This window comes from Cryptomeria japonica, chromosome 9 (assembly GCF_030272615.1).
Source record: "Cryptomeria japonica chromosome 9, Sugi_1.0, whole genome shotgun sequence".
Classification (NCBI taxonomy): Eukaryota; Viridiplantae; Streptophyta; class Pinopsida; order Cupressales; family Cupressaceae; genus Cryptomeria; species Cryptomeria japonica.
Window position 1 is genome coordinate 273,314,826 of NC_081413.1, and position 121,896 is coordinate 273,436,721.

At 35.2% G+C, this 121,896-nt stretch overlaps 1 protein-coding gene across 2 annotated transcripts; it reads left to right on the plus strand.

Annotated features, from left to right (window-relative positions):
• Positions 1 to 66,347: 66,347 nt before the first annotated feature.
• LOC131033016 (5-formyltetrahydrofolate cyclo-ligase, mitochondrial) lies at positions 66,348 to 107,934 on the plus strand. Of its 2 annotated transcripts, XM_057964120.2 has the most exons (7): positions 66,352 to 66,685; positions 66,910 to 67,050; positions 74,885 to 75,034; positions 106,950 to 106,991; positions 107,182 to 107,227; positions 107,396 to 107,466; positions 107,563 to 107,934. In XM_057964120.2, the coding sequence occupies exons 1-7, from the start codon at positions 66,433 to 66,435 to the stop codon at positions 107,691 to 107,693; spliced, it is 834 nt and encodes a 277-aa protein (XP_057820103.2). In that variant the 5' UTR covers positions 66,352 to 66,432; the 3' UTR covers positions 107,694 to 107,934. The 2 variants fall into 2 exon arrangements, with proteins under 2 accessions (XP_057820104.2, XP_057820103.2); XM_057964121.2 differs by lacking the exon at positions 74,885 to 75,034 and having other exon boundaries at positions 66,348 to 66,685.
• The last annotated feature ends 13,962 nt before the right edge of the window (positions 107,935 to 121,896 follow it).

The window sequence follows — 121,896 nt, forward strand, 5'->3', positions numbered from 1 at the left end:
GCTTCTATTTCTTCTTTGGTTTTAGCACTTTTAGGTTTCCTCCCTCTAGGCTTTGGAACTTTCTTATTAGTGTTGCACAATGATGGCATCTGCAGGATGGACAAAGTTTGGGAAAAGTCAAACTTTTCACATTCTTCCACTTCTGATCTAGAAATCAATTGGGAGGATATGTGCAGGCTATCCTTAGGTGTCTAAGGAGTTGATTCTATAAAGAGTGTGTATTTATTTGCTTGTGTTAGTTCCTCTAGACTCACTGATTGTGGTGGGCTGACATGGGGAAATTCAGATACAATCATGTGCCCATCTATCTGTAGTTCTTCTTCTACTAATTGATGGTAAAATGAGTTAGGATCTGTGTTGCCCACGACTAATTCTACCTCTTCTATTTTGTCAAACATCTTTGATGAAACTAAAAAAAGTATTTCATTGACCATAACTTCTAACCCTTCTTCAGACATTTGTGTCTCCTAATAAAAAGTCAAGGAGAGGGGAGACACGGGGTCTTTCAAACTAGTGCAAATCTGAATATTGCTAACCAAACATTTGTAATGTATCATTTTTTTATCAAGGAAATCCATCATTTGTTCCCTCTGAAGCTGTACCAAGATTGTTTTGTGTGGGACAAAGAACTAACTGGCCCCGAAGGGCAGGTGGAGCAAGAGGAGATCCCCTTAGTTCTTTCCAGGGATCAACTTGGTTGAAGCAAGGAGCAATGTTGAATGATATGGCAGAGGAGGTTGATTCCTTAGAAGTGTAAGTTAATCGAGCGGGAATGATGGGAATCTTAAAGATGGACTACATAATGAACCAAATTCTTAAAGAGGAGAAGACTTGGAATAACATCTCTTGCATCCCTTTGTTGTGCGAAACACTGAAATCTACCTCTTGAGGAAGAGGTTCCTCTAATTCTTAGATTGACTTAGTTTGTTGAATGGAGCTTAGAGGTTGAGAAGTAGCACACAAGAGCAAGTTAGAGACATGATCACTGCAACTGCTAACAATGGCTTGATTAGGGCCTTGGCATTGGGTATTGTAGTGACCCAATAGGTCAGCATACTTTTCCACTGTGGAAGCATCTTGGATGACTATTTTTTGATTTCATGAACCCCATTTTGAAAGTATAGATAGAGTATTTGGAAAGAGATTACTAAGATTAAGGATTAAACACACTCTCAGTTTTAGGTGAGTGTACTCAAAGGGAATAAGGTCGTGTTTAACAAAGATACCTAGTTTGTTTGCAAAAATCTCAATGAGATCCGGATCTCGGTATTCCAATGGCAACGAGGGGAAAGATATCCAGAAGGGCATAAATTTGCACAATGTTGTATCGGCCCTAAAGTTTGGGATCCATGGGATGGAGAACAGTCCCGAGCCCTTACAAAAACAACCTTTAAACTTATGAGAAAATTCTCTATGGACTTTAGAATCAAATAGGACAATAAAGAATTTAAAGTCTAAATCAATGTAGACAATGTCCTCAATACCATTCCAATACTTTTTAGCCCAAGTAATAATCTCAGAGATTTGAAGAGAGGGGTCCCATAACTTACCAATGAGAGTTGTCTTGTGTAAAATTGATATTTACGACATCAGGAGGTGCTCAGGTAACAAAATCTTATGTGTTTGATCCCCCTCTTGGTCTCTTTGTAAGTCTTTACCCTCATCCCACTTGCTGCTCTATATGTCATCCTCATGAATGGATGATTTATCATGTGACTTATCCTTCTTTCCTTCACTTTGCAGATTTTCAAGGGCCTCATTATTGTTGAGACCAAAGTTTTGGGTATTAGAGACCTCTGGTTGCGGCTCCAATAGCCTTTTTTTCCAAAATTTCATGGACTTGTATGGCTTAGAGAGGCTGAATAATTTTCCTGTCTTGGCACAATAGTATGATTTTGTCTCAAGTCCCTATTATGGAGAGGGATATCGTTAGGGTAACTTAAGAATCTAGGGTTTTGTAGCAAGACATTATTCGGCCAAGAGACATAGGAAGGGAGGCACTAAGGTCCATTGATCTCTGGGATCCTTCTTTGAATTCTACCATCATCACAGCTATAAGAAAAGTAGGGAGAATGGGTGAGAGGCTCTTCGTAGATGTCAAAAATAGGTTGAGGGCATTTGTCTAACCTTCTTGGGCGGGTAGGTAGAAAACGTTTGTTTGACCGGTTATGTCTGCCTTCTTTTTGCCAAATATGCTCCCGTGATGTTCATGGAACCTTGTTTTGGTCAAAACTACCCTCAAATCGATCACATCACTAGTTTAATGATAGATGCTTTATATCTTCGAAGCCCCATTCTGGTTTCTTTTCCTGGAGATAGTTTTCCCATTCAAAAACCCTCACTACCCAATCCTTCCCATCTTTGTTTAAACTCAAAGTTGTGGCGTCTTGTACTCTGCCATGTTGTCTGAAAGTAGTGTTTGGGTGACCGTATCTACCTTGCCAACCTCTGTCAGACTTGTAACTAGAACTGTGGGTGTGGCCTTGTTGCAAGAATTTGGAATTTTTTCCTGCTTGAAGCACCCTCCCACCATTGTATTTTGCGGAGATAATTATTTCTTTGGAAACATTGTATTACTTGTTAAGAACATATTTTCTAGGGGATAAATTAAGGGGTATTATTTTTCCTAATAGCAATGTGATGTTGAACATCCAATTTTTAGATGATACTACTCTTTTTCCTATTAAGGAGGAGGTGAATCTAAAAAAAATGGATGAGGGGTAGAGAATCTTTTGTGATGCTTTAGGGGCCAAAGATTTTGAAAATAAATTTTTTTAGTTGGTTGGAGGAGCATCTAGAATGGTTTAAGAGATTGTCTTGTCAATGGGGAGGTCCTAGAAAATAAGTGTGATACTTGGGTATTCCTTTTGCTTTTAGACCCTCTCTTAAAAATATGTGGGACTAGATGCTCACCAAAATTGAGAATAAAATGAGGAATTATTAATAGTAATTTCTTTCTTTGGTGATAAGAGTTTAGGTGTACCAAAAATTTATTTCTTTGTACTCCATTTATTATGCCTTGGTTTGTTTTTTTTGCAAACTATCAAGTTAACAATGTGCAAAAAATGATAAGAAACTTCTTGTGGTTAGATAGTAAAGGGAAAAAGAAAAAACATGTTGTTAAATGAAGTTAATGCTATTTAGATAAGAGCATAGGAGGTTTGGGTCTTAAATATTTGAATTTTCAAGGTGTATCCTTAGCCTTCAAACAGATTATTAGATCACTAGAAGGCAATGAGCCTTGTAAGATTTTGATAAGGAACAATTTGTAGGAAGCTATCCCCGAGAAAGCTAGGTTTTGAAAAAAATAACACCCTTATGATGTCTTCTTTGGGAATTTATCTATTAAACCTTTAGAGTTTACTATTTTTAATAGTATTTGGAGGGCTTTGGAGTATGTTAAGAGCCTCATTATTAGAAAATAAGTTGTAAATAATATTTAAAAAAGCTTGTTTAACTTTAAATCCATTTGTTGCAATTTATGTCATGATATTATGTTTCTTGCCTTACTTCAAGGTTGTTATTCAAAAAAAGAAATAACAAAGGCATTTTTAACTTCAATATATAGTTAATAATGAGTAGTTAAAATATTGTACTCAATTAAGAAAATATTTTTCCTGGTTAGTTTCACAAACTAGAACTTATACCACCATGAAAAAAATATTGTAGGCTATTCAATTTCTTGTCAAGATGAAATTCAATATTAAATTCCTAGATAATATTAAATGGAACTTTATGGTACAAGTTGTAGGGAAATAAAAAATAATTTACATGTGCTACTATTTGATTTTCAAGAGGTGTTAAACCATGTTAAATATATTTGAAACATTAACCTCAATTTGAAAAACTAATCTAAAATACTTAAATCTTGTTGGTCTAAAATAATTTAACCTAAGGGGTGTTTTATATGGCTCATGTTGCTTAAAAATATTGCTAGCGATAAACATTTATCTATTTTTTGTTCCACTTGCAACTTTTGAGAGGATTATGATCATATATTTTTAGTTTTTTACATGTTGAATCAGTTTGGTTTTTTGTTTATGTAAAGTAATATTCTTAGGTTGGATATGAAAGATAATGTGTGTTGCCAATAAATTTTGTGTGGCTATGTCTAAGGTTTGAATGATAAATTGATTTTTTTTAATTTCTCTTTTTGTTAATATATCATGGTTTCTTTGGAAAATGTGAAATGAGTAATTATTCTACGGAAAATAAGGTTCCTTATGTATTCTTTCAATGGACTCACCATTGTTAAAAATAAATAAACAAGTTATAATGACTTTCGAGATCCCCATTGAGGGGTTTATGAAAATCCTAGATGAAGGATTAGCTCCCATTTTCAAGTCTAATATGAATTTTCTAAAATTTTGGCCACATGATCTAAGGAAGAAAGATGAAAAGTTTTACAAAAAGTATATTGATTTTCAAAATCAATATTATAAGCGACACCAATATGAGATAATTAGAGATTTTGCTCTTAGGGACTTAGAGGTTGCTTTCTAAAAATTTGAGGACAATGAGTTGAAGGAATGTTTCCCCAATTATTGGTGCATTCAAAGGGATTGAATCCTTTTGTGCTGTTAAAAATAGTGTCAATAATATACAAACAAGCACATAGATGAGACAAAAAATGAAATTAAGAAGCATATGGAAAACTAAATAAAAGCAAACCAATGGCCTCATTTAAGATGTCCCATCCTCCTCTAGTTTTTAGGACCTTGAAGGTGGTAGATAGTTGGCTCTCAGCAAGCAATGACCTCCAAAGTGGCAACTCAAAACTTGAGTAGCTATATGATCATGATGATGTAAATGCATGAGACTAGGATGACTTGATGAATGATTATAACTAATATGATTGGTTATAACTAATATGATTGATTAAGCTATATGATTGATATTGAAACAAGATTAACATGATTAAAACTAGGCTAAACATGCTAGGATTTGATCTAATTATCAATTATGTTAAATGATAGATGGATGCAATTGCCTATATTAACTATGTAAAAAGCTATAATGCAAGGGATTTTAGGAGGATTGATTGATGAAAATGAGGCCAAAGTTGAGGTGGCAGGAATTGACGGTCAGGAATCGATCTAGAGATATCAAAGGCTAGGATTGAGGAATTTGGAGAAGAGGTTGGAGGGAGGGACATATGTCATCTCTATGGCGACAAGTGTTAATGAATTTCTAACAAATTTCCCACAAGAAGGCAAGTGTCAAAGGGGATAAGACATGTGAAAAAGGTGCCATGTGTCTCCAAGAGGGAATATCCAACCCACGTGAGGTTAAGATAAGAAAGTTAGGATGTGCAAGATAGGATAGGGTTTGTTAGATCCAGGATTGGACATAATGGGTTAGGTTAGGGGGTGGTTAGGCTATGTAGTTAGAAGTTAGGAGCCATGTGCTCATTTGAATTTAGAAATTCAAATAAATTGAAAAATATTAATTGAACTCAACAAATTAAGAATTTGTTAACTTTAATTAAAGGGAATAGAAGAATTGAATTTTATAGGGAGAATTAATTAATTTGGATTAATTAATCAAGGGGGACTATTGAATGAACTACATGAATAAATCCTTAGATTTAGTCACAAGTAAAGGAATTAAATTAAATCACTGTGAATTTAATTAATTGCGAAGGGTTATTAATTAAATAAGTGAGTATTTAATCAATTATCTCCGGACCATTTTTAGGTGTATACATTTTGTCCCTCTTTGAAGTGATGTGTGATGATGCATTGATTCAAAGAAAATTTTCTCAATTTGATGTGGATATGATTTTGATACGATGCAGATTCGATTTGGATATGATGCCCCAAACATTGATTGATAGATGACGATACAAGGATGCCCCCTCGGGAGATCAATTGAGAGAATTGACGATTGGATTGTTTGGATTTTTGCAAAATTGATTTCCCAATAATATTTATTTGATTCTTGCAACTTTGGTTGATGAAAGTGTCAGTTCTCTGATTACTTTGATGTTTTGCTTGATTTGATGATTGATAAAGTTTGATTGATGTCATGATCAATGAGGGTCAATGATATAAACTTGAAGATTTGATGATCTGATAGGATGCATTTGATTGACTTCATGATTGATGAGCATCAATAATGTAAACTCGAGATTGAATAGACTAGATGCGTGACCTCATGATGTATGAGCATCACTGATGGGTACTCAAAGAGATTGATGGAAATCTCCAGTGAGCAGATAGGATAGAAGATAAATTGATCAAAGCGATTGATTGGATAAAGAACTAAAAAAAATTTTTGATATCTCGTTGCAGGAAGATTTAGATATGTTGATGTTGGTGCATTCAGGGGAGTAGCATGAGATTTGATTAGGTTCACAACATCTAGAGAAAATTATGCTCATCGTCCTAGTTGACATTGATATGAGAGATTGATCATTGATATGATTTTGTATACACTTGTGATGAGATATTGATGATTCCTGTGATGCATTTTGTGGTGTATCTCAGATATTTTTGTGATATCATTGTACCTTGGACATTGATTGTTTTTGATGATATGAGATGCAGTTGATTCTATTTGATCTATATGACTTATGATGTTATGCATTTTGCTTGTTATATGATAATGCCTTGTATATATATGATGGATGCATGCATTTATTTACATGATGTATTATTTATGTTCTATATGATGATTAGTGTATGAGCTTATTTATGATGATATGCAATGCCATGATGGATTTTATTACGATGATGCATGACTATGGATGATTCTATGATTTAATATACGATGATGTATGATAAATGGATGCTTTATGTACTATTCGATGCATGTGCAATACAATGCTTTCTATTTTTATGATGTTTCATGGTTTTACCTATGCATATTAATCTAAGATGGATGAAATGCAATGATGATGCACTGTGGTACATGATTTGATGGTATATGAATGTTTTATGCAATGAATGATCTAACTAAATGAATGAATGATTGTATGATATATATGAATTATTTCTTATTATGTAATGCTTATAGGTGATCAAATGAACTAACTTGTCATGCAGGATGGATGAATTGATTAATTTTGTTGGTGTCCAATGTATTCAATCACTTAATAAGAGAGATAAGACCATTTTTTAATCTTTTGGCCTTGGAAAAGATGAGCTCTTATGATCCCATGCAAAATCAAATGCAATCTACTTTAAATATGCAAATGCAATGTTGTGATCGGACTAGTCATTTTGTTCATTTACTTTTTATCATCATTGAGGCTTTAAAATGTGAAAAACGAGTGCAAACATCAATGGTATAATTGAACCATAATGACTTGAGAACTAATTTCCTAGATTTTGATATTGCAAGTTAGCACAAGCATCAAGGTATAATTGAACCAAGATAACCTGAGTGTTGCCTGCATAAAATAGACAGTATTAACCATTCCTATGTGCAAATCCAAAATGTCCTCGATGATACTCATATGTTCATGTCCTGAGACAAAGTTGCAAATTATTAATGATTAGTTTACATATAGTAGACAAATAAAATATTATGTTCCTTCCTTGTTCCTCTAGTTAGAGACATCCTTGAGTCGCTTAGGAATCATGATAGTGAAAATCAAGATATAACAGTTGAACCATTATTGTCAAAGTTTTAAAATCATTAATCAAAAGATATCATCCATTGATATGTGTTTTGTAATGTCGCATTTGACAGTTGATGGTTGTTGTCTTAAAGGTTTCAATCTTGTGTTCAATATTGGATGTGTCTCAGTTTTCGCTTGACAAGTGTTGCCTAACTATTGTTTTGTCTATTTGATTAAGCTCAAAGTGAAATTTTGCCCCTAGTTAGGTTCAATATTTTGTCCCTAGTCTAGAAACAAAGTTATTATCGATATACACAATGATCCAAGCCATGGCAGGACAGCACTGCCAGATTATGTACCAAAGGCTTTTTATGATGGATATGTACAAATTGTTGGCATTGTGTTGTCATTGATGTCAACCGGTAATGGTGTAAATTGATGTCAACAGGTATAGCATGTTACTGGTATAGCTTGTCATCGGCAAATATGGGATGTCAACTAGTATGGATTGTTGGGATGTTGACCGGTGAGTAGACATTGGAGACAATTGGCATTATGGCAATGCCAACCGGTGAGTGATATGTTGGCAATGTATGGTTGCCAACTAGTAGGCATGGGATTGGTATGCAAGTCATATTGGTGCAATACCGAAAGCAAACTGAGCACAATATGATGATAACCATTCCCATTAGTCATTGGCCAACTTGTGACAAGGATCCCCTCCCACCGGTAAGTGATAATGCTTAGCTTATCTCCCAACATTCATGGAACACATCAAACCCTCTGAGATAAGACAGTTAGAGAAGTTGAAGGCAGGTGATTGAAGGCCTATATAGGATGACCATAGTGGAACATGAAGATGCCTCAGGTGCATGAAACCAGAGATGTGCATCGAATCGACAAGAGTAGGCATGATGAGCCACTGAAACAAAAGAGGAAGAGTAAGTTGTGATGAGGTTATTACCTTGGCAAACTAATTGAGAGGAGAACCGATCAAATGAAGATGAAGGCAAGGTCTAACATTTTGCAGATATGGATTCACTCCAGGATGTTGGTGTCAATCGGAATGCATGTGTAGATTGGTGCATGACAGTTGGAGTTTGATAGCATGGTATCATCAAGGTGGTTACCGGTATGTAGACAAGATTGTAGTCTATCAGTAAGAATGTCAACCGGTAAGCAAGCAAAGAGGCAAAGGTGAAAGGCTCTCAATCAGATGAAGATGGTCATGTAGTAGATTGACAAGTTTGGTGACCAGGCTAATGTATCCCTCCAGTAGAATAGGAGAGTGTATGGTTCAAAGGTTGATTGATTAGTACATGACCGATAGGGCAAGAGGAGTGGTTGTATAAAGTATACACCGGTTGTGTGTTATGGTCGGCGACTGAGCCCGAAATAACACAATGGACTGAGCTAAGGTGGATGTCAACAAAGAAGACACATGGACTCCAGGTGTCAAACGTGAAGTTGCAAATGGACCATGTATTGTCAGTGAGGTAGTTGGTGGTTGGTTCGACATTAAATGTCGACTACGATAATCGCGGGTCGAGAGTAGAAGGATGCGGCTCAAGGCAGATCAAAAGGTTGACGTTTGTGTTGCAACGATCAATGCAGGATGTCCTGGTGCAGATCAGATTTGGAGTGGCAACCGAGAGATATTTAATGTGACTGATAGAAGTAGGTCGATGATCAGTTTGTCATGTTTGTTAAATATAGTAAATGTGTATTGGAAGCAATGAGATTGGCAGTGATGGGTGATCTGTTGCAGGTTGTCAATCTCAAGGAGGGATCTGATCAAATTTTATACGGATTGAGTTGGCGAACAAAATCCTAGGGCGTGAAGTTTGAGTTTATGTTTTGGCAGGAAAGCCCAAGTATAAATATGTAGGTTTAAGATCTAAGTCGTTGTTGTTGTGAAGGCCAATGAAGGAGGTCGGATGCAAGTGAATAGTGCAGACAAAACAATCTAAGTGTTTAAGTGCTAAACCTTGAAACGGCTGAGAGTGTTGAAGGGAGAAACTGGTAAGAGGGTTTAACAGAAGGTTAAACCAGTGTGGCCAAAGTAACCGGTAAGCTGCTAAATATTGTAGTAGTCAAGTGAACCGGTAGTGACAAGTTGCAGTGGGCTAGTTTGAGCAGAAAACTGGTAGAGATCATAGAAAAGTGAACCGGCAGAGAAGAGGCAAAGTTGACAGTCAAGTGAACCGACAGTGGTTGAACCGGTAAGAAGGCAAAAATAGTGAGCAAATGTGAACAGAGTACTAGCGGTGAAAAGTAGCAGTGGGTCAAAGTGATTAGAGAACCGACAGAGAACATAGCAGAGGAAGACCAGTTGAGAAAAGTTGAACCAGTAGAGTTATTTGATTGTGCGAGGTTACAAAACTCATTTGTAACCGGGCTATTACTATTGTGTTGCTATATTTTATTGTAATCACTGAGTTGGAGCTCGGTGCAGGGGTTGGTGCTCCTTGGGTTGGTGCCCTAAACTTTGTAACAATGTTTATTGTGAGGTTGGATTGGATTGGAGTAGTAGACTCCAGCAACATTTGTCACCGAGGTTTTTCCCATGTTGGGTATTCCTCGTATATCTGGTGTTATGTGATGCATCCTTGTGTGTGTTTGTTTTATGTTCATCTCCTTTATCTCACTGGTATACTTCCTTAGTCTTGTAATTGCTAATCGATACACATAGTCAAGATTAAAAGGGTTAAGTTTGGAAACCACTTATTCACACCCCCCCCCCCCCCACCTCTTAGTGGCATCTTGTGTTCTACAATGTGACGAGTGGATGTAGAAAGAAAGCATGAACTCATAGATAGAGCATGTTGCTAGGTTTTCACCATCTGTTTTTATTGCATTTTTCTCCATATTTCATTTTTATTTTTTTTTACCGTTTTCGTTGTTTTTTGGATTTTCTGCTTTTCCACTGTTTTTGGATTTTCTGCTTTTTCAGTATTTTTTGATTTTCTGCTTTTTCATTGTTTTTGGATTTTTTGTTTTTTCAATGTTTTTGGATTTTTTGCTTTTCCACTATTTTTAGATTTTCTACTTTTTTCACTGTTTTTGGATTTTCTATTTTTCATTGTTTTTGGATTTTCTGTTTTTCCACTGTTTCTAGATTTTCTGCTTTTCACTGTTTTTGGATTTTTTGCTTTTCCATTGTTTTTTAATTTTCTTCTTTTCACACATAAAACTTTTGCAGATGCATTGTGTTGATAGGTTCTTCAAACCACTTTGCCTTCTGGTCTTGACAATTTGTAGGCTTCGAATCCATAGGTAGCAACCACGACAAAAGGACCTAACTAGTTTGGTTCAAATTTTCCTTTTCTCTCTCGATCTTGCAAATTGCATGGATTTTCTCTTAAAACAAGATATCCCAATTGAAATACTCTAGGCTTGACCCGATGATTGTAGCTTCTCGCCATCCTTTGTTGATATGCTTTTATGTGATCAGAAGCATTTTGGCGACGCTCTTGTAGCAATTCTAGTTATTGTAACCTGGATACTCTCTGCTCCTCATTTGGAATGAGTCCCTTTAGTGACACTTGTAGAGAAGCTATCTATACTTCAATTGGCAAGATTGCTTCTGACCCATACACAAGGCAATACGGAGTTGCCCTAGTGGGTATACGGATGCTAGTGTGACAAGCCCATAGAGCAGGATTCAACTAAACATGCCAGTCCTTACTAGCTTCATTGACTGTCTTCTTCAAAAATTTCAGGATCGTTTTGTTGGATGCCTTAGCTTGACCATTCCCTTGAGGACAGTAGGGTGTTGAGAATCTATGTTGGATTTGGAATTGCTCACATAGTTCTTGCACATCTTGATTCTTAAAAGGTCTTCCATTATCAGTGATAATGGAGATGGGATTGTCGTAGTGAGAGATGATATAGTTGAGGATAAAATAAGCTATTTGTTTCCATGTCACTGTTGTTAAAGGGACTGCTTCAATCCATTTAGTAAAGTATTATGTAGTAGTCAAAATGAACTTGTGTCCATTTGAAGATGAAGGGTGAATTTGTCCTACCATGTCCAGACCCCATTGAGAAAATGACCATGATCTTGCCAAAGGATGTAGATCTTGCACTGGTGCATGTGTCAGATTGCCATGAATTTGACATTGTTTACATTTCTTGGCATATGTGAAGGAACCTATTTTCATAGTGGGCCAATAATAACCCAAGCATATAAGTTTCTTGGTCATCGCAAGACCACTTGAATGTGTGCCACAAATACCTTCAAATAAGTTTATTGATCCTATACATATGGAATCAACCTTATATGTCATAAATTTGACCTTCTGTGTGGACTTGACCTATAATTTATGGGAATAAACTTGCACACTATGAAATTTTATAAATTGTGTTGTCTAAAATGTTGCTCTACATTAAATGTCAAGGACTCTTGTTATTGAGAAATACCTTAGAGAGGTTTTTAAATTACCAAGGTCAAGTTATCCTAGGTCAAACCCTTGGAAAGGATAGCTTACACTTATGGAAATTTTCCAAGGAAACCAATCTTCAAACATGTAAATACCCTATAATGATTATGTAGATTTTATTTTATTTTAGTATTCTGATTGCAATATTCTTAGAATGATTCTTCTTTCCAATGCATACGAACTTATAAAAATTTGGTAGATGGCCCAAGGGGTTGAGATTAATTATTTAAAGCATTAGGTTCTCATTGTAAACACCTAAAGTCAAATCCATATAGGGACATCTAACATGGAATTCTAAGTTGTGACTTCTATATAGAATACACCAAGAGAAATTTTCATAAGAAGCAGAGATGGTAGGATGTTTTTCTTTAAAAAAACACATTTTAACTTTTTAAAAATAGAAAGTTGCATGAAAAATCGTGTTTGAGTTACAAGGCAACAAAAATAGAAATTTGCATTCATTAAAATCAAATAAATCCAATATGAAATATTTAAATATTTTAAATGGAAACATGTTCATGTTGTCTACTTTGTTAACTATTGACTTTTTGTATTTCTTTCACGGATGTGCTAAGCTCCTATAGTGTTGTCATTGTAGGTTATGCCTGTTAGCGTAGTATAATAAATTTTTAAGTAGTAACTCAGTGATCTTTCGTTGGTGATTTATAGTGTGTGTGCTCATAAGGAGCATGTATTAGTCTCTAATAAGTGCTAGCAAGACATTGTATTGGTCTTTGTAATAGATTCTTGTATGAGTAGAATATTTGTAAACAATATTCAAGAGGAAAAACATGATTACTAGATGATAAATAAATACCATTTAATGCCTTTAAATATCACTACGTAACAATGATCATGCATAGTGTGTACTAACTTAGCTCATTTTGGGAGTCAACAAAATTTAAATTTTAAATTTTAGGTGTTAGATCCACATGTATGATTGATCTCATGCCTCCAACATTGACCTAAGACAAAGGGTGGACAAATCAAAGTGGGGAACAAGTATCTGTGTATGGAGGATGTAATAAATTCCAAGTGAATGGGAATGCATGCAAAAACATATGAAATAACACAGTGTAAAGATAGATGGGTGAAGGATTAGTGAACAAGACCAACTTTGCAGAAGATTGTGTCATTTATATTAAGTCATTCTCTAAAAAATGACCTAATAATAAATGGGAATCAACAAGGGCATACAAATTTTACTATTACAAATGTTAAATTATAAGGTGATGACATTAAATTAAACTAGCTCATTTCCACAAAATCAAGGAATCTAATATTAACTGAAGTATACAAGTGAATCACTCATAGCCCTGTTCATGGGCTTCCTAGGGATAATCTTAGTGATGGAGGGGGTACAGACAGTGTTTGGGTCAAGTCGGAGCAAGGGTGGGTTAAAGTAAATTTTGATGGGGCTTCGAGAGGCAATCCGAGAATCTCAAGAGCAAGATGTGTGGCCTGTGATGCGAAAGGCAAGGTGCTAATTAAAGGAGTTTAAAGGTTGTAGGATGGGACTAATAATGAAGCTGAGGTGCAAGCAACATTATTGGCGGCCGAGTTGGCTAGCAATCTTAAAATTCCTGAGATACACTTAGAAGGAGATTCCAAAATTGTAGTTGACGCAATCTCGAAGGGCTCTTCTCCAAGTTGGCATATTAGTAAATTTATTTCAATCATTTGCTCCAAGTTGCTCTCTTTTCAATATTTTCGAATTTCACATATTAGAAGGGCAAGGAATGGGGTGGCTGACTTTTTGTCCAGTGTGGCATGTGAGTTGGACCCCTTTGTAACCCGATGGTGGGATAGTGGAGAAAAGGAAGTACTTTAGTCAGCCTAGTTGGTTGCTAACATCATTGTCCTTAATGGTTTGAGGCAAAGATGAGGGTAATTGGCACTAAATTAAGTGTAGTACGCTTGGAGAATGAACTCTCACGAAGGGTGTAATAAAGCCTGAAGATTTCATATGGACACAGTTGGATGAGAATGCTTAAATCCTCTATGGCAGGTACGAATCATAAAAGAGCTTACTTTTATTCATCCTTGGAAAGCATGTGAACTCTGCCAACTTGGCTAGGAAGGGCAGCGGGGAATGATGCTACGCTACATTTATGGAGATTTATTGAGTGCTTTAATTGTGGTAGTTTGGTTTTTGTGGCTCCTAGTGCAGTGTTATCAATTTCTCAAGAGGCATTGTGTGAAGTTAATTACTAGTAAAGGTTGGTGGAGGTGGCATCACTGTTGAAACAGGAGGATGGAGGTGAATTTAACATCGAAAACAAAGAAACATCTATGTCTGTTTATTGGCCCTGTTTTGGAAAGGCGGCTGAACAAGATGTTTCTCTTCAAAGATGAAAGATTAGTGAAATGTGTGCAGAGGATTCTGGAGTGGAACATCAGTACAAGACCAACATGGATGTGGACCCTCTCATCTTGGTGTGTTTTTGGAGTTGGAAAATTTTGTGGAGCCAGTTACGAAGGTGATGAATGCCATTGTCCCAAAAGATTACCGTTTGGGAATGGAGTCAATTATCGAGTGGGTGGTTCCTGGTGCTGGTTTTGACATTTGTGAAGGTATTGAGAATTTTCACCAAGTGGCCGAGGAAAATTTCATCTTGTTTGTGAGGTGGCGTGATGATGAAAGGAAGGCACATTTCAACTCGTTTCAGAGAGGAGGCACGCATTGGATGTGTGCCCTGAAGGTATTCATGGACTTGATGGAGGTTGAAGTTGCACTATAACAAGCCATAGAGGAGGTGAGAGTGATGGAATGTTGAGGAGGACGGACGAGGAAGAGAAAGCGGGTGGCGAATGAACCCTAGCTAGTTCTCCAGGTAGTTTCTAGTGGTCTACTCTTTGCTACATCATGTTTTTCTTGTTTCCAGACTGTGGGGTTAATCCTTGTAGGTTTTTATAGATTTTTTGTTGCGGGCCATATAAAAATCTATAAACTTTGATTAGCTGGGATGTTGTATCGAACATATTTGAATGCTCACAGTCAATGTATATTTTTTGGGGGGATTGTGGTTGCATGGGTGGTTGGGTTTGGTGGTTTCTTGGATAATGCAAGGTGGTTTAGATGTGTGGTATTTTAGATGTCTTTTGGTGGGTGGTTTTGATGATTTCGGTTAGTTAGAAATGTAAACTTTCTTTTTCCAATTTTAAATAAAAACTACTATTACAAATAAATAAATAAAAGTTGAATCACTCACAAAACCCACCAAAGATTATAAAACTAAACTAAAAGAAGTCAATAATTTGTATCCTAACATTTATACTCCCAATAAAAACTTGTACCATAAAAGACTATTCCACGCTATCATTTTTACAAAAATTGATGTTTATAAGATCTTTATTCTATTATACTTTCATTGTCTTAGCATCTCTTATCTCATCATCTAAGACCAAAATATAATAACCAAATTATTATATTTAAACATATTTTCCATAAAATACAATAAAAATTTCAAAAAAACCTAATCTAAAAAGAAGACAATTTAAAATGACTATTATAATATTAAATTTAATATAGATATAATTTTTTCAATAATGAAATTGACATAGTATCCCAGCTAAAAAATTCATAAGTTTGAATTCCAATCTCTAATCAAAGTCCATTGATTTAGAGAAGTTGTAAGGAAGGTAAGTGAAAATATTTCTCTCGTTTATGGTGGGTAAAGGACTCTAAAGAGTCATGTCGAAGGTTCATTGTTCATTTTTTTAACGCGTGTACAAGTTTTCTAAGGTCAAGTTAATCTTTTCAACACGGGATGCTCAACTATTTACTGACCAACTTGGTCCAATGGACGGACTTCTTTTTTTTTCCGTAGAAAATCAAACGGCAACAATAATAACTATTTTCACATTGTTTCACTATTTTTAGATAGAACTCATTAATCATTAATAATATAATGTTATTTTATTTTATAAATATAATGATAACTCATAACCTCCATAAGGATCTAATAGTGAAAAATATTCATTAGTATCGAGTTTTTAAAACATCATAAAAAAATAAAAAGTCATATGGCTTATTAAAAAATATAAAATCATTTCTTCTTATATGAGGTAAATTTTGAATTATAGGTATTGGTAGGGGAGTACTTTTAAGAATATCATGAATTTTGTAATCATTATAGAGTAAACAAAATTGCTATTCTTCACAAAGGCTGAAGCTATTCTGGCTCCAAAATAGACCTTTCGTACAACATGATAGCGACGTGTTAGTCAATCGCAGTTGTTTATTACAAAATCGATGGTGTAAAACACGCGACTAACATGCGTGTTAGTCAATCCGTACTGTCGTTTTGGAGCCAGAATAGACGCGTCCCTTCACAAAGGGGTGGTTTTTATTGATACGAAATATAAATTTTGAAATAAATAGTCTTAAATCTTATCAATTCAATTAATTTTCTAGGTCTTTCTAGTGGATGATGGGGTTTGATGACGTCTATGTAAAAGGAACAAGTAGGGTAGATTGCATTAGTAGAGGCTTGTGTGAGTTTTGCAGTGATAAACTTGAGGAGAACTTAGGTGTCAAGATATCGGGGACTCAATAGTGAGAAATTGGAGAAGCCATTAATTGTATCCACTTTATGTAGTTGTTCTTTTGTTGATTAATAAAATTTTTGTAAATGATGAAATTTTCATTACTAGTTGTTTAACACCATTCTTAGGATTTTCTAGAATAAATCCTAAGACTAATGTAGTGGATTCTGCCTATTTTTATACTTCGTTTGTACTTCAAAAATATTATATCCTTCAAGATTACCTAATTTCTAGAATGGGTAGGATAATAGTTGAAATTCATATTCTTGTAATTTCTACAAGTAAATTTCTAGTTAATATAGATCACTAATGCTTCTTGCATTCATTGAACGTCAATATGCATCCAAATTAAACCATTTATGTACCTTATCCTCACTTTGCTATCTATCCTAGATGAACTCACTATATTTTTCCACGCAATTCATGATGATTGTTACTTTTTCCTACATGGTATAAGATGATGGCTTGCTCTATTTATTTCACCTTCTTATATTAATGCTTCTAGTGATGAACATATAGATTATTTTCCAAATGGCATGAAGAAGTTAATTTCAATACTTCAAGATATTTTCATGCCTTATGCTAATGGCAACCTTCATGCAACTCATGGTAGCCTTCCTCTACAATTATTGATACTTTTTTGCATTCAACCTTAATGACTCAATGACTATTAATATATCACTTTCATTATAATGAGCATTATCAATAACCCATTTGGTGCATTTTATGGATATATAGATGCTTTCATAGATACTGCATATTTCATTTTTCATACTATGAGCATGTAAATGATAATAACTTCTAAATAAATGCATTTAGGGAAGTTTATTATAGTAAATATTTGTAAATGCTTCATTTATTTTATGCTTCCCTTACTTCATGCCATTATCTAACAAACACATTCATACTTTTTTTTTGCTATTATCATTAGCGTGTATCATCACAATGATATAACTTTTCTAATTTTTATTGAATACAACCTAGATAACACAAAAGAACCTCTTATATTTTGTCACAATGCATCTCCTTTGAATTCATAGTGATTATTCTTGTACTTAATATGAACCCAACATGGCCCAAAACATTTTACAAGGAGCACTCAATCTTTATTTGGAAAAATATTTTGGGCTCCAAATGATATTTAATACATTTGGTTATCATTTCATTTGCACTACACCTATTTATCCATCTCAATGACACTGGCACATTTGACCATTATGCTCATTATCACTAGGTTAAAAATTAAAATATGAAAACAACTACAAAATAATAAGTCTAAAGAAGGATATCAAAATATCATATTTTGATTCACAATTATCTTTCATATGTTTCAATGAATCCTCATGACTAGATTGTATAAAAAAATGATATAAAGCATGTGGGAAAATAAATCACTCTACAGTAAGAGCTAGATTATAAACCTAGTTAAGATTTAAACCTATGCTTTATAGATCTAAGGATAAAATAAAGCTAGGATTTGAGTGAATGGGATAAAGAAAGTGAAATAAGTGAATATTTTTACAACATAATGATAGTTTTGACCTCTCTAATTGATAGTGACACTATCAAAGAAAAACAAAACTAGAATACGATACTATAAAAGTGATCAAGACACTAAAAAGAAGATATCTTAAGAATCCTAATGCTTGGGATAGACAATCACTTGTAGTCTAGTCCTAAACCTATGATGTATATGTAACCTAATCTGATTACATGGTTTTTTCCTACATACTTATTGACTTGTGAAATTTTCTCACATATGTCAATTATTTTATTTAAAAAATCGATGGTGTTAAAATATGCCTTTGGGGTGTTATAAATATAGGGAAGACCATTGAATTCCTTGATATAATTTAACATAATGAAAAATAAGCAACAATAAATACAAATGATGATGCAACTAAGATTGAGTAGAATGAGACATGTCCAAGATTAAAGTTAAGACTAATGAAACTAAATTTATATTCTTTTAATATGATTTTTTATTGAAATGGCTAAGGTTGATGTCCACAAAAATAATTTTGAGATACACAACCTGAGACCTTTCGTGAGCAAGTCAATAGGTGATGGTTATATCATAGGAAAGTTGATGAGAAGAGAAATTTATGATTTAAACTAGGAGGACTAGACTTTAGACACAATCTTACCTAAGGTACGAGATAGTGGATGTGTCCTAGAATACAAAGGTGGAATTCTACAAAAATATATCAATCATGTTCTTGGATGATGGATGAGAAAATTTTGAGGATAAGTTAAGAATTAGGGTTGACTAGTGCACCAAAGTCTAATTAAATGCTAAGAGATGCATTTATGACATCCATACAAAGTAGTTCAAATAATGTATAGGAAATAAATACACCCTCTATAAATATATAAAACCTATATAAATTAAATACACTAGATAAATATGAAGTTAAGTTTGATAAATTCATTAAGATAAAAAATAGACATGCTAAAATAAAAATGAGATAGATGAGGGAAGTGCACCTTGATATCAACAAAAGGTAAATTTGATTAATTTCACACAATAATTAAAGACCTATAATTGAAATATACAACAAGATTATAGATCATAGATCTAAGATGACTAAATTTTAAAAAGATGAGTTTCTAAGATGTAATCATTCAAGTGATATTGTCCAAGATGTGTGATTCCATCCTGACAAAATTTGGACCTTTGGTACCTACAAAACATATTTATTGAATGTATACCTAAAGGAAAACTAGGTGGTGCTAATGAGCATCAAGGAATATGTAGTGCAATAACTGAATTTTAAGATATCCTTATGCCTTAATCAATCTCCAAGATTGAGTTAATAGTTTAGTAAAAGAGATGAAGAGAAACAGTATAAATACGATAGTGTTGAGGTAAGTGTGGATATATTATGGTTTAAGTTCATTTAAAATTAATGAGCAACCATGTTCAAATATTTTTTTGGATTTTACCTTAATAATGGATATCATTTATTGATGGTTGATCAATCTTGATGTTAACAAATAAGGACTAGTGATAGAACTTGCAAAAAGAAGTATTCTTTAGAAATTAGAAATCTTGCTATCACCAATTTTTCATTGAATCTTCTCCTATGTGAAAGCGCTTCCTTGGGATGATTTAATTTTAGACCCAACCCTACACACATTATTCAAAATTTTAGTGCCCATTTTTATGAGTGAGGATTAGATCTTGGGGTTGTCGACCATCACAATGTGACACTTCAAATTTTAGAGAAGAAGATGCAATCACACCTATAATATGTTTTAGGGGATACATTAAAAGTAAGATATAGTTTCAGTTGTACTTGAGTTGATGAAAATTGGGTCATGATTATTTTGAATATAGATATATTGCATGATAGAGTGCAAGATTGGGTATTGGGTTAATGACTATGCTAAAATAGATAAATTATGTGTTAAAATGTTCCATCAAAAATATCAACCCAAAGTGACATAAAATAAGTAAGATAATTTTAAGAATATATACATTTTTCTCTATATGTACACATAAATAATTAATAAAATAATTCCCCTATAATTTCTTAGAAGAAAACCTCTAACACCATATTTCTATCTTCTACTCGTGACATTAAATCTAGCTTCTGCAGTATCCAAACACCCCACTTCCATCCATAAGGTTTTCACTAAAGGAGCTCAAAATTTTGGATGTGTAATGTGAAAATCGATTATAGGGAGTTGGGGTGTATTCCAAAAAGTTTGGTATGCATGAAAATCCTCACATTAAATATCTAGAACAAGAAATTTGAACCTTCTCACCCAATTATCATTCTCAAACCTTACTGGAGAGGAGTAAAAGAATACCCTCTTTTAATTTTATGTTAATTTAAAATTAATAATGAATCTAACATAGACTAATATGCAAAGATGTTTAATAATTTGATCAATGTAAGTTAAAATAGACTAAAGTTAAACATGTATTAAAATAAAAATAAGAAGGATTAAGGTTGCATACACTACAATGTGAACCTTACCTAGTGATATGTGATAAAATATTTATCTTAGATTTGATATTGGATTATAGATCAAAATTCTATGATTATTAGAAGTTTTGAGGAATTAAATGTTTGGGATAGAATCACAATAATGATCATGTCTTCCTAGTGGTATGATCTTGTCCAAATTGTATGACCTTGCCCTTTATAGATATGGATCTTTGATGCTTGCAAGATGTGTTTAAATATTAATATTTGAGGTGGGAAAATTAGTATTGGTGCTAAAGAGTGCTATGAGATTTCATATGAAAGGGTTGAAGTTTAGGGCTTCTTTTCATTGTATTTGAGCACCAAGACTAAATTAATAGTACAATTAAAGAGGTAATGGGGTAGTGAATAGTGTTGGTGTGTGGATGGTATTAAAAATGTATTGATAGTGAATTGTAGTTATTTCTTATTAAATATTTGAGTGTTATTGTTGATACTTAACATATTATTTAATTAATGTTGCTACAAAAAGAGATGATATTGTGTGCTCTTACAAAAATATGATTTTGATTATTTCATGATTTGATGATGTGCAAATGACTTGGGATGCTATCTTTAAATACACAACTATAAACATATGAATTTGAAATTCTAGCATACATGTGAATGAATAATCATTAGATCCTTGAAATTCCAACACTAGAATGTAGGAATTGAAAATTTAAAAAACTAAAGATAAGATTATGCAAATTATCATATCCAAATTCCAAGGTAAGCAAACTATTAGAAGCTAGGAGAGGGGGATATTAAACATTAAACATAAAATACACAACTATAAACATATGGATTTGAAATTCTAGCATACATGTGAATGAATAATCATTAGATCCTTGAAATTCCAATACTAGAATGTAGGAATTGAAAATTTAAAAGCTAAAGACAAGATTATACAAAATATCGTATCCAAATTCCAAAATAAGAAAACTATTAGAAACTGGGTGCGAGGGGTATTGAACATTAAACATAACATATATGGAAGATAAATATTAAATAGATAAATATACCAAAATAACAAAATTATAATGTATCTAAAACATCAACCCAAAATAACATAAAAGTGAAATACTCAAAATAAGTCATAGTAAATCTATTTGACACGGTCTATTTGATGAAGATTGATGCATTGTGGGTCCTAATTGTAATGTACTCAAAATGTCCCCTCATTCATTGTTTCAACATCTGCTTAGGTCTCAAATAAATTCAAATATATTTCATGAGATTATAATGTAAAATCTTCTATTATATCTACTCTTATTTTCCTATATATCAATAGGGACAATTTCTGGGATGTTCTTTGCCTTTATGATATTCTATGTTTTTGTCAAGATATAATATCATTGATTTATGATGTGATAGTGGTTGTGTTATGTAGTAGTTTATTCACTATATTTAAATTTCAAATCATCTATTTAAAAATTTGTCATTATTAATGTTTGTTTATGTGTTAATTTTTTTTAATAATGTGATTATAGATATGTATTTAAGATTATTTTACTTAGAAATTATTAGTTTAGGTTGAAATTTGAAAAATTATTTTGATTTAAAAATATTCAAAAATTATATTTTACATTTAATTATTGTTGTGATATTGTAATGACTCGTTCAAAAGACCAAGACAAAACTTTCAAAAGAACAACTTTTTTTTGAAACACAACAATAACACCACCGAAGATGTGACGCAACATCTTGCACTTGCACAATAATATTCACACAAGTGTCATGTGGAACACAAAAACATTAAGGAAAAAAAAGAAAGACTCACTTCTCCACTACATAAGCAAGGAGGCACCAGTAAAAGACTAAACAATCATGAGATAGATCCACCATGATAAACCTACAATAAAGGGGACGATCAAGTACTAACCCACAACCATGTTCTCTTACAACACCACACAAGGATAGGATGAGTAAAAAATTATCCTCTAATCCACATCGAAAATAAACTTTATAATGCTAACAACATGCTAAGAACTAACACCAATAACAAAATTCCCAAGAGAAAACATTGCTTGAATAGACAATGACACTATCAATTTATGAGGCAAGGAGTAGGATAAGAGTACATCCACCTCAAATCCACTAGAAAACCATCATAGAAAATTCCAAACACAAGGGCCAACCTACACAAGATATTTCCTAACCAAAAGTTACAAAACCTCCACTAAACAAAAGGATGATAGGTCACTTTCAAGCAATGACATGCTTTCCAAGGCAATGAAGTTCTATAATTCCTAATGCAAGGAACTTGCAAATGAAAAAAAAAACATGGAAATAACCTTGAGATAAAGGGGAACAATTTTATGTTCAGGGTTTCCTTGAGAAACAACCGAAAAACACCTTCAAATAATGAAACAAAAAATTGGGCATTCTGAGGACACTAACAACCAAATGGGACACTAGTGCGTAGGCATTGTAGTCCTAGTCTAGCACTAGAGTCCTATTTTGGTGCTAGAGTCCCTTGCTAGCACTATAATCCTAATAGGGCATTTTAGTCCTAATATGGTGTTGGTGTCCAGACAATTGAGAAAATACAACCAAGGGTACGGTCCATAAGACATGCCAAACACCTCAAAACAACCCAAGATGATTCTTGACAAAAAATGAACCCTGAAATGACAAAATCAAAATAAGGCCAGATATGGAATTTTATCTCTTGAGTACACAAGGACAACGAAATGCGAAGGATAAGGTAGGTAGGTGCATTAGGATCTTCTCAATTCTCCTACACATTGTCCTAAGTGAAAAGACTCAAGGGAAAGAAGATATGTCACTTTACAAATTTTACAAGCCTTTACAAGAGGGTCTACAATGGCCCAAAAGGACCCAACACTCTAGGCACAAACATCTACAGGTGAGATGAACAAATGACAAGTTCACAACATCATCCAACACACAACCAAGATGCATTATGTTCATTTTCAACCCATAGGATATGTTCCTACATTCATTTTACCTTAACAACATGAAGGCATGAAAGTATAACATAATGTAATTGTGCTCGACTCCCACACCAAGTCACATAATTAAGTCTAGATCAATATCACTACAATTTCCAATTATAATCCATCTCAAAGACAGGTCCAATAATTCATATAACAAATTACATCATAATGGAACTCAAATGTCCCTAAATTACACAAGTTGCATTAAATTAAAAACTAATTGCATAAAGATAATGCAAGAAGAGGAGAATTTTTTAAGCAACTTAATCCAAAATCATTGATCATTTGATCTCTAATGGTGGTTATCATGCCACCCAAACACATGAAACCAAGATGTTCCATTCCCCCATGTTAGGAGATATCACAAGGCCCAATCACACAAACACAAGAAACATGGGAAGTGGGCTTCAATCACGCTAATCACAGAGTAAACATTCATAATACAAATCATAAAATAATCACTTCCACAATTACAAGATTAACGTAGGGTATCACTAATGTCATTCAAATGGGCTAACTTTGAAAGGATACAATAGAGTTATCATAATGGCCTCATGTGTTGGCTAAACAAATCCATAAACACCTTTCACAAGAGACAAGGTTATTCATCCAATAAAACAATTTGATCCAACCCAATGACCACATAAGAATTGGAACACCAAAAACCTCAGGAGTAGCTCAAGAATGAAAACCAACCATAAACTAACTCATATCAAATTCCTACTTGGAATGCACAAACAAATTTTTTTGCAAAATACACAACATGTTTGCAATGGATATCATCTAACATTCCATGAAGCACACATTCAATCTCAAAATTCCAAACATCATTTTTCACATGTGAAGCATTCAAATTTTCCAATTATTTCTAATAAACCAAAACCAATAAATTACTAAGTTCACCATTAAAATAACTTCAATTTTACTAATTTTAGATTTTCTAAAAATCAAAACACGAAGAATACCCTTTGGTGCTAAAAGTGTACAACGCCCATTCTATACTATTAAAGTCAATTTTTGTGCATTTCTAAAAACTATGGGCACTATAACAAAATCTGGGGAATTTTTTTTTCCAAAAGTCCTACAAAACAATTCATACATCGCCTAAATTCATGAAACAAAATACATTGGGAGTTTATAATATTTCCTTAATTCTATTTCGATTATTCAAAGAAAAAAATAGATCAAACAAGGAGAAAATAGAAACTTCCCTCATTTTTAGCCAAAATTTGAAATGAAGAGTACTTTGAATACACCTTACAAATGCATGAATCCACACACAAGCATGTTCTCCTACCAATTTATAATCCATTGCTTCAAACCCCATCAAATTTCATTGGCAATTGCTTTCCAAATCATCAAAATGAGATTTTCCCTAGAAGAGGATTTTTGTAGCCACAAATTTCTTTCCAAAAACCAATTTATCAAAAGACAACCCCTTTCACCTATTTAGCCCTTTTTTGAATTTCCAAATAAAATAATATAATAATTCCTATTTCAAATGATTCCATTTAAACCTAGTTTTCCCAAACCCAAATAAAACATTTAAATATATTCACAATTGATATTCAAAATTTTAAATTCACGATTTAAATCTATACAAGAACAATATGAAGTTACTAAATACATATGATTAAATTAATTATACAAATCATTCCTAAGCCAAGCTCTTTTCAGAAATCAAATAACTTAACTTTAATTACCCTCATTTCACCTAGGCTCAATAATTCATTTAAATTCATATAAGTATATTTTCATATTTAATTTACAAAAACCCAAAATTTAAATAACATATCAAATCATGCATTCACTAGGCATTCACATACGGCACATTTTTTGAAATCTTATGGCATTCAAGTCAACATGGGAAAAATACTAGGGACTGGCACATGAATTGAGTATGATAGGTCAGGCAAAATAATTAACGATTAATGTGACACCTCTAATATAACCACCATTGAGGTATACTCAAACTTATGGAGCCAGGTGGGAAACACCCTATACCTATAACCACTTAACAAACACATCAAGCATATATGCTCATCTTGTGTTGAGAATGTGTTCGTGATGCAAATTTGAATGCTATGTCTACTCTATAATTGGTGTCAGTGTATACCTTCTCCCCGCATGTTTTGTGTATGTGTGTTTGGGCAAGTACAACACCTCATAGAATGGTTGGAGTGGATCTTTTGATTCCATGTGGTAGGGTGGCATGGAGCCATCATTGGGGACCAGACATTTGAAGATCATGAATCAAGTTGGCCCTTGGATTCTTCTTTTTCCTTCTTGCATTTACTTTATGTACTTAGTTTCATTCTATTGTTAAATGTGTAATTGAGGATATTTTAGTCCTATTATTATGTAATTATAATTTTATTTCTTGACCTCTCTCATAGAGGAGATTATAATTGAGGTAAAAGAGAATGGACTGGTTTAGTTTTGTGTATCAGTGTTGGTATTGAGTAGGAAGTTCTTGAACTTTTATTTTTCATTTTGAACGTTGTAACTAGATAAAATGGACTTAGGAATATTTTATTTTTGGCTTAAAATGAATCTAATTTTTGTTTCCATGTTTGGGTGGCCTTTTCATATGTCTAAGTCGTGTGTTACCCAAAATTCACCCAGAATTGCCCAAAATCACCTAGAATTGCCCAAAATTTTGTCTAAGACTATTTGGAAGCCCAATAAGAAAAGGGGTAACTTTGTACCCTATTTGGGTGACCCTGTAGCATGTTGGTACAACCCTATCATAACTAGAAATTTTTTAAGATTGGACAAGTCTATTTGTGTGGCCATGTAAGCAAAAGGGTAGCCATGTGCCTTGTTTGGGCGGCCATGTTCTCCATACTAGAACTAGTGAGAAAATACTTCATACCTTCAACTAATAGGGGGTATTTCTAGTCCTTTATTGTGGCTGGATAATTTTTACACCTTATATTTTTCATTTAAAGCCTATTTTTGTCATTTAGTCGAGCAGTGTTACCTCATACATAGGTTTCATTGTCATCAATTTCTTGAGTGTTTTGTAAGTTTTGTAAGGTGTGTTTTTTAGGTGTGTATTGGAGGTTGATGATTACCTTATCCCATCCTTATGTGGCCATTTGAGAGAACATATTTGTTGGTTTGTACATAATTGTCCTTTAGATGTTTCTCCCCCTCTCTCACTAGTTCATCATGGATGAATTGTGTCATGATTGTTAATCTTTCACTAGTGTCACCTTGTGTATGTAATGGTGATGTTGTTCCTCGATTTTTCCTTTGTGTTATAGTATTCCTTGTAACACTTGTGTGCACAATGACCCTGCATATGTATGTATGTAAGGAATCGACCCTATATGTATGCATCATGATTCCATGCAAACTGACCCTATATGTATATACAAAAGAAATTTGATTAGGAAAAACCTTTGGGTAAAAGACCTAAGTCCCCAAAATTGCATTTTTAACCTTTTATTCATGTGTGAACTTGGGTAGAGTATCAAATTGAATTAAGTAAAACTTGAAGATATATAATTGCTTACAAATGTCTAGTCATCTAGCAGGACCCACAAGTTTGGTGGCATCCTACTTGGTGATGACTATATGACACATATGTTGCACATGTGGAAGTAGGCATCCCAATTTGAGGATCTTGTATCTAGTATATGTAGGTGACAAGTGTCATGTTATGATAGATTTATGACAAAATCTATGATGGTTATTATGACATGCTTACATATGATAGCCTATGACATATTCTATGAAAAAATGTACAAGTGGCAAGATATACCTTTACATGGAGAAGGTAGATGTCCAAGTTGGGATATGAAAATCTATAAGAGAAAAATTTCTATTTATGGTCAGTTATGGCAGGTTCTCTTGTAGATGTAAGTGTTGTAAGTTATGACAATATTCATGGTAGATTCTTATGACAATTGTAAAATGTGTAAGAGAATTTATCATACCTCAAGATAGTGATTTTGGGAACCCAACGTAGGAGGTTTGAATGGGGAGTCATTTGGAGATGTACATGTGTCATTTGCATTCTTTTAGGTGGCTAGAATATTGTGCCAATTGTTTTGCACAAACCCATCTTCTTGCTTCATCTAGAAGCTTCCTTCTTTGTTGTATTTTTTTATATAAGCTATCGTTGGAGAGTATTAATCATGTTATGCCTTGCAAGTTAAAATGTTATGCTACCAAAATTGATCCAGAGTGTTGTTGGATTGATTATTGAAGACTCTTGGTGAAGAAGCAATGTATTGCTATTGTATTGTAATTGTTGTTTCAATAATACAAGTACTATGATTTTTTATTGTGGGCTTTTTCTCCCAAAAGAGTTTTCCCCATGATATATCTTTTGCTAATTGTGTTTATCTATTTGCATGGTTTTTATCTCCTATTTGTGTTTCTTATTCTATCACAGTTTAAGATTTGTAGGAAAATTTTCATTATCTTCCCCATTAGATTATTGTTAGGAAGTGTTTACCACATCTTAGCCTCCTTTCAATTGTGACATGCATATGTGAAGGAAGTAAAACAATATCAATTGTGTGGATCCTACGAGGTGTGTCACAAGGAATAATACAAAAAACATACACACACACAGACATAGAGAGAGAGAGAGAGAGAGAGAGAGAGAGAGAGAGAGAGAGAGAGAGAGAGAGAGAGAGAGAGAGAGAGAGAGAGAGAGAGAGAGAGAGAGAGAGAGAGAGAGAGAGAGAGAGAGAGAGGCATTTATGAGCACCAACAAACTCCATGAAGGAAAATATGAGACATAAAATAATAATGCCTCCATATTAGACATATCCCTATCCTTCATATAATTAATAATATCGAGGATAAAGGGACTATACATAGAGAAAAATAAGTACCTGCCAAAATTAAAAATTTTACCATGCATATCAAATAAGAAAAAAGGCTTAAAACGAGTCATAATGATAAAAATCAATCCCAAGGTAGAAATCTAAAAGATTAAGTATTTAATAAATATGAATAAATGGTATCAAAGCAAGGTAAGATGTGATGTATCTCAAGAAACTAGTCCTTAATCAAATTTGAAACAAGTGTGAGATGTAAACCTTAAATCCAAACAAGTTGGTAGGGTAGGTTAAATATAGAGTATGTAGAGAAGCACACTAAACCCTAGAATACAAACATAACAATAAAGCATGAGGATAAAAGGAATATTAGACTTGAATTATAAAATGACATTACTAAAAACCCATAAAATTAAGAAGAAAAACTAGGTTGTGTAGGATTAAATGAGTTTACCAAAAATATAAAGCAAATATTTTTCATCACAAAAATAGCTTTTATGAGATATACAAAATTAACCTAGTTAAGAGTTGCGATAAATAATATATCTAAATTTTATGATCTAAAAATAATAAAATAAATGCACTTAGCTCACTCTAATGGCTTAAAGATGACTATATATCATTTTGATCATAACTTTTAAACCCTAATTCAAAATCAAAAAAAACTATTTGCATTAGAAGTAAGATGATGGGATTTGAACAAGCTTGGTCTTAGAATTTTGTAGATCAATTGTACACACATGAAATCAAACCTATATGTCACAAATTTCACCTTCTATGTGAACTTGATCTATACTTTGTGGGAAAGGAATTACACACTAAATATTTACACAACTTTTGTTGCCTAAAATGTTAATCTCCATTAAATATCAAGGAATCTTGTTATTAAAAAATACCTTAGAGAGTTCAAATTTCTAGGGTCAAGTTCTTCCAAGTCAACCCCCTTGGAAAGACTAGCTTTATAATCTTGGAAATGACCAAGGATGACAATCTTCAAACATGTAAATGATCTAGAATAACTATGCAAATTTAGGTTTATTTTAGTGCAATAATTGAAATATTTCTAGGATGATTCTTATTCCCCAAATATAATATTTTACAAATGATTACTAGATAGTCTAAAGGGTTGAACTTAATTGGTTAAAGAATTAGACTCTCATTGAAGGGACATCTAATTTGGAATTATAAGTGTTGACTCTTGGCCTTCCATAGTTGACTTCTAATGTGGATGTAATTTCTAAATAAAATGTATTTATGAGTAGTGTCTCTTTCTTTGATATGTGATTTATAATGTGTGTGCTAATAAGGAGCTTGTATTGGTTTCTAATAAATGATTGCAAGAGCTCGTATTTGTCTCACATATTTTAATGCTTGTATAGGTAGAATATTTGTGAACAATATTCAAGAGAAAACATAATTACTTTATGAAAAATAAATACACATTAAATACATTTAAATATCATATAACAATAATATTGCAAAATGTGTACCCAATCAATTCCTTATGAGAATGAACAAAATTTAATTTTAATTTTTAAAACCTTAGCACTTAGATCCATGTGTAGGATTGGTCTCATGCCTCCAATTTTGACCTAAGAAAAGGGGCGGAAGGATCAATGTGGGGAATGAGTGCCCATGTATGGAGGATGCAATAAATGCCAATATATAGGAAGGTGTGTAAAGATACATTGGTGAAGGATTAAGGAATATGTTCAACTTTGCATAAGGGGAACGAGTGCCCATGTATGGAGGATGCAATAAATGCCAATATATAGGAATGTGTGTGAAAACACATTCAAGATAGGTCCAAGTGTGTACAAATGTGTGTAAAGATACATTGGCGAAGGATTAAGGAATATGTTCAACTTTGCATAACATTTATATGTAAACATATTATGCCATTCTCTCAAAATGAGCCCAAATCTAAATGGCAATGAGCAAGGGCATACAAATTTCACTATTGCAAATGTTTAATTACACAATGATGGCATTAAATCAAACTAGATCATTTACATGAAATCAATGGGTCTAATATTAATTTGCAATAAGTAGTTTTAATATGCTAGTGAAGTTGAGTAACTCAAATCTCACCAACAATTATAAAACTAAACTAAAAGAAGTAAATAACGTGTGCACCAAACGTTTATTCTTCGAATAAAAACTTTATACCATAAATAAACTTATTCCACGATATCTTTTTTATAAATTTTGATGTTTACAAGATTATACTCCAATCTTCTTGACATCACTTATATCATCATTCAAGATCAAAATTTAATGATGAATGATCGTATTTTATCATAAAATTAAAGTAAAATTAAAAAAACCTATATCACATAAAATTACATTTTAAACTAATTGTTCTAATATAACATTTAATTTGTGTATAATTTTTTAAGTAATAAAATTCAAACCGTACCTTGAGTTGTCAGTCATAAAATTGAAATCGGATATTCAGCTTTAACTTTCACAAAAATAATTCAAAGTTTTAACTCCATAAGTTGTGAAAGGAAGTGAAGAGTGAAATTATTTATCCTCTTTACGGTGTGTAAAGGACCCTAAAAAGGTAGTCACATCAAAAGTTCTTTTTACCGTGTGTACAATTTTTCAAGCTTTCTAATCTCAAAAAGTTTAGGTAGTGTTTTGAACACGGGATTCTCAACTCTTCACTATGACTAAGTTGGTCAAATGGACTTCCTTCTTAAGCAACAATGACATTATTTTCACATTGTGTCCATGTACTTCTAAACATTTGTTTTATGTTATTTAGTGTAATTATCCTACGTTTTTGGTAGATTTTTCAAAAAAAATATTTATTAAATTCAATTTAGATTATTAGTTCCTGTCCATGGCAGGAATACTTATGCATCCACCATGGTGTTAAATGGTTATTAATTATTGTCCTTGACTACCAATGAGCTTTTCAAATTTTTGAAACTAAAATAAATTTTTGTTTTTTCAAAAGTTAACATGCACAATTTTTAACAAAAGTTATGTAAAATAAGATTTATTGATTATGTGATTGGTCAATATCAATTTGTGTAAGTAGAAAAATAATTTTCTTAAAACAAAAATTGAGTTTTATTACAACTGTCATTCGTACTAAAAAATTAAACCGCAACAACTATCATTCGTGCGCAAAAATTACACCGCAATGTCATCATATCAGTGGATTTAATTGCACATCAGAGAGCTATTCTCTTCCGTGCTCTCCAACCCAACTCAGAGCGATTAAGGTTTTGGATTTTCTTTTCAAAACACAGACGCAAAAATCTATTCAGTTTTAATGCCTCATTTGGTGGGCCATGTGAGAAAAACAACTACACCTAGGGTTAAAAGAATTCTGTCCTAGTTGGACGTACTATTCCATACTCGCATTTCCCATCCATACTTTAATTACCAGAGATTTAGATTTATTTTCCATTTATTTCATGTTCAAGAAGGCCCTCTTATGTGTCATTGATATTTTTTAGAACGAACGTTTACTTAAAAGTTGGTGGATTAAATTCTTGTCTTGAAAAGGAAATAAAAAAGTTATTTTTATGAAGGCGCTCTTCCTTAGGAGATAATTGAGGAGCTTAGAATATGCTTGCTTACAAAGAAAAAGCTAAGAAAATAAGAGTACCGTAGTTTCTGTGTAAGAAAGAAGGAAATTAAACATAAGGAACTAAACTAGTTTTACTTTAAGAATTTAAGGAGAACCCATTTAAATCGCCATAAAACTAAAGAGAGATTTTATTTAGGGTCAGTTTGTTTATATAAGTATATTTTCCCTCTTTTTACAAAGGCTAAGCTAAGGAAATTTACTTACTCGATGATTAAAATAGATAATCATTCTCACACGAGCGGATTCAATAGCTTATATGTACAAAATCTGAAAAACTTTATGATGTTTTTCAAATATTTTTGAATTTAAGAGTCAATATTAAATTCATTAAACACTATGCTCTGGATTAAAATTTTTGATAATGTTCTCTTAATTTCTTCATTGTTCTATGATATTTTCTATTATGCGTAATAGGAGATAATAAAATTCAAATATTAATTAAATAAATTTTTAATATCTTAACCATTTCAAACATTATTATTTTTAAATTAAAAATAGACAAATTGAACAATATGTTCCTTGAAAATGTTGATAGTTTTAATTTGATTAAAATTTAATTAATTATATTACTGAAGAGAATTTTTTTATTTTATTATATGAAAAATGAAGAAAATTTATACAATAATTTTAATAGTGAAAGAATATAAAAATAATTAGAAATAAATTTTAGGTGAAATTAAAGTTAATGTAAAATCAAACTTAATGTATATTATATAGTAGTGGAATTATTATTTTTTATTTTTAATATCACAGATTCAATAAATTTAAATTATTTTTATTTTAAACTTAGAAATATAAGTGTAAGCTAATATTTCTTTGATTAAGAAGTTGAAATGGAAAAAATTATTCAATGAATGTCATTTGACCAATGATTCTAACCTCATCTCTCATAGTATTTTATTTATGCATACAATACATTCACAAATAATTTTTTGATGAATATTAAAATATTAATGATTGAGTATTTTTAATAATTATCATTAAAATAGAAAATATAAATTTGATAAATATAAATATTTGTTTATTTTTAATAAATTTAAAATTTCAAAAGAATTGAAAATTTACTTTTTACATTTTTAATAGGTTTTATTTTATTTTTAACTTTTTAAATTTGATTCTATTTGTAAGTTTTAATGTAAGAGTTAATATTTTACTATTAACATATTTAATATAGTTTAATTTTATTTTTACTATTTTATTTAATTAGGTTCAACTTTCTATTAGTTATAATTTTCTAAAATTGAATTTATCTTTCAACTATTGAGTTTACAAACTGCGTAACACTATAACTTTTTACTAATTAACTATTATTTTAGTTTAATATCAAAATATAATAGTTTAATATCAAAATATATCAATTCACAATTCAATATCAAACTACTAATCTCACCTAATCTTAACTCTAAATACATATCGTAACACTATTCCTAACTCTAAATACATATGTAACACTATTGGCAGGAACTTGACGCTTTGCGTCCTTGTTTTAATATGTGTTGGTTTATATATTTAGTTTATTTGATATTATGCATTAGGTTATACGATGATATGGATTTGTCTATTAAATTTAACTTTCAATTGTATACACTAATTTTTTAGAATATGCGATTAAGGATAAGTATCTAATAATATTTCTAAGTGAGAATCTAAGGTTAAAATTAGAAGGATTGTTTGACTCGAGAACTCAAGAGTTAGAATTATATATCTAGATAATATACATTGTACTATTGCATCATTACATCATATATACATATTCATTGTGTACTTGGATTGATTGCAATGTGTTGTTCTTTTCTCTAGGGATTAGTTACTACCAATAAAAGATAGTGATTCCTCCACTTTTCTTGAAGCAAGCCCCATTATGCTTCTAAGCATTGCCCCATTTAGAAGTTGGTCTAAAGCATACATAAGTATATTTAAAAGGCTATGTCAGCTTGATACAATATCACACAAATGTATCAAAATGACATGTGAGATTTTGCCAAGATCAAGAGCTCAATGAAAAGTACAAAATAGAGAGACAAAATATTGATAGGAATAAACTGTATTCTATCAAGAGCAAATACTAATCAACTGGATCATCAAAAGTTACATACAATGTAGATGAGTCTGCTTATAAAGCCAAAGCTAAGAGACAAGAGAGCACACAATCATGACATGTGGCTCAATGAGATGCAAGGGTAGGTAGGAGAAATAGTAAAATATTCCACATGAGGTGGATCACCCACGAAAGGTGGAATTATCACTCCACAATAAGTGGATATGATAAGTAAAAACAAGATCACACCATAAAAGGTGGAAATTTTCCTACATACACACTCCCAATGTAGCACATCTCCCTAAGTGTCTCCTATGCAAACTACTATGATATGCATGTACCTAAGTAAACATAAGTAAAGTGTAATTATATCCAAGATGAATAATTAATTACACCAACATGATAGAACCTAGTCCTAAACTAGGTCACACAATATGACGTTTTCTAAAGAAATACAAATATCATAACTTTATTGCACCCTCTGGATTTCTAATATGTAATATTTAAGGAAAGATATATAGTTTCCTTTTACTTTACTTATGATAAGAGATATAAAAATTTATTTGATCTATATACAAATTATAGTTGCATTCTACCATAAACCATGCATAACGAGAATGAAAGAAGGACCAACCACATGAGGGAGACAGAGAGTTCAAAACATTAAAACCAATATATTTAGTATGAACATAATTATAGTACAATATTTAGCTCCAAGGCTTACATAAAAATCAACACTCTTAACCAAGGACAAAACCATACAAGACGTCACCTTCTTCTATAACAAAGAGAAATCAATGTTGCTATCCTCATGCAACTATTCAAAGATTGAAGGAGAGCCATACTTACCACCCCGGGCTCCTCAAGATCTCCTCAACAAGTAACTCAAGTCTTTAATTGTTTACACTAAGCTCTACTTATAATGAGCAAGTCCAAGATATGAATAACCTCCATCAGAAGCTTCTTATTTATGTACAAGAGAGCAACAAGAAAGTGAATTTTTACTATTTCCTCGCCACTATTATTTAATACCAAAATGTTGATAAATAATGTATATAATTCATAATTAATCAATTCACTATCATCTTTAAGATGGGTGCCCAAGTTTACACCAATAAAAGTGTTAGCATGTTATACAAGGTTCCAACATTACTTCCTCCAATCCTAGTACCCAAGTTCGACTTACACATGTGACCTAAGTACTTAATACTTTTATATTATTGAATGTATGTAATAATGATCTCCAACCATTAAATGTATTCCTCCAATGATCTTAATAAATCATGTTCTCGCTAATCCATAACTTTAAAAAATTAAATGTATTTTCCTCCAATATACCAATAATGTTAAATGAATTTGCAATGTTCATTTGGAAAGTGTTGACCACAATGTTAGCACAATAAATAGTAGGAGGTCTAGGGATAGATCTCCTCTCTTCAAAAGTGATGAATCACTCCCAATTTCCTTTAGCCTAAGTCGTAGCCATACATGTTTAACTCAATTCTTCTATGTGGTTGTTGTACAAAGGGTATTTGACATCCCTTAATCTAGTTGAAGTGAAATACAGTATCAAATCTCCAAAAATAGTGAATGTGCAAGGCAATGATATGGATCTTTGATAACACAAAACTTGCAACATTGATTTGAAATGAAAAGATTTCTAATTGCTACTCTAATTTAACATAGATTTGTAAATAAAGATTAAACAAAATAGGATGACAAGAGATTAATTGGAATCTATTCTACTTGGACAATGATAACAAAGCAATTATGTTGCTACAATAGACGATTAGATGAAATCTCATGAAACCAATAACAAAAAATTCAAAATTTTCACAATTCATACATTTCCTAGTGCAATCATCAAAGGAATATCAAAACAACATCAAGTATTCAAGTTTCATCAAATCACTACATTATACCATTGCACAAAAGTGAGATAAAACCATATGAGGAACACAAAGAATCAAGATTCAACCAGGTTATCTAATTTGAGCAAGGAAACTACAAAGCTATCAATACCAAATGATCAAACAACACCAAAATACAAACGAACAAATGCTTGAATATAACTGATTTCAAAATTCACAAATTTTAGTAGTTAACACACTAAAATTGCAACACATTTTCCTATAGTTTAAGAATAAAGAATATCCAACCCTTGAAACATAAAACAAACACCCTTATATAGATTTTACAATCTGATTTTGCCAGCTAGTAGCTAGGGTTTTTGGCAAAATAACTAGGCATCCAAGTTGCTTAAACTAAAATGAAACTTAAATCTAATTGGTATCTATCTAACTCCTAACTATTTTCTAAGTGCAAAAAAGAAAAATGTAGCCCTTTACAATCAACTAGAGTTGTAGTTTTGAATGGTGAAACTCAAGCATAGCTTCTAGTGAAAAAATATCCTCCAACACAACCCTATTTTTGTGCAATGACACTTGTGTATGATGTGGAAATAATGGTGGAAGCTAAGGATGTGAAGACCAGTGGAATGGAGGTGAAACTTGGCTTGAGCTGCAAGTTTTTCTTCAAAACACATGAGTAGCTTGCTAAGTTTGATAGAACACTTAGAGACTCTTTGAAGTCACATCCATGATGCCAAAATAATCTACAAAATCATGCTTCATATCCATATGGAGTCAAAACATGAGGATTCATTTATAAATCTATAACTTCTTCAAGAAATGCCTCTGCATATGCATTTACAACTTCATTAAATTCTCCAATGTCTAGAGCCTTTGAATACTTTATTTTTAGTATTTGGGAATATCCAAACTCCTTTAGCTTAACCTTTAATCCTTCATTTCATCCAATTTTGATTGCATTTTGATTATCTCACCCTTCATTACCACCATCTTATCAATACTTTCCTTAGTATTCTACTTGTGTAAACTAGCTTTGAATTCTTGTACAATGGTTGTCAATTCATTAAGTATGTCTGAAGTTTCCAAAAATGAACAAGATAATGTACCAACAAAGTCTTCTATCCTCTTAAGAACTTTATTTCCATCCTCATGATGTTGTAGAATCTTGCAATTCATCTTCGTATACATAGTAGACACCATCTTAACTACCTTCAACCATTCCTCAGGTAAATTTTTTTCCCTTTCTTCAATGATAGCCTTTTGGAGTAATTTTTCCTTAGGTTTTGCCTTAAGCTTTGTCAGGACTAATATGCAATTGTCCCACCGAATAATTTCAACACTTGTAACCTCACCTTTACGTACCCATCAACAATTACTGCAAGAAGATCAACTTGTCACTATTTGAATGGTGCATTCTAATAACCTTATTAACGGTATATTCTCCTAAGGCCTTAAGGTCTTTTCTCGACTATCCATAATAGCTACAAGAAAACCATCAACGTCTTGAATCCTAACATCTTTGGTGAGTGCTTCTTGTAGGTTCAATGTAGGGGTAATTGTGTCTACCAGTCCTACCAAATGATTAATATATGTCTTGAGATCCTCTTTTGTTGTTTCATCTTTTTGCATTATTTTGAATATCATATCTACAACTTATTTTAAAGAATGCTTCTCATCTTCTCTTGTTTGTACACCGAGGTCAATTTCCTGCATTATTAATCTCCTTGTTGCATCTCTCATTCAAGCTTTTCCAATTGAGGAATAACCAATTCGAACCCTTTGGTGACCTTTCTCATCAATCGTTATGTAGGACACCTTTCTTGGTTTAATTTTTGTACTTTGGGTTTTCTTAAAAGATTCCTCAAACTATGAGAAAACTTCTTCTCTTAACTCTTTATTTCTCCTTTTCCTTCTTTGTATGTTATGAGTAAGACAAGCTGAAGTTTCCTAGATGTGGCACCAAAAGTCTAATCATATCCACCAACTCCTTTAGTAGTGTCATCATTATGCTCTTGGTTAAGTTCTTCTTGGTGGTCCTTAGGAACTTTATCTTCATACTAATACTTAGGAACTTATTCCTCATGAATTTATTCATATGTCTCCTCTTCATCAAGCATGGTATGCAATGCATCTTCTTCCCCAGGATTCTCTTTATCAACTTCCTTAAGTTGTTCTTCCTCTTGCTTATTCTTTTGAGAAAGGTCTTCCTCTAACTGTTTTTCCTCATCTTTAAAATTCAAGTTCTTGTCTGGCTCTTGTGCTTCAACTTCTCTTTCTATTTCTTCATCTTCCAAATCATCTTGAAATTCATCTACGTTAGGATTTTCTATTCAGTTGAGGCATTTTCCTACCCACCTTGCGTGGTTAAAGGAACCGTTGTATCCTTGTTTTGTGAAGAAGGTTGCTTTGGATGAGGAGCTACTTGTTCACCTTGTGTAGATGAAGGAGGAATATCCCCTTCTTGTTCAAGGGGAACATCTACCCTTTTTCTTTTCTTTCTACGTATTTGATGTTTTGTTGCCTCTTCTTCTTCTTCTAAAGACTTAATAAATAACATTTTATGTCCTTTCCTTGACCTTCTATAGGTTCTTGGTTCTTCAACTGGCTCTTTACCCTTATCATTTTCTTTATGTGTCTCAATTTCCTTCTGAATAGTAGTAGTAGTATCAATGAGTATACTAGACTATTTTTGAGTTGTGGCAGTAGCCTTTGAAGATTATCCTTGTCTAGAAATTTTCTTTACCTTTTATTGGGATCCTCATAGTATTAGGCCTTTCATGACCTATTGGTTTTGTAGCCCTAGAAAATCCTGTAGAAGAATATGGCTTATTTTTCTTCTTTGATTGCTACTTGTTGTTGAGGAGCTTGGGCTCCTCCTTGTGGCATTGCATCCATTTGATATGTCTTTTATCCACTCCTTTGTCCATTAAACAATAGTCTTTTCTCAATTATCCATGTTTACAACCTCCTCAACAAAATGATGAATGTTGAATATGGGAATATCAAAGAATTTATTTGAGTTATAAGAGGGGTGAACCTCTTCCCATAATCTTGGAGTCCTTTTGGAATCATGATATCTACAACCTTGTTAGCCAAATCAAAGCTTAATCTACAATAATATCTTACCCTAACCTCATAATCATGAACACAGTTTTCCCAATGGTCTTCTACTTTTGGCTTATGCTTATAGTAACAATGTGTGTGGTGATGAAAATTCATAAAAATAGAATCAAGCAACTTGACATAAAAAACTGGATAGGTTATCAAATAATATAATTCAATTTATGTAAAATTTCAAAATAAAAGAATTACAATAATTAATTTTTTTTTATCGATGAACACAAGATTTTTAGTGTGAATCTTGGTAGCAACAACAACAAAACCACAACTTTTTTTTTTGATCGGTAATAATATGATTTTTATTAATTAGTAATAGGAAGTTTACATTTTAACTGTCCAAAAGCTCTAATAGTTCCAAGCCACCCTCCAAAAGACCGTCATTATGAAACCACCCTGTACCCCCAACCACTAACGCATCACTATATCATCATACAAAAATTAAACAGTTCGAGCACCCCATAATGGCTCGTTATAGTATCAAACCAGGAGAATTTTAACAATAAAATAGTTCAAATAGTAACTACACCAGAGCAAAAACATGGAAATAACCCCCAAGCCAAAAAAACACAGTAAAAGAACTCCATTAATAGAGCTAACTAGAGGAGGAGCTAGGGTTCGCACGCCTTTGTTTCCTTGCTCGACCTCCTGTATCAGCACTCATTCCCGCTTCTTCAAAGTCTCTGGCCTCCTCAATGACATGCTGCAACTCCTCATGAACCTCCATCATGTCCACAAAAAGCTTCAAATCCTCCCACCCAATTTGTGCCTCCTCTCTAAAATGTGCATACATCTAATTATCCCACCACCTCAAGAAAGGAGTATAATTCTACCCTCAAAAGCAGCGAAAATTTACAATGCCTTCGCACAAATCAAACCCTCTACCAAGGACCGCCCATTCAAAGATGGATTTCAAGCTAGAACTATAGTCTTCTGGAATAATTTCACTCACCACCCTTTTTACTAGATCCAACGAATGCTCCAATACCAACCCCCATGCAACAATTAGGGAGTATGCATCCATATTTGTTCTATAGCGATGCTCTACAAACCCAATTCTCTCTCCCATCAATCTCTAGATGCATTTCAAAAACATTTCATCTCTATGTAAAAACATCCCATTCAATCTTCTTTCTGTGAATGACCCTAGAAATTGGCAAAGTTGTTTTTGGGTCTTCAGTATGAAGTTAGCCTCCATCTCTACTAGAACTGCCGCACTCACCACCACCACGAACCATAATTAATCTTCAAGCCTTCAAAAAATAGGGGAGAAAAAGCTTTGAAGGCAACAAATAAAAAAACCCATTTAAGGCAACATTGGAATGTTCCCAAACTGTCGCCTTTCAAGCCCGGTGTGATAGTGCGCATGCTTCCCAATGAATTGAAAAGAGCCTACATTAAAGGCTCAGACTTCTCCAAGAATGAGAGCATTTCAACGGATCACTTTCACACATTTCACATTAATGCAACATCCTTGGCAAGTAAATGAGAATTCGAAACATGATACGGTGATAGTACTTCTCTTTATCACTAAGAATTTTGACCCAAGTGTGCCACCTGGGCATCCCAATGTACCTCTACATCTACGGTCCCCCACCACTTTGTTACAAAATGATCCAATTCACAAGCCACATTAGATAGGTAATCTGCCACCCCATTCCCAACCTGTTTAATGTGTGAAATCCGAAAGTCTTGGAAGGTTTTTAATTTTGAACAAATGATAGATAGAAAATTACTGATACGTCAACACAGAGAGGATCCCTTAACAATTGCATCCACAACTACTTGAGAATCACCTTCTAAATGGACCTTCAGAGCCTTTAGGTTACTCACCAGTTCTATTGCAAGTAAATCTACTTGCACTTCCGCTTCGTTATTTGTTCCACATTGCAAACATTGAGCTTCTTTAAACATAATTTGACCATCCTCATTAAATGCAACACACCCTACACCTAAGATGCCCAGATTACCTTTCAAAGCTCCATCAAAATTAATTTTGATCCACCCTCACTCTGGTTTAGTCCAAACACAATCCGTACCCATCATAGAACTAAGATTAACCTTAGACTACTCATGAACAAGCTTGAACTTCAAAAGAGGCCAACTAGCCTGAACCAACTTATCTGCCATATTAAAGGGGTGCTTAGACTAATTGTGACTACTCATAGACACATAAACGACTTCTAAAATCGCCCTTTCTACTCTATCACATAACCTATCCACTGATTCTTCCTTATCTTGAAACACTAATCTATTTCTCTCTTTCCAAATCTCCCACACAACTACTGAGGAAGAAATAGACCAGATACATGAATAGACTGATTTGACCTTCTCCTCAAACTAACTTTTGAACAAATCAATTACCTTAGCAGGAAACGCTATTTCTCATGAAAGTGCTTGGAGTAAAAATTTCCAAATGCTCTGTGCCACCCTACAATATAGTAGTAGGTGGTCTAGTGATTCACTCTCCTCCTTACACACCACACACTGGAAAGGGCCATTAAATCCCAATCTGCTAAGTCTATCACTAGTTAAGATGTGCTCTTTCAAAACCAACCATGCAAAAAACCCCACTTTCAGTAGGCCTTTCGGGTTCCAATACAATCTAGATGGCCAATCCTAAACTATTTTTATTTCCTGAACCAACTTGTAGCCTAACTTGACCGAGTACATCCTTGATTTTGAACCAACCCATCTTAAAACATCCTCCTTATCTAAGAGATATGGTCTATATTCATTCAAGATACTTTCAAACCTGATAAGCTGACTAGGGGACAATGGAAGTGTCCTAGATTCCTTCCACTTCCATTTATCCACTCCATTTCTTTTGAGGTATTCCATATAATTGCAAACCTTAGAACCCCAATACTGCTCCACCATCTACTTAATATCCTCCACATCATCCCGCAAAAAAATAATAGGCTTACCTTCCCAAGAATCTCTCTGACTTTCTCTCCATTCCCCAATTGCCGAGTAAGATGATCAATGATCACTTTCCTAGAGGAGACCAAGAAGTTCCAGATGGCCAATCCTTTAAGAGGATCCCAGATGGTGAGAACTCTTTCCCTATAATGTGAATCTATATATATATGAATGAAAATTTGGATCCGCATTTGTTAAGGATTCAGATGCATCTTCCAAATAAGTTTCACACCCATAGCTTCATTCAGAAGGCTCCAATTACGCAATCCTGCACCACTAGACTCTTTTGGTTGGCAAAGCTTGTCCTAGGCCACCAAAGGAATTTTGTCCTGATCACTTTTATCATTCAAAAATAATTTCCTCATATGTTGATTTATAATTCTGACGGCTTTCTTAGTGATTTTCAAACACATCATTGAATAAATGGAATGGTAGATAACACGGATTTAAGCATCAGTAGCCTACCAGCGGATGAAAGTCACTTACTCTTCCATCACTCTAACTTATTTACACAACAATCTGCCAGCCTATGCCACAAATCAATTTTATTAATACCTCCAAAAAGAGGAATGCCAAGGAATCTACCTGATAGTCTGCTTGCTTTAACTCCAAGGATCCTCACAATCTCTCTCTGCCGCTCCAAGGGTGTGTTAAAGAAAAAAAAATAGATTTAGCCCAATTAACATGTTGTCCTAAAGCATCACAAAAGGAGGCTAAGGCCTTCTTAATCATACGAGATTCACTAAACGAAGAATCCCCAAAGAGAATGGTTTCATCATCGAACTGTTGATGAGTGGTAGGTGCCACCCCAGCAGCAATGCTTATACCCTTCCACTTACCACTACTTCTCAAGCTCTGAATAAGTCTCCCCAAGGTCTCTGTCAAGATAATGAAAAGGAAAGGAAACAAAGGATCCCCCTGCCTTAGCCCTCGTGAAGACTAGAAGAAACCTTGAGGGCTTCCCCTGAGTAAAACTGAAAACCAAGGTCCTTCAATGCAAGCATTCACCCAATTCAACAAAGGTTCAACAAACCCAAAAAATTTCATTACCCAAAGCAAAAAGAATCTATCCACCATATCATAGGCTTTCCTAATATCTAATGTAATCATCATGCGGTCCACCTTTTCTTTCCTCACCATATGAATAGCTTCATGAGCAATGATAATACTGTCCACAATTGATTTACCTAAAACAAAAACACTCTGTTCTTTCAAGATGATTAGCTTCAAAACTAGTTTTATCCTGTTCATGATGACCTTTGCGATCATTTTGTATGTTGTCTTACAAAGGGATATAGGCCAAAAATCACCAAAGGTCTCAACTTTCTCAACTTTGGGGATGAGAGAAATGAAAGTGCAGTTTAATTCCTTGGACACACAAGGACTAACCCTAGACTCCTCCACCACTTGCAGAACTTCCTGACCCACCACATCCAAAAAATGCTAAAAAAATAAAGTAGGGAACCCATCCAGACTTGGAGCTTTATCTCCAGGCATCAAGAACACAACCTTCTTTACCTCCTCCATACTGATCAATCTGCACAAGGCCCAATTTTGACTATAAGTAATAAGCTGAGGTATATGAGTCAACAACGCCTCCTGCTTGTAAACATTCACCTCCCCGTTCTTCTTCAATAGTTATTTGAAGAAGTCTACCGCCTCTTTATTGATATCTTCCACCTTCTCCAACACTATGTTATTCTTTCCTCTAATAGTCGTTATCTTGTTCCAAGATGTTCAGACTTTGACTAAATTGTGAAAAAAATTGGTGTTACGATCCCCTTCTTTTAACCAGCACTCCCATGACTTCTACTTCCAAAACAACTCTTCCCTAACTAGAATTTTGTCATATTTGCTTCTCAGTAACTTTTCCTTAACAAAGGTTTCTTCAGTCATACTTTGATTCATGATGGTCTCCTGAACCCCACCTAGTTCCAACTCCAAAGCAACTTTGTTAGAAAAGATGTTTCCAAATTTAACCTTGTTCAATTCTTTCAACCTCTCTTTCATAAACTGTAACTTTTTGAAAAATTTAAAAGCCCGAGTTCCCATAATCCTTGGGGTCTCAATCCACCACTGCTTCACAAGATCTGGGAGACCTCTGTCCTATAGCCACATCTTCTTAAACTTCACTATCTAGCACCACAAGTAGTTCTACTGGAAAGTGATCAGAGGCAGCAATTGGCTTAACAAAAACTTCAAATAATAATGATCTCTGATTCTATTTTCCCCCAAAAAATAATCTATCCAATTTCTCAGTGATGTGCTCAGGCCCCCACCTTCTGTTTGTCCAAGTAAAGACACCATCCCCAATTTTGATTTCCTTCAAACCATTAGACACAATGAAATTCTAGAACTCCAACTGCGAGCTTCTAAAACCCACCCTTCCCCGACCTTATCTGCCAATTCCAAAGTTGCATTAAAATCTCCCCCCAAGATGACCATCTCATCTGCCAAATTTTGCAATATCAGAGATAACTGTCGCCAAAATTCTGGTTGGAGACAAGCCTTAGCAGGGTCGTAGATGTTTAAGACAAAGACGTCACAATTTAATATGAAAGAATACACCTTATAGAGTTGCCAGAATTGAGCAATGATTAGTTCTTCCACATTTAAGGAATTCAGATTCCAAAGGATACCAAGACCACCAGCAGAGCCATTTTCTTTCGAAAAAATCTCTGCCCACAAATGCCAATACCTTAACGAAGTGCCTACTTCTTCCTGACTCAACTTCGTTTCCTGTAAGAATACTTACTCTGACTTCATTTGATCAAATGACGCTTGTCAGGGGCATTGCATCCCGTGACATTCTAACTTATGATTTTCATTTCCCTTTAGGAAGGGTGCCCCCCTTCCCTACTGGTAATTTACATTGACCCTTGGCACTACCTGCCATTGCTAGTTGAAATTTGTTGGTCTTTCGCCCCTGGATTTCTTCTCTCCCAAACAGGCTTTCAAGATTTGTGAATTTGTTTGATTAATCGTACAAACTCCCAATATGCCCTCCTCCTCCTGCATTCCCCAATCATCCTCACCATACTCTCAGAACATATCATCAGAGTCGTTATTGGTCTCACTTGGGACCTCTCCTCTTCTTCCTTCTTCCTACCAACCTCCTTGTGACCATCCTTATCTTCGGTGTGATCCTTGTGCCGATCCTTCTCAGATGCTTCCAGTGCTTCCATGACTTTTTCCACCCTATCTAGGGCTTATCCCACCAGATGAGTCGCTTCATCCTTACTTATGGTAGGACCAACCCCTGGTCCCAAAATTCCTTCATCATTTGGGTCTAACTGACTCCCCCCATTGATCTTGTTATCTTGAACAGGACTAGATGAGGTCGAGGCCCCATCCTCCATTTTCTTTCTTTGGATAGTATTAACCTCCTCCTGCACAGCCTGATCCACAACCCTCTCCTCATTACCATCCACTGCCTTACCCTTGTGCTCGACTAGACACATCAACCGAATGTCCATTTCTCTTACAAAGTTTGCAATGTTCCATCTTTTCCTCAATCTCAATCTGTTGACTCCAACAACCCTCATTAGTGTTAATCTCGATGATGGACGGTAAAGGAAAGTATGGTTTCCATCCAATGCAGATGCAAGCATACATGTTGAAATCCTTCTTTTCTATGGCTTCATCTGATTTAATGTAGAACCCTAGCTCGTTACTGTCATGTATCTGTGAAGTGTGTACCTATTATACCTGTAGCTACAACACAAAACACAATAAATCATTACAAGCAATGGTTAGAAAATTAATCAACGAAAGATAAAACCATAGCTAATCGATCTATTGCCTCCTAGTAAATGCGAGTATGAATTTTGCTTTCAGATCTAATTAGGCAAATTCCAGTGACTTGAGTACATCTAGATGGAGGATTTAAATGATGAAGATGCATAAGCTAGCAATGATAGCATGATTAAGCTACACGATTTCATGATTATTCTAGAAAATAAGCTAGAATGAAGATGCAATTAAGCTAAATTTGAACATGATAACAATGCTAAAATGATAAACTAGAATCTAGATGCCTATAGTAACAATGCATGAATGAAAATGAGATGAATCAATCGGGGGTCCTTTGAACTCCAAAATGGGGTCTATTTATAGGATTTCCCAAGGCTAGGGGTGAGGTGGCAGGAATCAATGGTCAAGATTGATTTGAAGATATCAATAGTTAAATTGGAGGAGGTTGGCAAAGAGGTTGGATTAAAGGGGACAATTGGAGGTTGGTAGGGGAAGGGGTTGGATGAAAGTGGACAATGCCATCTCCATGGTGACAAGTGTCACAAAGCTTTGCTCATGAGAGGGCAAAGTGCTCAAAGAAAGGGGACATGGTGGTTAGAATGTGCAAGCTAGGATGGGGTTAGGAAAACCCGGGGTTAGATGGAATGGGTTAGGTTTAGGAGTGGCTAGGTTAGGTGGTTAGAAATTAGGAGAATTTGAATTTAAAATTTCAAATAATAGGAAAAGGCTAATTAATTTTAACAACTCATGAATTTGATTTGTTTTAATTAATTAGGGGATTTTAGAAGAAGTGAATTTGATGGGGGGAATTAATTAATTTGAATTAATTAATCAAAGGGGATTATTGAAATTAACCTATTACATAAATCCTTAGATTTATTAATAAGTAGATGAAAAGGAAGGATTTAATCAAATTATTGATGAATTCAATTAAATTGGGGAGGGAGATTAATTAAATAGTTGCTTATTCAATTAATTATCTTCAGACCATTTTTAGGTGTATACATTTTGCCCCTCTTTGAAGCGAGGTGTGATGACGCGTTGATTCAAAGAATAATCTTCTTTTGATGATGATATTGATTTGATAGGATTCCCCAGTCTTTGATTGATATATTGCAGTATGATGATGCCCCCTCGGGAGATTAATTGAGATTTGTTAGATTGATGTCTCGATTTGAATTGATTTGATTTATGCAATGTTGATTGATGAAAATGCGAGTTCTTTGATCTTGATGATACAATTATGATTGATTGATAAAGCTTGATTTGATATGATAAGATTGATTGAGATTTAGTCCAGTTTCAGGAAGGATACATCCTGTATAAGACAAAGCTGGTCAGAGCCTCTGGTTTCAGGAAGGATACATCCTGTATAAGACAAAGCTTATCAGAGCGTCTGGTTTCAGGAAGGATACATCCTGTATAAGACTAGATCAGTACATCTAGTTTTAGGAAGGATACATCTTGTATAAGACTAGATTAGTACGTCTGGTTTCAGGAAGGATACATCCTGTATAAGACTAGATCCGATAGATCAGATATAATCGATTGACAGAATTGATAATATTGATTAGATAAAGAACTGACAGATTCATTGATATCAAGTTGAAGGATGATTTAGATTTGCTGATGGTAGTTCTGTTGAGGGGATAACATAAGATTTGGGTTGGGTCGTCAACATCATGAGAGAGATGAGTCATTAGTTTGATTGTGTATACATTTGTGATGATGCTTCGCTGATTCCTGTGATATATTTAGTTGTGGATAAGATGAGCTTGTAGGATCCCATGCAAGAATGAAATGCAAGCTAAATGTAAATGCAAATGCAATGAAATGCAAACTATGACCGGACCAGTCACTGGATTATTGCTTTTTTGTCATCATTGAGCTTTTTGAAATGTGGGAAGTGAGTGCAAACATCGATGGTATAATTAAACCATGATGACCTGAGCACTGCTTTCGTGGATTTTGATATAGCAAGTTAACACAAGCATCAAGGTATAATTAAACCGAGATGATTGAGTGTTGCTTGTGTAAAACAAGCAGTATTAATCATTTCAATACGCAAATCGGAAATGTCTTCAGTGATACTCCGATGATCATGTCCCGAGACAATTTTGCACATATTAATGATTAATTTTCAGACAACAGACAAGAAAAATATCATGTTTCTTCCTTGTTCCTCTAGTCAAAGACATCCTAGAGTCACTCAAAAATTATGATAGCAAAAATCAATTATAGAAAAGTTGAACAATCATGCTAAAACATTATTCAAAAGATATCATCCATTGAAAAGTGTGTAATGTGCTTAGACTGACTTTGTGATAGTTTGATGGTTGATATTTTGATCTTGTGTTCACCGTTGGATATGTTGTAGTGTTTTCGCTTGATAAGTGTTGTCTAACTGTTTGGTCTACCTGTTTGATTAAGCTCAAAATGATCAAGAAATTTGCCCCCAGCTAGGTGCAGGATTTTGCCCCAAGCCTAGAAACAAATTCATTAGGATATACTCAATGATCCAAACCATGGTGAGAGAGCAACTGCAATGCTTGCGTATGTACAAATGCTTATGATGGATATGGATAGCGCTGATGGAAAATGAATGCAAGCAGAAAAATGCATGAACTAATAGATGGAAGAGCTAGTGGACAGATAGCACTTGTTTGCCAGGTTTTCACCATCTATTTTTATTGCACTTTTTCTCATATTTGATTTTTTTTTCTGTTTTTTTATTGTTTTTGGATTTTCTGCTTTTTCAGTTTTTTTTAAAATTTTTTTTTTGCTTTTTCAAACATAAAATTTCTTCAGATGCATGTTATTTATAGGTTCCTCGAGCTGATCCCCATCCTATGTTGATAACTGATATGCTCATGACCCAAATACTGTTGTGATCACAAACAGACCTAACTAGTTCGGTTCAAATTTTCCTTTCTTTTCTCGTTCTGCCTGATTTCTTGGATTTTCCTTTAGTACTAGTTCTCCAACTTGAAAAATTTGTGGTTTTACCCTGTGATTGTAGCTTCGGCACATTCTTTGCTGATAGACCTTTAAATGATCAAAGACATTTTGTCTTCGTTCATGGATCAGTTCTAACTCTTGCAGTCTAGATACTCGTTGTTCTTTGTCTGGAATAAGGCCTTTTAAGGATACTCTTAGAGAAGGTATCTCTACTTCTATTGGTAGTATTGCTTCTGATCCATATACAAGAGAGAAAGGTGTGGCACTTGTTGGTGCGTGGATATTGGTACGGTAGGCCCAGAGAGCAGGGTTCAGTTGAATATGCCAATATTTCCCAGCATTGTTCACTATCTTTTTGAGGATTTTCAAAATAGTTTTGTTAGATGCTTCTGCCTGCCCATTCCCTTGTGGATAATAGGGTGTGGAGAATCTGTGCTGGATTTTGAACTTCTCACATAGCTCTTGTACATCTTGATTCTTGAATGGTCACCCATTATCAGTGATAATGGTCATTGGTATTCCATAGTGACAAATGATGTAATTGAAGATAAATGCAGCAATTTGTTTTCCTATGATGTTGATGAGAGGTATTGCTTCGATCCATTTTGTGAAATATTTTGCAGCTACAAGGATGAATTTGTGTCCATTGGATGAAGAAGGATTTATTTTTCCTACTAGATCAAGACCCCATTGACAAAAAGGCCAAGATGTTGCTAAAGCATGAAGTTCTTGTGCTGGTGCATGAATCAAATTCCCATGAATCTGACATTGTTTGCATGTTCTAGCTATCTGAAAAGAATCTCGTTCCATAGTTGGCCAATAATAGCCCAAGCGTATGAGTTTTTTCAAAAGGGTAAGACCACTTGAATGAGTGCCACAAATGTCATTATGGACTTCATGTAAGGCCTTCTCAGATTCTTCTTGTTCGAGACATCTTAAAAGAGTACAGTATAGATCTCATTTAAACAGGGTATCCACGACAAGAGTAAAAAGGGAGGATTGGTGAATAAAGTTTCTCTTTTGATTTTTTGATAAGTCAGGAGGTAGGGTGTTATCTTTCAGGTATGTGAAAGTTTGGCCATAACGAGATGAATCATGCCCAACAAGGTGACATATAGTTCGGGAATCATGACAATTATGAGAAGGGTAAAACAATTCTTACACCAGGAATTCATAACGTTGTTGTTTTTCCTATGTCTGAAGGAGAGAAGCAAGTGTAGCCATGACGTCTGTTGGTTTGTTATCATTTCTTAGAATCTGCTGAAAAGTTATTTCTACAAAGTATTTCTTGATATCATCAACCATCTTTTTATAAGGCATTAATTTTTTGTCCTTTGTTTGATAGTCATCATTAATTTGGTTAATGACGAGCTGAGAGTCTCCAAAGACTCGAAGTTGTGTAATGTTCCATTCTGTAGCCATTTTGATACCTGTAACCAAAGCTTCATACTCTATGGTGTTGTTGGTGGATGGAAAGCTTAATTTGTATGCTTTTGGGATTGTATGACCTTGTGGTGTGAGGAATAGAATACCTGCTCCTGATCTGTGTTGTGTTCTATTATTGATGCTTGCTCCCGGACTAATATTCGGGTGATGTATTGTAAGATATGGATTGAACCCTCGAATGTCTGTATATGACCAGGTAAAAATGATTTGCCATCTTCTGAAGGATTCAAAATATTTTCGTCTTGCTAGTTTTGATAGAGAAGTTGTTGGATATAGATCAGTTGTGCCAATGATAACTGCCTCTATTGTTTCCATCAGGATAAATGACCTCTTTTGATAGAATTAAGGTAACGTGTCAAATCTCCCATCTTCCAGCGCCTCGAGGAGGTTTTCACCGTTAGATACATCCTTTATTTTTACTTTTTCGCGATCTAATGTTGCCAAGAAATGGTTTTCAGCATTAGACTTGGTATTGTACTTGGTATTGTTTTCTTTATGTTCACTTTTGCGACTAGGAGATTTGACATCCATTTGACTTGAAGATACATTGCTGAAATTCGTGGTGAGAGTTGTTACGGGTTCAATTGCATTAAGATATACAGATATGGTATGGTCATTAGGAAAGGTATCAATGGCAATATGTCCTTCATTTTCCCAATCCATAGGTTCAGGATGAATTAAGGATACAGGATCCTCATGTTGGATTATGTCAAATATATTAGAGGTCATGATAGAGATGTCAAAGCTTTCAATATGTATTTCTATGTCTAGAATGGTACTCTCGTTAGAATGACCTCACGTAAGAAGTTCCTGATCGTCCTTAGTTAAGTCCATGTCAGACAAATGTGATTCTGATTCAAGTAAGCTAGTTCCTAATGTTTGTCCTGCATATGTGTGAACTACATCGACTTCTACATCTTCTTCTTCCCTTTCAATTTCAAGTTACTCTTGTTTGCTTTTCCATGATAGCAAATATTCTTCGTTCCCTCAGTCTCTTAGCTGCATTTTTTTTTCCATATTTGACAAAATTGATGCAAATGATTGTTCCTTGGATTGTGTGCTTGAAGATGCTGCCTCCCTATTATGTGAAACAATGACCTCTTGAGCTGATTTTAGATTATTACAACACTGCAATGGATTTGAGTCTATCGATATTATGATTTCCTGTCCATTGTATAGAAATTTCAAGCACTGATGACATGTTGATGTAATAGCTTGTATGTCATGTATCCATGGTCTCCCCAAGAGTATGTTGTATGGTAGGTCCACGTCTAGAACATGGCATGCTATGTCCTTCTGCAAAGGTCCCACTGTGATGGGTAATACCACAATTCCTTTAGAGTAATGTTCTTCTTCCCCATATGCTTTGATTTTGATCTTTTTCCGGGGATCAACTGCATCTTCTTAATAGCCTAGAGCACAGACAAGATTCATAGAGAAAATGTTCGAGCCAACTCCCCCATCTATTAGGACTCGTTTAACAAGCGTTCTATGAATGAGGACTTCAATTTGCAAGAGAGTGTTATGGGGATGCTGCAATGAATTAATGCTTGGCTATGAAGGAGATGAGCTTTGAATAGGATCCTCTAAAATAGGTTTGATGGCAATTATGGATATCCCTTAGGGAACTTCATCTTTGGATGTATTCTTTGGTGATGTTGCTATGGAAGATTCTTGCAAGCTTTTAGGAGGTGTAGGAATAAATGCCTTTGGAGAGTCAATTTGTTTATGGAGGGAGGATCCATTGCTAGACATAGGTGTGTGATTTTTATCTTCATCAGGACAATCCCTTATGGCTTTCTTTAATATTTGTATAAAGGAGACACCTTTCTTTGGATATGTATTTTAATCCTTGTGAGATTTTGACATAGTTGGATTTTGATTTTGGACTTGTTTGATTTCTCTGATATATTGTTTTGTTACTTGTATTTTGCTTTGGTATTCCACGTTTCTATGATCTTCAGTTGTTTCAAATGTTTCAGTGATCTTATGTCTCTACGCTCTAATTACAATGAGCATTGTGTTTGATATTGTGCTAGGATTTGATTGTTTAAAGCTTGTTTTGATAAGTGATCAACTGTCAAGGTAGATACAATAGAGTGATATGACACTAAAAGAGGATTCAAGTGTTCAAAGGTTTGCAAGGTTTTCGATCTTCGGTTTTGGAGTGCAATGGTGATGATTTGATAAGAACCAAGTCCAGTAGGAACGATATATCCTACGATGTGGGACAAGATTATCCTAACCAAACATTTCAGTTTCGTGATAGAGGATGATAGATCCTGATGAGAAACTATGTTTGAGTGATCAGTTTATCAAATAGGGTGATAATGCACTTTAAGATGTTTAGATTTTGAACTTGTTGAGGGTGAGCACTTGAAAATCTTGAGGTGTATATCTTCTAGAGTCTGATTTTGATGGATGATAACTTGACAAAGCAAACCAAGAAGATAATTTAAGCACCGAATGACAGATAACAGATGTTTATTCTTACTGTAAAATTATCAAACAGAATGACAGACTTGAAAAAGCCATGCAAAGCAACAGCTCTGGATTGATAAAAACAAAGACTCGTATGACAAATCATATAGCCTCAAACGACAAAAGATACAAGCCTATACGACAAACTGAGATTTTCATGTGAAACAACAGAGGCTTGTACGATAATACTTTTTGAACCATACGATAAAACAAATTACTCGTATGATAAATCACTTGACTCATACGACAAAGAACTTAACTCGTACTACAGATAACAGGACAGAGATAAAAATGTTTGTTTTGCCAAATTTTGATTAGTGAATTTTGATGTTTTGCTTATATTTTCCAGTTTTAAATGTTCGATTTTCTGATTTAGGGATGAATACAGAGCAGACACGCGATATGATAAGTGAGTCCAATCAAGCTAAACCCTAAGGAAATTGGCTAAGAATGAAAACCTTTGCTTGTTGACTTGGGTACACACCCAATAGCTAATCAGAATACGATCACTGAGCATCACGCAATGGATTCTCAATGTTGTATTCTCTGACTCTAAACACTAATGGGGGCATGATATGGCAAGTGTCTTGGGAGAGCTACTACCTCTCTTGCACAAAGATTATCACCCTTTCAGAGGTGAATTAGGTAGCTTCAATTTTAACTTGGCATTAGTAAGGGATCCGTTCGACGCATCAAGGTATAAAATCAATTAAGAGGTCTCCCAGCCTTGAAAACCAAGTTTGATATACCCAAAGGTACGGAGGAGAGCTATTCCCGAGCACTACCGTTGACTTGATTTTCATCAAATCACATTTATTTTATAGTGGGTTGGATTACTTGGCATTAGCTATTCCCACTTAGGTCATTCCCCTCTCATCGACCTTAATGGCTAAGAGTTATTACTCCGCGGGAGGATAGGCCTGCTAAAGAAATGCACTAATGAAAGTAAAATATGAGTCTAGTTTTCAGATCACCTAAGAAAGGTGAGAGCATACTCGCCTATCATCAAAGACACGAAGTACATGATTGTTCATTTCCATTAGCAAAATCAAGTGTGCCTAGAAAACTTTAATGAATACACAAAGTTTAGTCGAATTCATAGGCAACCTGCAAAATAAATCCGTTAGTAGTCATTGATGTGTTTTGAATTTGGTCTTTGACAAGCGTATCTTTGACAATCGTCCTGTAGAAAAGAGTTAGGCTGCCAAAATCTCAAATCAGGGTTAGCATTAGCAATGATCGGATTTAAAAAAACTAAAAACCCTAAAAATGCAGTTTATTTTAAAAACACAAGCAGAAACGTGTACGATATGATTTGACAGATCAAACAACAAAACTTTAGATTTCACACAGGAGCATAAACAGGCCCGTACGACACAAGAATAAGCTAATACGAGTCATAATAGATCCAGACAGAGACTCGTATGACACAACTTTAGACCTCGCACGACAAGATAAACGATATCGTATGACACATAATTTACCTGATACGAGTCAGGATGAGGTGTCGTCCCGACTTAAAAGGAAGTTTGTACGAGCCAGATAATGAACTTGTACGATACTTTGAATCAAACCCGACAAAGATGAAGTCTTGTTGAATCTCGAGAGGCCAAAATGATGATTTTGGCCCCACGGTGGGCGCCAAAATGTCGTGCCTGTGAAGTGTGTACCTGTTATACCTACAATTGCAACACAAAACACTCAATAAATCATTACAAACAATGGTTAGAAAATTAATCAACGAAAGATAAAACCATAGCTAATCGATTTATTGCCTCCTAATAAATGCGAGTATGAATTTTGCTCTCAGATCTGATTAGGCAAATTTTAGTGACTTGACTACATCTAGATGGAGGATTCAAATGATGAAGATGTATAAGCTAGCAATGATAGCATGATTAAGCTACATGATTTCATGATTATTCTAGTAAATAAGCTAGAATGAAGATGCAATTAAGCTAAATTTGAACATGATAACAATGCTAAAATGATAGACTATAAGCTAGATGCCTATAGTAACAATGCATGAATGCAAATGAGATGAATCAATCGGGGGTCCTTTGAACTCCAAAATGGGGTCTATTTGTAGGATTTCCCAAGGCTAGGGGTGAGGTGGCATGAATTAATGGTCAAGATTGATTTGAAGATATCAATGGTTAAATTGGAGGAGGTTGGCAAAGAGGTTGGATTAAAGGGGACAATTGGAGGTTGGTAGGAGAAGGGGTTGGATGAAAGGGGACAATGTCATCTCCATGGTGACAAGTGTCAAGAGGCTTCTAGAAGAGGTTGGATGAAAGGGAACACTTAGTGACAAGTGTCACAAAGCTTCTAGAAGAGGTTGGATGAAAGGGAACACTTAGTGACAAGTGTCACAAAGCTTTGCTCATGAGAGGGCAAAGTGTTCAAGGAAAGGGGACATGGTGGTTGGGATGTGCAAGCTAGGATGGGGTTAGGCAAACCCGAGGTTAGATGGAATGGGTTAGGTTTAGGAGTGGTTAGGTTAGGTGGTTAGAAATTAGGAGAATTTGAATTTAAAAATTCAAATAATAGGAAAAGGCTAATTAATTTCAACAACTCATGAATTTGATTTGTTTTAATTAATTAGGGGATTTTAGAAGAAGTGAATTTGATGGGGCCCGGAATTAATTAATTCAATCCTTAGATTTATTAATAAGTAGATGAAAAGGAAGGATTTAATCAATTTTTTTATGAATTCAATTAAATTGGGGAGGGAGATTAATTAAATAATTGCTTATTCAATTACTTATCTTCAGACCATTTTTAGGTGTATACAGTTACCAATAGTGCTAAATGTCTCCTCGTTCCAATATTCTCTTAGGAGATTGTAAAGTCTCGACCAGATTAGAACTTCTTCTAGATGGGCTTTCAATGGATTAAAGTTTGGCTCCCATTCCTTCACAAACAAACTCTTTCCTCCCATAAAAAAAGGGGCCATTATTAAAAACCCAGTTTTTACTAAATCCATCCTCTGCAATGCCTAGGAAGAAACCATTTGACATGGTTTTAATCTCCAGCTTGAAGGGCTAGTTATCTGCACACCACTGCTTCACTCGAATAAGTGCAAGCCATTCCCCAACCCATTTCATAAAAAACCCTCTCGCTTTCAAAAAAGAAATTGAATCACTCCAACTATTGTTGTCTAGAAAAAGGACAATTTCTTGGCTTCAGGATAGGACTGCAAATCCTTCTCCTTTTCCACTCTAGGTATCTTCTTCGGTCACTATTTCATTTCGTGGACCTTCTTCCACTCTGACTTCAAGCAATTAGGATGAAGGCCCCAGAAGGATCATTTGTACACCAGTTAAAACCCTTGTTTATGCCATGATTGTTGTCCAAACGCGACTGGGAGGGAAACTGGAACCTATTCTAATCCTCCCAAACCCACTTAGGTTTCGACCATGGCCTAAAAGTCGGCTGAACATAGTATCTGGGTTGTTCCTTTTGCCTCAAATCTGTGAACTCCCTTGGTTGTAGACCGAGCCTTCGCCTAGATGCCATTTTCCCACTCTCTATTAGTTTAAAAATGTATCTTTCGATACAACAAATCCACAACTTAACCATCACACTATAAGATGAATTAAAAAATATCTAGTTTTATTTCTAATAATTATTCTTTAATTAATTTTAATTTTACTTTTACTTTTAATTTAATATATAATTTTTAAATTTAATTAATTTCACTTAGTTATAAATAAAATCTACATAATGAATAAAACAAATATCCTGTAATTATCAAATCCACTCTTTTTCAATTAAGTTTTAATTTGATAATTAAAAACTCAATGAATGATTTTTCTATTTCTAAAGAATCTACCCATTTAACTATTTACAAATTCATTTAGTGGCAAAGAAAATCAATGCCACAATTAGCAACTAGCCATAATCTATTTTGGATCTTTAGAATGAATTAGTGGAGGCCGACCCAAAAAGTAAGAAAACTAAGGATGAAATTAAAGTAGGGATTCAAACCACTCTTGATGACAAAATCAGGCCTTGGAGAGCATGTCGCTTTCCTTGCCAACCATGAAAATCATGACTTGGAATGTTAGGGGCCTCAATGCCCCTAACAAAAAATGCCTTGTTAAATCTCAAATATATTCAAGTAGGGAAAACATTTTTTTATTTCAAGTAACAATTTTTTTCAAAGCTCATACCGATCAACCTTTCAACAAATGGAAAAATTGGAAATATTTAGCTTCTCCTTGTATAGGAGCTTTTGGGGGTTTGGTCACTTTGTGGAAGGAGAAAAACATTCAGATAGAAAGTATTTTAAAAAAGGCTAGCTAGATGTAGGATCGGATCAAACATTTTGATTCAAAATTCTATCTACTAAATAGTTATGGGCCTAATTCAATAGTGGCAAAAAATTACTATGGGATGCTTTATCTCTAACTCCAGCAACTAAAAAAGAGGAAACATTTATCTTAGGAGGTGATTTTAATGTCATTCTTTTCTTGCACGACAAATATGGAGGTATTCTACCTCCCTTCAAAAATCTTTAAGATTTTCAATGATTTTGTGTCCAATAATGGCCTTATTGATTGTATTCCATCAAATTGTAAGATTACTTGGACTAATAAGAGGAAAAATTTCTTCGCATAGCAAAAATACTAGATAGATTTTTTGTAAATCCAAATTGGAGTGCAACACATGGTAGATGCAAACAAAAAATTCTACCTCTTCCTGGCTTCAATCATTTTTCGTTACAACTGTCCTTTCCCTTTGGGGAGGCTAATCCTAAACCCAAATCAAGTTTCAAGTTTGAGTAGATGTGGCTAGGTGGTGCAAGAAGATCGAGTGAACCAAGCGTACCTCCTAATTACAATGACCTATATGGGGTCAAATATAAAATTTTTGAGTTCTAGATGGTTTCGTGTGTCAAATAAGGTCTAATGAGACCAATAGCATTGTAATAAGGTCATTTGACCATTCATGTAATAAAGTTGTCTAGTTGGTCCTAGGGAGGTCCTAATTTGGCCAATATTGTGCAAATGGATCAAATTGATGTAATAATGTAAAAGTTGGTTCTAATGGTCCTTTAATGTCTATTTGGACCTATTTCAATGTGTTTAAGGTCATGGTTTAGCAAAATGTTGAAAGTTATCATAGTTGGCAAATGTTTTCATGATAAACTTTTCTTTGTAAAGGGCAGTTTTATTTATTCAACGGTCAGTTCATTTTGATAAATGGTTGGAGGAGGTTGTGGTCATTTGGGGTGACACCTTTAAGGAACCCAAACCCCGAAAGATGTAAGTGTGTGTTGAACTGATTGTTTTGAGAATGAAATTGAAGCATCAAAATTGTTGGAAACGCAGGAAATCGTCTAATTTCTGTTGATTGCATACTGAAGGTGGATTGGCAAGAATGATCATCACATCGATCCTAAAACTAGATTGGTTTACCTTTTTTTTGCATTTGGTGTGAATCCTTGAAGTTATCGCTGCCCCATTCTACAAGCAAATCTCTACCGGGTAGCCTAAAACCCTCAAACCCCTAAGGTTTGATTGAATTGGTCAAGTGGGCCATTCAAACCCCTAAAGCCTAGTAGTAGCCCACTCATGTATGCAAGGGTGTGTGTAGTCACAAAATACTTGAGAGTGTTAGTTGTTTGTAAGTGGACATATTGGAGCCCTTTAGTATCATAAGGCATTGTTTAGTTTCATTGAACCATTTCTTGACTTGGTGTTGTGTAAGGACCCTTTGGTAGTAGGGTTTTGGTTGAGTTTGCGAGCCTTAGAGGTTGGTTGGTTCAAGGTTATCCTTCCAGTTTGTTGCCTCCTCATCACTAGGAGATCCGACCTTTCTACCACTTCTTAAGTCTTGGTGAAAGAATGAACCTTTTATCCAAGGATCTAAAATGTATTAATTATGTTAGAAATTGCAATTCTTAAAATCTTAGATCAAATTTTGGAACATCCATAAGTTGAAAAATATATTTGCTTTAAAGAATGACATAGAGTCCTAATTGAGCAAAATGAACGAAGTATTAATTCAAAATGCAATCAATGAACATTCTTATCAACCACAAAATAGCTACAAAAAAATTTGGAAGAGATTTTGGTTAGAAAAGAATTGTATTGGTACCAAAAGTCTCAAGAACTATGGCTTGGAGAACAGGACAAGAACACCAAGTTTTTTCACACTTTAGCCAAAATGAGAGGTCATTCAAATACTATTTTTTAGATAAAATATAGCTTAGGTACTCTACTTGTGGAGAATGATAAGATTTGATTGGAGGCAATCTAATTCTTCTTTAATCTTCTTTCAGTCCCCCAACTCAATCAGGCTTCTTCATTAGAAAATGCTCAAGAACTATTAGATCATATTCTTAAGCTTATATCTCATCAAGATAATTTGGGTTTTCTCAAGACCTTCACCCTTGAAGAAGTCAAAGAAATAGTTTTTCAATCTCTCCAGATAAAGTTCTAGAGCCTGATGGTCTAACTGTTCTTTTCTTTTAGAAAAGTCAAGATTTCTTAGGTTTTGATGTATGGAGGGCTCTATAGGAATTCATAATAAATGAAACTATCTTTAAACAATTCAATACCATTTTTTTGGCACTCATTACAAAAGCTAAAAATCTTCCTTCCTTTGCAGAGTTCATACCTATTTATCCTTGTAATACTATTTACAAAATATTCACCAAGGCCATCTCCTTGAGACTAGCTAAGCTCACCCCCAAATTCATCTTTGAGGAATAGGGGGTTTTGTACCAGGAAAAGAGACTGCGAAGTTCACTCAATCAATCGACATAATTTAGAAGCAGTGATTATTACACTTGAGATGATGAAGGTATATGATAGACTCAATTAACAATTCTTGGAGCTAGTTCTTCTCAAATTTATTTTTTCAAATAAATGGTACAAATGGATATTATGATGCATATCAGGGGAATTTTTTTTAGTTTTAATTAATGAAAATCCATGTGGTTTTTTTCCTCCTCTCAAGGGGTTAAGTAGGATGACCCATTGTCACCTTTCCTATTCATCATTTAGTAGAAAGTTTGAGTAGAACCATTGCAACTTATCATCAACTTCAAATATGGAAAGGGATTAAGATCCCCGATACTATGGAATCAGTCACACACGTCTTATTTGTAGATGACATGCTCCTTTTTGGAGAAGCCTCAACGAGAGAAGCTAAAATAATTAAGAAAGTTTTGGATACGTAATGTGATGTTTTTGGGCAAGAAATCAATGCTTCAAAAGCAAAGATCTTCTTTTAGAATTGTAGTCCTACTCTATGTAACAAGCTTTGTTGCCCTATAAACATCTAGTCATCTCATTATTTGTGGGCTAGAACAAAGGATCCTATTAGTCAGGTATAGCCTCCTCAATTTATAATAGAATAGCCTCTTGGAAAAACTCTTAGTTATCTTTGGTAGGTAGAATCCTTATGATTAATTCTATTTTGGCTACTATTCCAAACTACATCATGTCAGTATTACAAATTCCTAGAAGGGAGTTTTGGTAGATTGGAAAATCAAATTAAGAAGTTTCCTTTGGAAAAGAAACAAAGATGAAAATAAAAAAATCGCTTTGTTGTCCTGGGATAATGTTTGCACAACCAAAGCATCAGATGAAGCAGTTAATCATAACATTGAAGACATAATTCTAGCTTTAGGAGTTAAACTTGTATGAAAGGTTTTTGCAAATCACAAATCAAAACGAACTTCTATCATTTCATCAAAATACATAGACTCAAGAATTAGTTGAAAGGATATTCATATTCTCAAATCCTCCTTCAGGATTAAAGATGTGGAATTTTATCATGAATTGTAGAAAAATCATTCCGCCTTATCTAATATGGACTATTCACATTATGAACAAAAGTATCTCTTTTGGGATGATTCCTAGAATAAGTTCCCTCCACTAAATAATTATGCCATGTTTCAAGAAAAAAAGGTAATCTTAAAGCAATATTAGAGTGACAAAGTACGAGGTTACTTGATTATAAAGGGTCATAATGACATTAAATTATCCCAATGGAAAGATCTATCAAAAATTCCTGTACCTTAGTACAAAGAATTTTTTTAAAGCTGGAACTAAAATAAAGAACAATACATTATAAAAAATCAGAGGATTCATTAATCTAGACTCCCTCACCTTCATACAACTACATAGTCAAAAAGGGTTATGAGTTGATTAGAAATTAGGATTCTCATCTTCAAGCAAGATGTTTTTCATTCTATTGGACAAATGCAGTTCTTCCTAAAGTTTGTGCCTTTGCTTGGTTGGCTCTATAAGGTAAAATTATTACAAGTGAAAGGTTGTTTTATTTTGGTATTGCAACTCCTTTTAACTGTGTTCTTTGTGGCTCAATAGTAGAATCAAGAGATCACCTAAAATCTTTAACTACTCCATCTCTTACTCATGTTGGATGTGGCTCATCAATAAGCTTCACTGACAATCATCTCTTCAATCAGACTTAATTAAGGTGTTTGAATGCTAGCCAATTCTACACAAGAAGTCCTTATTTGCAACCATGTAGAAAGTTGCTCCAGCCATCATGATTTGGAACCTTTGAAGGGTGAGAAACAAACAAATTTTCGAAAGGAAGAAAACTCACTAGAATTTGTCATCAGAAATACTGAAATGGCAAATCTTGAAATCAATAAAAGCATACAACATCAAACACAAAAAAAATGATTCTTGCTTTACATCCTAAGACTTAGAGTTTCTTGTAGAGTGGAAATCAATTACATTGCCTTTTAAAGGTAGTTTAATGAACAACTTGCCCAAAAAAATCAATTGAAAATAAGTAAAGTGGAAACCTCTAGAACATGATTTCATCAAACTTAATTTTGATGGAGTTGCGAAATGCAACCCATATATATCAAGAATTGGATATGTTCTTCGAAATCATAAGAGCTTGGTAATTGTTGCATAGGCCTCATAAATTCCTTTATGGATCAACAATGTGATAGAGGCTGAAGCATTCCTAGAAGGTCTCAAACTAGCAACTCAATTGAAGGTGGAAAATCTAATTATTGAAGGGGACTCTTTAAACACCATATCAGCTCTAAACAAAGTAGAAGTGTCAAACTAGAAAATAAAATATGTTACACAAGAAGCATGGGAATTTCTACCACTCTTTTCAAAAGATCGACTTCTCCATTTCTAAAGGGAAGAAAATAGGTTGGTAAATAGTCTGGCAAATAAGTGTTGTCATCTACATTTGAAGAACAACTTTGTTAGAAGGGATGATATTATGTTCGATCCAATGTTGGCATCAATTCTAAATCAAGAATCATGTTACTAATCTTCCTTACTAATATTTTTTTTTGTGTGTGCAGGTATAACATGATTTATCATTATTTGTGGATTCTTTATATCTCACCTCATGTGTGGGCAAGATTTCAACACATGCCAGTCAATCACACATGGTGCAAAACTTTCTCAATTCTCATAGATTGCAAGTTTGGAGGACACGTCAACAACCAACAAGTACAATATCATTTATGTCATATAAGGAGCACTCTCGATAATCATTGTCATTATGGTATTCATAAATGACAACTTACGTGAAAAATTTACCAAGTGCCTCCATTCTTTAATGTTTGTCAAATCCGTTGCAACTTAGCTCATGTGGACAACTAAATTGAGGGAGGTTCAAGATTTTAGGGATATGCCAAAGTTGTCATTCTCTATAAAATAAATTGTCTCCTCATTCATATTTACACAAGCTCTCAACATTTTCACTTCTGTTGGGCTTTATGGAGAGAGAGAAACAACAGAATCTTCAGAGATACTGAAACCCCTCTTGATAGTGTCTCACACAATTGCTTTAAGATGATCTCAGAAAACATAGCGGTGACAAAGTGGAACCCCCCCCCCCCAATCCTCCTAATTGGATAGAGAAAATTTTTTCTGAAAGTTGGAAGCTCCCCCCAGAGTTTGAAATCATCAACAACCGTGCCAAAAACAAAAGGAGATTGACCAAATGGTGAACCCCAAAATTACACTGGTGCAAACTGAACTTTGATGGTTCTGCCCATAATGCCTGCCAAGTGGGGGTGAAATCATCCACGACCACTTGGGGAACACTGTGGCAGCCTACACAAGTAATCTAAAGAACAATACTGTCACTCAAGCGAAGGGAATGGCCCTCCTATGGGTCTAAAATTTGCCAATTCCATATGAATTAAGCAGTTGGAAATTGAATGAGACTCACAGATTATTGTGGAAACGATGAAGGGGAGATCTACAACTGGCTGGAGAGTGGAGTCCATTTTGAGGGATGTTAGGATCTTCCTGGCCAATCTGGATGGCTTCGCCATCCGACATGTCTTTAGAGAAGGGAATGAGGTTGCTGACTCCATGGCGGCGGCGGGAAGGCTGCAGAACAACTTATGATGTTGGAGGGACCCTAGTCTGTTGCCGGTAATCACCAAGGTGATCTTGGAGAGGGAAAAAACCTAAGTCCAATGAAGAATCTGTTTATCTGTTTTCAAATGAAGGGAGCTAACTTTTAAATTTTAAGTTGGGATAGGAATCCCGCCCATTATGAACCTAGGCTGCCACGTAGCCACGATAGGCCTTGTCACCACCCTCACAAGGGATGCATTTATGATGACAGTATAAATTTTGGGAATGATTATTCCTTAATTATTACCCGGATGGAGCCAATTGGCGGTGATAAAAGGCGATAAAAGGGAAAGGTCAAATCACACTGGCTGGATTGAAGGTCTGCACATTCCTAGTAGATTTCCTAATTTTGATATCTACTTGGACATAAGAGATAATAATCACTCTGATTATTACTTGCTCTTATCTTAAGTTCGGCGCAAATTTTATATCGACTTTGCTTTAGCCCTGCCTCGGCTCTGCATTTTTGCTAGAAGGTCTCACATTTACTCTTTTAAACTGGAGGAATCGAAAATGGGGGGGACAGGCTCAGATTGGAACCCAATAAAGTTGATGAGTTTAGAGCTAAGCCGATGGTGTGGTTCGTCTTCTGGGAGGGCAGCATTGATAAATTCATGGAAAGTATGAAGGGGAACGATGAAAGACTTTCTAAGCAATTTGTGAATTCCTGGGAAGATAGAAGAGTTACCATGGGGGGTATCTTGTTCGAAATTAATGAAGAGGTTATAGCTCAGGTGACAGGTCTTTCTATGGACGGGAGGAAATGGATAAAGAAAATCCATATTGCGGATACCACCAGCCTGAACCAGTTCTTCCACGAGGGCGAAAACCCAGTTAAGAGGGCAGGCAGATTCAATTGGGAGGAGCTCCCTTCCTCGTGGGATGAGGTCTGTTACATTGTGATGAAGTACTTCACGCTGGAGGGAAGGTATGGTATCTTCTATTACTACCATCTCCCTTTCCTTAACCATTTGAGAAATAAGGACTATATTTCCATTTTATTTTTCTTGCTGCATTCTCTGGATGCTAATGTAAAGGATATTGCCGAGGCCAAGAAAAAGGGTAAAGATTTCCCTATCCTCCACCAAGGCCTCATTCTTCGCCTGTACAACTCTCACCTCGCTCTCTGTCCGCCTCGTTCTATCTCCATCCAGAATGTGACTAATACCAGTCCTTCGACCTACCCTACTGCTAAAAATGATGCTAGCCCCCCTCGGCTCCCGGAAATTGGCTCTTGCAGTAAGAAAAATAAAAAACACTCCCCTAAAGAGGTCAGAACTCCCAAGAAAGTTAGAATCCAGGAGATTGGTTCTGACATGGATATCACTGACGAGGTCAACACCCCCCGCCGCTCAAGCAGACTTGCCTCTAAACCCTCGAAAAAATCTCTGAGAGACCCCTCCTCTTCGCATGACATTGGAAATTCTAACCCAACTGATAATGTGGTTTTGTTCCACCATAACCCGACCCCTCACTCCATTAGTTCCACCCAGGCTTTTGAAAGCCCCACATCTTCAAAGAGTCCGGAGCCTTCAAATTCACCCTCACCGACCTTCAGACTGGAAAAAATGATGGTTGTGGAGAAGGCGAGTAGCATAAAAGAGGAGGATGATAACAACTTGGCGGATCTGGAGAAAAAAGTGGTGGCCCTTTCTGATAATGTGCAGGATATCACCAATAGACTGGAGACGGCGGGATCCAAAATCCATAATGTTTCTAAATTCGCATTGAATGTGATGCGCTGCTCGGCTACCACTCTGTGCTTCATGCAGGAAAGTGCGTCCAAGGGTAAAGGCAAGGACGATGAGGACTACAAGGCCCTGTTCAAATTCCTTGCCAAGGAATGGGCAAGAAAGCTCCTCCCCAAGAGGAGCCATGGGAAAAAGAAATGATTTCTCTGAATGCTGCGGAAAGCTGGTTTTTTGTCTACTTTTAGTAGCTTGCGGGCGGATAGCGTTAGCCTTTGTTTTTATTTGAATTTCTATGCCTATTGCCCTATGTGGCATATGCCTAAAACTTTGTTTATTACTACTTTATACTTGCTAAACTTACGTAAAATGATCATAGTTTTTGATAGAGGTAAAGGGCTGTAAATCTGCTGATTATATGCGGACAATGGTTCTGCCACTGTTCTCCTTGTTGTTCCTATGGGTCGGCCCCCTTGTTTTTTGGTTGCTTCTAATATCAAAAACATTTTCACTTCTATTTTTTGAAATAGTGTTGGTGTCATATTGGGGAGGAATGACTTACTGCTTACATAATCATCATATCTCAATTCCAATTAGGAAATGGGAACTTCTAGTTTTAGTACCTTTTACCTCAACTCACTTACAAAAGATTTGCATTTGGGATTGCAAGAAGGTGGAGAGAGCCATCCAAACCATAGTGGGTGAGGATTTTCTAAATGCTACTACACCTCAAAGTTTATATCTTTCACAGGTGATATCTATATTTCTATACAATTGTTTTGACTTGCTCCAAAATTATGGATTTTTAGTTCAAATTGCTCTACAATATGTAAAGGAAGAGTATATTAGTAGAGAAATTTTGGATAATGCCATTCAAAACTATGACCTTTACGAGGGCAAAGCGTGGGTTGGGGGTTTGTTTCGTAGTAGGTATCTGAAAAAGAAACCCATTTTTGTTAAAATGTATGATGACATTAAAAGTAGCCTAGACTCCAACAACTGCAAGATATTTGAAAATAAATTGGCTCTATATGCAAACATCCTGACTCCTCTAGTGACAACCTATTTCTCTGAGGCCTTCTATGCCCTGCATCACCTCCTCATACACAAACCACACACCAACACAAGTGTTAGTTCTCCATTAGACAAATCCAGTGCTTCAAATCCCTCAACCTTCTTTGACACTTCCAGTTCATGTACCTTAGGCCAATGTGGAAGTGGATAAGCCAAAGAACAAAGTAATTGGGGAGAACAATCCCAATATGCGAAATGTATTGAAGCTTTCGAGCAATTTATGCTAACTTTTTGTTTGCTTATCTTTTCTCAATATCACTTTTGATAGTTCCCACTAAGGATATTGGAGCTCGAGTTGATGGCACTATGGATGGAGCTTACATTGATTTTATTTTGTCGAAGGCTGCTGCTTTTGTTTGGTTAATACATTACCCACACGACATGTGGATGATAATTGTATAAACTTTGTAAATTTTGTAAACACTTTCACTTTTTTATGTAATTTTTAGTATTATTAATATAATTAACCGAAAAAATAAAATAAAATAATAATAATAAAAAAGCCAAACTATTTATCAATTATAAGAAAAAGGATATTTAATATACTAAATTATCAAATAATAATAATAAAACGTGAATTTAATATTACAAATCAAAATTTATCTAAGCATTTAAACTTTTATAATGGTTTAATTATGAATAAAACGATTAAGTATTCTAAAAAACCAAATAATAATCACCAAATCAAAGAACCAGGCAACATACAAATTATAATGCAATTTGAAATCACACTGAAAAAAATTCTGAGACACAGAAATAACGTAAAGAATGCAAACAAGGTGCGAAGTTCGAAATTATAATGACAGCACCAATTTCTTACACAACAAGACATCAAAATACAATGCTTTATAATATACTCCCTCCATTTGCTGGTCACACTCTGAGAACCCTCGCGAGAAATTCACTGTCTTTCTCACAGAGAAGAAGAACAATGGCTGCGCAAACAACAGCAGGTGCTGCTTCAGATGCTATTTTAGAGCAAAAGCGTGCACTACGGTCGAGGGTCCGCAGGGATCTCAAGGCTCTTGATCCCATTCAGAGGAGACAACAAGGTGATTCATTTTTTCTCTTTAAACATTGTTATGGCCCCAACAATGAAGAATAATAAAAGTGGCTTTTTTCATTTATATTCCTTTCAAATTCCGTTTTCTTGGATCTGACATGCGCTCCAGATTTGCACTAAACCAAATTTTTTTGTATCTAGTATTCGCTTTTGATGCCTACATATTTATAAGTGGGTATATAATCTGTGGTTGTGCTTTTTTCTCTTGATTAGATGAAGCTGTTCAGGAGCTTGTTTGGGAAGCTCCATGGTTCAAATCCAGCAGTAGGTTATGTGCTTACATAAGTTGTGAAGGTCTAAGAGAAGTGGACACTTCCAAAATAATATCAAGTATTTTACAGAAACCTGAATCTGGTATTTCCCTGAATGCCTTGCCTGTGTTTTATATTTAATTTAGTTAATTTTTTTATAAAAATAACTATTTGTAATTTAAACATGATGGCCTTCTAGGATTTATTGAATAGAATCAGTAAGTGGCTACCTTGTTAATATTTTAATCCTTTGATAGTCTGAACTACCTATGCAGTGTGGGTTGAGCCTGGGCTATTGCGGAGTTTGATCTCCGTAGATTTCTTTCCAGCGCTTCTCCAGCGCTTTGAATAATTCTAGATTGTTTTTGACCCCCAACTGGGAATTCGGCCCATCAGACGTAGTAGCAGAAACGCTTGCTAATACTCTGCTGGAATTGTTGGTGGATTCCTCCGGTTCTCCACCAGCAATCGTTGCCGGGGGGCTTGGTCTCGCTAATTCAATCGTTGGAGACACGGTTCGCCTCTCTAATTCCTCCTCCGCTGCTTTAGTGCTTTATTACTTAAGATATGTAAACACGTGTTGTGCTGGGATGCATACTAGCATAGCTTATTGTAAATATGGGTCATGCTCCAAAGTAAACCATAATCTCTGGTCTGAATCACATATGCTAGAATTATGAATTTTCTTAGAAATATGGTCATGCTTGACTGTACTCCATACTCACTATACCATGCGACATTTATGCTAGAGTAATGAGCCATCTTATTGCGATGGATTTTGGATTTAAAACTAGTTAACAAGATCAGTATCCTTAAACTTTTGAGAATGACAACTTGGAATCTAGAACGACAATCTACTGCCTTACTAGTTACGAGGAATACAAAATATTAAATCATATAGATGCTTTAGTTATATCTCTTCCTTATAGATCAAGTCCTCTTGAATTTGAGCGTGCCTTCCACAAACGTGTAGAGTTATGTAGTTATTGCTGAGGTTTTTGCTAAGTGCCAAGGATACCTATTACCATTACTCTTAAGCTTTTTGAGTTTTTATTTGAATCGAAGTTTCATGAATAAGCTTCACAGATCATGGATTTGTTATGGAATGAGAATTTTGTTTTTAAATTTATAATTTATCCTATTAAATTTTCCTTGAAGTTTTTTAGAGATTCAGATCATGCAAAAGCAAGTTGAGAGTTTAGCTCATGTATAACTTAGGGTTTCCAGGCTGGCCTTCTGGTCATTGCATATCACTTTTGCTAGACCTTTGCAGGTTTCCCGCATTAATTTCAGTTTTAATCCCACCCTTAGGATGGATTGTCTTTAAATATGGCTCTTGTGTGCCTTTTTGCAAATCTTGTTGATAAGAGAGAATGTCACCCAAGTGAGCAAGGAAAATTGTCATGAAAGTTTATGATGAGTTATTGGCCGTGGAAGCTCTTTTTACCAAGTAGATGTTAGTTTATCGATATTGTTGATTTTGTTTGTCAGTGACATGAGAATTACAACATAGCTTTATGGGTGGGCCATATCCTCTTTGAGCAATCTATCACCACTTGGGTGAAGTATGTTTGGGGACCCTATGGCATCAAGCCACAAGGTATTGGAAACTGTTGATAGGTGAAAAATGCATTGCTGCTTTCGGTCAACACAAAATAGAATGCAGAGAATATCCTTTTCTCTCTTGAATAAGGAAATCCCTAATTCTGTTCGGATATCAAAGGGGATAACCTCAAGGTTCTAATTGTCAGGTCTTGACTGCTCAGGATAATTCAGCGGTTGATGTGTATTGCTTGTAAACATGAGGGGACTTATGCATCTTACAAGCTGGCCTGCATCTGGTGATGCTTTGATTCTCAAACCGGGGAAAATAAATAACAAAAGGATTAGGGTTTAGGAATCCTAAGGACAATGATAGTAACAGTTGGTGCTGTGGGTAGACAGATTTCACATAAACTAGTTCCTACTTAGGCAGAGATATACTCACAATTCCACAGGAATAGTGCAATCTCCAAGGGAAACAAAAGATTTTCAGACTATGAATACTCATTTAGATATCCATTTCTAGTGCAATCTGAACCATTCACAGTTGAACTATAAGCAACAATGGGTTCATACTAACCATGCATGGAGACCTACAATCAGCAAGTCTCCAATGGTATGAACCTGAAATCAAATCAAATACCCTCACACTTCACCATTAAGATCACTGAACTCTAATTAGCTAAATGGAGAGAAACCATACAAACAAATCAAGGAAATGACAAAACACCATGCTTCAATGCTTCATTCATTTATTCTGACTGCCATTACAACAATTTCTGTCCAGCAGTCCTATTCTATTCTACTTCTAACTACTGCTAATTCTATTTGCTAGCTTCTAAAATCTAATCGTTCTAATTGTAAAATTCTAACCCCTTTACAATGAGAGAGGCATTGGCCTTTTATAGATTTTACATTCTAGATCAATAGACAGGATTGGATTCATCCAATGGCTTTGATCTGCCTTCTAGAAGCTCTGACAACTTTTTGGTTAATGACTTCAACCACCTCAACTACCCTTTCAGCTACTTGCAACTGTTTTCAATTAATCTTACTAGAAGACAAGATTTCAATGCGTTCGAGTCACAAAAAGGTGAATCAGGTAGCTGGGAAATAACTGACTTGTGTCCCCCTTTTGAATTATATTAAACTGGGCCCACAAGTAGTCATTTTACAATAAAGCAGTTATTTTTACAAATAAATTCACTTTTTGCTGTTTCCATCTATTTATTTTCTGTTTCTGGATAGTCCTATAGCATTTTGTGCAAGCACCAGCTTTCAATCTTGTGCTCTGGCCCTTAACTTGTTGCCACGCTAATGGTGGTAATGGTCCTTGCCTGTCCAATCCTTCTTGCTTTGCCTTTGGGTCTGCTTGCTGGCATCTTCAAGTTTGTGGCATGGAATTCTCCCCTTGGCTCTACTTGGGAATCCTTCGGCTCAATCGGTGCTTCGGATGGTAGTGCTGTAGAGCTTACTTCATATGGTCTCCTTCTTTGTATCCTCCATCCCGCATGAACACATAGGTCAGGGATTAATCATCACCTCACACCATTTATTCTCCGAAGGATGTGAACACCACTGTGCCCGAGAAGGTCTTTGGGCCTGAGGAAGTTGTATCGGCTTGGGATGAACACTTTCAGGAGTGAAGATTTCTCCTAATTCTGAGTTTCCAATAAGCACTAGTCCCTGGCTGCACTAGAAAGGCCTTTGATGCCTTCAACTTCGCCCTTTGTGGCTACAAAACCCAACCCTAGGAAGCAATTTTGGAGGTAAGGCGTTGGCCTTAGAAGGGGAAATAACATCATCATTGAATGTCAGCACAAGACGAGGAAGCTTGGACTCCACCTTGGTATTGAAAGGGCTGATTGACCTCAACTTCAGCTTTAGGAGGGGCCATAAAGGTCATTAGAAACCATGTTTACTTTCACCCCCCTAAACAAACACATAAACCTGAAAGACATGCACAAAACCCACCACTAGGTTCGGCATTCTTAAGGGCCTTTTCAAGCCAAAAGTTAAAAAAAAAAACAGTGAAATCTTTATGCCCCTGAAAACTTCGGTATGGTAAAAGCAAGGGTGTTAGCAAGCTTAAAGGTCTGCTATTACCGAAGTTCATTCAAATTTTGGCAATTTCGGGGTTTTGTTCAGGATATTCAGGGGTACTAGCAAGTTGACGATCTTTAAAAAAACATCGAACTTCGTTCAAGCTAGATGAATTTCGACATTTCTCTCGGGTTTGGTAGGGGTGCTAACAAGTTGTTTTGGACTGATTTTGGTCTTAAACCCTGATGTTTTCTCAAACATTGTCATAAGCTATGGTTGGCTAGTGGGATGAATTCAATCTTGTTGAGGCCTGGTTTATGATGCCTTTGCTTGAGACTAGGCTGAGGTTCACCTTTGCATGCCCTTTGGAGAAAATAAGACCCTTAACCTCGGACCTTTCCTCGGTATTTTCTATGGAGTTTTCAAGACAAACATCAAAAAGCATTTCGAACTTTGCTCAGGTTTGATGGATTTTGGTGTTTTGTTTGGTAAAAACAAGTGCTTTGGAATTACGTTTTTGGCCTACAAAAGTCTGAACTTTGCCCAAGAAAGGGCTGGACTTTGCTTGGCCTTGCTCTCCTTTCACTTTCTCAGCCCATTCTCCTCAAACACACTGATTTAATGGTGCCACTCTTTGATCATGCTCAAGAGAGGCCTTTTGATGCCCTAGCCTGAAATGAGGTAGTAAGAAATGAGATCTTATCATTTCAGTCCTGCAAACACTGAAGTTCTCTTCAAATTTAGTGAACTTGGGTAAAATGTTCGGCAAAAACAAGGGGGTTAGCAAGTGGACTGTTTGGAAAATGCCGAACTTTTTGTAGATAAAAAACCGAACTCTTTTCAAATGCTGGATTAAGGTTAGGCTCTTAGGTGTTTGCTTTAAGGACTATTCAGGGGGCGGGGTGTTGAGCAAGCAGAAATCAGACCTTGTCTTTACTCATTTAGTCCCTTACATGCTCATGCCTCAGCCTTACTTTTGGCATACCAAACATTTTGCTCTTCTCTCTCACACGCTAGCAGGGAAAACAAGACAAGGGGGGCCCCTGTCAAAGATGGGGAATGGTGGGCTGTGCACAACAGAAACCTCACTAAGGTTTTTTTTCATTAAAATAGATGCAACAAATTCCTTGTGATGCTAGTTGGTTTATGTGCAAAACCCTTTTGCTGTTATCTTGCTAAACCTTGGAATTTAATGACATAGAGCAAGCATCTAATAAAGTCTCCATTTGCATAGAGCTCCCAAGCTTACCCATTTATTTTTGGGCCTTTCTAGAGCAGATTATTGAGTTGATAGGGTATTTTATTTGCCAAGAAATTAACAGATTTGATTCCTCCCAACCCCTACTTGACCCCACATATAGGTTTGTGTTGAAGTGGACCTTACCACTGATATGAAAGTCTTTGGAGATTGAAGTGGGATCCCTTTTCTTTTCATAAAATGTGACGTATATCAATTTTCCTAATATTTTCTTTCAATGTGCATCCCCAAACCACAAGATAAGAGATTGTCTTCTTACGTTACGATCCTCTCTTTAGATAGCTTTAGAAACCCCATTGTTAGTTGTTGAGGATGAGGGATGGACAACTGTCATTGGTAAGACACCTACAGTAGTGCCAAAAATATCTAAGTAGAGTGAAATTGGTGTAAAACACATCAACATGTTTGAAAAAATGAGTCTCCTTAGTTTGCCTCAACCACACAAAGTCAAACCACTCAAGTTTTGTCATCTCTAGGCCTTGTTTTGAGTGTTGGGAAATTGACAACTTCTTAGCCCTGTAGATGCTTATGTAGTCTATGGAGACAATAAGTTGCCTAGGGGAAATAATGGGGACAAATGTTGCGTTATCTCACTTGGTGATTTTATCCCCAAACTAGTATACTCTCTCGAGTAACAAATTTGTGGCATTAGGGGATGATGATATTCAAACATATCTTTTTATGGAGGACTTCTTCACATGAAGTTTATTTCGTGGAATGATGCGGCTTCTAGAGGTTTCTCACAGTTTTTTTGTAGGGTTTGCTTGGTAGAGACTTGGCCTATGGATATGATTTGCCTTAAAGAGGTAAATATTTTTGTGTTTCTTCTACAAATGACACTAAATACAGTATGGGCCAGATCTTTGAGTGATAAGAAACCTCATTGAAAAATCTTTTATAAACTTTGTAATCTAGAAGCTATCAAATTTAATATAATGGATTGTGGAAATCTCATATCTTCCTTAATGCATTGTCAAAGTTGAGATTTTGGTTCAAGTATCCTCAAGCTTACTTTCTATATACACTGTTTGGTGATTTAATATTAGGTTGTGACAGATAATCATGTTTGTCACATTGTTCTTCAAGGAGGATTACCTGCCTGGGTCCTAGTGGATATCAACATTGTTGGTATTTGGAGAGTAACTTGCTCCTTCAACCTTTCAAAATCGCTTTTTATCATTTTCTCCATTTAGATACTTTTTTGTATGGCCCTTCTTGCCTTCATCCTATAAGGAGGCATCTTAATCATCAAACCTACACTAGTGCATTTTGTTCGATAATCCGCACCATAACCTTGTATGTCATAGCACAAATTTTATAATTGACGACAGTCAACATAAAAATAATTTTATGAATTTCAGCAAGATTTTTGTAGGTGAAAATTTGACCCAAGTCATGATCTTTAGATCTTGGTGTTTGAAGATGACAATTCAAGGTTCTTATGATGCCAAAAGCTAAGTCAAAAAACGTCTAAGCATGGAACCTTGGACCTCACTCACCATGAAAGCTCAATAGAAAGATGGATAAGTAAGGAATTCCGAACCCTAAGACCTTGCTAATCTTAATTGAAGGAAAGATGGAGAAATAAATAATCTTGAAATTGGTGACATCAAATCTTCTCTTACCCTTGAGACTTGATCATGAGTATGTCGAGTGTAGATCTTACTCTTTGGAAATAACTATTAGAAAAAAATGACAACTAGAATAGAGTCTCATGAACTCTTCAAAAACTATGGAGTATCTTCTCAAGTTTCTCTTGCCTTGAAGAGGGTTTTAGACAAATATAGAAGAATATAACTTATACTTTTGAATCTTTGATTGGTGTTGTAGGACTCAATGGGTACTTAACAAACTCATCGAGTCTTGAGGCGAGCTTGTTTAGGATGGTCAAGGGGACTTGGATCGAAGTCCCAGCAAGTCTGGTTAGATTTGCATGACTTGCTTAGTCTTGACTACAAGACTCGGGTAAGGAAAAAAAACTGAAAAGGATCCACAACACTTCAAAATGCTATTTATTTCATTTGGAAGCACAAACAAGGAGAAAAAAGCAACATTGAAGTTAAAATGAAATCGATTGAAGCAAAAACCATTAAACATATTGGGTGAAGTTGTGAAATCCATTGTTATGATTTCACAACTTCATCCATTCATGAATGCCTAGAGTTGTAAATATAAGACAATGAGAAATAGTTTTTGTCCATAACAAAACAGGAGAAGCATGTAGACCTTAAAAAATGTTTTCCAACCATATGTTCTAGCTAACTCGGTAGGTTTCTAGATACCATACAGAATGTCAAAGTAGGCAAAAAAAAGAGATTCCAGGCTAAATGTGAAAAGAGCAGGTTCATCATTATCTAATTGTGCAAGGATGCCATTACATATAGGCAATTCTATGAGTTCACACAAATTCCCCTTCTTGTATTCTAGAACATTTCGTTTTGAGTACTAGGTACAAATGATTTCATTCCAGTGATTCCATATCTCTTAGATAGGCATCCCCAAAAAAGGTTTTTTATTCCTTAAGTTTCTCGACGAATTTCATTATTTAGAAGTGATATCAGTATATGCTTCAGGGTTATCCATGTCTTGGTAGACCATGTATTGCATGCTAGAAGTCTTAGGGCATGAAAAGCCCTGCAATATAATGATAGTGATTGTTGCAATTTGAAATCTAGTACGGTAGTACATTCATAGACGAATATTTGATTGGGATGATGCCTTCATGATGAATCTTGTGGGTTGAATATTGGTATAATTTTCTATGGTGTGTATATAAACAATATTGCATTGGCTTGGCTTGGAAGCTACTTGTACCATATATTCATAGTATCTTTGTGGTTTTGTTATATGGCTATTTGTCTATCTAGGATGCAAAACATAAACAAACACATGCATTTTATCTTGAATAGTTTTTAAGGGTTTGATTGGCTGTCCTCTCATCTCATTGTACCACATTTTAGAAAGAGAGTGTTTGCATATATGCATCAAAACAAAACAGAAATTGAACATGGTGATTATATTTGCAATTACATTTTCAGCCATTCATCTTGATTTCCTTTTCTTTTCTTTTCAAAATTTAGCATGTAACACGCAGATTCAAAGGTGCTTTATGTTCCTCGTGTTGAAGACAAGGAAAGCAATATGAGAATGTTGCACATTACTAGTGTCTCAGAGCTGATTGCAAATTCAATGAACATATTGGAACCAACGCCATTGGATAGCACTGGAAATCAGAGAGAAGATGGTATGCTGAGTAAACTAATGCTTTATTTTATTCTTTACAATCTTATGAGGAAGTGTGTTTAATCAAATGATTCCATGCTTTTCATATGATTATCTTGTTTTCTCTTGAGTGAGTGTTTTTATAAAATGATAAATTTGAATGGCCCCCAAATCCATAGAGTATGATGAAATGTATATTTGAACTTTGTATCTGGCCTATGTTTTATTAGATGTTTATGCATGCAACAAGAGATGAAATTATCTATTATTAATTGTTATACTAATAATAGTTTAATTTTCCAAGTCTAGATTTGAAGAACAATTTGCTTGATATTCTTGGTTGGTTGGTCCATGCAGTAAGAGAAAAATGCATTGCTTTGAGGTTTGAATTCAAATGATTAATTGTGTTTTAGAGTCATGTATCTTACTTTCTTGTTTTAATTGTTAATCTCGTGCCAATGGTTCACTTTGGTTGACCTTATCTCACTTTCATGTGCCTTTCTTTTTAATTTAAAATACATCCCATATAATGATCAAAAGTTCTAGCCTTCTTGGTGAAATCTATCTTTTTCCATAAACTATTTCATTATTGTCACATTATAAGATAGCCTATGGAAGAAACATATCTATATTCCTCTCTCTTAAGTAGTGCATAATATTGCATGACAACATATTTTACTTGATCAACAACCTACCATGCCATAGGTCAAATAAGTCAATGGCATTGTACTTCTACAAGCATTGTGCTCAGTGTTATATTACAATGATTTTTGCATGGTAACCCAAAGGTGCGTCTCCCACCCCCGAGACGTGTCTCCAGTATTGGAGACATCCCTAGAAATTTCCCGACAGACAAGTTTCTTTTGGCCGTTGTCTCCCTCCGTCTCTGAAGTCTCCCGACTAGAAATTGACATCTCCCTCTAGAAAACTTATGGCAAAACGCATTAAAGGAAAAAAAGGAAGGCCAATAATAAAATAAGCCTGCATAATGTTTCATGCTGATATTTTGGATGATACAAAAATCCATGCAAAGTTATAGTGATCAGATCTATTGACAGTGTAAATTTTTTGAAAGGGACATAAATAGTTGTATGACTGGTTTCTAGTCATTGTAATGGTCTAAAGAGAAATTGCCTTTACTATTTACTGTTCTTGTATGACTGATTTACCTGTTCTTGTTTTCAAAGTTCTATGTCATGATATTTTCTAGAAATTATTTAATTATATTAAAAAAAAGGGCATCTCCAAGTACCCGTCTCCTATTTTTAAAAATTAGCCATATCAATATTGGTACCAATCTCTAGCGTCTCCCAATAGTCCTGTCTCCTGGTGACTATTGTTTTTTTTATTATTGCTTCAACCTTCATTGGAAACATGCCTTAATGCATAGTGACATGTCCGTAGAAATCCTAAACTCTTTGGCATCTCCCAGTACCCTCGTCTCCTAGTGACTATGGATTTTTGTTATTATTGCTTCAAGCTTCATTGGAAACATGTCTTCATGCATGGTGACATGTCCATAGAAATACTAAGTATTCCTAGCCAATTGTAGCGCTTGAATTTGTAGGCATGAATACAGAGTTCAACTTATTCCTCTTTTTTGCCTTTGTTATGCACTTTTATGAGAAAATTTGATATGGGCGAGCTTGGTTGTAGCCATTGTTGATGCTTTGACTTTGCGCTCCTTTCCTAGGAATTTGTTTGGAGACAATTTTTTTTGTTTCTAGTTAAAGCATATATGTTGTGGTGAATTACTCAATTAGCATTAAATTGTTAACCATGACTTGTTTTGTAACAAATATTAGTTCTTGTTAGAGATTTTAATACCTTGCATCAAAAGCCATATAAAGATAAAACAAGTTTGTGAAAATAGTTACAACAGGCTTCACATAAGCTTCCTTTGTTGTTAGGGCATTAATATTATACTTTTAATTCAATGAACTATCAAGAAATGAATGTTTGAACTTTATAATATTGTGCTCTACAAGCCAATGTTACCAATGTTGTAGTCAAGAAAAAAAGGTACGGGTTCCCAAAAAAAGAGCCACGTAACCATAAGGATTGGTAAAATATAAGGAAATTGTATCCTTTTTGAAGTGCAAAACAATAATGTCAAAATAAAAACTGAAAACTAACAATGTATTCACAAATAGCAATAGAGATGGACCCTGCCACTCTTATGCATTACTGTACTTAGCATTGATTAATGTGGCTAAATTTTTTCTTTTGCTTCTCGTTCATGGCGAGCTACTTTTGATCTTGCCTTTGTTTTAGGCCCTTTGGTGGAAGGTAGTATAGTGGCTTCCTTTGATTGTGCTAAGTTTAGGGATCACCTTGCAACTTGGATTCTGTTTTTCCTAAAAGCTTCACACCTTATGTTAAGGATGGGGTGAACGGTTTCTATCCAACTAGGGGCTGTGAAGAACACAAACAAAAATGCTACTAAATCTTTCATAGATGTGGTGCAATATTATGAGACAACATCCCAAAATGGTGGTGCTAGCAACATCAAAAGATCATAGGTGTTGTATAAGGACATGATTAGACCCTTAAATCATTCTTAGTCATCCCTTGTTCTGGCATTTAGGGAAGAAGTTATAAAAGGTGAAGGCTATATCTTAGAAGTCAATTTGATTTGTTGGTTTAACCATTTTTGGCTAAGTTTATTTGTACAAATGGCTCTCAACAAATTGGCAACCTCATAAGGAAAGTGGTTTGGAGGTCTATCATTGTACACAAGGTTTTTTACCATAGTATTCAAATCCAACAACAATTAAGATTCCCTCCTCAACAAGAAAACTTGGATATAGGGAAATCACTCCTTGCCATTGAAGCCATATGTAACATGCATCATCTAGCAACTAAATATATGCAACTATATGAAATATTGAACTGAAATTTAGAAGCATGAAAATCTAGTTGACTTTTTCTTTTGAAACAAAAGGAAAGAAAATAAACTAGAAAAGATGTAAAACATTTGCATAAGATTAATTTCATAGATATAACAAAGTACAACATAAGCAAATATCCAAGAGAGGTTTAGTGTTTACAGTTTCCTGGTTTCCATTCTGAACTTTAGATGATCTTTACAATGTTAAGTGAGGGAAAGTATCATCAGGGCACTTTTCTACCCAACCACGGACTTACTAGTCCTCCATGCCATTTCCAACTCGAGAGGCCTGACCCTTTGCAGGGAGGTTTAAGAAGTTGGTTCTAATGCCATCTGAGACTGGTTTTTGACCCTACACAATCCCTAGTTGATCACACACCATAGGCTACTCCTAACTAGTATGAGCTTTGATTGGGTTGTATAGCTGGATCAAAAGAACTGACTGACACTTACAGTTTTAAGCATCACCTTGGCCAAAGGATTTATGAGTTGCAACACGCCAATGCATGTAGTCATTGTTCATCACCCTACTCGGCTAGACTTAAACCTATGAAGGTTTCCAAGCCATCATGCCTATCTCTTGTGCCAACTACATATTGACTCTAAAGAGGATCACTGGCTGACATTCATGTTTAGATTCAAGTTTCACATGCTAGTCAAACAAACTGGTGGTGACGTTTACTCTTATGGAATAACCTTCCATTTGACAATTTCTTAGGTTATATAAATACCGAGTTCATAGTTGTGTCCCCTTGAGCTAGCAACCTGCTCACTCATGAGTACAAGAAAGAAATCCTTTGTTTAATAGTAATGCAGAATTTGCTATTCCTCATTTTTATGTGTCATATTCCTTATTAGATTTTAACAGTCTTAAATTGCAGCAGTTGTAATAATTCACATTTTTCAGCAGTCCCATTACTGTTTGCTCATGAAATGCAGCCAATAATTGGCCCCTAATATATGGCATTAATATTGAATTATAAACCAATTTAATCCTTTCATCGCTGTTAATAGTTTTGACACCAAGAGCCATAGCATCCACTAGCATTGTTTCAGGTTTCTAAGTTTTTATGCAACAATGGTAGTGTCTCAGTTTAAGGCTTCCTCTTAACAGCTGTAATGAAAGGAAAAAAGTTCACTTCTTAATTTCTACGGTATTGTTCTTAACAGATAGTGAAAAATACATACTCTTAAACTCTTATAATTTTTCGGTATGCATAACTTTGTTTATCTAAAATAATAAGGACATACTGCTCATGCCGTAAGGCTATATTCATTTATCTTTCCATTAATTCAATCCTTCTTATTCAGCTTTCTTCTAGTAGAGATATATAGCTTATCAAATTTAAGGAAGAAAAACATACATCTCATTCTTTTCTTAATTGGAATGACTGATATTTAAATTCCTTTACACAAAACAAATAAACAAGTACGTGACCTAGAAGAATTACAAGCTGCACGTAATGCAAGAGTTCTTCTCCTTGAAATGATGAGCCGCGCCTAGCTTCCTTCTTGGCAGGCAACACCTAATGCAAGGCTTCGCTTGGTATGAAACCAATGAAGCACCAGCTACTGTGGTTAAAGAAATAGATGTTTTGAACGATAGTCTTTTAAAGAGAGTCTGTCCTTTAAAATTACTCTCTATTCTCCGTATATAGCTTATGGATTCCAAAGACCTCTCTCATCTTCATTTAATTAAATAGTTATATGCATTTCCCTTGCATTTCAAGGTAATTTCGAGTTCATTACATCGAATTCTAACCATGCCGCTAACTTCCGCTTCTTCCTTGTGTGAAGGCAGTGATATAATATTTGGATAATTAAAATGAAATATGAATTCTTCTCACTTCATCGGCCAAGAGCTGATGGCTCCCAATATATTGCAATTATAAACTTATTCCAAGTTGTAAGTCATGCTATTAAACGAACTTAATGTGGAACCAAGCCCACTTAATCGTGGCAAGGTCTATAAGGCCACGTGCATTGTTTATGTGTGAAAAAATTGAAGGCCTTTACTTATATACAAGTATATAAATTTGTATATATATTTATATAGGTACGTATATGTGTGCTTCCTATTAACTAGGAACACACACACACACACACACACACATATATGTATGTATGTATACGTAAAATTATATTTTAATAATAAAAAACACACGACTTCATGAAGGTATTCGTTGGTCGTAAGAAACATATAGAGATAAAAATAAAAGGTCTTAATTATTTGTTCGATTGGTTTAAATAAATAATTTACTTAAAAGGAAAAAGGTAACCTATGACAAGAATAAAACAATTCCTAATCACTTAAACTGACCGATAGGGTTTACTTGGTTTGACACAGAATTGATGGTACCAACCCTACTCATCTCAACAAGTTTTAAACTTACAGATTAGGGTTCCAGATACTTAATCGTGGCAAGGTCTATAAGGCCACGCGCATTGTTTATATGTGAAAAAATTGAAGACCTTTACTTATTTATATAAGTATATAAATATGTATATATATTTATATAGGTATGTATATGTGTGCTTCCTATTAACTAGGAACACACACACACACACATGTATATGTATATACGTAAAATTATATTTTAATAATAAAAAACACACGACTTCATGAAGGTATTCATTGGTCGTAAGAAACATATAGAGACAAAAATAAAAGGTCTTAATTATTTGTTCGATTGTTTTAAATAAATAATTTACTGAAAATGAAAAACGTAACCTATGACAAGGATAAAACAATTCCGAATCACTTAAACTAACCAATAGGGTTTACTTGGTTTGACACAAAATTGATGGTGCCAACCCTACTCATCTCAACAAGTTTTAAACTTACAGATTAGGGTTCCAGATGGCATTAGGTCCTTCTGTTACCTCCCGACCTGATGATACTTTCCCTCCCTTCTTGGAGGATGACGACCTTCCTGCATCCACTAGGTCAAAATCATGTAGTTAGTCCAAAATCTTAGCATAACGTTAACATTTGCATACATGGATACAAATTAACTCATATGTCATAATGATTTGGTAAATCATTAACATGTGTATTAAGTAGCAAGTATCAGTGTATAAAACAGCATCAGAATATTTAGGGCACAAGTGGGATGCAACATATCCTTCTCCTTGTGAATCATTGTCCTCGATGATTTTAAGTATCATAAAATAAAAAGAAATCATGAAGTTCAACATTGTTTATCCAAGCATAATAAAAATAAGTTCAGCTGTTATAAATATTAAACAGATGTGGGAATCTTTGGTGTATTTCATTGTAGTCCTCCCAGGTGGTACTATCATCAAAGTATTGATCCCACTGGACCTTGCATTGAGTGACTTCTCTGTCACATAAGCGACGTTTATGTACCTTGAGCACCCTGATCGGCTCAATCATGACCACCCCTAGGTCTTGTACCTGCAAGGAATTCCAATCGATCATATGTGCGAAATCAGCTATGTACTTTTAAGATAAGAAACATGAAACACGTCATGCAATTGGGTGAGAGTTGGTTGTAGAGCAATACTATAAGCGACCGGGTTGATGATTTCCAGAACCTCAAATGGTCCTACATATCGATTAACAACAGAAAAATAATCTTGCAAAGGTTAACATGCAGCATAGATGCTTGTCTCCATAAACTCTAAACAAGGAAGGAACGACTAAGGTATTTATCAATTACTTCAGAATTAAAAATGATTCCCTTTTTAATGCCGATGTTACACAGCCATTGTCAAGAATAAACTGCCCCACTCACAGTCAAATGAAGAATTTGCCATCGCTCAAAAGGATAAATAATTTAATGCGTTGCCAAGAATAAAAGTCTGGAACTATCAAAGTATATAGACACCTGTAGCTGTCATACACCAAGAATAATACCATATCACCATGTCCAACAAATGATATTTGTTTCACCAATCAATAGCATGGATAAAATATAATTGCTACTAATTAAGAAAATTGCTAACTAGCTTTGACATCAATGACAAAATATTCAACAATCTCCCCTTTTGTCATTGATGGCAACTCCATCTGAAAACAAACTGAAACCAAAATTGCTCTGAAAAAAAAATAAAAAATGCTGCTCCCCCTAACTCTCTAGTCCCCCTTGACATCAATGACTGAAACCAACTTGCATAATAGGCTGAAATAATGAGACAATGAAAACTTCTCTGGAGTCAAAACAACAATTCAAAGATGGAGTGGAATTACTCCCAACTTCTCACTTCTGATATCATGAAGAATGTACAGATTGTTAGCAGCCCTACTTGCATCAGCAATATGTTTACTGGCTTTAGTGATTTCACAACAATCTGAATTGAAAACTAAAGTGTGTCCTTGATCACACAAATGACTCACACTCAATAGATTGTGTTTCAGACCTTCTGTTGGAATAGTTGTCATTGATGTCAAGTAGGTAAGAAGACAATGTCATAGACAAGTTGTCATTGATGTCAAGTAGGTAAGAAGACAATGTCATAGACAAGTTGTCATTGATGTCAAAGCCATTGTGGAAGGAATTTGATGTCAAAGGTATAGAGACCATTGGAATTGTTCTTGTCAGTAATGTCAAACAAGCATGGAAAAGATTGTTAGATTAAGTATCATCAATGTCAAAGGAAAAGTGATATATATCTTGTTAAGGCCAAAGGCCACTAAATTGTGGAACAAGTCACAAAGACAAGAAAGCAATCAAGAGGTGGCATTTGAAGTCAATGGAGATATATATGGAGCAGTGACTCGAGGGAATATAATCAGTATGGAGACAGCCAACTTTCTAATATTTTTGATTGAATGCAATTCGATTTAAATCACATGCACATGACTATGTTACAAGTGGTCGGAATCCAGTATTAGAACATGATCAAAATGTTAGTAAACATTAAGAGATGCTGATCGATTTGTTAAGACACAATCAATAAGACTGTGCATATTCATGATAAAGCCAACTTCATGTCTTGGCAATACACTTTGTAGCGATTATGTCAAACAAGATAATGATTGCAAATAATGATACTAATATCTCTAAAGACAGAATTATAATGTGCAGCAATGAAGCAATTACAAGGAGTTTTAGACAACGAATACATAATGACAAAGACAGTTATTTCCATATATGCAGCGATCCAGAATATCAAATAGCATTTGTATACAGTGATCCATGTATTTGTATGCAGCGGTTTAAAGGACAAGTAAGTGACTTATTATAGTAAAGACAAATAAAGGTAGCAATAAATCAAGCCTGAAGAGCAGTGACGTCCTTAAGAATGCATAGCACCTATTATGGCAACGATGACTAAAGAAATAATGTCACTTGGTTCAAAATAGTGATTAAAGGAAATGAGCGTATTAGATAACATTTAATAAGAAACAATTAATATGCTTAAGACAGCGATTAGTTTGACTATAAAAAGACAAAACTCTTGTTAGTTATAAACATAAAAGGCAGCGAACTTGTGAAGGAGGAGACGTGACTATTCATAAAGGAGAACTATGTTTGATAATGTTAAAGAACACAAGAAAAAGACTTATGTTGGTCAAAGGAAAAAAAGAGAATTGAAAGACAAAAACGGAAGCAATTAAAAAATACGATTACTATATAATGAAGAAAAAGTTTATAAAGTCCAAAAGGTGTGATTAGTGAATATGTGTATTTCTCTTGAAATGATATGTCTTTCTATGCAAAGACATAGAGGTATACATAAAGATGGAAGATGAAGTATACGTGTTAGTGAAGAAGACAGCAATTGTTATGAAAAGGTATGATATATTTAAGTGTTATTTTGAAAGAACACATTTGTTCATAGAGACATCTCATTTGAAGATGATATAAACGTATAGTGAAGGTGTGTGAATAAAAAAATGAATTGAGAGTATACACCTGGTTGACGAGAACAAGAATAATATGAAGAAGTGTGTGGTGTGGAGAATGAAGTGTGTGTGTGTGTGTGTGTGTGTGTGTGTGTGTATGACTGTGTATAGGTTCTTTGAAAATAATTAATCTCTATACCAAATTGTTGAAAGGCTGTAAATGAAGACATCTTATCAGGTTTGAAAGAAGATATGTGCAAGTGTGTGTGGCTGTATATAAATGCTCCTCGAAGACTAACATCTTACATACATGTACCCAGTTATAAGAAGGCTGTAAGTGACACTAATATATCAGACTTGTTGAAAGAAACGATTGCAGATTTAGAGTCAAGTAGTGATCAGATTTATTGAAGGAAATTACTGTGGGTTGGTGCTTACAAAATCAGAATTGGGAGTTGGTGCTTCCAGTGGGTTGATGCTCACAAAATTAGTTGTGGGAGTTGGTGCTTCCAATGGGTTGGTGCTCACAAACAAACTTAGGGGTTGGTGCCTACAAATATTGTAAAAGAACAATTATATAAAAGCATTAATTTACCATGGTTTTCTCCCATTTGGGTTTCCACGTAAAACATTTTGCTATCGCGTTCTTACTATGTGCATGAATGTTGAAGGGTAATAAATAATGCTATTATGATTAATAAAAGTGAAATTGGTAAAATTTATTGTTATATTGATTCAACCCCCTTCCTAGTATAACTGTGCGCTCTTCACCTTCTACATATAAAACATTCTCAACTTTGGTCTCACCATCATCCAAAACAAGTGTACCTTTACCTTTGATTTTTGCTGATGTATCACCACCAAATCTTACCTTACCTCCAATAGTCCTTTTGAGAGTGAGAAACTTGCTCTTGTCTCCAGTCATGTGCCTAGAACAGCCACTATCTATATACCATATGTCTTTTTGTGCATGAAAAGCTGTTTGCACAGTCAGGGATTCCACTAAAACCTCTTTCTCCTTCTTCCTCCAAACCTTAGCGATCTCCTTTGCTTTGTCCTCTTTTTCAACCTTCTTGTTTTGCTTAGAGAAATTTGCCATACCACTTCTACAAACTTTTGCGGTGTGACCAAAGTTATCACATTTATAACATATAACATTGTAGTTTCTCGAAGGAGCAAAAGAGTTCTTATAAGTCTGAAATCAGTTCTTGCAAACACTCTACAGTTGATTGCCTTGTGTCCAAAATAATTGCCAGAGAAACAATAACCATAAAAATAAGAATTATTAAACCCAATCATAAGTGCTTGTCTTGAGATAGGAGACTTTTTGAAATCATCATTTCTGATTTTTGATGGTGAATCCTTTGTGCTATCAACGTTGGTCTTCTGCTGTTCTTCTTTTGTAGACTTAGAATTTTGACCTTTTTCAAGAGCAACTCCACCTTTATTAGTAGACAATTTTTGTGAGCCAATGTCATTATCCAAGGACATGAAACTTTTCTGATTTATCTTCTCATGGTTCATTTGTGTTAAAGATTTATCCAACTTTCTAAGTGAACCAATTTCAGCTTCAAGTCTTTCATAGTTTTCTTCCTTGAGCTTAAGCTGATTTCTAATTTCTTCTTCTATTTTCTTTGCTTCTTCAACTTAAACCCTCAAATCAACTATTATTTTTTCTGCTTTTCCAAGAGCTTGAAATGTCTTGGTTTTCGCCTCATTCCCTTCTTGTAGTAACAACTTCAAGTTCTGATTTTTCTTTCTAAGTCTTTTGATTTCACTTAGAGCACTTATCAGCTCTTCTTCAAAATCCACTTCTCCTTCTTCATCAATATGATTTTAATGAGAACCTATGTGTGCAATCAAGATCAACCTCCAAGCGTTTAAGCTCTTTTTCTGAAGGAACCCTGCTTTGATACCAATTGAAGAGCACACAAAAAATAGGGGGGGTGAATCAATATTTTAAACGTTTTATCACATGGAACCACATAAATAAAGATTAGAATTGAGAGAGCAAACATCAACAAGGAGAACACCAAATTTCATGTGGAAAACCTTTTCGGGTAAAAAACCACGACACATCAATAGCTTTCATTCACAAAATGGGCACCAACCCAGATTACATAAGTGAGCACCAACTCACAGAGCACCAACTCTCCTCGAAGCACCAACTTCAGTTTTCACACAAACTCGAATGCATTGAAACTTATTAACACTATTCATAATACATTGAGCACTTCAATCACCATACAAAAATTACACACAACCTGTTGAAATAGTTGTTGACTTCTTATCTACAGCAAGTTGAGAAGACAACCAAAATATATCCCACACAAAAAATGAAGACAACGATTAACAACAAAAAAATAATCTTGAAAAGCTTTACATGTAGCATACATGCTTGTCTCCATAAACTCTAAACAAGGAAGGAATGACTGAGGTGTTTATCAATTTCTTCAGAATTCAAAATGATTCCCTTTTTAATGCTGACATTACACATTTGTTGTCAAGATTAAGCCGCCTCACTCACAGTCAAACGAAGAATCTACCGTTGCTCAAAAAGGATAAATAAATTAATATGTCGCCAAGAATCAAAGTCTGAAATTGTCAGCGTATATGTAATGCTCCCTTTTTCTAGGCGACATGAGATGAGCAGGGGTTGACCTACCATTCAAGTTCCCGTAGGTCAACGGTATGGTTAGGGGACTCATTTTGAGGGTCATGGAGCTTTGCAGAGGCTTTGTGAGCCGTTTTGGACCTTCAGACGACAGTTCCTACTTTTTAGGGAGAACTGGCAGTTGACTGGATGACCACCCAGGGGACCAGGGAGCAAAGCAGGATCCTTCTGAGCAGTTATAGGTGTTTGGAGAGAGGTTCCTATTTTTTAGGGCAAGTCCCTACTTTTTAGGAGGAACTGTTAGTTGGCCTGCAGGACTCAGACAACATCAGTGATCACACTGCTTCATACGGAATTCAAATTTGAGTCGCGGATTTCATTTTATGAATAAGTTAGGAAATATTAATAAAGTGAAATAATACAATCACTTTATATTAATAAAGTGGCCCCTTGGCACATTTTCCTAGAAGTTATAACTTAAATATATGGCCACTTTTAATGAGGAATTAGACCCTCAATGGGTCAAACCACTTTTTAATAAAAGTAAACGTTTTAACATGTTTAATGATGCCAAAAGTCCAATCCTAACCCCAAATTCGAATTAGGGTTTGAGGAATGTTAAAAGAGCATTTGGGAGCTCATTTTTGCATTATGTGATTGAAGATCTTTGAGAAGAAAACTATTTTACAGGTCTGCAACGTATTTTGCAGGTGTGTGGATTGGAATTGGGGACGTAGACCTCCATTTTTGAGAGAAAGGACGAAAACCCTTTCATATTTTGTCAATTTGGAGTGCTGAGAATGCTTATATCTGACCAACAAGGGTATTATTGAGAGGAATTTTGACACTTACAGCAGCAACTAATCATGAGAATCAGATCTGAGCAGTTAGAGGGCAAATTTTGGTGAATTATTGCAGTTTGTGGCCAGCCATACCTCTCCCAGCCTAGCCGTACATCCGTAGCTTACCTGGGAATTCATAAAAATAAATTGAAGGGTTTTACTTGGAATTTTTTGTACAAATCTCATTGTCAGCAATAGGAATAAAGATTGGAATCATTCTTTTAGGCTTATGAAGTCACTGGAGAGAGATAGGAGCAAATCAATGTGAAAAATTGTCCATTTTCAGTGAAGTCTCTTGGGGGTTTGGAGGAAACAGCAACAGTTTGGTCTATTTATGTTAGATTTGTTTTCGGTAATTATTTTTTAGAGGAAATATACTCATTGGAGCAGTTAGGACTCATTGGTAGCTCCTGTAGCAATGCCTGGACTCATTTATGCTAATAAAGTAGCCCTCCATGCAAGGCGTTGGACCTCTGGCAAGCCAATTTTGGCATGTCTTTCGTGAATTCCATTGTTTATTGGCTTTTGATAATTGCTGTTACAAAAATCACTCAATCTGAAATTTTATTTCAGTCATTAGTTTATGTATTGTTGTCTTTCAATTGCATTATTTAAATTCCAAAGCATCATACTTTGAAAAAACACAAAAAAGCAAAAAACCACAAAACAAGCAAACAAAACCAATTTCCTTTTCCACTGGCCAAAGAATTTTAAAAATTAGAAAACTAAGTCAAATTGCTACATTCCGTAGTTGGCATCTTTTAGTGGTATCATAGCATAATCCTGCCAGCCTGTGGGTTATAATTGCATTCATTTGGTGTGATTGGATTTGGTTTTCAGTTGGACAGTAAAAAGAATCATCATGACAGGGTTATGTAAAAATAAACAAGTAGGGAGGGAATTTGATCAAACACCTTCAAAGAATTCAAGACACTCTAGAGGTACAACTTCATCTAAAAGTACAAGGAGGAGAATAGATCCTCCCATCACCCAAAGATTCAAGCTTTGCTATCTATGCGAAGCAAGGTTTTAGTAGCATACCTCTAGGTGGGCCTCTTGATAGAGGCATTGAGCATGTGATAGAGTTAGAGTTGCAAAACACGTCATTACCACTCTTTACAGGCATCCTAAGTGACATAAGGTTGAGATTGAAAAGACAATTAAGGACTTATTGGAGATGGGACACATTAGACCAAGTAAGAGTCCATGTGTATTGATTATAGGGTCTTGAATAAGAAGACAATAAAAAACAAGTATCTATCCCATGGATTGATGAGCTACATGGAGCGGTCTATATCTCCAAAATAGACTTGAGATTAGGGTATCACTAGATTCAGGTTAGAGAGGAGGACACTGAGAAGACAAACTTTAGATATCACTATGGCCACTTTGAGTTTTTGGTCATGCCTTCTGGTTTGACCAATGCCCCTACCACTTTCTAGTCTTGCATGATTTGGGTTTTTCATAGGTAGTTACTTAAGTTTGTTTTCATCTTCTTTGATGACATTTTGATTTTTAGTAGGACATGGGAGGAGCATATGAGGCGTCTTGAAGTTTTGGGCATTCTTGAGGCTGAATCCTTGTTTGCTAAGGAGTCTAAATGTGAGTTTGGGATGACCGAGTTGTTGTATCTTGGTTATATAATCATCTCTTAGGGAGTAGTTAGTGTTGATCTAGAAAATATCAAAGCAATACTTGATTGGCCCCCACCCAAAAATCTTACACAGCTGAAGGGTTTCTTTGGGTTATGTGGTTTCTACAGGAGGTTTGCCAATTTTTTTTCATGGTTGGCAGCCCCACTCACAGATTTGACCAAGAAGGGGGCCTTTACATGGTCTGAATCAACACAAAATTCATTTGATATTTTCAAACTTGATTAGCACAAGTCTCATTTTGACTATTCTAGACTTCTCCAAGCCTTCTGAGCTTGAATGTGATGCTTTAGGTGATGGTATTGGTGCTATTCTAATGCAAAATAAGCACCCAATTGCATATGAAAGTAGGAAGTTAGAAGGTGGAGAGAGAAGTTATTTGATTTATGACAAAGAGATGCTTGCCATTATGCATGCATTGGCTAAATTCAGGCAATACCTTGTGGGGGGTAAGTTTATTGTTAAAACAGATCATAATAGCCTCAAATACTTCCTAAATGAAAATGATCTTAATGATAGGCAGCAGAAATGGGTAAGCAAGCTTCAAGATTACAATTTTGACATTTAATATGTCAAAGGGAAAACGAATGGAGTGGTTAATCCATTGTCAAGAAGGCCACATTTGTGTTCATTAACTGAGGTTGCAGCAGATTTGAAGGATCAAACCCTTGTTGATTATGCCAATAACACCCTTGGCAATAGTATTTTGGATGGCTCTTTGCATGATGACAAGCATAAGGTAAGGGATGCTTATATTTTATAAGGAGAAGATTTTGTTGCTTCCTGAATCAATGCTCAAGTTGAAGGTTTAAAGACATTTCATGATGTTCCTATGGCTGCCCACTTAGATTTTTATAAGACATGCAGGCAGATTCATGAAAGATTTTCTTAGAAAGGGCTTAAGAGTGAAGTCATTAAGTATGTTCAGGAGTGTCCTACATGCCAACAAAACAAAATTGAGCATATTAATCTTGTTGGTTTGTTGCAGCTCCTGCCCATTTCCAATAAAAAATGGAAAAGTATCTCGATGGATTTCATTATAGGGCTTCCCAAGGTGCAAGGGAAGGATTGCATATATACAGTGGTGGATCGATTGACGAAATTTCCCATTTTAATGCTATTTTAGTAGAGTTGACAGCAGTAAAGGTGCCAGATTTGTTCTTTAGGGAGGTAATTAGGTTACATGGAATGCCTAAAAACATTGTTAGTGACAAGGACAAAAAGTTCATGATTTTGTTTTGGCAGGAGTTGTTTAAAATGAGTAGAACCAAATTGACTCCTAGCATTAGTTACCGCCCACAAACAGATGGGCTAACCTAATTTGTTAACAAATCGGAGTAAGGGTACCTGTGTAACTATGCTTTAGGACAGCAAAAGGAATGGACAAAATGATTGCATTTGGGTGAGTACTGCTATAATTCTAGCTCACATGACCATCAAAATGTTTCCCTTCATGGCATTTTATGAAAATGAGGCTCTTGTCTTCATTGATTTTCTATTTGTTTGTACTAGAGTGCTTAAAGCAAAAGACTTATTGCAGGAGAGTTAGGATATCATAAGATCCTTGAGAGACCACATTCAACATGCTCAAAATCAGCAGAAGTTGTATGCAGACCAGCACTGTATTGAGCATGCATTTGAGATGGGGAACATGTTTTACTTAGGTTTGTAGCCTTACAAATAGTCCACTCTCAAGAAGTGTGGGTTGGAGAAGTTGAAGCTTTAGTTATATGGGCCATTTAGGATCTCCAGAGGATTGGAGAGGTCACATATGAGTTAGAGCTTCCTGAGAGTGGCAAGGTGCACAATGTCTTCTGCGTATCTTGCCTCAAGAAGGCACTTGGGTATAATGAGATTCGCTCTTCAAAGTTGCCTCCTTTGGATCAAGAAGGAAAATTGGTGTTGATTGCAAAGGCGGTGATTGATTACATGGAGTGTTCTCTGTAGAAGAGGACTATTAGGGAGTATTTGGTGAAGTGAAAGAACTTGCTAGTGGAGGATGCTACTCGGGAGCATGGAATATCGGGGAGGGACTGTAATGCCCTCTGCTTGGACCTAGTCAAATGTTGTTTCCCGTTAGCCTATTCTTGGGCTCTTGTAGGCTATTCAATGGTGGTTAGGGGACTCTTATTTCTTGGAGAGCTCGGTTTTCAGTTTTTTGGAGCTAAGTTGGTGTTCAGTTGGTGTCTCGGTGGCAATGCTCATTGTAGAATTTTCAGCCTTTAGGGTTGTTCTCCACTGTTTTTTTGGAGAAGATTTCTATTTATGGTAAGTGCTTGTTTTTGGCATCGGGTAGTATTGTTCAACTTCAATTATGTCTGGACATGATTGGTTTCAGTTTCTGGTGTTTTGGCAGTCTTTTTGTAAGGTGTTTGGTATTATTTTAATATTTGCACTAAAGTAATAAAGTGACGTTTAAGTATTCACTTTAGTGCTTGAATATTATATAGTGTTATATCCCCAAGTTGGATGCGTAGGAGATATGGGGACTTAAGTTGTTTTTAAAAGCGCTAAGGGGCCTTTTTTGAGGGAATATGAAATATTTGAATTTTAAAATGCCCTACCCTTCCAATCTCTATATACGAGTTTTTTCGCTCTCACCCTTTCATTCATAGTTTGCACGCGTAAGGAGATGTTGTCGGGATGAACATAGGAGTTCTTGCAGGAGTTGTTGAGGATGAAAATCGTCTTCAATCTTGCTAGTTTTGTTGGTGAAAGATCCATCCTAGCTGGTTTGGTATTTTCACTCAGGAAATATATTGGTTTTCATGGAGTTTTTGACATTTGGGGTTTCAAAAATGAGGATTTACATGGTGTTTTGATTTTAAATTTTGGTGTTTGTTTCCCAATTTGTATGCATATATTTTTGAAGGATTTTGGACTGGGTCATTGGACTGGCTAAGGAGGGTCAAATTCTTTTTTTTAAAGGGAAAGTTATGATAATGTTTTCAAAATATAAACCTTTCCTAGGTTAGTTTCTTCTAGCCAAGGCGACCAGGTTCAGACAAGTTTCGGGTCACATTGCTGCAGGTTTGATTTTCCCAGATTGAATTGTTCCTTTGGGCTGGCCCAACTTGTTGATAATAGTGGCGTAGCACTTTTGGGAGGCACTGAGGGTATTTTGGAGGAGTCTTTCTCAAGGAAGTGGTGCCTAGACTGTAGACATAGGTTGCAGGTGTTTGGAGCATTTTTAGAGGTTTTTGAAGCTGTTGCTTTTTCCTTGAGCGAATCGTTCCTGCACCAGCATTATGGGTGTTGACTGTCCTTGAGTTTTCTGTGCATAATCAGTTCTGAGTGATCACTATTACATGGTTTCTTGAAGAGTTTAATCAATTGGGAACATTTCCTATTAGTTGGCTATACTTGGGGGGTGCTTAGCAAGCAAGGGAAGAGGTTCCAAAGTGTGTAAGGCTGCTCTTTAATTTTCTGTTGCAGAAAAGAAGCTCAGCTATAGCTTCTTGCATTGTATTTCTGATTTGAAAGAGTCATTCAAAGCTTAGTCTCAAAGGTAATTTTCAAATAAACAGTTTGTTTAATCTTATTTATCAATTTGGAGCTTTAATGTGCATGTTTATCTTTGGTAAAACCTATTTCAGCAGTCCATGTATCTAATCTTCACAACCAGCATTTATGTCAATGATAAACTTCTTATGATGTTAATGTGATATCCCTAGTGGCCAAAAAAAATTCAAAAAAAATAAATTAAGGGGTGTATGTTACATTTCTTAAGATTTTCGAGTTGCCATACGTCCTAAATATTTCCTGAGGTGGTCATGAATATTTGAAAGGCTTAAAAGACTTAAAGAAGCCTATTCCCTTTAGCCCAGTGCAACAGCAAAAAGGGAAGTCAAAACATTATTTAGAGGCTGCTGTATAAGTTGGTTAGTGCCATACCATGTGAAGGGATGAAGTATAGTCATAATGGGGAGTAAGGGAACTTCTGGTTGGTCTTTGAATATTCAGCAATACAGGTCGGCATTTTAGGCTTGTAATTATTGTTGATTTATCAAAGATACTACCGCTGTAATAATTTCCAAGTTTATCATTTTTGTACAGCAATACACAATAATATAAAAGATTGCCTATTGACTATATCATGTAACAATTTTATGAATGGAATTGTTAGCATTATATGTTAATTTGGAAAGTTGGTGATGATTAACTGTAATATTTCCTTCAATACAAGTTGAAACAAACCCAAAGCAGTTGGTACGCAAACTGTTTAATGAAATACATGTGAGCTAAGGTTGGAAATTTTGCGAGTTTATTTGAGAAATTTCAATAAGCACAATACAAGCATATTAGAGCATGCATTCTTATTTATGACAATTGCAAAATTTAGAAAATATTCCATTTGAGATATCAGAGTGGTATCAGAGCAGGGTATCCTGCCAGCTTGTTGGGTTGATAGTGAGAAGATCATTTTCAGATTGCTTCAGAAAGGTGATCATAGCAATATGAAGACATTCCAAGAATCCATGAATAAACTATTGCAGGTATTTGGGAAATACTAAGGCTTGGCAGCTTTGATAAGAATACAAAAGGAAAAGATGAACCATGAACAAGAGGCCACCAAAATTCATGATTGGTATAAAAAATTACTGGATAAATTTAAAGATCAAGTTTCCTTTGATGGATTTTTGAACCTACTAGAATTAGAGCAGCCAAGCAAAAAAGGACTTATAAAGTACATAAGAAATTCAAGAAAGAAAGAAGAAGGGAGAAAGGAAAAGAAAATGTTCTTAGGAAAGTTAGAGTCAAAATATTTGGTGCCAAAGATCAAACTCTATTCTAGGACATCTTCTTCCAGCCAACAGAAGAAGAATTTTTCCACTATAGAGAAGAATGAAGACAACAAGAATGAACTCAGAAGAAGAAATATTTTCTTCTTATGCAAAGAAACTTGGGAGCCTAGCCATTGATGCAAAAATAAAGAAGTGAAGGAAGAATTGGAATACACAGAAGGAGAGGCCAAAAAAGAGATGGAACAAGAGGGAAATGAGTACTTGAGTTGCCATGAATATCATGAGTCAAAGACTGATGATTCTTTGCTTGGGTATGGTGCTTTCATGCCATCACTTCAAAAAGTTTGCAAGGAAACATAGAAAGAGGAATCCGATTTTGAAGGTTAGGTTGCTTCTACAAATGAACCAGCAAGTGAGGAGAAATAATGACAGTGCTGAGATTGAATGCTATGCTGATCTGGAGTTTGCTAAACTAGCAACTATTGCTAAGTCATATGAAGGTAAGGATGTTTTTGATGATTCATTGCTTGAGCATAGTCTTGTCCTATCATCTATTCAAGGAATCTGCAATGCAACATTTAGAGAGGTAGCTGATTTTGGAAGTACAAATGAAGACAATTCAGAAAATTGGTTGTGTGAAAAGTCAAATCCCTTAGCTGTTTGTGATCAAAGGCGTAGTGAATTGCAAGTTTTGAAGAACTAATTTCTGGTCACTGAAGCAAAGGTTGTGCAAACCTTAAAAAGTTTTGACAGCACACACCAATTCATTGAAGACCTCCTTTGGGAGTTTAAGAACACCCCCTTGTTTTTTCTTTTTGCAATCGTGTATCAAACCACCACATGCGCTTGCACAAGAAGTTTATTTTCTGTTCTAAGGATGGTTGTAGTTTGCATTGCATTTCTTGCCAAAATGGAACATCGATTAATGTACAATGAACCTGCAATAAGATATATCTGATATCACTAGTTCTGATATCAATTTCTGCTATTAAGTTTTCATTATCAAGAACACTGCTGTTCATGAAGTCATATGAAAATGGTAGACACTAGATAGCATCTTTCAATTCAAATAAGAATGACATTGACCAACATGAGAACAAGTTTATTATAATTAATTAACATACTGTCCAATAACTACTGCAACAACTCCAGGTAGCTGCAAGTATGGCAGGTCATAATGTAATGATCAACCCCAATGTCAAACCAATTTTTTTTTACATCCAGAAAAATTATTGATTTCTATCATTCAGGCATTTCGTCAAGCAGTTTGTAGTGTGTTTGTTTCTATGTGTTTTCAATGTCCTTTCAATAGGATTTGTTATAGAACAATGCAATATGCAAATAGAAAGTATGCCATATAATTTTGCATCAATAACATCACAATAATAGACGGGTAATTTGTCAAAAATATATCATACACATAAACTATGAGTAAATTGCATAAATCTGACCTCAATCTAAAAGCTCCACAATATATGGTGTCATTCCATAATAATGTTGCTCATATAATGCAACAAGACAGCCTTGAGAAATTTGAACCCCTTATTCAAAGATTGCTGCTGTCACATTCAACTACACTGCTGTAGCGTAACAAAAACTGGTTGTAGGTGCACATTTTGTTTTTAATTATGATTCTGCTCCAAAAACTTTGCTCAACAGGTCTGAAATTGCTTCTAACAGCTGCACTTTTAATATAGAGTCACCAAAACACTCCCAGCTATAGCGATTTGACCCTAAACAGTTACTTCCAACCTTCAATACATGCAATCCGACCAAGAAATAGCATTCAATATGTCCAGTGACAGTCACATAATCCTCATGGGCCTCAACGTCCCTTCGTTCACTGTGCACCTTTACTTGGCCAAGAACATATTGTTACCATCTTGTATTCACACCTTAGCATTGTAATGTGGTGTCACTCGTAGAATCGCCCTTCACAAACATAAGTTCTAAGAACCCAAAAATCTCAGTGGTTGCAAGAAGGAATTTTTCCTCAAAACAATTGCTTATCATGTCCCCAAATTCATCTTCATGAATCAGCAATAATCCCCCACAAATTTATTATTGTTTCAGTCTTCAATAAATTCGTAAAATCTTCAGCTCATTGCCAAGAACTTGTAATGAAAATATGTTGAAAATCCTCCTTTATCAGCAATGTTCAGCTTACAGGCAATCTTTGTATGAAATTATTCCAACATTCAGTACAAGCATAGATTTTGGATAAATCTACCAACAAAACTTGTCCTGCACAAATTGTAACTTTGAATGAGTCACACAGTTTTAACCAAGGATGATCTTTCACCACCGTGATTAATCTTCTTTGAGAGGGTTTTCGTCCTCAAGAAAGCTGAAATGAACCAAGTTTGATTCCGAAGAACCACAAGCGTTTCACCAGAGGAAAGTAGAATAAACTACATAATACAAATGAGCTCCTTAAATCACCTTTTATACTTTTTTCCCCGCTGAACTTTTCGGATGACATTTTAAAATTCACTTCTAATAAAATGCTCATTTTTTACAAAAAATACTATTTATGAAATAATAATAATATTTGATATGCAAGGTCCTTATTTTATTTTTTCATGATATAAAACTTTTTTTCCCCATTCCAATGAGCTATAACAATAAGGTGCTTTTAATAAAATCAAGCAACCTTAGTAAAATAATTGAATTAAAAGCAATAATACACTTGAATTGTGGAAACTATCAGAAAACATCGGAATCGAAAATGAACCATACTGGAATGATACCGATGAAGTTGGAATTTGCTTTGAAAAGTGTCATAGGAGTCTTGTAGATTGAGTAAGCTCATTGTCAACATCGAACATCTCCTTTGGCAAGGCTGGCGTTCATTTAGAAAAGTCAGAGCTAACTGCCATGCTGATGTGATATAAAGGGGACATTACAATCCTCCCTCCCCAAAGATTGCTTGTCCTCAAGTGATGCAAACTTGATCTCAAAATCACCTGATTGATCTGGAATGAAACAAAATGTGATCTTAGGGTCCCATGTCAATCTCTGGAAAATACCGCCATGTTGTTGGTGCACCATTCTGATTACAACTGAAAATTCATCGTGCCAAGTTTGCACTCTTCTCTCCTGTAACCTAATAATGTAATCATCCTCAAAACCCAAGCTAGGATACCTGTAAGGGTTGAATTCTATACCATGGAAGATCTCATGCCAAAGCATCTTAGTATGGATTAGGCTTGCAATCCCACTGTTTTACATGATCTTGGGCAATATGAAAAATAATCTGCTCAGCAAGAAAACATATTCCTTAGCATATCTCGTCATGGTGTCCCAAAAGTCATGCAGATTAGTCCTTGACAAGAAGTTGATGCAGAAGATGATAGCAATGCAAAATCTAAAAATAACTAACCTAGAAATGCTTCTGTTGTCATAAGCTGATAACACTTCAATAACACTTAATCCCCCAGTGTCAAAAAGGTGGTCCCAAGCACACCAACTCACATAAACCAGTTGCAATCATCAATGCAACATCTGAAGATATATAGACCAGCAGAATGTAATGACTGCAATAATCATTACTCACCGATGTGGAAGTTAGAAATAACTGCACCATATCCAAAATATCCCCCACAACCTGCTGCCTTGAACCTGCAAGTACTCAAAATTAATCTATTCATTAACTGGTGTTGCCAAAATCAGTGTTGTAATGCTAGGGTAGTAGCTATCATAATGAAATACTCTTGAATACATAGGAGATGTGAGTGTGGAAATGGATGGAAAGAGTTCACCAATGATGGATTTATCTTCATCATTCAACTTAAAGAAAAAAATACTCCACTCCTGGGCTGGAGATGCTTGCCAAACCATTTGTATGCAAGGAACCAAAGTCCCATGTAGGCTGATCGGAAGGTGGACAGCAGCTCCAACTTTGTAATCTTGTCCACAACCCCAATCATGAGTCATTACGTCACAACTAAGAATTTCATCTAGATCCCAAATCAGGTAATTATCACCAACCATAACACAAAAAACAGTAAGTGCTCACTCATCAACTCAAAAAGTAGATTATCAAAAGAGAACTCTGCATCCCTCTCAAACAATACTTTATCAACAAACTGAATATTGTCATGATTTTCATGCTTAACCCAATCTTCATGATGTCCCAAATCTGAACAAGCAAATTTAGCACACTGTTCTATCTCAAAATCTTCGTGAATTTTGTCAAGCTCTTCAATCACCTGCTTGATTGCTTTAGCCCTCTTTTCGTTCTCTTGCTCTCTGAATTGTCTGGCTACATAAAGCTGATCTTACGCTTCTAGAAGTGTCTTTTGGTTATACTTTAATACAAGCTTCATGGAATCAAGCTCAATGGTGAGCTCACTAACCTTAACCATTGTTTCCTTGGACATAGATAAAACCTCATCTGCAAAATTGATAGCCACATTTTTATCTCTGATCATATGCAAGTATGCTGATTTCTCTTGTTTGTGCTCTTTATTATTTGCAAATCGGCAAGGGTAATATTTTGTTCATGCTGGTCTTTTTGAGTCTCCTGAATTAAATTTCCATTAAGTCTTTTTGTGCCATCCATTTATATAAAATTTGCACTTCATTTTCAGCAGTTACCTATAATTGTTTCTTCCAATCATTCTCATAATTAGCAAGATCATGCAAAGTTAATGAATTTCTGATATAATGCATACAAAAATCAGAACTAACTCCATGCCTTTCAATGGTGTCTCTATGGCTGCCCCAAGTCTCAAGTGCCTCTCCTTCAAACCTTGTCCCATCTTCATAGATCTCTAGATTTGTCCTTTCTTCTTTAACGACTGGTAGATGATTCTTTAAACCATGCGATTCACTAGGCCTTTGATCAAAATCTGTAATGTCCCCTCTTAGGAGAATTCTTTCTTTTACCCTAAAATCACAATTGTAAGGCAACTTACTGATAGAATTTGGTATAAACCCTGCAACAGTGTTAGCCAACATGGGGAATGTAATTCAGGAGACCAATTTATTTTTTTAGGGTTAGGGTTTAATAAAAGATAATTGCATATAGGGGTCATTTGTGATAACATTAGAATATATTGAACTTAATACATAGGCAACTTACTTAAATATAGTAATTGACCGTATTGGAGGGTTGAATGAGGCAACATGATAGGGTGCCTAGAACATCCCTCATCTAAACCCAAGGGCATGACTTTGCACGACACTTTGGACATTCAGCATGGGGTGGTGTACTCGATAGGGGGGCCTTTTTCTGCCTTCCCTATTCGTGCTACTTCATTAACCTAGATATAAGTGTGTCCACCATCAATCAACACTTAATTTGGAGAGGAAGCCGCAATAGGGCACCCAAAACATCTCATCTAAGCCCAAGAGCATGCCTTTGCACCCCTTGGGCCCAAGTGGCAGGCACATTGGATGTCCAGCATGGGGTGGCCTACTTAGAAGGATGTTCTTCCCTTGCTCTCCCTCTTTGCACGCCCTTACTCATAGTGGAACTACTCGCCAAAAACAAAAACTCGCCAAGGCTTGAAAAAAAAACTCGGCAAAAAACTCGGGAACTTAAAAAATTGCTTAAATTTAATTAGAAATGTATTTCTTTTGCAAAATTCAATGAGGAGATGCATCCAATGAATCAATACATGAGTACACAAAAGAAACAAGCTGCGTCTAGATATATTTAATTGATTTAAATGCAAATTGGGTACAAAATTGCATCCTCATGAGGAATGCTGATGGCTGGAAGCAAAATATTAAATAGTTTTTGTAAAACTAAAAGTAAATACATCAATACAATTACATCTTCCTCTTCCCAGCCCTAGTAAAAATTAGGGGAGAGGTAGAACCAGAGGGTCTAGTCCTAGAAGCCTGCTGTGGCTATGCGACCTCGTTCGGTATGACTGGCTATGGCTCAACCTCCATCTTGGTTGTAGCTCTGCCTCTAGCTACTTTTGGCACTAGAAATGACTCCTCATCATCCTCATCTTGCTCAATTTCATCCAGTGTGAATCCAAATCCACCCCCTCCCTCCTCCATAGCCTGCCTCCAAATCATAGATGTCATCCTCGACAAACAATGGAGGTTGCTCCTATGCTGTCCAATTACTCCAAAGATCTATATCATCCAAATCAAGTAGACCAGTTGGTGCTTCCTTTACCTTCCTTATGCGCAACCAAAGATTATATTGCACAAAGACAAGGTCATTGAGGCGTTTTTGAGCTAACTTGCTCCTCTTCTTCGTGTGGATGGCCTCGAACAAGCTCCAATTGCGCTCACAACTCGATGAACTACAAGGCTGGCATAAGATTCTAAGGGCAATTTTTTTTGAGACTTGGGGTATTTCCACTCCAACTTTGCCACCAAGCATCTGCAAAATAAAATATTGAAGAGTTAGAAAGCAAAGTGAAAACATATTTTATCAAATTATCAATAGTTGTAGGTTACAACTTGTAACTTGTAAACTTGTAAATTTGAAATTTGTAGCTTGTAAGATACATGTGAAAGACTCCAAATATTATACTGGGAGTTTAGTGGTTCTTCCTCTCTTGGCCAGCTTCGAAGAGAATAGCTTACCCCTTGCTTCCTTGTAATTTTGGAGTTTGGCCTCAACGAGGTCTCTCACCTCAACCTCAGGTATCATCCTCTGAATGCATGTAATGATTCCCTCCATGACCTCTCCATTGGGATCTGAGTAAGAATCCTTGAACTTAAAATAAAAGTTGAGGTAGTACCCTGCTGCATGAATGGGTTGGCGGAGCTGACTGTTCCACTTATCAATAATTCCCAGATGGGATCCAAATTTCTTTGATAGACTCCTTGGCCCTATCCATGGCATCATAAGCATACCCCATCGGGGTTTGATCCCCATCTACGAAGCGGAGAACTCTAACCAAGGGCTTCGACACCTACAATTGAAAAATACAAATTACAAAAAGATTAATCATTTAAGTTCCAAATTAATAATAAGAGATTTGAATCAAGAATAATTATATATTCAAGTTTTGAAGTTAACTTTACAATCTTTGTAGCTCTTTGTACAAATAGGTTGTCAAAGACTATGAATGCAACATCCTCTCCTTCAGGCTTTTTTGAATAAGATGAGTTTAGCCATGCTTGACTCACAAACATTTGTTTGAAAGCTGCCAGTGCACCAAGAATGCTTTGTAACATTAAGAAAATCATTGCAAACCTTGTGTCACCCGCTTTTACCAACTCTTTCTCTTGGGTGTGCTCTCTCATCAAGTGAAGAACCCAAGGGTGATTGAAGATGTATTTTGTGATCCTTGCATCTTCTACAACTGGTGTCACCCAATCAAGTTTTCCTATGTCCTCCAAAAGAAGGTAAAGGACATGTTTTGAACAAGGTGTCCAAAAAAGAGAGGGGTGTTTCTCTTGGAGGATTTTACTTGCTGCCACATATGATGCTACATTATTTGTTATTATTTGCACCACATTGTCAACTCCCACCTCCATGACAATTTTCTCCAACATTAGAGCCAAAGTTTCAACATTTTTCACCTTGTTGGAGGCATCCACTGATTTCAAAAACAGCACATTGTTCTTGCAAGCAACCAAAAAATTAATTATGGTGCGGTTTTTACCATCTATCCACCCATCGGAAAGAATAGTGCAACCATACTTTTTCTATTCTTTTCTCTGGTCTTCCACCACTTTTCTTGCCCTATCAACTACATTTGTGAGCAACCTACAAGTACAAAGTGAAATTAGGTCTTAGTACACAATTTTGATTTAAAAAACAAGAAAAACATTTAAAAATGAAAACAAGTGGACTAAGTTACTAACCTCCCACCCAAGTCCTTGTGAGAAGGGGCCTTGTATCCTTTGCGGAAACTGTCAATGCGGTAGCCAAATTAAGCCAATAAGGATTGGCTGCCACATTGAATGGGATGTTCTTGAAGTACCAAAAATCAGCACATGTAATGTCAGTTTTCTCATGCGCCTCCCTATTCCACCTAGTTTCCTCTAATGATGGTTGTGCTCCAAGTGTGTTCTTGGGCACAAAATAATTACCTATAGATAGTGGCATTGGTGGTGATCCAACAGATGCTCTACTAGAAGTAGCTGAAATGGTGGTGGTGCTGGATTTATGAATATGTGGTCCACGAAGAGAACACAGTATGCCTTGAAGTGTCGTTTCTTCTTCTTCAAGGTTGATTTAAGCACCTTGAGATTCAGCTATGGCTACTCTCATAGCTAGTTTTTCCCTCTCCCATTGCAACTTTTTCTCTTCCCTAGCTACAAGTATGGCATTCATTTCTCTTTTTTATTTCCTTTGTGGCTCTAGAACATTCCCTAGCATCATGCTTAGTGATGCTTGAAAGGTGGTATTTGAGGCGGTTTATGCCTCCAGGAAACACTCTTTCACATTTATTGCATATTGCCGACCTAGGTTCTGGTCCTTCAAATGCATACTTCCAAGCCTTGTCTCTAACACCTTTAGGATGAGTCCCTATATATCTAGACGGGCATGCATCTACTGATGGGGTAGACCCTGAAGCTGAACAAATTGTATTTGCCATTATAAATTAATGGTTAGCCTACACATACAAAGTGAAAACACAAAATTAATATTTTCGTTAAAATTTTTAGCAAACTAACTAAATTAGTTTAAATAATTTTAGACATCATTGAAAGTTGAAAAAATAAAAAAACTTGTAAGGTATTGATTTTTTTTGAAAAACTAGAGATTCTTGAAAAAATAGTGAAAAAATCAATAAAAATTGTCAAAAATGGTGTTAAATCTTGTTCATTGGACTCCGAATCAATAGACTACTTAGGAAAGGCCATTGTTGATTTTCTATTAACCTAGATGCAACAAAAAAGAAATAAAATGCTTTAAAAAAACAGAGAAAAAAAATTCAGAAAACCTACTTGGGAATCTGATTTTGCTTTGAAAACCACTTCAAATCCTCTCCAAATTGACTAAAATTGATGGAAATCAGGTTGAAATGCTTGGGAGGGTGTTTTTCTTCTTAGCAGCAAATTAGAACACACAAAATGAAAAAATGAATCACTTTTTTGACGTCCCTGCCTTTTGTGTCTACGAGTTTTTGGCACGGACTTGCCGAGTTTTTGACAAAAACTCTACTCGGCAAGTTTTTCTAGCGAGTAAACGGCGAGTTTACTCACCAGGCCAAAAAACTCGCGAGTAAATAACTAATTGGGGAGTAGTCCATTATGCCCTTACTAACATTGTCATGATTGATTGCAGCAATAGACTAGATATTATATATTATTGCCTATATCTAATATATGAGGAATTATGCATTAAAAACATTATTAGGCTGCATACATCAAGCATACATATCAAACATATATTCATGAGTACCACAATGTTTACTAGATCCAATATGGCTGTATTTTGAATTGCAGATTTTCTTAATTTGCCAATCTATTCTTATCTTCCTTGTTATTCAATCACTTGCTTGGTTGCTGATCAAAATACTTATTTCTTTCTTGTTCGATTCCTCCTTAATTACTGATTTTCACCTTTGGTAGATATAGATGTTGTTATGATTTGATGCCCTTGATCCTATTTGATTTCTGCTTTTTCTCTTTTGATAATATATACTTAGATCATGGCCCGTTGATGGGCTTTCGAGGGATAATCCTTTTGGGAACAACAAATCTGATGTTTCTTGGAGGGCTCCGGAGAAATGCTAGGTGAAGATCAACTTTGATGGTGCCTCTAGAGGAAATCTGGGTATTTCAGGTGTAGGGTGTGTGGCTCGTGATGATGAAGGGAAAACTCTAATCAAAGGTACTAAAAAATTACAGAATGGGACAAATAATGAGGCAGAGGCTCGGGCGACGCTTCTGGCAATTGAATTAGCCTGCATCTTAAACGTATCAAAGTTGCATTTGGAGGGAGATTCCAAAATAATTATAGATGCAATCTCAAAGGACTCAACCCTGTGTTGGTGAATCGATAAGTTCATTTCTATTATTTGTTCAAAGTTGAATAATTTCCAAGATTTTAAAATTTCCCATTTTAACAGGAGGGAAATGGAGAAGCCGACTATTTGTCCAATGTGGTGTGTGATCTGGAACCTCAAACTATCCGATGGTGGGATAGATCAAATGAGCAGTTGATTTGGCAGATTTAATTGTGTAAAGTGATAATTGCTTTCAGATTTTGTAGTACTTCAACATCTCTTCACCTCAGGTGCTGTGCTTTTGAGTCAGTTTTTTCTTGCATCATTAAATTCTCTCCTTAATTTGTCATCAAAACAACGAATTTTGGGATTGGCGGTATGAGAGGTGACACGCTTCACGGCATGGGATGAGGTTGATGGTATTTATTTATTTAGAAACCTCTAGAATTTTTGGCATTGTGAGTTGGGTTTTTTGTAGAGCGAGTGGTGAAATTTTATCAGTATTGGGTGTTCTTCTGGGTATCTACTCTGTGTGGAAATTGAGGCAAATTTTACTCTCCATTCCACGAAGCAGCAACTCCTCTTCCTTGGGGCCATTTCATTTCAAATAAGAGGCTGAGAGGCATTTTTCGGTGTGATGAGGAAGCTTTTCTCAACATCATTAAACGACTCTTGGGAAGGGAATATTTAGTGTCTGAGTATAGATACATGACTAATATGGACATTGTGTCCATGGTGGTGGCTTGGGGGTTAATCTTCGACACAATAGGAGGTTGAATGGGTTTTGAAAGCTTGTATTCTGGCCCATTCTTTGTGTGGTTTGGTCTCATTGTTGGGGCGTGCGGTGCTGGGGCATGGCTTTAGGCGGCCTTATGGTGAGGGTGTGATGTTGTTAGGTGAATTTCGACCTTTCCTGCTATGGAGCGATGGAGCGGACCGGGTGGCGCGTATGGAGGCTCGTGAAGCATGGGAAGACCTGATGGTCTTTGTTTGGTTTGCAGAGATTGAACGAGAGATGGTGCGCGCTGGAAAGCAGAAAAACGACTGCAATTTGGAGGTTAAAGTAGAGTTTCCAGACGGCCCGGTTTTGCGACTGGTCAGAATGTGGTCTGATGGTGCAGGGATAAGGGGGTGGTCGTGGGCCGGTGAGGGCTTGTTTCAAACAATTTTTGTTCAAGTTTAGATGTTGTAGGGTATCCAATTGCTTTGTTTGTTCGGAGATTGGTTGCCCCGTTTTTGGAATTCAAGTTTAATACTTGTATTTGTATATGCGTTAATGCTTGTCTTGGGCTTCAGTATGTAAATATTGGTGTCTATGGCGGAATTATAATTCGGGGCTTAATTATGTGTATGGAAAGATTGCTGGGGATAGGCATTTTGGCCTGGTGCCAATTTTTGTTATAGTATTGGGTTGGCGGGGTTGTAGAACAATGTAATGGGGGATGGTCGCTTGTGCTGACAAGCTTTTTGGAATATGTAAACTTTATTTTCTATATTAATAAAATATAAATATTACCGATCAAAACAAAAATATATACTCAGATCATTTCCTTTTTTCTCATTTTCTGGATGCCTTTGTTGGATGACTACTAAAAAAATGCTCTTAAATTAGTTTGGGTCGGCCCCACCTATAAATAATTTTTGTCAATGCTTATTATCAATACTAGGTCAGCCTGGTATAATTAATTGCCTATGTGTTTATTATTTAAGGCAGTGATTATGTACTCAGGCGGGGATATGACAAAATCAGTTCCATGCATTAAATTTTCTAATTTGTCTTGAAGATCATGCGTCTCAAAATCAGCTACTTCTATGACATTCTGTTTGCATAATTTATGCTCTAAAGGTAGGACACCATTTTGTTTAAAAGAATTTCATCCCAAGTTGGTTCTTCATCATAATTTGGTGCCAAAACACCTGGATCCAATGGATTTATGAGCTGATGGCTTTGATTTGTAAGAGTATGCTCATTGTGTACCTTGTGAGTAGTTGCCTCCCTAAATAAATCATTCTCCAAATCAAAGATGCTGTACCTATCATGAACACTCCTCTCCATAGGTTCTGTTTGAAAATCAAACCAATACCCATTTGAACTATCATCATTGGAGTGAGATAAGAGATTGTTATTATAAGCTGATTTGCATTTTTTAACGTATTCACCTTCAGCATGCTCTTTTTCTAAAAATGCATTAGTAATCTCAACAATTTCATCATTTGCATTTAATCCACTACTGTCATCAAGGAAACCAATAGTCGCAAAAATCTCAATAGATTGGTCTGAATTTGCAATCAAGGAGTTTTGGATTTTCCATCATTCACGAACTTGTCATCCACTGTTGCATGCGTGTCTAAGAGGTCATATTGGAGCTCTGTCATACATACCTCACATTGTTTGAAAACACTGTTAACCAATTCATATGCAGTTGAAGAAGTAACCCGTTCTTGTCTCAAAACAGCCAATAACATAGATAAGCTGGGCTGGGAGATGGCATCTCTTTCATTACTAATTAGGGCCATAATGGTTTTCATGCAAGCAGAAATAGATTCATGATCCTCATTGATCGAAGCAACAAAATGATTAGACATTTGAAGAATAAGATCATCAAATGAGCTCCTTGAATCACCTTTTATACTTTTTTTCCTGCCAAACTTCTTGAAAGACATTTTAAAATTCACTTTCGATAAAATGCTCTTTTTTGCAATAGTAATAATATTTGATATGCAAGGTCCTTATTTTATGTGTCCATGATTTAAATTTTTTTATCTCCTTTCCAACAAGCTATAACAGTAAGGTGCTTTTTAATTTATTAATTTATTTTAATAAAATTATGCAACCTTAGTAAAATAATTGAATTAAAACCACTAATACACTAAAGTTGTGAAAATTGCCAGAAAGTGTCAAAATCGAAAACTGACCATACTGGAATAATACCAATGATGAATAATGAAAATCAAAGCCGATTGAGTGATTTACTATAAATAGACACTCTCTCTAGGAATCCTGGAGAACATGCCAGAAGTCGGGAATTCACTTCAAAAAGTGTCATAGTAGTCCTCTAGACCAAGTGAGCTCATTGCCAATATCAAACATCTCCTTTGGCAAGGTTGGCACTCACCGAGAAAGCCAGAGCTAACTACCATGTTGTTGTGCACTGCTCATTGTGCATTGCATAACTTCACATAGGACACCTAATGACTTCAATCTGTCTATGCATTTGGCCATGTAACAAATGCCAATCATTGTATTTCTGAAAAGGATTTTATTTCAATAAACCTGCTCCTATGATTAGTGTTCTTATGTTCAAAGCATACCACTTGATTTTTCCGAGTGTTTAGAGAATACAGCTTACAGTAAAGTTTTAGCTACTCATCCAGCAATTTTGTGTATTTATATTTTATAATCAGCACACATGCACATATAATGTACATTTCCAAAAGATTTAGTTATACTCCCTAGAATGTATATGAATAAGCTGATAATAGTAAAAACTTATGTCTGTGCAGTTATGGAGGCAGACAAATCAGTAGACTTGCTACTTTTGCCAGGTAATTGGTACTTAAGATTGAACTTTATATTTTCATGTTTCCAACTCTCTGGAGAAAGCATAGTTATGGACCGTGGACATGATATATGCAAAGCATATTGACCATGAATGGTAGTATCAAAAGAAAGAAGAAAACTTTTGTGTCCACCCCTTAATCAGCTTTGGAATTTCTGTGGGTTTCAATCTGGAAGGACTCGCTTTTGATCGTTCTGGAAGACGCTTGGGTCGAGGTGGAGGGTAAGATTATTCCATATGCCCTTTCAATCAATTCACTTATCAAGATAACTGATGAAAACCATAGTTATGTTACAGAATTATTGTTTTTGTTACAGAATTATTGTTTTTGTTACAGAATTATTGTTTTTTTTATTTCACCGATCTCTGATTTTGTATTGATTATGGAAGATATTATGACCGTTTTATCAAAAGATACCTGGAACTTGCTGGAAAAAGAGGTTGGCAGCCTCCACTACTAGGTAGAAATATTGAAATGATTCTCTGGTAAGATGATATTTGATCTATTTTAAAGGTTTTTGTGGTAATTCTAATAACGTTTTCATTAACTTCTGCAGTTGCATTGGCATACTCCACACAGATATTGGATGAAGCAATCCCTGTTTCTGCTCTTGATGTTCCTGTTGACGCTATTGTCTCACCATCTGGTGTTATCTCCATAACCTCAAATGCATTGGAAAGAATGTAATATGAATCATTAGGATCCTTTTCTGAATAAAATTTTGGTTAAGGGCTTCTCTTACCATAATGGAAACTTTACTGCTTTTGAAATTTATTACAGCTTTTCCTAAACTGCGGTAAGTGGTATTTATTAGGCGTGGTGGATTTCTCATCTGATAGAGATTTTCCCTTCTGTAAATTAACAGGTTGTTGAATTTCTGTATTCATTGGAAGGAAAATAAAGACACTTGAAACTTATTTTTAAACCTGGATAGCCAGAGTTTGGTCTTTGTGCCCTTGCAATTGAATATATCATGCTGAAAACCAAGCAAATGTTTGATTTTCTGTTACTTTTTCCCCATTTGATTACCGGAGATTCTCCAGTATTAGATTGTATTTATTTTTCTTTATTCAAATTGTGAAAGCTTTTCTGGATGAAAAGCTTCCAAGCCCTTCACCCAGAAAAGATTTGACAATGTCTTCCTGCAAAAGTTTTAAACAAAAAACATCAATAATGCTTGCCTGTGGCTTTGGCATGGTAATGTTGTGTATTTTCGCCCTCTATTTGAAGTACTAAAAAGATTTTCATAAAAAAAAATGAAAATTATTGTGATTGGATGGACACCAATTGAATTTTCAACCTTTTTTTCTTACATATCAGGCTATATTTTAATGTTTTTGCTGTGTGTTGTTAGCATGTAAGATGCTCTAAACAGGAGAATTAGACTCTATTAGATGCTGCATATCCTCACAGACTGATATACACCTCTATATAGTATAGACTAATCTATACAAAATGAGAATTAATTTATTCCAAATGTTATCTGATCCTTCGAACCACTTATGATCTAAGAGGTATGATAGACACCCCGTTTAGTTTCTGTCAAGGTTGCACTGAGATGGGGTCACTTGGAGACTCTGGAGACTGGCACTGGTACTGGTACTGCTATTTTTCAAAATAGGAGAGGGAGGGTACTTGGAGACAGCCAATTTTTTTAATGTAATTTAATAATTTATAGTAAATTTAAAAATAGGTGTATAAAACGGCCCAAATCAACAAGTTTAATCTTTTAACACTGCTAATCCTTTTTCTATTCTATGTGATTATATTTATGAGAATGTGAATATAGATTATATATATGAGAATGTAAATATAGATTTATATGTATGAGAATATGAATATAAACACACAAGAATGAAGAAAGAAAATGTATATCATAGGAAAATTCTCGACTCTCAAGGATCTAATAGAATTCACCCGCATTGTGTATACCGCAAAGTTTACATAAAGGAATTAAAAGAACAATAACAAGAATATAGAAAATATGAATATCTTTTGAGTTTTGCATTGCACTACAAATAGCCAAATGGCAAATACTTGTGGTCTTGTTATCTTGCGTTTACTCTTGCCTTGTATTGGCTCCTATTTTACCTTATGTGGTGTGTTTATTTTCCAGCTTCCCGGTGCATTTAGCGTTTAATTTTTAGGGATTTTTGTTTCATTTGTGTGGGAGTCGGCACCTTTTGCATGGGAGATCATGGGAGTCTTCAGGAGACAGCAGTTGAAAGTCTCCTGCATTTGGAGATGTCTCAGGCGAGGTCTCCGGTACTGGGACGTGTCTTAGTCTCCAAGACGCATCCCAGTGGGTTGGATACTGGTCTCCGTGCAACTATGGTTTCTTTTTTTTCTGATTGGTCATATGTACAAATCAAAATACTTTTGACAGTTATTACTTTTTTGGGTAGACATCTATTCATTTGTAAGAATAAAAATTAGAAGCCTAAGATATTTGACAAAAAGATTGAAAGCAAATTGAAAAAAGTACCTATTTCAGACATGGTGATTTGTAGTTTACCTGGGAATAAATGATCAGACACTCAATGAGGACAAATACTGAAAATAACTGATTTTTTTTCATCTTTCTTTTCTCCTCAAGTTCACAGCTGCAAGTGCAAAAATGATTGTGGTGACTGTGAGTGGCAATGCAAATGGGCAAGTCAGTTACACATGGGTGTGTTTAGGGCTTAATGAGTGTTCTCTAGAGTCTTGGAATAGGGAGAGGTTGGGATAGCAAAAAGAAATCCAAAATTTGAGGACAGCAGGGAGGAGGGAGGACAACTAAAATAATATATAATACTTGAAGAATTAACTATAAAAAATAGTAAAGGAAAGTGCAATTTATCATTTATCTAAACAATCTGACAACCAATTGAACCAAAATTTTACACAATATTTATTATAATTTTCGATTTAGGTTTCACAACTACTTTGGTTATGGTCGTTTTGCTAACTACGCAAATAGGAACAATAATGCTCCTACGAAAACTAGAACAGAAGCTTTCTTATAAAGCAAGGTTATTGATGGAAAAAATAAAAAAGTTGGATAAGCTCTTTCAGAGTCCCAGGAGACAGTCCTGAAGGAGGAATGAATTGAGGTAAACAAGATGAAGAAGGATCAATAACATAAAATATCACATACAAATATAATCCTAAGATCTTCCAAGGGGTGATCTTGTTCTTTACTTGGTTGAGTTTGTGTCAGATAGGCTGATTTTTCTTTTAGTGTCTGAATGCACTGTTTGTATTTTGCAGCAAATCTTCTTGTTGCTTGTGGTGTTATATTCGTCTTTTTAAGTTATTGGGAGGGAGGCCAAACAGATCCCTTATTTTACCAATAATTTTTTAAGTTTGAAAGAAAAAGTTAGCGTTACAATTATGATGGACCAATGGCTACTTGAAATCATTGTCTGATGCAAATGTCATGGCGCACACTTCATTGCCAAAACTATTGAATCCCTTTTTTATTCCTAAACCCCAAGGCGACCATTTTGATGCGTGTTTTAAGTTGGTCTTTGATAAGAGGTATAAATACAACAAAGCGTTATTAAATGTAGTGAGTTTAACTGGTAAAAAGTAAACACTTACAATTTAACATATTAATTAATTTACAATAAATAAATAATTAGTAAATAAAATAATTTGAGATATTAAAATATAGTTAATATATAATATTAATATTTTATATTAATATCACCAATTAATGGAGTGATCAGTAAATTGTTAAAGTGGAAAGCTATTTCTTGGTCTCAGGCTCAAGTTTATTTTCTTATAAACTGCATTTTGATGGAGCTGTCAAAGGTAATCCAAGTCAAAAATTGTTTCATGTATGGTAATTTGTTCTTTTGAGTCTTTTTGTAAAGGGTGTCTCCTATTTGGCCTCTAATTTTAACAACAATCTCCAGAAGGTCTGGTAGTGTTAGAAAGCAATCACTCTGCGATGGAAAAACCTAGAGGTGGAAGCCTGAAGGTGATTCCTTGATAGTGATTAATGGATTGTGGAATAATTCTTTGAAGGATTGGAAGATAAACAATATCATTGATGAAGCATGTCATCTAAGTCTTAGCTTTGAAGCTATTTCCTGTAAGCATTGTTGTAGGGAATATAACAGGATTGCTGATTTTGCTTCTAAATTTAACATTCAACCAAAAGACTAGGATTTATAACATTTGCTTAATGATGTTTTCCTTTGCATCAAAGATTCAATTATACAAACATTTAGATTATTTCCATCTTCCTTTTAATCGTGGGCAAGATTAGTCTTTTGAGATGGTCAATAACATGTGAAGGACCACTCTTAATTCGAAAGGACTTCACCCACGTTGTTGTCCTAGGCAAATCATGCGAGCATTTGCTTAAGCCACATTCTGGTTCCCTTCTCTTTGTTGCTTGTTTTCAATCTTGTTTGTCTATGTTTTCTTGCAGGTGTTGCAAAGAGGCTTTTGTTTGGTGCAAAGAAATCATGGACCATGGCTTCTCTATTCAATATTTTCTCCACAGTGGTGTAGTTTCTGATTGTTGTTTGTGTAATACCTTGTGCATGCAGGATGTCACCACTCTGTGCTTTGTCAAGGATATTTTAGGCATGAAGGGTCTAAGCAATACAGGTGTCATAAGAACTTCTGATTCTGTTACAGAAGAGTCGATTCTCTCACAAATACTTACCAATGACGATTTAATTAGGCTAGGATACCTAAATGAACATGGTGAAAATGGAGGATGCTGTAATATAATTGTAGGAAGCTGAAGAGTTAGTGTATCTCTCCGAACTTCCAATATCCTATCAAAGAAAAATGTAAGTTTAGCTTTGTATAGCCAAGACGGTTTTGTATCTGGACAGCTTTTGTGTTATCTTTCGAGAGGGTTTTCGAGAAATCAAAAGTTTGTAGGCCTTACTAGCCATCTCAAAAGTTGTGTTTCCCAGGTTGAGTAGATGTATAATAGAGTCAAGTGTCCAGGTGGCAGCTAAGGAGGTTTTAGTGCCAAGCTCCTCTACCTAATCTGGTCAGATTGGTTGGATGTATGTTGTTTTGAGCTGATTTTTGTTCTCTTGCACTTGGTTGTATCTTAGGGTTCAGCTTTGTCACAAGCTTTGATATTGTTTTTAGAATTTGCCCTTTTGGCTTGTTCCAATGTATCGAGACCTATATTGTAAAAGCACTTTTATTTTAGCGAGAGGTCCCCAACAAAACCTTCCATTTACCTACCAAAAAAATTAAATATTATACAAATATAAATTATAATAAATCATGTAAATTATATATAATAAATTAATAAACTTTTACAGATAACAAGTGGGCATTGCTTGAAAAATCAAACTTAAGTGATGGCTTCTTATATTGAGTTGCAAATTCAAGGTTTGAAAAATAAAAAATAATTCAAGTTATATTAAGTAAAATAAATTGATTTTATTGACAAGAAGGCAAATTTTTTTTCCACTAGAAAAGGACATGCAAGATATCAAAGCCACCTTTAAGAAAGAAGTCAAAATAAGTAAGACAATCAAGACTAATGGTAATAATATCAAGTTGTTGAATGAAAGGATGAAGTCTATTCTTTAAAACACTATGCCTAGTTCAAGAATAAGTAATAGGAAGAGAGATAGGAGATAATGAGAAGGTGACTTTTGTGAAGCGACATCTAGATTTCTGGCTAGAAGAATGGGAAGAAGTGGCTCTGAACCGGCCTTAAATTCTTTGGGTTTGGCTTGTTTTTCTCTTCTGATCAATTGGGAATCATTTTAGGGATCACTTTTTGGCATATGGTTTGTTGCCTTTTGGTTGTAGTTTTTTTGTTCTATTGATGTATCTATGTTGTTTACTTGTTAAGTGTTGAGGCCCTTTCAAAAACCTCTCTTTCACTAAAAAAAAAAATATAAATTAAGAATTAATGAACAATATAGTGTAAGGTTATAGAGGAGTGGTTATGTAATACACAACATGGGGTCCAAAGCTGAGGGTTGGGTAGTTGAAGAAGTTGGATATTGTCATTCTTTTTATTTGTTTTCTTCTTTGATTTTGCTTTACCTTATTCCCAAGAAATAGTAATGGGGATTTAGAAGCTCACAAATATTTATGAAAAACAAAATTTACAGAGTTTAATTGCATTTTATTAAATGACTCTTCTTGGTTTTAAATGGCATGAAGAACTTCCCCAAGGGTGTCCCTTACACTACATGGAGATCCTAGGGACAACCCCTTTGTAGGTGGCACTTGAAAGGATGATATAAGGGTGTTTCATCCTCGAGACATCCCCATTTCAATTTTTACCCATGGGAACACTAGGTTTCATAAAGGGCATGCAATGAGGGCTTACAGGCCCTCATGTCCTTTTATATATATTTTTAAATTGATTGTGTTTTTGAAATATAAAAAGGTGATGCATAACCATCATGGTCAATTGAGGATATTCAAATGTACCCAAGATGCCCCACCTCATTAGTCAACATCTTTAATCTCCCTCAAAGATGGGAGACAATTAGGGGACATCCCTTGCATCCCAAGGACAGAGGTGGGGAATAGGATGAAAGGTTGAGAGGTGGGGACATATCCTTGTTTATCCCTTCTTATAAACAAATAGTAACATACACAAATCCTTAACATTGAGTTAGACTTCACATGCACTATACTAAGTCTAACTCTATATTGTTATATTATTAAAATAAGATTTGTTTCATTATAAGATGTAGAAATAGTAAAGTGACAAAAGCCACCTAAATGAGTTACGATGATATTTTTTTATGTTCACATAAATGAATGATTGAAATATGGTTATAGGCTACAACACTTAAAAACTTGCCCCCCCAAAATCAATTAGAAGGGAAAAGGTGACAAGCAGTTCTAGGAAACTCTAAATTCAAGCCTTTTAATACGATTACAAAAAGCCAATGGTCTATAATAAAAAAATTGGGGAGCTAGCTTTAGGCACACATAGGAGACTTTGAACTTAGTTAGAGATAGTACAAATCATTATTCATGCTTATTATTTTATCATAAGCTAGCCATGTTCAATACATGTCCAAATTGTTTTTGGTGCTCAACTTTTCCTCAAGAAGATTTTTAGGCCACCATCCTCCACATTTAAAAGGATGATGAAATTCACAAGAAGCTGCAATTACCCATTCTTGGCTCTCTACTGTTCTCAAAAGCTTGCCTATTAGTCAACCCAAACAAAAACAATGTTGGTTTTCAAAGTATTAATTGCTTGTGCAATCAATTGGCATTCTAATTGACCATCACCATTGTAATGCTATTGTTGTCCCAAAGTTACATAGTTATTTGCAACGGTTTTAATTTAGTTATTACTAGAGTAAGAATAAATTAGAATATGCAGAGATGTCAAAATAGAGGTAAATAAGTATTGTATTTATCACATGTTGTAATTTAGTAAGAGATTTAAAGTAAATGATTAACATAGTATATTGGATAACATAATCACACAATTCAATTAGATTAACATCAAAATTATATATATTATTTCAAAAGTCTTTTTAATATCAATAGTTTCAATACTTTGTTGATTAATATCACTTGATTTGGCCACTCTCCCATTAAGAAGATTTAAGTGGTCTTGGCCCTCTTAGTTATGACACACTTTGGGAGAGACATTTCTTATTTAGAACATAGCATGTAGACATGCACAACAAATCAACCAGTCAACACAAAGTCTTAGTGGAATCCTCAATGTAATTTGTATGCCCCTTCTCCAATGCCTAAGCCCACCAAATCACCTTCTTCCCTAAGTTGGATATACTTTGTATGCCCGTTCTCCAATACCCAAGTCCACCAAACCACCTTCTTCCGAGTGATTTCCATGCCCTTTCCAAGCCTCACATAAATGCTTTATCTAACCTTTTAAGGGGTGTTTCCAAAACCATTACACCCTTCAAGAAAGGTTGTCTTTAATATTAAATAGATTAAATTATCCCTCCCTTTTCTAAATGGGTTTTTAAAAATATTCTTTATTAATCCCTATTTTAACCAAAATATCATAACATCCTTTATTTTTTTATTTTCTTTGTATTCTAAATAGTTATTATGTTGAAAAATACTTTTTTTAAAAAACTTTTTAGAAAATCTCTTATAACAATCATCCACAATTTTTTTAAATGCCCCATTTCAATCTCTTTCACTCCCCATCACTCCTCAAGGGAGAGTTCAATGCAACTACCACAAAGGAATACAAAGTTATAGGTGAATGATGTAGAATTCCCCTATATCCTCTCAACTCCAAAGCTAGCATTTTATGTTGATCAATGTTTTCATGTTTGTTTGGATATTACTATTTGACAAAATTGTCTACAATGAACCACAACTCATATGGCCTTGGCTTTCCTCTGTTAATTTAATCTTGCATTAGATAAGAGTTGAAGCAAACCACATCAACCATCAAGATGAATATCTATAAATTATATTCATTATAGAAGATACATGAGTATGTCACCTCTAGATGTTCGGTTTTGTCTTCTTAGAGATTCAATTCCAAGGCTATATTTATGCAGCCCTATTTTCCGAAGAGGTGTTTATCTTCATATGCTTCTCACCCTAAATCTTTTTATGTTACTTAGATTTACTACATTTTTTCAACCTATCACCTGCAAAGGTAGCATAAAGAATATTTTGGTTATTGTAGGCATCCAAGACGATGGTGAGGTGCATAGATCCATTAGATGACATTCTATAATAATGCTATGATTCCTCTATGTTATCTCGATCCCATGTATGATCACAATAGTTTCTCCCTCCATGATGTTTTTGGTTTCTTCCTTCATTGTTATCATTTAGCATCTCACTCCCCAATGACCTAAGCCCACTCTTGCAATAACAATACATAGCAGTAGAAAGTTTGCCTCATGATTAAATAATTTTTTGCCAAAGCAAAATTTTGTGAATAATGATAGATGAATGAATGAATGTTTTTAATCGCGTCCATGAGACCAAGTAGCTTATGGGACCCACATATAGGCAACAAAGAAAAAGCTGTACACCCAAAACACGACACCTATATTTCCTTTTCCTTCTGTATCTTGGATCTTCTATTGTGTATCTTGACCAAAAAAATTGCAACCCTTATTATCTTCTCTAGAATAGGTGCCTAAAATAGTGTCAAGTCAAGCTCAAGAAAACCAAGCGATATTGTTGAAACACTTCTTCAACTGAAAATGTAACTGAACTAATTAATGTATCTAGCATCCCGATATAAAAAAATGTTGTCTTATAAGGTGACATAACACTAGTCCATAAACCCTTATGTTTTCTATTCTTTTCCTCCTATGATTCATACAAAACTTATCTAGGGTTTTGGTAAGCATTGGGGTTTGACTAATAATAAACCTCTTCACTATTTATGACTCTCCATGCTCTTGTAAAGCTCAACCATTCACTATGTAATAGAGCTAGAGCAAGAAGAAGACTGGGCATGTCTTGGATGACATGATTTTTATTATTTACATAGGCATGTAGATACCTTCCTAGTGTTCCAAAAGACTTGATAGAGTTTGATAAACTCATGAGGTGTTTTAAGTACCTCTATAAGTTTCTAACTCTTTCTAAATGAGTGCAAAGTGCATCCACATAAAAGTTTCTTTTTGGAAGGTCTTTGAACACGTGGACACAACGTGTGTGATCCCTAAAATCTATCCTTCTTCCTTCAATGTTCCATTGCATAGAAAAAAGGAAATTATTTTCATGCCTTCATCATTCAAACTATCAACAAGACTTACGACCTATCCTCAAAAGACCCCTAAAATTAGACCACTAACTTAATCCAATAGAACTTGACTCTTTCACATAAGGTTTCCCTCTCTTTTATGAATGTGTGTTCTTGGAGAGAATAAGGTTATTTTGATGATTTAAAACTGAGAATATGACATTTGATATTTCAAAGGAAAAGATCGAAGGCTAATTTTGACCTTGAAGACTTATCAAAGATACTATAAAACATGTTGAGATGACAAAAGATAATTAATTAGTTTCACACACCCTTATGAAACTATTGAAATCCAAAAGACTAGAATAAATCAACAGGATCATAAAGTATGATCTAAAATGTTGATGAAAAAATACATACATAGTTATTAAGATAGAGACATTCTCAATCACTTACGTGGATTATAGAATATCATGCCTAATACATAGTTATTAAACTAGATACATGGTCTTATGCCAAATTAAGAGTGTAGGTGTTGTTTCAATGCACTTTGTCAAATTTTATACTTAATCATGGGCCTAAGATGACCCAATTGAAATTAGCAAGGACTTACCAATCCTCACACCAAAAATTTCAAATTGTGCACGTGAACAATTATAAAATGACACCAACCTAGGGCATTAAAATTATGACAAAATCTCATAATTCTATCATACCCACTATTACAAAGAATAATTTAGTAGTGGCAAGTCAACCACTTGGACAAGTTACATCAACTACATCAACCCTTGCATCAATAAATAAAGAAACCATAGTTCTTGAAGTAGGTCACTTCAACACCCATTGCATCATCCTTCATTGGATTAGTCCAAAAAAATTTAGCATCATCATAGCCACATAAGTTGCATTCTTTTCTATCTTTCAATCTTATCAAAATTGTTGAATCAATAAATGGAGATTGACTTATATACAAATAGTGAACAAGTATGCTATCCTCAATTTCGACTTGCTCAAACTGTGGGATAACCCCTACGAAATTTGTCCATTTCATAGCCCACACCCTCTAAGCACGCATGTCAAGGCACTTGTCAAACCTCTTCATGTGTAGTCAGGCTCTCGATAAATCATCTTTATTTGTCTCAATTTGTCAATCTAAAAAATTGACAAATTGCCTTTTTAGGAGTTAGTTTTATTTTTTTGGTGTAAATCGTGTTTATAAACCTGAATTGCACCAAAGTCACACTTCTTGGTGCAAATTGGGTTTATAAACCCAAATTGCACCAAAATCCCCCTTCTTGGTGTAAATTGGGTTTATAAACCCGAATTGCACCAAAGTCACCCTTTTGGTATAAATTGGGTTTATAAACCCGAATTGCACCAAAGTCCCCCTTTTGCTGTAAATCGGGTTTATAAACCCGAATTGCACCAAATTCACCCTTCTTGGTGTAAATCGGGACATAAACTCGAATTGCACCAAAGTACCCCTTTTGGTGTAAATCGACTTTATAAACCCGAATTGCACCAAAGTCCCCTTCTTGGTGTAAATCGGGTTATAAACCCGAATTGTGGCAAAGTCACCCTCTTGGTGTAAATAGGGTTTATAAACCCGAATTGCACCAAAGTCCCTCTCTTGGTGTAAATTGGGTTTATAAATAGGAATTGCACCAAAGTCACCCTTCTTGGTGTAAATCAGGTTTATAAACTTGAATTGCAACAAAGTCTCCTGTTTGGTGTAAATCGGGTTTATAAACCCGAATTGCACCAAATTCACCCTTCTTGGTGTAAATCGGGTTTATAAACCCGAATTGCACCAAAATCCCCCTTGGTGTAAATCGAGTTTATAAACCCGAATTGCACCAAAATCCCCTTTCTTGGTGTAAATCAGGTTTATAAACCTTAATTGCACCAAAGTAACCCTTCTTGGTGTAAATTGGGTTTATAAACCCAAATTGCACCAAAGTAACCCCTATTTGCAATTTTTGATCTTTTTTATCCAACTCTGGGAATTCTTCAAATTCGTATTGCACTCCACTCTAGATGCTAGATTCCACACACCGCGACCAGATGTCTCTGAAATACAAGCTACCTTGCAACAATATGAACATTTCCTAAAGAAAAATGGTGATGATGATGTTCAAGAAGGAGATCTAGACACTTAGTCATTTTTATGCATTTCTAGTTCAATGTCCTTTTGTAATTTCAATTGACACTTTAGGTGTCATTTTGTATATACAATTTTGCATGTATGATTGCACAAGTCCTAAGTCAAATCGAACTCTACTTTTGACTTAGTCATAGTTAGTTGAGTTTCCTCCTAATTTTACTCATTGCCCCTCTCCTATATATATGAGGATTCTCATTGTAATTTTCATCTTTAATTTTATGCAACAAAACTTTGCCAAAGTGAAGAGAAAAGTGAAATTTTGAGTTCATATTGTTGTTTTGCAAACTTGATCAAATAAGAGAACATCTTTGGCATTCAAACTTTGTGCAAAATTCATTGTGGTTTATGGTGAGAGTGTTCTTGTGTCATTCTTATTGTAGAATCTCATTTTGATTAAGCAAAAGCATTGTGGAGAAGTATTGTTTTGATTAAGTAAAAACAAGTTTTTGAAAGGAACCCGAACCTTTTACAAATCAGGAGAGCAATAGAGCTTGAAAGAACTGTGCCTGATCACTCCAACAACAAAAACTGATCCCACCCGAACAAAAAGGGATCTCAACACACATAACATGAAGCACCACAAAAAGACAACAAAAGGAAAGCAAAAAGACAACACTAAGACTAAGACAGAGACCGAGACCGAGACAGGTAGATATTTTTCATGATATCTTTAGCATGGACCACCACTTGCTTCATGTTGTTCGCAGAGGTCTTTAAATCATCCAACTCTCGACCCCTGATGTCGCCCTTATTCCTGGTGTTGGCTCTAGTCCTCTTCTTGTGACCTTTTTTGTCCAGCTGATCCTTGTCGCCCTCTTTATCATTGATGTTATCAAATTTGTTAATCAAAATGTTCATATTGTCCATCGAGGCTTTGAGAATCTAGAAGTTCTGTTCAACTATCTTCTTAATTGTGAGTTCCATCCTGTCAACTCTGTTGCCCAGATTGTTCATAGCAATTTCCATCCCTTTCACCTCTTTATTTCCTTCCATCTCCTTAACCTTTTTTTCAGTTTCAATAATTTTACTCACCATGTTTTCAATGGCTTCAGCATTATTAATTGCCACCGCTAATTCTTTGACATTTTCAGACAGAGGTTTGTCGCCTAACATGGCTCTTTTGACAATATTCATATCCTTCTTTAGGCTGCCTATGTCTTTCACCATTATGCTGACGGTATCACATAAACCCTTAATACTCTCATTTTCTAAAACACAATCACTAGATTTGCCCCTTTTGTCCTCTTGATCCTCTTTCTGCAGACCTTGAGTATTCAAATCCTCATTGCTGCCCACAATCGGGATATCATCCCCCTCCTTACCCTTCCCATTATCATTTTTATCCTCCTCTGCCTCCTCATCAGAATCAATCAAAATTTGATTAATATCTTTGTTACCTCCTCTGCTGATGTTCTTCTTCCTCTGGGTTTGCTTTCCGGTACCTTTACCTTTCTTGCTTTTGATGAATTTACCTTCAAAGGACTCGTCCTCAGACTCCGAAATATTTGAATCCACCCCCTTTTTACTTAGCTCCTCCGACTCGCCTTCAGTTTTCGAGTCGAAGTTAAAACCACTAACCTCACTCTTTGTATCCTCATCCCTTGCATTTTTACCTTTAATAGGTTTTTCAATGCATTTCCCTTTCAACAATTTATACACAAGAGCCATAAGACCCTGATGAAGAGCATGGTCGCCCTTGGGGTCTTTCTGTATCTCTTTGATAGTATGGTCCATGGAACATGGAAGATAATATGGTAGGCGTACCTTTTCCCCATGGTGGAAATGGTTGAGCAACACAAAATGGTGCCTGTAAGCTCTCGTAAATCTGCCATCCAACGTTATATAGGTAATTGTAGCAAACAAAACCAACCTCCATGGCCTGCATATACGTTTTAGGGAGTGATAGGAGTTGTCGACCTTCACCATTTTCTTCTTCTCACCTTCCGTGACAAGAAATTTGTCCGCTGCCTTATCAGAGATGCTACGATGTCTATAGAATTTCATGCCCTCTGTCATCATCCCCGTGACTTCAGCAATAATCTCCTCATCCACAATCATCATCTGGGTCCCCACCAAAACTTTGCCATTCTTCCAATTCTTGATAAAGTGCTTAGTGACAGTTGGATCTTTCCCACTAAGCCTCTCCATAAACACACTTAAACTCCCCTCCTGAAGAATATCCCAAACCTCTCTGTTCTTCCTCCATTCCGAACTAGAGGTAGGTTCGAACATTTTTTTGTTCCCTCTCATTTTTCCTTTGCAATCACTGAATTTCCTACTCTCGGCTCTGATTCTTCTTCTCTGGTTTCTATTGTTGCCCTGAAAAATAACCCTGAATCCGTGCCAAGCAATTATGAAAAGACACTTAAACAAATACTCATCATTGCCGTTGTAAGCCTTCATATTAAATACTCATCTAGTTTAGTATTGTTAAAGAGTAGAGCAAATTTTGTTTTGTAGACTTTGTCAACTTAGAGTGCGTAGTAGTTAAGAAAATAGAGTGGAGATATAATTAACATTAAATAATTAAAAAATATTCAATCATGTGCATGAGAGGATAAAATACATAAAATAAAGATTTTATTTAGTTTCAAAACTTTATTTAGAAAAGTGAATAATTAAATAAATTAAAGAATTCATTTAATTATTGAACACTTAGCTATTTTATAAACAAAATATATTTAATTATAGGAGACTAGAAGAAAGAACTAATCAAATAACTATTTTTTTTGTTTGATCGGTAATTGACCGAAGCCTGAATAACTTTTTGACTGGAGCTATGAACCAGTGGGGACACAGTAGGGGGCCCCATCCCCATTACATATTTTTGAATTATTATTATTATTATGTTTGATTAGATTGACCCCAAGACCTTCCCCATCCTATGAAAGGCCAAGAGTCACAACTTAGAATTCCACTTCAGATGTCCCTATTGGGAATTGAACTTGGGTCTCCACAGTGAGAACCCAATGTTTTAACCAGTTAAGCTCAACCCCCTGGACAATAACTAAAATTATTATATTGATGCGGAAAGTGAGAAAAAGTAAGATAATTAAATAATAATAAATATTTAATTACAT

Excerpts from the sequence above, each read along its gene's own strand:
- LOC131033016 (XM_057964120.2), top strand. The coding sequence starts at position 66,433 with ATGACAGCACCAATTTCTTACACAACAAGACATCAAAATACAATGCTT. Across the intron at positions 66,686-66,909 it reads CATTCAGAGGAGACAACAAG|ATGAAGCTGTTCAGGAGCTT; the intron begins GTGATTCATTTT and ends TCTCTTGATTAG. Across the intron at positions 67,051-74,884 it reads TTTACAGAAACCTGAATCTG|ATTCAAAGGTGCTTTATGTT; the intron begins GTATTTCCCTGA and ends TGTAACACGCAG.